Raw genomic sequence first — 105,740 nt, forward strand, 5'->3', positions numbered from 1 at the left:
TCTGCTATCCCAAAGCTAATTATAAGTGTCCTAAATATTTGTTGAACTATGAATTCCAGGAAAAGAGTGAACAGCCTGCATAATGGATTGGTAAACGATAAAGAGGGGAGATGGAAGGGGATAAGAGCATAGGAAGAAGAGTGAAGGGGTAACAGTGGGGACTGGGATAGAGAGAAGGAATAGAATAAAAGGATAACCTTCAGGACTGGGATAGAGGGAACATAAGTAGGAACAGGAGTAGACCATTCGGCCCCTTGAGCCTGCTCTGCCATTCAATAAGATCATGGCTGATCTTGTGTTTTGATTTCCATGTTCCCATCTAACCCCGATAATCTTTGATTCCCTTGCCTAACAAGAATCTATCTACCTCTGCCTTAAAAATGTTCAATCACCACGCCTCCACCATTACCTGAGGCAGAGAAGTCCAAAGTTGCACAACACAAAAAAATTTTCACCTCTGTCCTAAAAGGGTGACCCCCTAGTTCTGGACTCACCCACAAGCGCAAACATCCTTTTGATGTCTGCCGCGTCAAGGCTGTTCAGAATCTTGTATACTTCAATCACATCACCCCTCACTCTTCTAAACTCCAGTGGAGTTACACAAGGTGTAACAATGGGGACTGGGATATAGTTAAGGGGTAGCAGTGGTGACTGAGGGGGAAGGGGTCACTTGAGGGATGTTGGATACGATTTAGTAGGTCTTAATGAAGTCACGGAAATTCAAACATGGTAGTACAGGAGGCAGCCAGGGGAGTGTGTAGTCTTTAGTTGATTAACTGTATGTAGGTTAACTGAACTGGACTGGCCATATAAATACTGTGGCTACAAGAGCAGGTCAGAGGCTAGGAATCCTGTGAAGAGTAACACCTGACTCCCCAAAGCCTAACCATCATCTACAAGGCATAAGTCAGGAGCTAATGAAATACTCTCCCCTTGCCTGGATGAGTGAGCTCCCTCAACACTCAAGAAGCTTAATATACCACCCAGGAAAAAGCAGCCTGTTTAATTGGCACCCTATCCACAAATATTCACTCCTTCCACCACTCAGGCACAGTGGCAGCAGCTTGTACTATCTACCAGATGCACTGCAGGAACTTACCAAGGCTTCTTAGGCAGGACCCTCTAAACCCATGGCCACTACCATCTAGAAGGACAAGGGTTGCAGATACATGGGAACACCACCACGTGGAAATTCCTCTCCAAACTACTCGCCATCCAGATTTGGAAATATATCGCCGTTCCTTCACTGTCACTGGGTCAAAATCCTGGAACTCCCTCCCTAACAGCGCCGTGGGTGTACCTACACCACAGGGACTGCAGCGGCTCAAGGAGGCAGCTCACCACCACCTTCTCAAGGGCAGTTAGGGATGGGCAATAAACGGCTGGCCCAGCCAGCGAAGCCCACATCCTGTGAATGAATTTTTAAAAGTTAACTGTACATAAATACAGTAAAGGATTCAACTAAGGAGCTGTCTCCATGCTGGCTGGTACACACCGCTCTGTCCAATGGTAAACTCACCCCTGAGGTGTGGGTCATGTGCTCTCATACCTCACAGTGGGCGGGGCACAGTACCCAGCCCCACATTAACCCCGTATGTGCCAGGCCCTTACACCGTACTAATAGTGGGGACCGGGGCAGCGAGTGAATGCGGGAGGCCATTCGGCCCCTTTCAGCCCTGCTGTGCCAGTCAATGTCCTCCTGGCTGCTGAAGTGGGAGGATGAAGGAAGCTGGAGCTTGTGATTTCCCCGCTCCCGGGCAGGCAGTGCGTGCGCAGGCGCGGGTGCCGGGTCCGGCCGGTCCGGGTCAGGGGTCACGGGACTGAGGCGATGGCGATGGCGGCGGTACCTGGTCCCCCTCGGGCCGGCTCCCTGTCCGTGTCCTTGCTGCTGCTGGCGGCCTGTCTGCGGGCGGAGGCCAGGCCCGGTCCCCGGGCGGAAATTCACAGTTTGCGGGGAAACCACTGGAAAATTCGCAACGGGAACGGCAGCGTCCGGGCGGCGGCTGTGGTCCCGGGGACCGTGCACAGCGCCCTGTTCACCGGGGGAATCATTGAGGTGAGGCCGGGGCCTTGGGCCCGCACCGGCGCCGTGACCTGTACTGGGGGGTAGTCAGCACCGGCGCCGTGACTTGTACTGGGAGGGAGGGGCGGTCAGCACCGGCGCCGTGACTTGTACTGGGGGGTGGTCAGCACCGACACCGTGACCTGTACTGGGGGGGAGGGGCGGTCAGCACCGGCGCCGTGACCTGTACTGGGGGGGGTGGGGGTCAGCACCGGCGCCGTGACCTGTACTGGGGGGTAGTCAGCACCGGCGCCGTGACCTGTACTGGGGGGGGTGGGGGTCAGCACCGGCACCGTGACCTGTACTGGGGGGGGTGGGGGTCAGCACCGGCACCGTGACCTGTACTGGGGGGTGGTCAGCACCGACACCGTGACCTGTACTGGGGGGGATGGGGGTCAGCACCGGCGCCGTGACTTGTACTGGGGGGCGGTCAGCACCGACACCGTGACCTGTACTGGGGGGGGTGGGGGTCAGCACCGGCACCGTGACCTGTACTGGGGGGGGTGGGGGTCAGCACCGGCACCGTGACCTGTATTGGGGGGTGGTCAGCACCGCCACCGTGACCTGTATTGGGGGGTGGTCAGCACCGCCACCGTGACCTGTATTGGGGGGTGGTCAGCACCGCCACCGTGACCTGTATTGGGGGGTGGTCAGCACCGCCACCGTGACCTGTATTGGGGGATGGTCAGCACCGACACCGTGACCTGTACTGGGGGGTGGTCAGCAATGGCACCGTGACCTGTACTGGGGGGTGGTCAGCACCGGCGCTGTGACCTGTACTGGGGGGGGTGGGGGTCAGCACCGTGACCTGTACTGGGGGGGGTGGGGGTCAGCACCGTGACCTGTACTGGGGGGTGGTCAGCACCGGCGCCCTAACCTGTACTGGGGGGGTGGGGGTCAGCACCGTGACCTGTACTGGGGGGTGGTCAGCACCGGCGCCGTGACCTGTACTATGGGGTGGTCAGCACCGACACCGTGACCTGTACTGGGGGGGGTGGGGGTCAGCACCGTGACCTGTACTGGGGGGTGGTCAGCACCGGCGCCCTAACCTGTACTGGGGGGGGTGGGGGTCAGCACCGTGACCTGTACTGGGGGGTGGTCAGCACCGGCGCCGTGACCTGTACTGGGGGGTAGTCAGCACCGGCACCATGACCTGTACTAGGGGGTGGTCAGCACCGGCACCTGACCTGTACTAGGGGTTGGTCAGCACCGGCACCGTGACCTCTCCTGGGGGATGGTCAGCACCGTGACCTGTACTGGGGGGATGGTCAGCACCGTGACCTGTACTGGGGGGTGGTCAGCACTGGCATCCTGACCTGTACTGGGGGGGTGGTCAGTACCGGCACCGTAACCTGCGCTGGGGTGTGGTCAGCACCGGCACTGTTACCTGCGCTGGGGGGTGGTCAGTACCGGCACCGTGACCTGCGCTCGGGGGTGGTGAGCACCGTCACCGTGACCTGTACTGGGGTGATGGTCAGCACCGGCACCGTGACCTGTACTGGGGGGATGGTCAGCACCGGCATCGTGACCTGTATTGGGGGGATGGATGGTTGGTCAGCACTGGCACGGTGACCTTTACTGGGGGTGTGGTCAGCACCGGCACAGTGATCTGTACTGGGGTAATGGGGGGATGGTCAGCACCGGCACCGTGACCTGTACTGGGGGTGTGGTCAGCACCAGCACCGTGACCTGTATTGGGGGGTGGTCAGCACCGGCACAGTGACCTGTACTGGGGGTATGGGGGGATGGTCAGCACCGGCACAGTGACCTGTCCTGGAGGGATGGTCAGCACCGGCACCGTGACCTGTACTGGGGGGATTGTCAGTACCGGCACCGTGACCTGTACTGGGGGGATGGTCAGCACCGGCACCGTGACCTGTACTGGCCGGATGGGGGGATGGTCAGCACCAGCACCGTGACCTGTACTGGGGGGGATTGTCAGTACCGGCACCGTGACCTGTACTGGGGGATGGTCAGCACCGGCACAGTGACCTGTACTGAGGGATGGTCAGCACCGGCGCCGTGAACTGTCCTGGGTGGGTGGTCAGCCCCGGCACCGTGACCTGTACTGGGGGGTGGTCAGCCCTGGTATCATGAACTGTACAGGGGGGATTGGGGGTTGGTCAGCATTGGCACCGTGACCCGTACTGGGAGTGGTCAGCATCGGCACCGTGACCTGTACTGCGAGTGGTCAGCACTGGCACAGTGACCTGTACTGGGGGGGTGGTCAGCACCGGCGCCGTGAACTGTACTGGGTGGGTGGTCAGCACCGGCACCGTGACCTGTACTGGGGGGTGGTCAGCAATGGCACCGTGACCTGTACTGGGGGGTGGTCAGCACTGGCACCGTGACCTGTACTGGGGGGGGTGGTCAGCAATGGCACCGTGACTTGTACTGGGGGGTGGTCAGCATCGGCACCGTGACCTGTACTGGGGGGGGGTGGTCAGCAATGGCACCGTGACTTGTACTGGGGGGGGGTGGGTCAGTACCGGCACTGTGACCTGTCCTCGGAGAATGGTCAGCACCGGTTCCGTGACCTGTACTGGCGGGTGGTCAGCACCGGCACCGTGACCTGCGCTGCAGGGTGGTCAGCACCGTGACCTGTACTGGGGGGTGGTCAGCCCTGGCACCATGAACTGTACTGGGGGGATTGGGGGTTGGTCAGCACTGGCACTGTGACCTGTACTGGGAGTGGTCAGCACCGGCACCGTGACCTGTACTTTGGGGGTTGGTCAATACTGGCACTGTGACCCATACTGGGGGGATGGTCAGCTCCGGCACCGTGACCTGTACTGGGAGTGGTCAGCATCGGCACAGTGACCTGGGATGGGGGAATGGTCAGCACCGGCACCGTGACCTGTATTGGGGGGATAGATGGGTGGTCAGCACTGTCACCGTGACCTGTACTGGGGGGATGGTCAGCACCGGCACCGTGACCTGTATTGGGGGGATAGATGGGTGGTCAGCACCGGCACAGTGACCTGTACTTGTGGAATGGGGGGATGGTCAGCACTGGCACCGTGACCTGTAGGGGGAGATGGTTACCACCGGCACAGTGACCTGTACTGGGGGGTGGTCAGCAATGGCACCATGACATGTACTGGGGGGATTGGGGGATGGTCAGCACCGGCACCGTGACCTGTACTGGGGTGTGGTCAGCACCGGCACAGTGACCTGTACTGGGGGGTGGTCAGCAATGGCACCATGACATGTACTGGCGGGATTGGTGGATGGTCAGCACCGGCACCATGACCTGCACTGGGAGAATGGTCAGCACTGGCACCGTGACCTGTACTGGGGGGTGGTCAGCACCGGCACCGTGACCTGTACTGGGGGGATGGTCAGAACCGGCACCGTAACCTGTACTGTGGGGTGGTCAGCATCGGCACCTTGACCTATACTGGGGGGGTGGTTGGTCAGTACCGGCACAGTGACCTGTACTGGGGGGTGGTCAGCACCGGCACTATGACCTGTATTGGGGGGATGGATGGGTGGTCAGCACCGGCACCGTGACCTGTACTGGCGGGTGGTCAGCACCGGCACCATGACCTGTACTGGGGGGATTGGGGGATGGTCAGCACCGGCACAGTGACCTGTACTGGGGGATGGTCAGCAATGGCACCCTGACCTGTACTGGGGGGTGGTCAGCACCGGCGCCGTGACTTGTACTGGGGAGGTGGTCAGCACCGGCGCCGTGACCTGTATTGGGGTGGTGGTCAGCACCGGCACCGTGACCTGTACTGAGGGGATGGTCAGCACTGGCACCGTGACCTGTATTGGGGGGATAGATGGGTGGTCAGCACTGGCACAGTGACCTGTACTGGGGGGGTGGTCAGCACCGGCACAGTGACCTGTACTTGGGGAATGGGGGGATGGTCAGCACCGGCACCGTGACCTGTACTGGGGGGCGGTCAGCAATGGCACCCTGACCTGTACTGGGGGGCGGTCAGCGCTGGCACCCTGACCTGTACTGGGGGGTGGTCAGCACCGGCGCCGTGACTTGTACTGGGGAGGTGGTCAGCACTGGCACCGTGACCTGTACTAGGGAGTGGTCAGCACCGGCACCGTGACCTCTCCTGGGGGGATGGTCAGCACCGTGACCTGTACTGGGGGTGGTCAGCACTGGCACCCTGACCTGTACTGGGGGGGGGTGGTCAGCACCGGCACCGTAAACTGCGCTGAGTTGTGGTCAGCACCGGCACCGTGACCTGCGCTGGGGTGTGGTCAGTACCGGCACCGTGACCTGTACTGGGGGGTGGTCAGCACTGGCACCATGACCTGCGCAGGGCGGTGGTCAGAACCGGTGCCGTGACCTGTACTGGGGGGGTGGTCAGCACCAGCACCGTGACCTGTACTAGGGGGTGGTCAGCATCGGCACCGTGACCTCTCCTGGGGGGGATGGTCAGCACCGTGACCTGTACTGGGGGGTGGTCAGCACTGGCACCCTGACCTGTACTGGGGGGGGGTGGTCAGCACCGGCACCGTAACCTGCGCTGGGGTGTGCTCAGCACCGGCACCGTGACCTGCACTGGGGGGTGGTCAGTACCGGCACTGTGACCTGCACTGGGGGGTGGTCAGTACCGGCACCGTGATCTGCGCTGGGGGGTGGTCAGCACCATCACCGTGACCTGTACTGGGATGATGGTCAGCACCGGCACCGTGACCTGTATTGGGGGGATGGATGGTTGGTCAGCACTGGCACAGTGACCTGTACTGGGTGGGTGGTCAGCACCGGCACAGTGACCTGTACTGGGGGAATGGGGGGATGGTCAGCACCGGCATCGTGACCTGTATTGGGGGGTGGTCAGCACCGGCACCGTGACCTGTATTGGGGGGTGGTCAGCACCGGCACAGTGACCTGTACTGGGAGGCTGGTCAGCACCGGCACCATGACCTGTACTGGGTGGATGGTCAGCACTGGCACTGTAACCTGCGCTGGGGTGTGGTCAGCACCGGCACAGTGACCTGTACTGGGGGGATGGTCAATACCGGCACCGTGACCTGTATTGGGGGGGATGGTCAGCACCGGCACCGTGACCTGTACTGGGGGGGATGGTCAGCACCGGCACCGTGACCTGTACTGGGGGGGATGGTCAGCACCGGCACCGTGACCTGTATTGGGGGGATGGTCAGCACTGGCACCGTGACCTGTACTGGGGGGATGGTCAGCACTGGCACCGTGACCTGTACTGGGGGGATGGTCAGTACCGGCACTGTGACCTGTACTGGGGGGATGGTCAGCACTGGCACCGTGACCTGTACTGGGGGGATGGTCAGCACTGGCACCGTGACCTGTACTGGGGGGATGGTCGGCACTGGCACCGTGACCTGTACTGGGGGGATGGTCGGCACCGGCACCGTGACCTGTACTGAGGGATGGTCAGCACCGGCGCCGTGAACTGTCCTGGGTGGGTGGTCAGCCCCGGCACCGTGACCTGTACTGGGGGGGTGGTCAGCCCTGGTATCATGAACTGTACAGGGGGGATTGGGGGTTGGTCAGCATTGGCACCGTGACCCGTACTGGGAGTGGTCAGCATCGGCACCGTGACCTGTACTGCGAGTGGTCAGCACTGGCACAGTGACCTGTACTGGGGGGGTGGTCAGCACCGGCGCCGTGAACTGTACTGGGTGGGTGGTCAGCACCGGCACCGTGACCTGTACTGGGGGGTGGTCAGCAATGGCACCGTGACCTGTACTGGGGGGGTGGTCAGCACTGGCACCGTGACCTGTACTGGGGGGGGTGGTCAGCAATGGCACCGTGACTTGTACTGGGGGGTGGTCAGCATCGGCACCGTGACCTGTACTGGGGGGGGTGGTCAGCAATGGCACCGTGACTTGTACTGGGGGGGGTGGGTCAGTACCGGCACTGTGACCTGTCCTCGGAGAATGGTCAGCACCGGTTCCGTGACCTGTACTGGCGGGTGGTCAGCACCGGCACCGTGACCTGCGCTGCAGGGTGGTCAGCACCGTGACCTGTACTGGGGGGTGGTCAGCCCTGGCACCATGAACTGTACTGGGGGGATTGGGGGTTGGTCAGCACTGGCACTGTGACCTGTACTGGGAGTGGTCAGCACCGGCACCGTGACCTGTACTTTGGGGGTTGGTCAATACTGGCACTGTGACCCATACTGGGGGGATGGTCAGCTCCGGCACCGTGACCTGTACTGGGAGTGGTCAGCATCGGCACAGTGACCTGGGATGGGGGAATGGTCAGCACCGGCACCGTGACCTGTATTGGGGGGATAGATGGGTGGTCAGCACTGTCACCGTGACCTGTACTGGGGGGATGGTCAGCACCGGCACCGTGACCTGTATTGGGGGGATAGATGGGTGGTCAGCACCGGCACAGTGACCTGTACTTGTGGAATGGGGGGATGGTCAGCACTGGCACCGTGACCTGTAGGGGGAGATGGTTACCACCGGCACAGTGACCTGTACTGGGGGGTGGTCAGCAATGGCACCATGACATGTACTGGGGGGATTGGGGGATGGTCAGCACCGGCACCGTGACCTGTACTGGGGTGTGGTCAGCACCGGCACAGTGACCTGTACTGGGGGGTGGTCAGCAATGGCACCATGACATGTACTGGCGGGATTGGTGGATGGTCAGCACCGGCACCATGACCTGCACTGGGAGAATGGTCAGCACTGGCACCGTGACCTGTACTGGGGGGTGGTCAGCACCGGCACCGTGACCTGTACTGGGGGGATGGTCAGAACCGGCACCGTAACCTGTACTGTGGGGTGGTCAGCATCGGCACCTTGACCTATACTGGGGGGGTGGTTGGTCAGTACCGGCACAGTGACCTGTACTGGGGGGTGGTCAGCACCGGCACTATGACCTGTATTGGGGGGATGGATGGGTGGTCAGCACCGGCACCGTGACCTGTACTGGCGGGTGGTCAGCACCGGCACCATGACCTGTACTGGGGGGATTGGGGGATGGTCAGCACCGGCACAGTGACCTGTACTGGGGGATGGTCAGCAATGGCACCCTGACCTGTACTGGGGGGTGGTCAGCACCGGCGCCGTGACTTGTACTGGGGAGGTGGTCAGCACCGGCGCCGTGACCTGTATTGGGGTGGTGGTCAGCACCGGCACCGTGACCTGTACTGAGGGGATGGTCAGCACTGGCACCGTGACCTGTATTGGGGGGATAGATGGGTGGTCAGCACTGGCACAGTGACCTGTACTGGGGGGGTGGTCAGCACCGGCACAGTGACCTGTACTTGGGGAATGGGGGGATGGTCAGCACCGGCACCGTGACCTGTACTGGGGGGCGGTCAGCAATGGCACCCTGACCTGTACTGGGGGGCGGTCAGCGCTGGCACCCTGACCTGTCCTGGGGGGTGGTCAGCACCGGCGCCGTGACTTGTACTGGGGAGGTGGTCAGCACTGGCACCGTGACCTGTACTAGGGAGTGGTCAGCACCGGCACCGTGACCTCTCCTGGGGGGATGGTCAGCACCGTGACCTGTACTGGGGGTGGTCAGCACTGGCACCCTGACCTGTACTGGGGGGGTGGTCAGCACCGGCACCGTAAACTGCGCTGAGTTGTGGTCAGCACCGGCACCGTGACCTGCGCTGGGGTGTGGTCAGTACCGGCACCGTGACCTGTACTGGGGGGTGGTCAGCACTGGCACCATGACCTGCGCAGGGCGGTGGTCAGAACCGGTGCCGTGACCTGTACTGGGGGGGTGGTCAGCACCAGCACCGTGACCTGTACTAGGGGGTGGTCAGCACCGGCACCGTGACCTCTCCTGGGGGGGATGGTCAGCACCGTGACCTGTACTGGGGGGTGGTCAGCACTGGCACCCTGACCTGTACTGGGGGGGGGTGGTCAGCACCGGCACCGTAACCTGCGCTGGGGTGTGCTCAGCACCGGCACCGTGACCTGCACTGGGGGGTGGTCAGTACCGGCACTGTGACCTGCACTGGGGGGTGGTCAGTACCGGCACCGTGATCTGCGCTGGGGGGTGGTCAGCACCATCACCGTGACCTGTACTGGGATGATGGTCAGCACCGGCACCGTGACCTGTATTGGGGGGATGGATGGTTGGTCAGCACTGGCACAGTGACCTGTACTGGGTGGGTGGTCAGCACCGGCACAGTGACCTGTACTGGGGGAATGGGGGGATGGTCAGCACCGGCATCGTGACCTGTATTGGGGGGTGGTCAGCACCGGCACCGTGACCTGTATTGGGGGGTGGTCAGCACCGGCACAGTGACCTGTACTGGGAGGCTGGTCAGCACCGGCACCATGACCTGTACTGGGTGGATGGTCAGCACTGGCACTGTAACCTGCGCTGGGGTGTGGTCAGCACCGGCACAGTGACCTGTACTGGGGGGATGGTCAATACCGGCACCGTGACCTGTATTGGGGGGGATGGTCAGCACCGGCACCGTGACCTGTACTGGGGGGGATGGTCAGCACCGGCACCGTGACCTGTACTGGGGGGGATGGTCAGCACCGGCACCGTGACCTGTATTGGGGGGATGGTCAGCACTGGCACCGTGACCTGTACTGGGGGGATGGTCAGCACTGGCACCGTGACCTGTACTGGGGGGATGGTCAGTACCGGCACTGTGACCTGTACTGGGGGGATGGTCAGCACTGGCACCGTGACCTGTACTGGGGGGATGGTCAGCACTGGCACCGTGACCTGTACTGGGGGGATGGTCGGCACTGGCACCGTGACCTGTACTGGGGGGATGGTCGGCACCGGCACCGTGACCTGTACTGGGGGGATGGTCAGTACCGGCACTGTGACCTGTACTGGGGGGGTGGGCAGCACCTGCACCGTGACCTGTACTGGAGGTTGGTCAGCATTAGCAACGTAACCTGTCCTGGGGGGATGGTGAGCACCGGCACTGTGACCTGTACTGGGGGGATGGGGGGGTGGTCAGCATTAGCAACGTGACCTGTTCTGGGGGGATGGTCAGCACCAGCACAGTGACCTGTACTGGGGGGAATGGTCAGCACCGGCACCGTGATCTGTACTTGGGGGATGGATGGGTGGTCAGCACTGGCACAGTGACCTGTACTTTGGGTATGGTCAGCACCGGCACCGTGACATGTACTGGGGGGATGGTCAGAACCGGCACCGTAACCTGCGCTGGGGGGTGGTCAGTACCGGCACCGTGACCTGCGCTGGGGGGTGGTCAGCACCGGCGCCGTGACCTGTACTGGGGGGGTGGTCCGCACCGGCACCGTAACCTGTACTGGGGGGTGGTCAGCACCGGCACCGTGACCTCTCCTGGGGGGATGGTCAGCACTGTGACCTGTACTGGGGGGTGGTCAGCACTGGCATCCTGACCTGTACTGGGGGGGTGGTCAGCACCGGCACCATAAACCTGCGATAGGGTGTGGTCAGCACCGGCACCGTGACCTGCGCTGGGGGGTGGTCAGCACCGGCACCGTGACCTGCGCTGGGGGGTGGTCAGTACGGGCACCGTGACCTGTACTGGGGGGATGGGGAGTGGTCAGCACCAGCACAGTGACCTGTATTGGAGGGGTGGTCAGCACCGGCACTGTGACTTGTATTGGGGGGATGGTCAGAACCGGCACAGTGACCTGTACTGGGATGATGGTCAACACCGGCACCGTGACCTGTATTGGAGGAGTGGTCAGCACTGGCACAGTGACCTGTACTGGGGGGATGGTCAGCACCGGCACCGTGACCTGTATTGGGGGGATGGATGGTGGTCAGCACTGGCACAGTGACCTGTACTGGGGGTGTGGTCAGCACCGGCACAGTGACCTGTACTGGGGGAATGGGGGATGGTCAGCACCGGCACCGTGACCTGTACTGGGGGGATGGTCAGCACCGGCACCGTAACCTGTACTGGGGGGATGGTCAGCACCGGCACAGTGACCTGTACTGGGGGGGTGGTCAGCACCGGCACCGTAACCTGTACTGGGGGGATGGTCAGCACCGGCACTGTGACCTGTACTGGGGGGTGGTCAGCACAGGCACCGTGACCTGTACTTTGAGGGGGAGGGAGACGATGGTCAGCACCGGCACCGTGACCTGTATTGGGGGTGGTCAGCACAGGCACCGTGACCTGTACTTTGAGGGGGAGGGAGACGATGGTCAGCACCGGCACCGTGACCTGTACTGGGGAGATGTGTGGGTGGTCAGCACCGGCACAGTGACCTGTACTGGGGGGGTGGTCAGCACTGGCACCGTGACCTGTATTGGGGGTGGTCAGCACCGGCACAGTGACCTGTACTGGGGGGATAGGGGGTGGTCAGCACCGGCACCGTGACCTGTACTGGGGGGGGTGTCAGCACCGGCACCGTGACCAGTACTGGGGGGTGGTCAGCACCGGCAGAGTGACCTGTACTGAGGGGTGGTCAGCACCGGCACCATGAACTGTACTTGGTGGGTGGTCAGCACCGGCACAGTGACCTGTACTCAGGGTTGGTCAGCACCGGTACCGTGACCTGTACTGGGGGTGGTCAGCTCCGGCATCATGAACTCTCCTGGGGGGGATGGTCAGCACCGTGACCTGTACTGGGGGGTGGTCAGCACTGGCACCCTGACCTGTACTGGGGGGGGTGGTCAGCACCGGCACCGTAACCTGCGCTGGGGTGTGCTCAGCACCGGCACCGTGACCTGCACTGGGGGGTGGTCAGTACCGGCACCGTGACCTGCGCTGGGGGGTGGTCAGCACCATCACCGTGACCTGTACTGGGATGATGGTCAGCACCGGCACCGTGACCTGTACTGGGGGGATGGATGGTTGGTCAGCACTGGCACAGTGACCTGTATTGGGGGGATGGATGGTTGGTCAGCATTGGCACAGTGACCTGTACTGGGTGGGTGGTCAGCACCGGCACAGTGACCTGTACTGGGGGAATGGGGGGATGGTCAGCACCGGCACCGTGACCTGTATTGGGGGGTGGTCAGCACCGGCACCGTGACCTGTATTGGGGGGTGGTCAGCACCGGCACAGTGACCTGTACTGGGGGTATGGGGGGATGGTCAGCACCGGCACAGTGACCTGTACTGGGAGGATGGTCAGCACCGGCACCATGACCTGTACTGGGTGGATGGTCAGCACCGGCACTGTAACCTGCGCTGGGGTGTGGTCAGCACCGGCACAGTGACCTGTACTGGGGGGATGGTCAGCACCGGCACCGTGACCTGTACTGGGGGAGTGGTCAGCAACGGCACCGTGACCTGTATTGGGGGGATGGGGGGATGGTCAATACCGGCACCGTGACCTGTACTAGGGGGGATGGTCAGCACCGGCACCGTGACCTGTACTGGGGGGATGGTCAGCACCGGCACCGTGACCTGTATTGGGGGGATGGTCGGCACTGGCACCGTGACCTGTACTGGGGGGGGGTCAGCACCGGCACCGTGACCTGTACTGGGGGGATGGTCAGTACCGGCACTGTGACCTGTACTGGGGGGGTGGGCAGCACCTGCACCGTGACCTGTACTGGAGGTTGGTCAGCATTAGCAACGTGACCTGTCCTGGGGGGATGGTGAGCACCGGCACTGTGACCTGTACTGGGGGGATGGGGGGATGGTCAGCACCAGCACAGTGACCTGTACTGGGGGGATGGGGGGATGGTCAGCACCAGCACAGTGACCTGTACTGGGGGGAATGGTCAGCACCGGCACCGTGATCTGTACTTGGGGGATGGATGGGTGGTCAGCACTGGCACAGTGACCTGTACTTTGGGTATGGTCAGCACCGGCACCGTGACCTGTACTGGGGGGATGGTCAGAACCGGCACCGTAACCTGCGCTGGGGGGTGGTCAGTACCGGCACCGTGACCTGCGCTGGGGGGTGGTCAGCACCGGCGCCGTGACCTGTACTGGGGGGGTGGTCCGCACCGGCACCGTAACCTGTACTGGGGGGTGGTCAGCACCGGCACCGTGACCTCTCCTGGGGGGATGGTCAGCACTGTGACCTGTACTGGGGGGTGGTCAGCACTGGCATCCTGACCTGTACTGGGGGGGTGGTCAGCACCGGCACCATAAACCTGCGATAGGGTGTGGTCAGCACCGGCACCGTGACCTGCACTGGGGGGTTGTCAGTACGGGCACCGTGACCTGTACTGGGGGGATGGGGAGTGGTCAGCACCAGCACAGTGACCTGTATTGCAGGGGTGGTCAGCACCGGCACCGTGACTTGTATTGGGGGGATGGTCAGAACCGGCACAGTGACCTGTACTGGGATGATGGTCAACACCGGCACCGTGACCTGTACTGGGGGGATGGTCAACACCGGCACCGTGACCTGTATTGGGGGGATGGATGGGTGGTCAGCACTGGCACAGTGACCTGTACTGGGGGTGTGGTCAGCACCGGCACCGTGACCTGTACTGGGGGGATGGTCAGCACCCGCACAGTGACCTGTATTGGGGGGGTGGTCAGCACCGGCACAGTGACCTGTACTGGGGGTGTGGTCAGCACCGGCACAGTGACCTGTACTGGGGGTGTGGTCAGCACCGGCACAGTGACCTGTATTGGGGGGTGGTCAGCACCGGCACCGTGACCTGTACTGGAGGTTGGTCAGCATCGGCAACGTAACCTGTCCTGGGGGGATGGTGAGCACCGGCACCGTGACCTGTACTGGGGGGATGGTCAGCACCGGCACCGTGATCTGTACTGGGGAGATGTGTGGGTGGTCAGCACTGGCACAGTGACCTGTACTGGGGGGGTGGTCAGCACCGGCACCGTGACATGTATTGGGGGGTGGTCAGCTCCGGCACAGTGACCTGTACTGGGGGATGGTCAGCACCGGCACCGTGACTTGTACTGGGGAGATCGTCAATACCGGCACTGTGACCTGTACTGGGGGATGGTCAGCACCGGCACCGTGACCTGTACTGGGAGAATGGTCAGCACCGGCACCGCGACCTGTACTGGTGGGTGGTCAGCACCGGCACCGCGACCTGTACTGGTGGGTGGTCAGCACCGGCACCATGACCTGTACTGGGGGGATTGGGTATGGTCAGCACCGGCACTGTGACATGTACTGGGGGGATGGTCAGAACCGGCACCGTAACCTGCGCCGGGGGGTGGTCAGTACCGTCACCGTGACCTGCGCTGGGGGGTGGTCAGCACCGGCGCCGTGACCTGTACTGGGGGGGTGGTCCGCACCGGCACCGTGACCTGCGCTGGGGGGTGGTCAGCACCGGCGCCGTGACCTGTACTGGAGGGGTGGTCCGCACCGGCACCGTGACCTTTACTGGGAGGGGGGGGGGGGCGGGTGGTCAGTACCGGCACAGTGACCTGTACTGGGGGGTGGTCAGCAATGGCACCGTGACTTGTACTGGGGGGTGGTCAGCACCGGCGCCGTGACCTGTACTGGGGGGGTGGTCAGCACCGGCGCCATGACCTGTACTGAGGGGGGTGGTCAGCACCGGCACCGTGACCTGTACTAGGGGGTGGTCAGCACCGGCACCGTGACCTCTCCTGCGGGGATGGTCAGCACCGTGACCTGTACTGGGGGGTGGTCAGCACTGGCACCCTGACCTGTACTGGGTGGGTGGTCAGCACCGGCACCGTAACCTGCGCTGGGGGGGTGGTCAGCACTGGCGCCGTGACCTGCGCTGGGGGGTGGTCAGCACTGGCGCCGTGACCTGTACTGGGGGGTGGTCAGCACTGGCGCCGTGACCTGTATTGGGGGTGGTCAGCACAGGCACCGTGACCTGTACTTTGAGGGGGAGGGGGACGATGGTCAGCACCGGCACCGTGACCTGTACTGGGGAGATGTGTGGGTGGTCAGCACCGGCACAGTGACCTGTACTGGGGGGGTGGTCAGCACCGGCACCGTGACCTGTATTGGGGGTGGTCAGCACCGGCGCCGTGACCTGTATTGGGGGTGGTCAGCACAGGCACCGTGACCTGTACTTTGAGGGGGAGGGGGACGATGGTCAGCACCGGCACCGTGACCTGTACTGGGGAGATGTGTGGGTGGTCAGCACCGGCACAGTGACCTGTACTGGGGGGGTGGTCAGCACCGGCACCGTGACCTGTATTGGGGGTGGTCAGCACCGGCACAGTGACCTGTACTGGGGGGATAGGGGGTGGTCAGCACCGGCACCGTGACCTGTACTGGGGGGGGTGTCAGCACCGGCACCGTGACCAGTACTGGGGGGTGGTCAGCACCGGCAGAGTGTCCTGTACTGAGGGGTGGTCAGCACCGGCACCGTGAACTGTACTTGGTGGGTGGTCAGCACCGGCACCGTGACCTGTACTCAGGGTTGGTCAGCACCGGTACCGTGACCTGTACTGGGGGGTGGTCAGCCCCGGCATCATGAACTGTACTGGGGGGATTGGGGGATGGTCAGCACTGGCACTGTGACCTGTACTTGGGGGGGTTGGTCAGCACTGGCACCGTGACCCTTACTGGGGGGATGGTCAGAACCGGCACCGTGACCTGGGATGGGTGGATGGTCAGCACTGGCACAGTGACCTGTACTGTGGGGGTTGGTCAGCACTGGCACAGTGACCTGTACTGTGGGGGTTGGTCAGCACTGGCACTGGGACCTGTACTGTGGGGGTTGGTCAGCACTGGCACAGTGACCTGTACTGTGGGGGTTGGTCAGCACTGGCACTGGGACCTGTACTGTGGGGGATGGTCAGCACCGTCACAGTGACCTGTACTGGGGGGATGGTCAGCACTGGCACCGTGACCTGTACTGGGGGGACGGTCAGCACCGGCACCGTGACCTGTACTGGGGGGATGGTCAGCACTGGCACCGTGACCTGTACTGGGGGGATGGTCAGTACCGGCACCGTGACCTGTACTGGGGGGTTGTCTGCACCGGCGCCGTGACCTGCGCTGGGGTGTGGTCAGCACCGTGACCTGAACTCGGGGGTGGTCAGCACTGGCACCGTGACCTGTACTGGGGGGTTGTCTGCACCGGCGCCGTGACCTGCGCTGGGGGGTGGTCAGCACCGTGACCTGAACTCGGGGGTGGTCAGCACTGGCACCCTGACCTGTACTGGGGGGATGGATGGGTGGTCAGCACTGGCACAGTGACCTGTACTGGCGGGTGGTCAGCACCCACACCGTGACCTGTAATGGGGGGATGGTCAGCACAGGCACCCTGACCTGTACTGGGGGGGTGGTCAGTACCGGCACTGTGACCTGTACTGGGGGGGCGGTCAGCACTGGCACCATGACCTGTCCTGGAGGGATGGTCAGCATCAGCACCGTGACCTGTACTGGGGGGATGGTCAGCACCGGCACCGTGACCTGTACTGGGGGGATGGGGGGATGGTCAGCACTGGCACCCTGACCTGTACTGGGGGTGTGGTCAGCACTGGCACCGTGACCTGTACTGGGGGGTGGTCAGCACTGGCACCGTGACCTGTACTGGGGGATGATCAGCACCCACACCGTGACCTGTAATGGGGGATGATCAGCACCGGCATAGTGACCTGCACTGGGTGATGGTCAGCACCGGCACAGTGTCCTGCGTTGGGGGATGGTCAGCACCGGCACAGTGACCTGCGCTGGGGGATGGCCAGCGCTGGGGGATGGTCAGCACCGGCACAGTGACCTGCGCTGGGTGTGGTCAGCACCGGCACGGTGACCTGCGCTGGGTGTGGTCAGCACCGGCACATTGATCTGCACTGGGAGTGGTCAGCACCGGCACATTGACCTGCGCTGTGAATGGTCAGCACCGGCACAGTGACCTGCATTGTGGGGTGGTCAGCACCGGCACAGTGACCTGCGCTGGGGGATAGTCAGCACCGGCACAGTGACCTGCGCTGGGGGATAGTCAGCACCGGCACAGTGACCTGCGCTGGGGGATAGTCAGCACCGGCACAGTGACCTGCGCTGGGGGATAGTCAGCACCGGCACAGTGACCTGCGCTGGGGGATAGTCAGCACCGGCACAGTGACCTGCGCTGGGGGATTGTCAGCACCGGCACAGTGACCTGCACTGGGAATGGTCAGCACCAGCACATTGACCTGCGCTGGGAATGGTCAGCACCAGCAGAGTGACCTGCGCTGGGGGATGGTCAGCACCGGCACAGTGACCTGCGCTGGGGGATTGTCAGCACCGGCACAGTGACCTGCGCTGGGAATGGTCAGCACCAGCACATTGACCTGCGCTGGGAATGGTCAGCACCAGCAGAGTGACCTGCGCTGGGGGATGGTCAGCACCGGCACAGTGACCTGTGCTGGGGGATGGTCAGCACCGGCACAGTGACCTGCGCTGGGGGATGGTCAGCTCCGGCACAGTGACCTGCGCTGGGAGATGGTCAGCACCGGCACAGTGACCTGCTCTGGGAGTGGTCAGCACCGGCACGGTGACCTGCGCTGGGAGTGGTCTGCACCAGCACATTGACCTGCGCTGGGAATGGTCAGTACCAGCACAGTGACCTGCACTGGGGGTTGGTCAGCACCGGCACAGTGACCTGCGGTGGGGTGTGGTCAGCACCAGCACAGTGACCTGCGCTGGGAGTGGTCAGCACTGGCACAGTGACCTGCGCTGGGTGTGGTCAGCACCGGCACAGTGACCTGCACTGTGGTGGTCTGAGGTCTGCCCTGGCCCAGCGACCTGTACCTTATGCAGTGACCAGCACTGGGGGTGGACAGTACTGGCACAATGTTTGGCATGGGTGGAAGGGAGGGTCTGCTGTTCGTAAAGGGTTAACATCTGAAGTACCTGATGCTGATGGAATGATGATCTAACATCACAGAAAACCATAGAAAAGATATGGTACAGAAAGAGGCTATTCAGCTCATCGTGTCTTCACCAGCCAAAAGATTTTTTAAAAACTAGCCGCCCATTCTAAACCCACCTTCCAGCACCTGGTCCGCAGCTTTGCAAATTATGGCACTTCAGGTGCTGATCCATGTAACTTTTAAAAGAGTTGAGGGTTTCTTCCTCCATCACCAACTTAGGCAGCAAATTTCAAACACCCACCACCCTCTGGGTGAAGAAGTTTTTCCTCATTTCCCCTCTAATCCTTCTAATCACCTGATATCTGTGCCCCTTGGTAATTGACCTCTCCACTAGGGGAAACAGGGCGTCCCTGTCTACTCTATCTCAGCTCCTCATAATCTTGTACACCTCAATCAGGTCACCCCTCAGCCTCCTCAGTTCCAAGGAAAACAACCCCAGCCTATCCAATCTTTCCTCATAGCTGCAATTTTCAAGCCTCGGCAACATTCTTGTAAATCTCCTCTGTACTCTCTCTCCAGAGCAATTATGTCCTTCCTGTAATGCGGTGTCCAGAACTGCACACAAAGTTCCAGCTGTGACCTAACCAGCGTTTTATACAGTTCCATCATTACATCCTTGCTTTTGTATTCAATACTTCGTCCAATAAAGGAAAGCATTCCATATGCTTTCTTTACCACCTTGCCCACCTGTCCTGCTACCTTCAGTGACCTGTGGACATGCACTCCAAGGTCTCTCACTTCCTCTACTCCTCCCAATAACCTCCCGTTTATTGAGTATTCCCTAGCTTTATTTGCCCTTCCCGAATGCATTACCTCACACTTCTCAGGATTGAATTTCATTTGCACTTTTCCGCCCACTCATCCATTGATATCATTCTGGAAACAACAGCTTTTCACTATCAACAACACAGACAATTTTTGTGTAAGCTGCAAATTTCCCAATCATACCTCCCACATTTAAGTCTAAATCATTAATATATACAGCAGCAAGGACTCCAACACCAAGCCCTGTGGATCACCACTGGAAACTGTTTTCCATTCACAAAAATATCAATCAACCATTACCCTTTGTTTCCTGTCACTGAGCCAATTTTGAAATGAACTCGCCACATTCCCCGGTATCCCATGGGCTTTTACTTTTCTGACCAGTCTGCCTTGTGGGACCTTGTCAAATACCTTCCTAAAATCCATGCAGACAACATGCACTGCACTACCCTCATCAATCCTCAGAAAATTTGAGTAACTAAATAAGACACAGCCTTCCCCTAACAAAACCATGCTGACTATCTTTGATTAATCCATTCCTTTCTAAGTTGATCCTGTCTCTCAGAATTGATTCTAATAATTTGCCCACTATCAAAGCCAGACTAACCAGCCTATAATTATTTGGCCTATCCCTCACACCCTTTTTAACTAACGGTACAATGTTCGCAGACCTCCAGACCCCTGGTACCTTGCCTGTATCTGGTGAGAATTGAAAAATGATCCTCAGAGCATCCGCTATTTCCTCCTTGGCTTCCTTTAGTAACCTGGGATATAATCAATCCAGCCTTGGTGATTTATCCACCTTCGAGGATGTCAGTCCCTCCAGTACTTCACCTCTCACTATGCTTATCATATCTAATATTTCACATTCCTCCTCTTTAACTAGAATATCTGCATCATCCCTCTCCTTAGTGAAGACAGAGACAAAGTACTCATTGAGAACGCTGCCCACATCTTCTGCATCAGTACAGAAGTTACCATGTAGATCTCTGATAGGCTGTACTCTTTCCTTAGTTATTCTCTTGATATAATGGTAAAACATCTTTGGGTTTTCTTTGATTTTACCTGCCAATATTTTTTCACATCCAGTCTTTGCTTTCCTAATTGCCTTTTTCACATCATCCGTGTACCTTGTATATTCCTCTAGACTCCCTGCAGTATTAAGGTTTTTTTGTGACTGTCATAAGCTTTCTTTTTCTGCTTTACCTTACCTTGTATGCTTCTAGATAACCAAGGCACTCTAGATTTGGCAGTACTGCCCTTTTTCATTGTGGAGACATGTCTTCACTGTGCCCATAGAATCTCCTTTTTGAAAGACTCCCACTGATCTGTCACTGTTTTCCCTTCAAGTAGCTGTAACCAGTCCACTTTCACCAGATCACCTCTCAGCTTCGTAAAATTTGTCTTTCCCCAATTTAGAACTTTTACTCCTCTTCTATCATTATCCATTCCCATAATTATGCTAAATATATTGTGGTCACTTTCTCCAAAATAGTCATCTACTGCTACTTCGTCCACATGATTGAGTAACAGCGATTGGAGGGAGCAGAGGTTCCGATATGTATGTGGTAGTTGTAAATAAAGTAATGGTGTTAACAAACTACAGCCTTGAGCAGCTTATTTTGGGAGAATAGCCCAAAGCCCCAAAGAACCCCTGTCTAGACCCTGAACACATGACGAAACATGATGGCATTCATCTATGAGAAGTGGAAGAATCACTAACAAAGGAAGTAACCCTCCTAGGAGAGGTAACTGATACTGTAAATAAATACTGGAGTGTTAAACTCGAAGTGGATGGACACTCCACAGAGTTTAAGCTAGACACAGGAGCAGGAGATTCTGTCTTGTCAGATGAGGTAAAATGGCTCAAGCAGATTACAATGCAACCCTCATCTATTAAATTACAGGGTCCTGGTCGGATAATATTGAAAGTCAAAGGCTGACTCATGTCAAAGTTGAAGTACAAAGATAAAGAAATCTTCGAACCTCTCTGTGTCATATAAAATCAAGAATGCTCTCTACTAAGCAGAAAGGCATGCTTAAATTTGAAGCTAATATATAAAGTGGATGAGCATTATAGCAATACATTAAAGAATGAATTCCAAAATTATTTACAGGCCTAGGGAAACTAAAGATTGAGTACCATATCACCCTATGCACTGATGCTAAACCAATCTGCCTCTTTACACCGAGGAAATTCCCTCACCCACTCTTGGATAAAGTCAGGGGTGAAATTGAAAACATGCGACAGCAAGGAGTTATTTCACCAGTCACCATGCCAACAAAATGGTGTTCAGGAATGGTGGCAGTCCCAAAGCCAAATGTCTCTATAAAAATCGGCATGGATTTAACTCGACTAAACAAATCAGTGGAACGTGAGATTGACCCAATGGCCTCGGATGAGAGTCTTGCGAAACTAACCAAAGATTACTCATCACCAAATTGGATGCAAACAGCAGTTGTCTATGAACATAGAATCTAGATTGCTGACCACATTTATAACGCCATTTGGCCGTTATTGTTTCAATAGATTTCCCTTTGGAATTGCGTTCACTCTAAAAATTTTCCAGAGAATAATGTCTCAAACCTTAGAAGGTATGGAAGGAGTAATATTCCATATGGGCAGCATGCTTGTACATGGCTCCACGAGAGGAGAGCATGACCACAGAGTTAGAGATCCTGAGAGTCTTACAGGATGCAGATCTAACTGAGTCACATGGTACCAGCCACTGGAATCACAGCTGATCCACAGAAAACAAAAGTGATCAGAGAATTCCCGCAACCCAGGAACATTGCTGAGCTTTGAAGATTCCTTGGTAGGTTAACCAAGTAGTCAAGTTCCTACCAAATTTGGCAAGAGGTCAATGAGCCTTTGAGACCACTGTTGAGGCCAGGTCAATAGTAGAGCTGGAATGTGGACCAGCAAAATGCTTTCGAAAAGATTAAACAACTTTTAATCTCTGAAATTTTAGCACATTATGACCCAGAGTTACTGACCATAATAGCAACAGATTCATTGTCAGCAGGTCTGGGGGCAGTATTATTCCAAGTGCACAGAGATGGTAAGCATACATCAGTTTACTATGCCTCAAGGTCATTGTTAGAAACAGACCAAAGATACACCGCAATCGAAAGAAGCGTTAGCAGCAACCTGGGCGTGCAAAAAATTCTCTGACTAAGTGATAGGATTTTCATTTAAAATTGAAACAGACAATAAGCCAATAGTCACTCTTCTGAACGTGGAAGAAATTGCGGTTCAGATTAAGGTTAATGAGATATGCCTCCATAACAGAGTACGTTCAAGAAAAATATCAAACACCAGCAGACATACTGTTGCAGATACCATCAGAAGGAATCCAGTAAGAGGATTTACATTTCCATCGAGCAAGTGGAAGCATATACCTCCCTAATTACTCAACCATTACCAGCTACTGCAAAAATGTTGCAGGAAATGAAAGAAACACAGCAGCAAGATGAGTTTCTCCAGATAAGGGAACATTGTCTGTAAGGATAGCGAGACTATATCCAGTACAATACCGATACTTCAAACAGCACAAGCACCTCATAGTCACTGACAATTTTGTAGTCTTCAACGAGAGAATAGTCATACCCTAAGCACTTCGACTTGATATTCTTCAAAGACTTCACCAAGGTCACTTCAGGATAGCAAAAATATCGTGCAAGAGCCCAGCAGTGAGCCTGGTAACCAGGCATTACTCGTTCTATAGAAGAAATGATTTCTAATTGTCTTACATGTGGAGTAAACAGCCAAGAACAATAGAAACACTGTCAACTTCTACTTTTCCATCGTGGCTTTGGGAGCATCTGGAAACAGAGTTATTCTATTTTAAGGGAAAAATATTCCTTATTGATTACTACTCAAGGTGGATTGAAGTAAACAGATTGCACAGTGTCATGGTGGAAGCAGTCTTCCAAACAATGAAAAGAATTTATGCAACTCATGGCATTCCACACAATATCGTGTCAGATGATGGTCCACAATTTGCTAATGAATTATTCCAAAATTACTGAAATTACAAAGTTACTGAATCTCGTCACTATAAAATGATTTCTCACCATCTGAGTTATTGACGGGAAGGAGATTGAGAACACAACTCCGTCTGTGACACAGAAACTTAAAAACCCAATATCACTTTGAATGACCTAAGAGGGTAAAACAGCGTGAGAAAGAACAGAGAAACAAACAGACTTGTAACTTTAACCACAGGCACAGGGCATGTGAGTAACCAGTGCTAAAGTATGGAGAGAGTATGGGTACAGGACATACAGAAAGAAGGCACAATAATGGAAAGAACTCCACAATCTAGATCATACAGGATAGAGACAGACCAGGGAAGCATAAGAAGAAACCACAGCACCTTAATATCCTTGGAAAGAAAGCCAATAGAAACTTGGGCTTATCAATCAGATCCTGAAGAGAAAGAAAAGGAAGTAAGACAAAGCTCTACAGCTACCCAGGAGAGGGCACTCATATCAACAGAAGGGAGAATACTGAATATCCTCGATCTCAGAACAAAATCAGGGCGATTAGTCAAGGCACCTCAGAGACTAACCCTATGAAGTCTGAGACTTTGGGGGAGATGCATGAGGATGCAAATATGATAAGGGTAAAGACTTGTGGGGAGATGTAGAGTAAAGGGTTAACATCAGAAGCACATGGTGCTGATGTAATAATGATGTAATAGCACAAGACCGAGTAACCGAGATCTGGAGGGAGTAGAAGTTCCAACCCCATGCAGCGGTCCCAATATGTATATGGTAGCTGCAAATAAAGATTAATGGTTTTAACAAGCTACACTGTCAGTCGAGCAGCTTACTTTGGGAGAATAGACAAACCGCAAAGAACCCTATTTGGACCCTGAATACATGACAAAACAGCACTGGCCCAGTGACCGGCGCTGATGGTGGTGGGATCAGCATTGGCACACAGGCACTGGAGGGCATCAACACTGGCAAATGGCATTGGAGGGTGGTCAGCACTGGCACAGTGACTGGCATGGGGATGGGTCAGCACTGGCACAATGTCTGGCATAGGGAGGAGTCAGCATTGGTGCAGTGACTGGCATGGGGAGGGGTCAGCTTTGGCACAATGACTGGCATAGGGAGGGGTCAGCATTGGCGCAGTGACTGGCATGGGGAGGGGTCAGCATTGGCACAGTGACTGGTAAGAGCTGGGGGTGGGCTGCTGGGGCAGTGTTTGTTTTGTAAGTTGTATATAAGTATTTTTAATTGTCATTGTTTTATATAAAAAAAGGTTTCAAAGAAAACAAAGTTGCATTTTAGAAAAATCATCATCATGAGACCCAAAAGATCTAAGTAAAGTCTTGTGTAAATTTAACTCTCGTTTTCTACTTATAGGATCCTTACTATAGGTTTAATGATGATGCCTATAGATGGATTGCATTGGATAATTGGACGTATAGTCGGACATTCACGCTACCTTCTGATGTCAGGTTAGTACAAGTGTTGTGATTCCTAGAGGATTGTTGGCAGGGTGGATTATGGGATTGACAACTAAGTGTTTTCTGCTCCCTATCCATTAGCAGTGGGAAATGCCCTTTGAGTGGGAGAAGGGGTAAACTACCTTGCTGAGACTCACAACTCTAGTGGCTTGCAATCTTTTAGAACTTTCTGATCTGTTTATTTCCAATTAGACTCTTGTACATAGCCAATATCTGCAGTGTGTCACATCTTGAAATTTTACATTGCGTGTTACATTCAGGATATCAAGCCTATCACAAAAGATTCATCCTATCTCAAAGCTGTCTTTGTCCCCAGTTTCATTTTATTCTTTGTCTCATCCGACGCCTTAACAAGAAACTTTTTCTCCTCCTCTCAGGTGCTAAGGAACGCAAGCTCCAACAACTTAGTGATACCAACGCCCATCCAGGACCCTCCACCCCATCCCGTCCCTCTGACCCCATCCCTTCTTCTAATCCCAGCCCTTGCCGTGTATATACTGTACCCTCTGACCTTCCCCTCTCTGCTGAATGTTCTGTGCTCAGCAAAGGACTCACTTTCATCCCCTTACACCTTTCAGGCTCGGTACGATGCTGAACTCTTCTTCTGTCACCTTTGTCTCTGCTCACTTCTTTGGGCAGGCGTCTTCCCCCTGTTCAATGGATCCTTTCAGCCACCTCCAGTATTCTCCCTCTACCTGGATCCCTCCCTCTAGCTTCTTACTGCTCTTGAGCTTTTCATTGAGAGCTGTCGCTGTTACATCGGCCATCTCAATTTCTCTGCTCCTCTTACCTGCTCTAACCTGTCTCCTGAACTCGCCACACTCCATTCTCTCAGGACCAACCCTGACTTTGTCATCAAACCTGCTGACAAGGGTGGTGCTGTTGTTGTCTGGCTTACTGACCTCTACCTCGCAGAGGCTGAGCGCCAACTCTCAGACACTTTCTCCTACATCTCCCTGGACAATGATCCCACCACCAAACACCAAGCCATTGTTTCCTGGACTGTTACTGACCTAATCTCTGGAGATCTTCCTTCTACTGCTTTAACCCTCAAGTTCCCCAATCCTGACAGCCCGCTTCCATCTCCTTCTAAGATCCACAAACATGACTGTCCTGGTAGACCCATCGTGTGAGCCTGTTCCTGCCTCACAGAACTTATTTCTTCCTATCTTGACTCCATTCTCTTTCCCCTTGTCCAGCCTCTTCCCACCTACATTCGCAATTCCTCTGACGCTCTATGTCATATCAACAATTTCCAGTTCCCTGGCCTTAACTGCCTCCTCTTCACTGTGGGCATCTAAACCCACTACATATCCATCCCCCACCAGGATGGTCTGAGGGCTTTTCACTTCTCCCTTGAACAGAGGCCCGAACAGTCCCCATCCATCACCACCCTCCTCCGCCTGGCTGAACTTGTTCTCTCACTCAACAATTGCTCCTTTAACTTATCTCGCTTGCTCCAAATAAAAGGTGTGGCTGTAGGTACCCATATGGGCCCCAATTATGCCTCTCTTTATGTGGGGTATGTGGAACATTCCTTGTTCCAGTCCTACTCAAGCCCCCTCTCACAACTCTTTCTCCAGTACATCGATGACTGTATCGGTGCCACTTCATGCTCTCGTCTGGACCGGAAAAATGTATCAATTTTGCTTCCAATTTCCACCTCTCTCTCAACTTCACATGGTCCGTCTCCAATACTTCCCTTTCCTTCCTTGACCTCTTCTTTATTTCTGGTGATAGGCTGACTATTGATATTCATTACAAGCTCACTGACTTCCACAGCTACCTTGACTACAGCTCCTCACACCCTGCTGCCTGTGATGACTCCATCCCATTCTCCCAGTTCCTCCGCATCTGTTCTGATGTTTGCTACATTTCTAAATGGTGCTTCTGACATGTCATCCTTTTTCCTTAACTGAGGTTATCCCCCCCAATGTGGTTGACAGGGCTCTCAAATGTGTCTGACCCATCTACTGCACCTCTGCCCTCACCCCATCCCCTCCCTCTCAGAACCATGATAGGGGCTCATTGTCCTCACTTTTCACCCCACTAGCCACCGCATTCAAAGGATCATCCTCCGCCATTTCTGCCAACTCCAGCATGATACCACCACCAAACACATCTCCCCCCCCAACCCCCAGGCCCCAAGCATTCCTTTCAGATGAAGCAGCACGTCACTTGCACCTCCTTCAATTTGGTCTACTGCATTCGCTGCTTCCAACGCTGCTTCCAATAGGCAGACTCCCTACATTGGGGAGACTAAATGCAGACTGGGTGACCGCTTTGCGGAACATCTTCGCTCACTCTGCAGACATGACCCAGACCTCCCTGTCGCTTGCCATTTCAACACTCCCTCATGCCCACATGTCCATCCTTGGCCTGCTCCATTGTTCCAGTGAAGCTCAACACAAACTGGAGGAACAATGCCTCATCTTCCGACTAGGCACTTTACAGCCTCCCGGACTTAACATTGATCATGAACTCTTTCCTCCATCTTTACTTCATTTATTAATCCTATTTTTAAAAAATTCATTCATTATTTATTTATTAATCTTTTTCTCCCAACACCCTCCCCCACCCCATCCCACCAAACAGGGCCATCTGTCACTTCTTTTTATGATTTGCTTTCACGGAGTGCTGACCCTTGTTCTGCTATTTTACCTTTACGCCACTATCAACACCTTCTTTAGTCTTTAACACCACCATTAACTTTCTCTTTGTCCATGACATTTTTGTCAAATTTCTCCTTAGTTCCCACCTATCCCTGACCTTCCAACTTGCTCCACCCCCTCTTAAACAGTGTAAATTCCATCACACTTCTCTTTTCTTTAGCTCTGGAGAAGAGTCATATGGACTTGAAACGTTAACTGTTTCTCTCTCCACAGATGCTGCCATTTTCTCTTTTTATTTCAGATTTCTAGCATGCGCAGTATTTTGCTTTTATTTCACAGAAGTGTCTGTAGGTTTATGCAGAGTGGTTTCTGTGATGTCCTGACCACTCCCTGAGCTCCCCACTCCCCTACCTCCCCGTGCTCTCATTCCAACACTGCCTTTGCTTTGCCAGACTGTTTGCTTGACATTCAATTTGGATGAGCTCCAATTTGTTCCAGTTAGACATTGGGAAGACTGAAGCCTTTGTCTGACCCCAGCACATATTCTGTTCCTCAGCTACCGAGTCTATTAACCGGACCGCAAAGCGTCTCAGGCTAACATCGGAGTCTCATTCCACCCAGAGCTAAGCTTTTATTTTTATTATTTCACAGGATGTGGGTGTCACTTGTTAGGCCAGCATTTTTATTGCCCATCCTTAATTGCCCATGAGAAGGTGGTGATGAGCCACTGCCTTGAACCAGTACAGTCCATGTGGTGTAGGTACACCCACAGTGCTGTTAGAGAGGGAGTCCCAGGAATTTGACCCAGCGACAGTGAAGGGATGGCGATACAGTTCCAAGTCAGGATGGCGTGTGGCTCAGAGGGGAATTTGCAGATGGTGGTGCTCCCATGCATCTGCTGCCCTTGTCCTTCTAGACGGTAGAGGTGGTGGATTTGGAAGGTGCTGTCGAAGGAGCCTTGGTGAGTTGCTTACGCTGATTGGAATCTATTTTAGAATCATTGAAATTAAAGAACGTAAGAAGGCCACTTGATATTTGTACTTTTGCAGGTACGGTTCTGGTTCTCTATCTGTTGTGATTGCTTCTAATCTCATTTCCCTGCCCTTTCTCCATGCTATTGTTTAGATTCAGCATGAAATATGGGTGTGTGATTGGACTTTGATTTGTCAAACCAACTTCAAAAAATTGTGGAATTGCTTAATAAGTTGAAATCTGGTTCAAGAAGGACAACAGAGGCCTTACTTTAATTCTGAAACAAGTAGGATTTTGTTTTTAAATAATATCTGGATTCTTTTCTTTTTCATAAGTAAGTGGAAGAGAGTAAATCTGGTTTGTGATGGACTTGACAGTGTTGCAACAATCCTCATCAACAATATCACAGTCGGGACATCAAACAACATGTTTAGTCGATATGTGAGTTAAAACTTACAAAATTCATTTAACACTAGGAAAGCAGAGATTGCTTATTTCTTAGCAGTAAAGTAAAAATAATGTTTTTTTCTTACATATTTTTAGGAAACTGATATATAATGTGTGGTCACTTACCCTATTTCACACCTCAATTGAAGAAAAGTTTGAAAATCATGCCAATCTGACTCTCTATATCTTCTGGTTCTGTCTCATGTTGGAAGCATGTTATCCCAGTATGTATATATGTCTGGCAATTTGAAGATAGCCTTAATTCAAGAAGAATTCCCTAGCACCAAAAAAAACTCTTGCCATTTTGTAAACAATGTTGACAGATTGACATTGATAACTCCATATCTTCATTATAATCTCCTCGTGCCATGTAAGGTTCCCCAGTTGCTTTAGGGAATACCTATAATCAGCTAACTCTCAGTGTAAGAAAGCAGCTGCAATTCACTGATCCTGAATTTTTATTCCCTCTTCTTCCAACTAGTGGAAAAGAATTACATTTTGCTCAACATTTCTTTTGACAGGTTCTAGATATTAAACAGGAAAAGAAAGGGGTTTGGATGGATATAGATTCTTCTATCTCTTTCTCTAGAACATATAAAAAGACATCTGTGTTTAAATAGCACCATTCACATTTGGGTAGAAAGAACAAGGAGAGGCAATTTAAATGAAGGATATAATTCTAAAAGAGGTGCAGGAGCAGAGAGACCTGGGGGTATGTGTACACAAATTGTTGAAGGCAGATTGAGAAATTGTGAACATACGAGTTAGGAGCAGAAGTAGGCCATTTGGCCCATCAAGTCTGCTCTGCCATTCAATGAGATCATGACTGATCTGATTGTGGCCTCAACTCCACTTCCTGCCAGCCCCTGATTACCTTTAATTCCCTTGTTAGTTAAGAATCTATCTACCTCTGTTTTAAACATATTCATTGATGCTGCCTCCATCGTTCTCTTGGAAAGAGAGTTCCAAAGATTTTGAGAGAAAAAAAATTCTTTTCACCTCCATCTTAAATGGGAGACCCCTTTTTTAAACTGTGTCCCCCACAAGGGGAAGCATCGTCTCAGCATCCACCCTGTCGAGTTCCCTCAGGATCTTATATGTTTCAGTAAGATCACCCCTCAATCTCTTAAACGCCAATGGATACAGACTCAGCCTGTTCAACATTTCCTAATAAGATAAACCCCCATCCCAGGTATAAGTTGAATGAACCTTCTCTGAACTGCTTCTAATGGATTTATATCTTTTTTTAAATAAAGAGGCCAAAACTGTATGCAGTACTCCAGATGCGGTCTCTCCATGCCCTGTACAATGGCAGCAAAACAGCCCTACTTTTATATTCCATTCCCCTAGAAATAAATAACAACATTCCATTTGCCTTCCTGTACCTGCATACTAACTTTTCCAGATTCATGTACCAAGACACTCAGACCCCCCTGTACCTCAGAGTTCTGCAATCTCTTCCTGTTTAGATAATTTGCTGCTTTTCTATTCTTCCTGCCACAGTGGACAAGTTCACATTTTCCCACATGATTCTCTGTCTGCCACATTTTGCCCACTACGTAACCTGTCTATGTCCCTTGGCAGACTACACCTTCATTATGTCATCTTCAAAATTTAGTTTCCTATCAATCTTTGTATCATCAGCAAATTTAGTAACCTTAAATTCGGTCCCTTCATCCAAGTCATTGAAATAAACAGTTGAGGCCCCAGTAGTGATCACTGTGTCACACCATTCATTACATCTTGTCAAACCAAAAAAAACCCATTTATCCCTACTACCTAATCCTCTATCCATGCTAATATGTTAGCCCCTACACTGAGCTTTTATTTTATGTAGTAACCTTTGATGTGGAACCTTGTCAAATGCCTTCTGGAAATCTCTTGTTACTTCTTCAAAGAATTGCAATAAATTTATCAAACTAGATTTCTCATTCACAAAACCATGCTGACTCTGCTTGGTTGCATTGAGATTTTCTAAGTGCCCTGCTATAACTTCTTTAATAATAGATTCCAGTAATTTCCTAATGACGAATGTTAAACTAACAGGCTGTGGTTTTCAGCTTTCTGCCTCTTTTATTTCTTGAATGGAGGAGTCACATTCGCTATTTTCCAATCTGCTAGGACCATTCCAGAATCTAGGGAATTTTGGAAAACCAATGCATCTTCTATTTCAGCAGCCACTTCTTTTAAGACCTTAGGATGAAGTCCATCAGGAACTGGGGACTTCTCAGTTTTTAGTCTTAATAATTTTTCTAATCACTTGCTGTACCTGCACATTAGCCTTTTGTGATTCATGGACTAGGACACCCAGATCCCTCTGAATCTCAGAGTTTTGCAATCTGTCACGATTTAGATAATATGCTTTTTTTTTCTTCCTGGCAAAATGGACAATTTTACATTTTCCTATGTTATACTCCATTTGCCAGATCTTTGTCCACTCACTTAACCTATCTGTATCCCTTTGTAACCTCCTTATGTCCTCTTCACAGCTCACTTTCCTACCTCTCTTTGTGTCATCAGCAAATTTAGCAATCATACCTTCTGCCCCTTCTTCCAAGTTATTGATATAAATGGTATAAAGTTGAGGCCCCAGCACTGATCCCTGTGGCACACCACTCCTTACATCCTGCCAGCCTGAAGATGACCCATTTATGCCTACTCTCTGTTTGCTGTTAGCTAGCCAATCTTCTATCCATGCCAATATGTTACCCCACTACACCATGAGTTTTTATTTTCCACAATAACCCATTGTTTACTGTGAGGGTAATTGAATAGAAGAGTAGGGATGTTATGCTTCAGTTGTACAGGACACTGGTGAGACTACATCTGGAGTATTGTGTACATTATTGGTCTCCTTATTTAAGGAAAGATGTAAATGCATTAGAAGCAGTTCAGAGGAGGTTTACTAAACTAATACCAGGAATGGGTGGGGTTGCCGTATGAGGGAAGTTCAGACAGGCTAGGCTTGAATTTGCTGGAGTTTAGAAGAGTAAAAGATGACTTGATCAAAAGATCCTGAGGAATCTTGACAGGGTGGATGTGGAGAGGATGTTTCCTCTTGTGGGAGAATCTAAAACCAGGGGTCACTGTTTAAAAATAAGGGGTCGCCTATTTAAGTCAAAGACAGGAGGGTGTAAATCCGAGTGAGGCAAGTATGGGGACCAAGAAGATAGAAGTGGAGGAGCCTCAGCCCTTACAATTATCCAACAGGTTTGCTGTTTTTCTCTGAAGGTAGTGAGTCTTTGGAACTCTCTTCCTTAAAAGACAATGGATGCAGAGTCTTTGAATTTTTTCAAGGTAGAGGTAGTTAGATTCTTAATAAACAAGGGGGTGAGGGGTTATCGGGGGTAGTTGGGAGATTACTGTCAGATTAGTCATGATCTTATTGAATTATGGAGCAGGCTCGAAGGGCTGAGTGGCCTACTCCTGCTTCTAACTCGTATGTTCATATTTTCTCAATACCATTTCCCTGGTGATTGTAATTGTTTGAAGTTCCTCCCTCCATTTCACCTCATGATTCACAATTATTTTTGAGATGTTATTTGTATCCTCTACAGTGAAGACATGCAAAACATCTGTTCAGTTCATCCACAATTTCCTTATTTCCCATTATTAATTGTCTAAACTCTCTCTCTAGAGGACCAGTGCTCTCACTTTACTTACTCTTCCTTTTAAATACCTGTAGAAACTTTTACTATCTGTTTTTATACTTCTAGCTAGCTTCCTCTCGTCCTCTAATTTCTCCCTCATTATTAATCTTTTAGTTATTCCTTGCTGTTCTTTATATTCTGTCCAATCTTCTGACCTGCCAGTCACCTTTACAGAATTATATGCTTTTTCTTTCAATTTGATGCTATCTTTAACTCCCATAGTTAGCCATAGATGGCCTGTCCTTCCCTTAAGGTCTTTCTTTCTCACTGGAACGTAACTTTTCTAAGTATTCTGAAATATCTCCTTATGTATCTGCCACTGCACGTCTACTGACTTATCCCTTAACCTAATTTCCCAGTGCACTTTAGCCAGCTCTGTCTTCATGTCCTCATAACTGCCCTTATTTAAATTCAAAACACTAATCTTATATCCACTCCTCCCTCCCTCAAAGCGAATGTGAAATTCAATCATATTATGATCACTGCTACCCAGCGGCGCCTTCACTATGAGGTCATTAATTAATTCTGACTCATTGCACATTACCAGATCTAGTATAGCTTGTTCTCTGGTTGGTGATAAAATGTGCTGCTCTAAGAAGCTGTCCCAAAAACATTATGAACTCAGCATCCATGCTACATTTGCCAATCTGATTTGTCCAATCTATATGTAGATTAAAATCACCCATGATTATCGCCATACCTTTCTCACAAGCCCCTATTATTTCTACATATACCTCATCCTATAGTGTGGTTACTGTTAGGGGACATATAAACCACCCCCACAAGTGATTTATCTTTACTATTTCTCATCTCTATCCAAACTGATCCTTCATCTCGATCTCTGGAACTAAGGTAATCTCTTTCTATTGTACCAATGTCAATCTTAATTAACAGAACTACCCCCTCTCCACCTTTTCCTAGCTTCCTGAACTTCCTAAATGTCATGTATCCGTGTCTATCTCCCTGACTGTACTGTCCCCAACTACTGCTACATTCCTATTAACTCCCCCTGCTTGAAAGGCTTCTTGTACCATGGTCAGCTTGCTCATCCACCCTGCAGCCACCACTTTTATCCATACAGGCTGCAAGAACTGCATACCTGTTGGACAATTGTAAGGGCTGAGGCTCTTCCACTTCTACCTTCTGGGTCCCCATACCTACCTCACTCGGATTTACAACCCTCTGTCCCTGACTGTCGAGAAGATGTAATAAATCTCAAAATGTTATTGGAATTTATTGTAAAATAGAGTAATTGTGTGTGTGTGTGTGTGTGTGTGTGTGTGTGTGTGTGTGTGTGTGTGTGTGTGTGTGTGTGTGTGTGTGTGTGTGTGTGTGTAAGAAAGACTTAATTGGATTTTAAAAAAGGCAGCTGGTCTGAAGGCATTGAGGTAAATGAGGTAAACATGGGGAAGTTTAGAAACATAGGTGTCAAGGGGACATTTCCATTTTGAAATATACCAGACTAGATTGTTTTCAAGGTGAGGGGGAGTGAAATTTGTCACCTAGCCAAGTGAAGTTTAGAAACAGTGTGTTTATTTTTCCCAAAGATTACTAGTAAAATTAAGTGCCATGAGAGGGTTTTATTATCAGGGAGATAAAGTCCAAAAACAGATTGAAACAATATATATTTGCATTTAAAGAGGAACATATGTATAAAAAAAAAGACTGTTTGTAAGGGAAGGCATTTTTAAGATCTTACAAGTGTGTGAAAAGCCTTCAGTATCTATGCCTCAAGCTGCTGTCTTCAAAGGACTGAAGTTAAGAAAACTCACTTGGAAATCGACTTGTTCAGGGTATCATGTTTCTTTGCCTGGGTCTGTTAAAATCTATGTCTCTTACTGTTGCCTAATGAAAGTGTAATTGGGAGTTAGATTGATTAGGGGATTTACAAGTTATCATAGTAGTAATTTGCAGACCTATGTATGTATTTAAAATCATTTCTCTTATTAAAAATGTTTAATCTAGTTTTATAACAACCTATAAGACTTGGCAGTCTTGTTACTACTGAATTCAAGGCAGGCATCTCGAAATTTATACAAATTGAAAATTAGTTGTGACAGTTGTTTCAAGTTTCTCTCTGGGATTTGAGAAATTCAGCATTGACCATTGGTCGTGTCATAACACTGAGCAAGTTATAAGACCCTATCCTAAGGAGTGTGACTGGCTCTGATACAAAGTATCCAGGTAACTTTCCCCCTCCCTGATGCATCACATGCCTGCAGCTCGGCCTCCAGCGCATTGATTCTGAGCTGAAGCTTCTCCAGCCGCAGACACTTATTACTGACGTGTTTGTCCTGGATCACCCTCGTGTCTGGGAATTCCCATGTTTTGCAGTTGCAACACATCACCTGCGGTACCATCTTTATTATGTGTTAATTAATTTATTCTTAATTTACAATTAATAAACACTGTTACCCCCAATACCCTTTACTACTGCTACTAATCCTTACTATATCTAGTAAAAGCTTACAATTACTAATAAATTACGTGGGTTCTGAAGATAAATGAACAAAATATTCATCAACCAGTCACTTATCTGTTTTCCTATGATATCACAGTTTGATTTCTCTCAGAACGTGGCAGCTCTGCGCTATGCAGCCACAGACTGGACTAGATTAGGAAGCTCTTCTAGGTGGTGTTTGCCATCTCTGGGTCCTCTTTTCTCCTGCTCTTCTGGTGGTGGTTACTGCAGTGGTTAATAAGATATAATAGATCATGGGCTTTATAAATAGAGGCATAGAATTCAAAAGCAAAGCCATGAACTGATTAAATGGTGAAGCGGACTCGAGGGGCTGAATAACCTAGCCTGCTCCTTGTTCGTACATAAGTTATGGTGAAAATGGTTATAGCTCAGACTCAACCGGAATATTGTGTCCAATTTCGGACACCATACTTTAGGAAGAATTTGAAGGCATTGAAGATGCTGCAGAAAGGATTTCTCTCTTGTCTCCCAACCCAACCTCTTTCCCCCTTCATGTCTCCCACCCCACCCTCTCGCCGCCGTGATTCCCACCCCATTGTCTCCCACCCCATGCTCCCCACTATGTCTCCCACCCCATGCTCCGCCCTGTCTCCCACCCCCTCTTTGCCCCCCCGTCTCCCACCCTCTTTGCCCCCGTCTCGCACTCTCTTTGCCCCCCTATCTCCCACCCTCTTTGGCCCCGTCTCCCACACCTCCCCCCCATCTCCTACCCTTTGCCCTTTATTCCCTTCCCTAGCTCTTTTCCTTCATACTTGAAATTTTTTTTGCCACAGTACTATTCCAGAAAGGTACAAAGCTCTGTGATTTCAACATATATATGACTCAAGGATATAAAAAAGATTAGAGACTTAGGCTGGGATTTTCTGACCTCACCCACTGCCAGGATCTCTGGTCCTGCCGAAGGTCAATGGACTTTTGGCTGGCCGGCCATTTCCCCTATAGCAGGTCCTGCCACAGCCTTAATTTCAATGTTGTTCCCATGTTCTGGCATGGATTAGAAGGCTCTGTTTGTGACAGTGTTTGTGTGAGCGTGGTCATTGTTTTAAGTTGTGAGTAGGTCAGACAACAATTACTACAGCAGTTGGAAGTTTAGTGAATTACGTTTTCATGATGTGGAAGGCATGCTTGTAGCAAAGGTGGATTTGCAGGGTTTTCTATATAAACATGTGAGAGAGACAGGAATAGGAGGAGGTACAGATAGGATGAGATGAAGAAGAGTGAGGCGGGGGGTGGGGCGGGGGGCTCATATGAAGTATAAACAGCAGCATGGACCAGTTAAGCCAAATGGGCTGTTTCTGTATTTTAAACCTATTTTTCTGGCTTACTCCAGAGTTCATGTTCGTGTATGAAAAGCAGAACTGCAGCATTTCACAATGAAAACCACAGCCATATTCTTGCTACAGCTATGAGTGAACACCACCACCCTTACTGAATAATTTTTTATTCATTCACTGGATGTGGCCATCACTAGCAAGGCCAGAATTTATTGCCCATTCCTACTTGACCTTGAGAAGGTGAACTGCTGCACCATGTGGATTATAGTTTCTGGTAGCAGTTTTTGATACAACTGAGTGGTTTGTTGGGCTGTTTCAGAGAACAGTTAAGAGTGAGTCACATTGCTACGGGTCTGGAGTCATATGTAGGGCAGACTGGGTGAGGACAGCAGATCTTTCTTCCTAAAGGATATTAGTAACCAGATGGGGTTTTCCAACAATCTGAGTTTCATGCTCACCATTACTGAGACGAACTTTATATTCCAGATTTATTTATTTAATTGAATTTAAATTCCCCAGTTGCTGTGGTGGGATTTGAACTCATGTGTCTGGCTTATTAGCCCAGACTTCTGTGATACTATGTTGAAGCTGGTATTAAAAATCAGCACAGTTACTGTGCCTGACCTGACTGCTATTTAGTGACCTCCTTCTGGGGGATTGCATATGTGTGTCAGGTGAAGACCTCAGGCTTGATTGTAATACCATCCCAGATCAACAATGGCTGTCCAGGCCAACACAAGGAGAGCCACTTGGATAAGATGCCATAAAGCTTCTGCCACAAATGGACTTGATGTAACATGATCTCTGCTCCCTGTTTTCCTCTTCACTGAACCTGGTAACAAGTAAAACCTCTGTTATCATTTCTTGCTTTGTTAAAATGGTACTGTTTCAGGTCTTTAAAGAAAATAATTTTGCATATATTGCTGACAAAAATATCTGCCTGTTTAAAATAAAACCTGTAAAGATCAGCCTGTTAATGATATTCCCGCCTAACATTTTCACAAGCTTTTGATTTTCCTTTTAATCATTTTAGACTTTTGATTCTACTGCTGTGGTCAGAGAAAGGAACTTCATCGAGGTCCGCTTTTTATCTGCAGTCCTGTATGTGGCACAGCAAAGTGCTCAACACAGCAAATACCCAGTGCCCCCTGAATGCCCTCCAATTCAGCAAAGAGGAGAATGTCATGTCAACTTCATCAGAAAGGTATGTGAAAATAAAACTGTCAGGCGCAAGCATTTTGTCCTTGGCCCAAATTTTGTGGTAGTAATGATGGTGAAACTGTTAGCATTTGCCATCGTTACTCCTCTGAATTTGACAGGCACTTCTGGGAGTCTGCACATGCGCTGTTAAATGCAGAAATCAGAAGTTACTGTCAGGGATTTTATACTTCCCCATACGGTGTGCTATTGAATTGCAACCCAGATTACAATCAATTAGAAATCGCTGAACTGATGGAATTTTGCCCTTTTACACTATTCGTCTCATTGTAAAATCCTTGAAAAAGTTTTATATTGTTGAACGTAACTGGGTTTTCAACAGCATACTAACTTCATAATTATCGCTGAAATATCTCTCATCTCTGAAAAACTCATTTTATATTTGCGGAATGTCAAGTTTCTCCATTATAATAATTTTTAAAATTTCTTCACGGGATGTGGGCTTTGCAGGTTGGGCCAGCCTTTAATGCCCATCCCTAATTTCCCTTGAGAAGATGGTGATGAGCAGCTTCTTGAACCGCTGCAGTCCTTGTGCAGATACACCCCACAGTGCTGTTAGGGAGGGAGTTCCAGGATTTTGTCCCAGCGACAGTGAAGGAATGGCTGATATATTTCCAAGTCAGGATAGTGAGTGACTTGGAGGGGAACTTCTAAGTGGTGGTGTTCCCACCTATCTGCTGCGCTTGTCCTTCTAGATGGTAGTGGTTGTGGGCTTGGCAGGTGCTGTCTAAAGAGCTTTGGTGAATTGCTGCAGTGCATCTTGTAGATGGTACACACTGCTGCTGCAGTGCTTTGGTGGTGGAGGGAGTGAATGATTGTGGACGTGGGCTGCTTTGTTCTGGACGATGTCAAGCTTCTTGAGTGTTGTGGGAGCTGCACTGCTCCAGGCAAGAGGGGAGTATTCCATCACAGTCCTGACTTGGGCTTTGTAGATGGTGGACAAGCTTTGGGGAGACAGGAGGTGAGTTACTTGCCTTTGGATTCCTAGCCTCTGACCTGTTCTTGTAGCCACAGTATTTATATGGCTAGTCCAGTTCAGTTTCGCGTCAGTGGTAACCCCCTAGGATGTTGATAGTGGGGGATTCAGTGATGGTGATGCCGTTGAACATCAAGGAGCAATATATAGATCCTCTCTTGTTGGAGCTGATCATTGCCTGGCACTTTCATGGCAGAAATGTTACTTGCCACTTGTCAACCCATGCCTGGATATTGTCCAGGTCGTGCTGCACTTGGACATGGATTGCTTCAGTATTTGAGGAGTTGCAAATGGTGCTGAACATTGTGCAATCATCAGCGAACATCCCCACTTCTGACCTTATAATAGAAGGAAGGTCATTGATGAAGCAGCTGAAGATGGTTGGGCCGAGGGCACTACCCTGAGGAACTCCTGCAGTGATTTCCTGGAGCTGAGATGACTGACCTCCAACAGCCACAACCAAGTTCATTTGTGCTAGATATGACTCCAACCAGTGGTGAGTTTTCACCCTGATTCCCATTGATTCCAGTTTTGCTAGGACTTCTTGATGCCACACTCGGTCAAATGCTGCCTTGATGTCAAGGGCAGTCAGTCTCACCTCACCTTGGGAGTTCAGCTCTTTTGTCCATGTTTGAACCAAGGCTGTACTGAGTGAAGGAATAAATTCTACATTTTAAAATGTTTTTTGAAGTTCGTGATATTGGGGCATTGGGACTGTATCTGGGGGAGGTGGGACCTGTACTAGTTGGACGGGACCAACATCCTCGCAGGGAAGTTTGCCAATTCTGTTGGGGTGGATTTAAGCTAAATTAGCAGGGAGATGGGATCCTGAAAAATAGTTCAGAGGGGAGAGAAGCTGAGATGGAATTAGAAGTTAAAATACTAGTGAGTGAGTGGAAGGCAGAGGAAACACAGGTTAGGTAAGAAAGAAGTGAGTTTAGCAAGGTAAATGGAATATATTTTAATGCAAAGAGCCTGAGGAATACGACAGACAAGCTGAGGGCACAGACAAACGTGGGCGTATGATATCATGGCTGTGACCGAGACTTGGCTAAAAGAAGGGCAGGATTGGCAGCTCAACATTCCTGGTTATAAGGTATTCAGAAGAGATAGAGAGGGGGATAGAAGAGGAGGGGGGGTCGCAATATTGATCAAGGAATCGAGTATAGCAGTGAGGAGCGATGTTATTTTGGAAGGATCATCAAATGAAGCCATATGGATAGAAGTAAAAAATACTAAAGGAGCAAACACGCTGTTGGGTGTGTACAATAGGCCCCCAAACAGTCAGGGAGAGATAGAGGATCAAATATGTAATCAAATTTCAGAGGAGTGTAAGAATAATAGGTCAGTAACAGGGAATTTTAACAACCTGGATATTAACTGGGATAGTTTTAGTGTGCAAGGTAGGGAGGGAGCAAAATTCTTAAGTTGCATCCAGGAGAACTTTTTTAGCCAGTACATAGAAAGCCCAACAAGGGAGGGGGTAGTTCTGGACTTAATATTCGGAAATGAGCCCAGGCAGGTGGAAGGCGTATCAGCAGGGGTGCATTTTGGAGGTAATGATCATAACTCAGTTAGATTTAGGATAGTTATGGAAAAGGATAAGGTTGGCTGGGAATAAAAGTCCTAAACTGGGGAAAGGCTAATTTTACTAAGATTAGATGTGATTTGGCCCAAGTGGACTGGGAGCAACCAGGAGTGTTGATGAGGGTGATGCATTTGATGTGATCTACATGGACTTTAGCAAGGCTTTTGATAAGGTCCCTCATGGAGATTGGTCAAAAAAGTAAGAGCCCATGGGATCCAAGGCAAAGTGACATGTTGAATCCAGAATTAGCTGAGAGACAGGAAGCAGAGGGATGTTTCTGTGACTGGAGATCTGTTTCCAGTGGGGTTCCGCAGGGCTCGGTGCTGGGGCACTTGCTGTTTGTGGTGTACGTAAATGATTTGGGCTTAAATGTTAGGGGTATGATTAAGAAGTTCACAGATGACATGAAAATTGGTAGAATGGTAAATAATGAGGAGGATAGCCGTAAACTGCAGGAGGATATCAATGGACTGGTCAGGTGGGCAGAGTAGTGGCAAATGGAGTTCAACCTGGAAAAGTGTGAGGTAATGCACTTAGGGAGGGCTAACAAGGCAAGGGATTACATTATGAATGGTAAGACCCTGGAAAGTACTGAAGATCAGAGGGACCTTGGTGTGCATATCCATCGATCCTTGAAGGTAACAGGGTAGGTAGATAAGGTGGTTAAGAAGGCATATGGGATACTTGCCTTTATTAGCTGAGGCATAGAATACAAGAGCAGGGAGGTTATGCTGGAGCTGTATAAAATGCTGGTTAGGCCACAACTGGAGTACTGTGTGCAGTTCTGGTCATCACATTAACGGAAGGATGTGGTTACACTGGAGAGGGTGCAGAGGAGATTTACCAGGATGCTGCCTGGGCTGGAGGGTCTGAGCTATGAGGAAAGATTGGATAGGCTGGCGTTGTTTTCCTTGAAGCAACGAAGGTTGAGAGGGGACCTCATAGAGATGTATAAGATTATGAGGGGCATAGATAGGGTGGATAGGAAGGCACTTTTTCTATTAGTAGAGGGGTCAATAACCAGGGGGCATATGATTTAAAGTAAGAGGTAGAAGGCTAAGAGGGGAGTTGAGGAGAAATTTTTTCACCCAGAGGGTGGTGGGAGTCTGGAACTCACTGCCTGAAAGGGTGGCTGAGTCAGAAACTCTCGTAACATTTAATAAGTATTTAGATATTCACTTGCATTGTTATAGCCTCCAGGGCAATGGGCCAAGTGCTGGAAAATGGGATTAGTGTAGTCAGATCTTTGTTGACTGGTGCGGACATGATGGGCCAAATGGCCTCCATCTGTGCTCTGAGCGTCCATGAGATATTTCAGCTTCTACCTTAATCCCATGTGGATGTGCTAAACATTTATTTCACTGTCTGTAAAATTGAATGAAGAATAATCAGTGTATTTTACTTCCTGGTTTGCTGCCTGTGAGAATATGTCAATGTGATTGGCTGCTTACCCTGTTTGATAGCAGCACTGTTACTGGACACCTGGAGATCCCCTTGATCCGGCCCTATATTCAAACGACATCTTTGTGGCAGCTTTCTGCTAGGTCAGCAGTGAGCACTGTCACTTCATCAGTGACTGTGAAATTGGGCCCATTGTGTTTCAAGTTCTTAGCATTTATATTTCAAAAAGAAAAAGAAAACTTTACATCAAAAATGTGTTTCTGTTCCACTTTTGTGTGGCATTATCTGTTCCTTTCCTTCAACTCCTATTACAGTTGCTTTTCCAATTCATAAGTACGTATGAAAGTTTACAAATTAAGAGTGATATATAATCCCTTACTAATGTAGATTAAAACTTGATAGATAGTTAGTTATAAAAATGTGCTTTGTGCAGTTTTTATGCTGTGAGGAATATGGGAGAAGGTGAGAGGAGAACAAAGAGGTGTTTTACTGAGTTGTCAACTGTGGAATGGAGCATGGTTTAGTTGTACTTCTTTTTGTACCTCTTGATTCACCTGGTCCAGCAACGCCTCGATTTAAAAATTCCCATCCCTGTTTTCAAATTCCCTTATGGCCTCACCCTCCTTATCTTTTTAATGTCCTGCAAAACTACAACCCTCAGAAATCTATACTGCTCTAATTCTGATCTCTTGCGTATCCCTGATTTTAATCATTGTACCGTTGGTGACTGTGTCTTCGGCTGCCTGGACCCCAAGTTTTGGAATTTCCTCTCCAAATTTCTATTTCTCCCCTCTCCTCAAAGTGGCTCTTTATAACTTAGAATCATAGAATGGTTACAACACAAGGAGGCCATTTGGCTGGTTGTGTCCATACCAGCTCCCTGCAAGAGTAATTTAACTAGTCCCAATCTCCTCCCTCTTGGCTTTGCATAATTTTCCTCTGTCGGCATTACTTTTGGTTACCTGTCCCAATATCTCCTTTTGTGGCTCAGAATGAAGTTTTGTTTGATAATGATCATGCGAAGCACCATCGGACATTTTATTCAGCTCCAGCCAGTGGACAAGGAAACCAGGTGCACTTAATCATTGTTGCTTTAGAAAAGAAGTGCTTACCAAATTTTGAAGAATTGCAGAGAAATTCTGCCTCTGGCATGAAATGGAAGGATATCTAAATTTAATTGAAGGTGGCAGGACAGATTGCGAGAGCAGTTAATAAAGGATATGACATCCTGGGCTTTATCAATAGAGGCATGGAGTACAAAAGCAAGGAAGTTAAGTTAAACCTGTATAAAATACTGATCGGCCTCAACCGGAATGTTGTGTCCAGTTCTGGGCGCTACGCTTTAGGAAGGATGTGAAGGTATTAGAGAGATTGCAGATAAGATTCATGGGAATGGTTCCAGGGATGAGGAACTTCAGTTATAAAGATAGATTGGGGAAGTTGGAACTGTTTTCTTTGGAGATGAGAAGGTTGAGTAGAGATTTGATAGATGTATTCGGAATCATGAGGGATAAGGACAGAGTAGATAGAGAGAAACTGTTCCCACTCGTGAAAGGATCGAGAGGGCACAGATTTAAGGAAATTGGCAAAAAAAGAGGAATGGCACCATAAGGAAAAGCTTTCACACAGTGAGCGGTTAGGATCTGGAACACACTGCCTGAGAGCCGTGGAGGCAGTTCAATCAAGACATTCAAGAGGGAATTGGATTATTATGTGAAAAGGAAGAATTTGTAGGGATATGGAAGAGAAGGTGGTGAAGTAGGTGAAACACTTCTCCGGAGAGCCAGCACAGACATGATGGGCTGAATGGCCTTCTGTGCTGGTAACCATTCTGTGATTCTGTTCTATGATTCTGTTTATTACATGTGTCTGTATTCTCTAGAGTTTAGAAGAATGAGAGGTGATCTCATTGAAAATTACAAAATTCTTAAAGGGCTCAACAAGGTAGATGTAGGAAGGATGTTTCGCTGGCTGGAGGGGTCTAGAACCAGGGGACACAAGTCTCAGAATAAGGGGCAAGCCATTTAGGGACTGAGATGAAGGAGGAATTTCTTCACTAAGAGGGTAGTGAATATTTGGAATTTTCTACCCCAGAGCATTGTGGAGGATCAGTCATTTGAGTAGATTCAAGACAGATTGATAAGCTTTCTAGATATTAAAGAAATCAAGGGATATGGGGGTAGTTTGTAAAAATGGCGTTGGGTAGACATTGATCCATGATTTAGTTGAACATAGCAGCAGAACAGGCTCAAGGGGCCGGATGGCTGCCTTCTGCTGCTATGTTCCTATGTGCGTAAATCGCTGTATAAATACAAGTTGTTGTCCTGACTGATTGTATCAATTTTCACAATAAGAATTTTGAGAAAAGATTGAATGCTAAGGATAGAATTTCTTTTGCAGTTAAGTGGCTGTTAAAGTTCTGGCTGTTAAAGTTCTGTTTGCGTGTCTGCTTGATCAGATATAATTGGTTAAGCAAAGGTGCTCACCAGATCTATTAATTCTTGGTACAGCTTTGTGGTATCAGACGCATGTAATATATAATATGCACTTCCTGGAAATGCAGCACTTTATTTTTTAGTTTCACTTTTTCTGCTATGTTTGTTGTTGGTGTTATGATCTCCGTAGAGACCATTAACATTTAAAGAGAAATTCGAAAAAGTTAATTTTTCATTTAAGAACAAAAAAATGTTGGAAAAATTCAGTACATACATACAAACTTACGAAATAGGGGCAGAAGTAGGCCATTCGACCCCTCGAGCTTGCTCCACCATTAAATAAGATCATGGCTGATCTGTTTGTGTTTTGAATTCCATATTCCCATCTACCCCCGATAATCTTTGATTTCCTTGCCTAACAAGAATATATCTACAACAAAAACAAAAATACCTGGAAAAACTCAGCAGGTCTGGCAGCATCTGCAGAGAGGAACACAGTTAACGTTTCGAGTCCGTATGAATCTTCATCAGAACTAAGTAAAAATAGAAAAGAGGTGAAATATAAGCTGGTTTAAGGCTGGGGGGGGTGGACAAGTAGAGCTGGATAGAGGGTCAGTGATAGGTGGAGATTGCCAAAAGATGTCATAGACAAAAGGACAAAGAGGTGTTGAAGGTGGTGATATTATCTAAGGAATGTGCTAATTAAGGGTAGAAAGCAGGACAAGCAAGGTTTTTTTTCCAATATTTTGTATGGATTTTTCTTTTCCCACCTATTTCCATTATTTTTAAATATATTTCCATCCATTGTTTTATCTCTACCTTTTAGCCTTTTTTGATTCCTTCACCCCACCCCACCCCCACTAGGGCTATCTGTACCTTGATTGTCCTGCTTTCTACCCTTAATTAGCACAATGCAGGGTACAATTCTGAGGCAGAGTTTCAGAGTCGCACAACCCTATGAAAGAAAAGATTTCTCATCTCTGTCCTAAAAGGATGACCCCTTTTTTTAAAACAATGCCCCCTAGTTCTGGACTCACCTGCCATAGGAAACATCCTTTCCATGTTCACCTTTTCAAGACCATTCAGGATCTTATATACTTCAATCAAGTCACCCCTCACTCTTCTAAAATCCTCTGGAAACAAGCCTAGTTTGTCTTTCCTCATAAGACAACCCACTCATTCCAGGTATCAATCTAGTAAACCTCCACTGAACTGCCTCCAACGTATTTACATTCTTCCTTTTATAAGGAGACCAAAACTGCACACAGTATTTGAGATGTGGTCACACCAGTACCCTGTATAACTGAAGCATAATATCCTTACTTTTATGTAGGTCAGTTAGCATTTGTGGAGAGAAACAAGTTAATGTTTCAGTTCGATGGACCTTTCATCAGAACTCAGAACTTAATTTTTGATTAACGGTTAAAACAGTGTTAGCTTCAGGGAGATGCTACAGCATGAATATGCAGAATTGCCCATTGTGCATTTGTAGGATTTTATTACTATGGATGACATGGTGACTCAGAATTGTAGGGAACCAATTTCCTTACTAGCTATTTTATGAATTGTTAAATTTTAGTTCAGAGAAGCAGTGTAGTGAGAGGGACTGAGCAATGATGCATTTCCTCGTCTTAATTTGAGTTTTTTCTTCAGACTAAATGAATTGAGTTTTGAAAACCTCGCCAGTAAATACAAAAGCATTGACCACACCCCCTTAATCCATGCCATCGCCTAGACCCCTTAACCCTCTCCAGCTGCTACAGATTGTGCATTTGCCTTGGTATCGACAGACTGCAGCACTGCCAAATGCTCCCACATTCTGGAATTCCCTTCTTTCCCCTCCTCTACCATTCTTCCAGATGACAGGAACCTCTCTTCTAGTGTCTTTTGGACTCTTCATTCCCAGTACTTAGATTCCAGGATTCAGTCCCTACAGTTCCCAAACCCAGGACCCCCACTACCAGGTGCTCCCAAATCCTGACACCTCCTTCATGTTGCAACCTTTAAATCCATCCATTACCACCACACTCCATTTCCTTTTCCCACTACTACCCAGTTCCCTGCTGCACCCCCACCTCCCCACAGCTATACAAAGGCCTGGGAATTCCCCCCCCCACCTACTATTGCCAGATTCCAGAATTGCCCAGTAAACTAAACCTCAGATTCCACTTCCAATATTCCTCCCAAGTCCTAGATTCTCGTTACATAGTACTACTGTAATCCACAAGCATAACCCAGACCTCCCTGTCGCTTGCCATTTCAACACACCAACCTGCTCTCATGCCCACATGTCTGTCCTTGGCCTGCTGCATTGTTCCAGTGAAGCTCAACGCAAACTGGAGGAACAGCACCTGATCTTCTGACTAGGCACTTTACAGCCTTCTGGACTGAATATTGAGTTCAACAACTCAACTCATGAACCCTCTCCCCCATCCCCACCCCCTTTCCGATCACCCCCTTTTCCAATAATTGATATATATTTTTCTTTTCCCACTTATTTCCATTATTTTTAAACGTATTTCCATTCATTGTTTTATCTCTACCTTTTAGCCTATTTCGATCCCTTCCCCCCCACCCCACCCCCACTAGGGCTATCTGTACCTTGCTCGTCCTGCTTTCTACCTTTATTGTTACCATTAGCACATTCCTTAGATAATATCACCACCTTCAACACCTCTTTGTCCTTTTGTCCATGACATCTTTTGGCAATCTCCACCTATCACTGGCCCTCTATCCAGCTCTACCTGTCCCATCCCCACTTAAACCAGTTTATATTCCACCTCTTTTCTATTTTTCTTTAGTCCTGATAGAGTCATATGGACTCGAAACCTTAACTGTGTTCGTCTCCGCAGATGCTGTCAGACCTGCTGAGTTTTTCCCAGCTATTTTTGTTTTTATTTTAGAAATACATTACTCAATGAGTGTTCCACAGTTGTAAATGAGATCCTTCCACTTGGTAGTTTTCTTTAAGAACAAAGACAATTAATGGATAAGGACCTTAATGAAAAGCTAAAAACAACCCCAGATGGGAGAAAGGCTGTTGAATAGCCAATACCTAATATGGAAGTACGATTCATTAGTTTGGGAGCAGCCATCTTTGGGTTTCATACTATAAGAAGAGGTTGGAAGCCCTCTGAAGAGAAAAACGGCTTGAACATCATGAGAGACATCTTGAAACTGAAACTGCTTCTCAGCAGCAGTCCGAGAGCTGGAGAAAAGTTTCCAGAAACATCTCTTGGACCTGCTGTACCAAATTAGGCTAACAAGAGCCACCACCTGCAGTACAATAAAAATTAAAACAGGAGCCTTCATTCATTCCCAGGACCTGCTCTGCTTGTTGAGTTGGCCTAAAAAGGCAAACTCTGATTCTTCCATCACAGAAGCGATCGAAGCTGCCAAGGAACTTTAAAGTTTCAACCCCAGTCAGAAAGGAAGAATACAAGCAACGGGACTGCAACAATATCTCAGAGACTGATTTGAAATCTCACCTTTTTAAAGTTTTTTATTTCTTTATCTGTTTTTAATCTTAGTATCTGTATTTTAGTTAATAACTTTATCACTTCTATCTAAGTAACTTTCAGCAATAAAGGCAAAATACTGCAGATGCTGGAAATCTGAAACAAAAGCAAGAAGTGCTGGAAATACTCAGCAAGTCTGACAGCATCTGTGGAGAGAAAGGCAGAGTTAACATTTCGAGTCCGTATGACTCTTCTTCAGATCTAAAGAGAAGTAGAAATGTGGTGAAATATATACTGTTTAACGGGGTGGGACAGGTGAAGTTGGATAGAGGGCCAGTGATAGGTGGAGAGAAAGAAGAGATTGCAAAAGATGTCATAGACAAAAGGTCAAAGGAGTGTTGATGGTGATGATACTGGCTAAAGGAGGTGCTAATGGAGACATTAAGAGTAGAAAGCAGGATGAGCAAGTGGCAGATGGTCCTAGTGGGGGTGGGGTGGGGGAGGGGATGGTGTGGGAGAAAAAATCAAAATAGGCTAAAAGGCGGGGATAAAACAATGAATAAAAATTATCTGTCAGTTGCTCATCCTGCTTTCTACTCTTAATGTCACCATTAGCACCTCCTTTAGCCAGTAACACCACCATCAACACCCCTTCAACCTTTTGTCTATGGCATTTTTTGCAATCTCTCCTTTGCCTCCACCTATCACTGCCCTCTATCCAGCTTCACCTGTCCCACCCCCCTTAAACAGTATATATTTCACCACATTTCTACTTCTCTTTAGATCTGAAGAAGTCATATAGACTCGAAACGTTAACTGTCTTTCTTTCCACAGATGCTGTCAGACCTGCTGAACTTTCAGCAATCATTTTTGTAATAAATTAACCTTTATCTTGTTTATGACTAAAGTTCAATTTTTAATTTGAACCACTCATTAAAAAAAGGGCCTACATACACACATGCAAATTCTTAGCTCACGGACCACTTTAAGGCAACACCTTTTTCTTAGTCAGGACATTCTATTTTGAACTAGTTTAAAAATAATGTGTGTAAGTTATTTCAGTTGGAGGCCTCCTACCAAAGTATTGAACACGACCAAATGTAATGAACTTTTCAAGCATATTGGACAACATTAACTAGCTTAAAGAAGAACTTGGGATTGAGTAGATTAGGCTCAGTGTCATAGTCTGTATTTTGTTTTATAATGCTCCAATGAAATGCTTTGGGATGTTTTATTATTAAGTGTGCTATATAAATACAATTTGTATATTCCGTGGACTTAGAAGAATGAGAGATGACCTCATTGAGACATACAAAATCTTAAGTGACCTGACAGAGTGGGTGCTTAGAGACTGCTTCCTCTGACTGGGAATCGAGAACTAGGTGTCACAGTCTCAAGATTAGGTGTTGGCCATTTAGGACTGGGATGAGGAGAAATTTCATTACTGTACAGGAGTTATGAGCCTTTCACATTCTCCACCTCGGAGAGCTATGGGTGCTCAAACATCGAGTATATTCAAGACTGAGATCGACAGATTTTGGAGACTAAGGGAATCGAGGGGATAATGTGGGAAGTTGTAGCTGAAGTGGAAGATCGGCCATGCTATTGAATGGTGGAGGAGATATGAGGGCTGTATGGCCTAATCAAGCTCCTATTTCTTCTGTTCTTATGTAATAGTTTGCTTCATTTTTGTACATAATGGTGAGCTAGAACTGGAAACCTTTAAGTGCTGCGAATGAGACTTTCACCTTATCCCAGACACTTCATAATTCCAAATCATTTTTTTCCATTGAAGGTCTTTGACGGATGAAGAGAGTAAGGCTGATGATTCTAGACTTATTTTTAAAGGCATAACTGGAAGTGCTTGTAGGGTTGTTGAGAGTTCTCTTGCAGCTACGTATAGAAGCTCTAAGCTTCTTGGAAGATTCCAGTAGTATTTCTGTGTGGTAAGCAATATGATCCCTTATATGTGGCCATAGGGCAACTGTGGATTGATTGTCATTCCCTGTCACTAGTTTAATGTTGCTCAGTGTTGCTGTTGGTGCTAATATAGGACCGCAGCTCCCACATGCATGTAAAAGAACATGCATTTGTACAATGTCTTATCAAGTCCCTCAGAAACATCCTATTATGCAACTCGGTTTGAAATACAGTCACACCTGTTATATAGGTGAAACCCAGCAGCCATTTTGCATATTTGCAAAGTTTACACACTGCGCAGAGGTATATGACCAGTTAATCAATTTTGGTAATGGAGGAAAGAATGTTGACCAAGGCATTCAGAACTCCCTGCACTTCTTCAGATAGCACCATAAGATCTTTGCTTTTCACCAGAACACATAGATGTGGCTTAAAAGTTTATCCAAAAGACAGCACCTCTGACAAAGCAACACTCCCTCAATGCAGCACTGGAATGTCGACCTAGATTATGTACTGACGACCTAGATTCAGTTTTGATCCCACAACAGCTGAGGCAAGTTGGCACCATTGGGTAAACCTTGTGTTGCTTGCCAGTTTTCTGGCCCTGCTTCCCCAGGTGGATTCCCCCATAGTTCTGTCAGAAATCAGGGTCCTGGCTTGCAATTGTCATATTGTCCCAGCCTGTCTGTGACTGGGCAGCTGCTATCAGTTTGCACTCTCCTCCTGAAGGGCGATTGGGGCATGTGGCGTGGTGTTCCTTATGCACGAAATGAGCCTTTTCAGACTGACACCCAGAATGCCTTGTTCCTCCAGTTCCTAGCAGAGACTAAACATTACATTCTACAAAATCCATATTGTCCTATAGACCAGTCCCAGATATGGCTACAGTGACACTATTACAGCAACAGACACTAATTTTAGCAGAAGAAATCTCTCACATGATATATGTAAATATATTTTTCCTTAAACAGTTCCCACCATTCAGTAACGGCGAAGCACTACAATAAAGAAAACAGTCGCACACCCAGCTTTTCATCTTGCCATTCTGCCAATTAAAACACAAAGTTTAAAGTTCAAATCGCCTGTTTCTTTGCTGTAGATTTGTGTAATTCATGTGCACTGAACAAATATGATTACAGAGACCACAGTCAATAGATGCAATAAGTTGAATGCCCTTGATTTATAGAACATTTTTGTGCATTAAATTTTAGGAGCAGTGCTCATTCAGCTGGGACTGGGGTCCATCATTTCCTACACAGGGCATCTGGAGAGATATAAGGATTGAGATGTACAACATCTGCCACCTGACGTATCTCACAGCAACTACTGTTTATGGTATGAGCTTTGCTCATTTTTGTCATGAGGTCTGAAGACATTAATTTTACTTATATTTAGTATCATTTAAAGAGCCATTATATATCTCTGATTGTTTTATGGCAATCATTTTTATTGTTCCATGGATAAAACTTGCCTTTTCATGATGTCTTTTTTACTTGTCTTTTAGAAATATTTTGGATACAGAGGACTATAGTTTAGTTAATAGAATCTGCTTGTCGAGTGCTTTATGAACCATAAAATTAAATGAGTCTTTAACTCATTGCCAACTGTTGGTTATTGTTTAGTGTAATGTGCATAGCTAATAATTTACAATAATTATCATCTTTTTCTACTTATGTTGTATGTGATAGAAATAGCACATTGGAGGTAAAAGAGCAATAAAGCTGAAAGTTCATGATAATTCGGCAGGAAAAAGAAATGGAGCCAAGATTGGTAGATGGAGTTAAATACAGTTCAGCCACAATATAATTGAATGGCAAACAGGTTTGAGGGGCTGGATGGCCTCTTCATGTTCCTTGTATATAATTAATTTATTCATTGTATATAATTAATTTCTTGACAATTAATGAAATATTCAATTATGTACCAGTGTTTACAGAAACAACTTGCATTTAAATGGCATCTTTAATGTAACAAAACATCCCAAGCTGCTTTGCAGGAGCATTAGACAAAATTTGACACTGAGCTACATAAGGAGATATTACAGAGATGCCTAAAAACTTGGTCAAAGGGGAAGTTTTAAAGAGGGCCTTAAAGGAGAGAGGTTTAGGGAGGGAACTCCAGAGCTGAGGGTCTAGACTGCAGCAGGCACAGATCATTATCAGAACTTGTATAACAATTTAACTCCTTTGTATCATTTTTGTTACTTTCTAAATTTAAAGAATTAAATTATAAAAAAGAGATAGTTGCTGAAAGTGAAATGTGTATGTAAACACCAATTTCAGTAAGTTTGCTTTTAAAAATGACAAATTAAATGCATCTGTCTGAGTGCCACCCTGATTGGATATTGAGAGATTAGAGACACAATCCCCACAATTTCCTGATGTGTGCTTCAGGTGGGAAAAGCATTACTGAGCGGTGTGCATCCATAAGTTAGCTCTTGTGCTCACAACACACTGTATGCTAACAATGTAATTGTGCAAGTAACAAGCATAGTGACTGTGCCTGAAAGGGTTACTACTGAGTGTGGGCTAACTGCACCCCTGCAGGGAGGCAAGCAGGAAGTTAGTAAGATTCTGTCCTCGCATTGTGGTTTGTGATGTATTGGTACTGGTTTATTGCTGCTCTTTTATGAGTTGATGTTGAGTATATCTGAGGGTTATTGTACAAAGTAGATCTCTGGGCAGAAAGCCCAGGTTGCCTGGCCATTTCCCAGTTTCTGGTGGAGATTATACATGGGTTTTTCTATAATTTTGCAATGACTCCAGACCAGCTTCCAAGCAGTTTACAGTACAGTACTTTTTACTGAGCTGTGTACAATAATAACTGCCATTTAACACTGAATTTGACTTCTTAGCAAACCAAGAAAGAAAGTGAAGTAGTTGCAAAGCTAAACTGGCGGCTTTCTGATTGTAGTATGTTTCACTCAAAGCATTGTGTCCAGAGTAGTGAACAAAACTTAAGCATTGAAGGTCCTGTCATGCTGAGTTTTCTCATTTCAAATGAAAGTTGACATAGACAGTGCTGTGCCTCCTTGGTGGGTGTAAAGTGTGAATCCAACACTGGTAGTTGATGAGAAAGCTACAGTAACCAGCTAGTCAGTGCCAACAATGCGTGCTCTGCCTCCTGACACTTTAACCAGCCAGGACATATGTTGTAATTTAAGTACAAAGGCTGCATTTGCAACACCCTTTAAAAGATTCAGACACTGAGGCTATGTGGACTGTGGACTGTGAACTGTTCTAATGCTGGACTCAACCAGCTGACTTTGCAGAATGTCCAAGAAGCTGAGATCAATGGGCTTAAACCCTATATACATTTCAAAACATGACCACCCAATACCCAGGTGTAAAATCTATGTGATTTAATGAGCTATAAATCAGTCAGTTAATATAGGCCAAGAACATAGAGGGAGATAGAGTAAAATTAATTTCACTAACCTTTCCCTTTGTTCATTTGCTGATCTTGCAGTAATGCCTTTCAAGACTGAGGAAAGATATTTTTCACAGTTATAAAAACTGTTGCATTTTGTACACCTCCATCAGATTGTCTATAATTTAAAATGCTGGATCTGCAGTTTAGTAACCTTCATAGTCTTCCTTCTCCATTGATTCATTTGTAATTAAAGATTGTTAGTTGGACAAATTTGATCTGTTATGCAGTGTTTCTGCATCAGAAAACTTAGAAGGAATTCTATTATTCCTGGCAGTGCAAGCTGAGATTGACACTCTCTAATCTAAAGGGATGTACCTCATTTATGGGAAGCCTAACACATCAGTGAAATGGAAAAGATGCTTAAAAGTTGAATTAGAACAAGGGCCTCATCATGAATATTTAAATATGATTGAATTATTGGAAAGTTGGTAGAACTTTGTCTAATCTAAAGAGCATTTCTTTTTATCTGTAGATGAGAAAACACAGAAGTGGTCCGTGGAAGTAGAGAGTTTTTATGATGTTGTTTTCTGTAAGCCAATTGAAGGTGAGCTGACGGTTAACATTCCATCTTTACGCACACAACAAACTTACAAAATAGTTCTTGAGAACAGAGAAGATAGCAGAAGTAAAGTCAGACTGGAAATTAATCAGGTAAGAGGTCTATATTATCAGATGTGTGACTTAGCAAAGTAAATCTTTCTATTAAATATATATACCTCTGAATAGTTATCGGATGATAGAAGCTTGGAATTTGCTGAGTTTGTTTGATCCTATTTGTCACGAATTATTTTCCATCCAATGGGACTTCGAAAGAGGAAAGAAAATAATTCAAATAAAGGAAATGTTTTCCTTATTAATTCACTCTGCATTTACAAATCAGATATTCTTACAGCAAACAACTGGCAGATTATGAAGGGATACTGTCTTCTATACTGCTTTTTTTCTTCAACAGTTGTACAAATTTGATCTGTTATGCAGTGTTTCTACATCAGAAAACTTAGAAGGAATTCTATTATTCCTGGCAGTGCAAGCTGAGATTGACACTCTCTAATCTAAAGGGATGTACCTCACTTATGGGAAGTCTAACACATCAGTGAAATGGAAAAGATGCTTAAAAGGTGAATTAGAACAAGGGCCTCATCATGAATATTTAAATATGATTGAATTATTGGAAAGTTGGTAGAACTTTGTCTAATCTAAGACACCAGTATAACAACCATTACTGCGCAGAGATAGAATCAGCCTGTACCTCTTTTAGCAGCCACTCACCCAGGCTCATTGACCAAACTGTTGGACTGGTAGACAGATACGAAGTTCACTGAGCCCACTTGGGATCACTTGGTGACCTTGCAGTACAGCCATAGTGAGCAATGTCACAGACTGTCATGTGCTGCACAATGTGTACCCTTATGTCTCTCTGCAGATTAACTGAAACAGATTCCAGATCACAGTTCTATCTCACTTTTGTTCTTGAAGGTGTTGTCAGAGCAATCTCTACTTATACAATCACTAAAACATTTTTTGGTTGACTATATTCTTGCTCCAAGATATCTAGTCTTGATGTTGGCAAAAATTTGAAGATTTTGCAGCATTCCAACCATATTCCTTAGTCACTGGCTCAATGATGTTTCCACTGCCCCTTTCAAAGTGAACTTCAGTAGACCAGTCATTGTCGAGCCCGTTACCGATGTCACAGTTGGAGGTGCTCACACACCTTCCATTGGGGCCATAACATTTTACTTCTTTTCATCTATCCTTTTTGCAGAATGTGGGCATTGCTGGCAAGGCTAGCATTTGTTGCCCATCCCTAGTTGTCCTTGAGAAGGTGATGGTAAGCCTATGACATTGATGCCTCTTAATCATCCATAATTTGTGGGTGGGCCCAGTGAACTTCATATCTGTCTACCAGTCCAACAGTTTGGTCAATGAGCCTGGGTGAGTGGCTGCTAAAAGAGATACAGGCTGATTCTATCTCTGCGCAGTAATGGTTGTTATACTGGTGTCTTCTGGTGGGATTTGAGATAGAACTGTGATCTGGAATCTGTTTAAGTTAATCTGCAGAGAGACACAAGGGTACACATTGTGCAGCACATGTCTGTGACATTGCTCACTATGGCTGTACTGCAAGGTCACCAAGTGATCCCAAACTGCTCTTTTTACAGACTGCATTTTTTACTGCCTAGAAAAAATGTAACAGCATCACTAACAGATTTTAGTACTGTTCTACCTCAAAACCTTGCAGGCCAATAATTTCACGCATTTTTTTTTGCATGTTGAAACTTCAGTCTCCAGTGACCTGTGGCGACAGACAACTGGATGTTAAGATAGCCTTTTCCATGGTTTCCCCTCTCCCCGACCTGCTATGTTCCACAGCTTTTGAGAGGTGTAGCCTGGCCAAACAGTACCTTCTGCAACTGGAACATTCCAGAGAATCATTTCAAGCTCTGAAGCATTCCAAAATCAAGAGCCATTCAGCTGGGAAGGTGTGGGGAAGAAGGGGGGTGTGCATGGGATGCATTCTGCTTGACCATCCAGACGTGATCTAGTTTCTGTGAGAGATTGTACTGATGGGTGAGGCTGTCTTGGATAACTTGCAGCTCCTCAGGGGGCATCACTAAATTAGAACGACAGATAATGCAAAAAACCTCCTAGCTTTACATTTATTATTTATTACCTCAGTTACTGATTTTTCACATGGTAATAGAGCGCTATATAAAGGTGAATTTATACAAAGATGAATTTACATCTTCAGCACTGTGACAGGAGCACGTATCGTATAATTGTTCGTTATTTAAAAATTATAGATGAACACAGAGGAAACATTTCCATTTGTTGGAGGGAGTTGAATATTAGGGGGCATAAATATAAGATAGTCACTTATGAATCTGATAAGGAACTCAGGAGAACATTATTTACCCAGAGAGTGGTGAGAATGTGGAACTTGCTACCCTGTGGAATGGTTTGGATGAATAGTGTAGATGCATTTAAGAGGAAACTAGGTAAGTGCATGGAGAAGAAAGGAATAAAAAGCTGTGCTGATGGGATTAGACGAAGAGGGGTGGTAGGAAGTTTATGTGGAGAATAACCACCAGCACAGACCAGTTGGGCTGAATGGTCTGTTTCTGTGCTACTCTCTGATGCAGGTCATGCTGAAGATTCCAGCTATGTACTCTTGCCTCATGAAGCTTTGTACCCAATTGTGCTCAAGACAAACGTTTAGCCCATCATTTATTATAGTTGAATTGTTTGCTTAATCCCAATTTTAGCAAGTGTTAGATTTATGTTGTGCATTAATCTTCACACACAACTTGTGTATCAAATTGGGAAACCACACACCATTTATTGGGACTTTATTTTTCAGGATGCTTCTGTTGATCTTTGGTGGCCCAGTGGTCATGGTAATCAGACTGGTTACAATATGACTGTTACTCTCACAATCAGCAGAGAATACCACATTGAAAAGTCCATTATGGTCAGTCAATATTAACTGTCTATTTTAAGTTTATTTAAAAATGCACATTATCAACTGGTTGATAAACTATGGGAAGATGAAAGCTTTGTAATCAGGGTAGCTTTCTTTCCAAAGATGAAAACCGTTTAAAATGTCATATTTTTAGTCACTAATTATACTTCAAAAGAAAATCTGTTCTAGTTTTTTAAATTTCCTTGACTTCCTGAATAAAAAGAAAGAATTCACATTTCTTGTGCCTTGACCTTAATGTTGTCAGCTGAGAAAATTAAAGGCTAAGAGTTAAACTAGGCATTCATAACTTGCTTTATACAGGGTATGGTAGCATTAGTGGCTATGTTACTAAACTAATAACCAGAAGCTTTGATTAATGACCCAGAGACATGAATTCAAATCCCACCAGTTGGTTCACCCAGCTGGGTAATTTAAATTAAATTAATTAAATAAAATCTGGAATAAAAAACTAGTATCGATGCTGTGACTATGAAGCTACAGGATTGTCGTAAACACCTAATTGGTTTAGTAATATCCTTTAGGGAATGAAATTGCTGTCCTTTCCCAATCTTATCCGGTCTGGCCTATATCTGACACCGGACCCACATCAATATGGGGCAGATTTTAGCCCTTGATGGGCGAGCGGGCCCCACTGGCTCGGCGGCGGGCGGACAGCCAACCCCCGCCGCTGAAACGGGACCCGCTGCCATTTTGAGTGGGTGGGCCAATTAAGGCCCACACAGCAGCATCCCCGATGGGAAGCGCTATGCACTCCCTGTGGGGGGGAGTGTAGGGATTCCCCAACTGTCAGAGTGCGCTCTTTCACACATGCACACGAAACTGTGCACTGCTCCCTGAGGCAAAGTCCTGTCTCGGAGTTTACTGACAGGTAAGAAAAGTCAAAAAATAGAGAAATATTAAAGTTATTAACATGTCCTCCTCATGTGACAATGTCACATGAGATGGGACATGTTAATAAGAAACACATAGAGTTTATTAAATTTTTAAAAAACGGACATGAAACTTCATCCCGCCAGTGGATGAAGTTTCATGAATAATCTGGAGCCCGCTGAGGCTCCTGGCCTGCTCGCCAGCCTTAAGCTTGGACGGGCAGGGTCTTTACGATTTAAGATTAATTAGCCTGTTAATGGCCTTATTTGGCCATTGACAGGTCGGCAGGCGGACAGCTGATTTCGCTGCCCCCCCCCCCCCCCCCCCCCTCCCCCACCGCCTTCCTGAAGATTTAAAGGGACCGGATGATGTTGGGTGTTCCTCCCAACGCCATCCCACATCATTTTCCCCTTGGCGAGCAGGCCCAGCCCCCAAATCGCCGAGGGGAAAATCCTTTAGATGGTTGCTTCTTAAATCGCCTCTGAAATGACCTAGCAAACCACTTGGTTGTGGTTAAGAAGGCAGTTCACCATCACCTTCTCAAGGGCAATTAGGGTTGGGCAATAAATGCTGGCCCAGCCAGCGAAGCCCACATCCCATGAATGAATAAAAAATATATATAAATACTGTGATTGTAGGTTTTTTATTCCTCTTTTCCTACCAGTTCCAAATGTTTACCATCCTATGTTTACAATAGATTTATTTTCGAACAGTGGAGCTGATACAAGAGCCAGTACCAGGGTCGCCAGGATTAAGTTTTTATTTTATGATAAATGGACTCCCAATATTCCTCAAGGGTTCAAACTGGATTCCTGCAGATGCCTTTCTGGACAGAGTGACATTTGATGTGTAAGTTTTGAAAGTTTCATGATGTATGTTAACTGTAGTGACTGTGTCTGATTTGTATATTGCATCATAAGAACATAAGAAATAGAACTTGGCCTCTCAAGTCTGCTCCGCCATTCAATACGATCATGTCTGATCTGCTTGTGTTTTGAATTCCTTGCCTAATAAGAATCTATCTACTTCTGCCTTAAAAATATTCAATGACCCCACCTCCACCGCCTTCTGAGGCAGAGAGTTCCAAAGTTGCACAACCCTCTGAAAGAAAAAATTTCTCCTCATCTCTGTCCTAAATGGCCAACCCCTAATTTTAAAACCATGCCCCCTAGTTCTAGATTCACTCATAAGAGGAAACATCCTTTCCATGTCCACCTTGTCAAGAGTGTTCAGGATCTTATGTACTAATATACTTATCACCAGTACAGAAATTAATTAAATCATGCAAAAAGAAGCCATAATAAAAACTTTATTTACCACACGTTATAGTTGTGAAAGTGCCTTCCATATGGACCAGATCATTGTGTTGTGGTTTGATTTTTTTAGTCTCAATCTTGCTAACTATAGATCTATTCATTGAAGTAATAGGACTTTGCATATTTTGGGTGCCCCATTGTAGAAAGGAGGATAAAGCCCTGGAGAGTTTACAGTGCCAGTTTGCTAGGATGATGCAAAGGATGGAATCTAGAGTTATAGGGAAAGACTTGAGATAGAAAATCAAGACTTTAATGTTCCAGGAAAGAGAGGTGTTTCTGGAGGCACTGAAAGTTTCAGGTTTTCTGTTTAATCCAATATATTTTCTAAATAATTTATTGTGTATGTGTCCTTTTCATAAATCTATTTATTGTCACCAAAGGCATATTATTGTATCAGTATTCTTTTCATTGTAGACTATGGAGCTCAGTGTGTGTTGAGGGCAGTGGTTATACTGATATGTGCAGCATTGATCCAGCAGTTTTAAAGTTTTCTTTAATGGACAGTGTTTTATGGTACCTTGCATTCCGCGAACCTGTTTGCCAACATGCAGTGTGATTAATGGCCTGTACTCTGATGCTTCTGCCTTTGTCATCCCTTTACTCATAATCTCAATCTATATACTGTTTTTTTCCCTTTAAAGTTCTGACCAGTGAGCTTTTCATATTGCACATTGATAGATTAATTGCTTGGGAAGAATAAAACTGTGTCTAAATTCAAACCAGCAGCAGTTCAAGAACGCAGCTCACCATCACCTTCTCAAGGGCAATCAGGGATGGGCAATAAACACTGGCTTAGCCAGCGATACCCACATCCCATGAATGAATAAAAGAAATCTAAGTCTGAAGTTGTCCTGGTTTAAACCAGTGTTCACAGAATTGTTATAGTGCAGAAGGAGGCTGTTCGGCTCATCATGTCTGCACTGGCTCTCTGAGCATATTAACCTAGTGCCAATCTCCTGCCTTTTCCCATAACCCTGCCCATTGTTACTATTTAGATAATCATTCAATACCCTCCTGAATGCCTCAGTTGAACCTGCCTCCACCACACTTCCAGGCAGTGTATTCCAAACCCTAACTACTCGCTGTGTGAAAAAGTTTTTTCTTACCTCGCATTTGCTTTTGCAAAACATTTTAAAACTGTGCCCTCTAGTTCTCAATCCATTTACAAGTATGAACAGTTTCTCCCTATCTACTCTGTCCAGACCCCTCATGATTTTGAAAACTTCCATCAAGTCTCCTCTTGGCCTTCTCCTCTCCAAGGAAAACAGTCCCAACTTCTCCAATCTTTCCTCATAACTAAACTGTCTCATCCCTGGAACCGTTCTCGTAAACCTCTTCTGCGCTCTCTCCAGTGCGTTCACATTCTTCCTATGGTGTGGCACCCAGAACTGTACACAGTACTCCAGCTGAGGTCTAACCAGTGCCTTATTTATCATAACCTCCCTGCTCTTGTACTTTATGCCCCTATTAATAAAGCCTAGAATACTGTATGCTTTAGGAATTCTCTCTCTACCTGTTCTGCTACCTTTAATGACTTAAGTACATATACACCCAGTTCTCTGCTCCAGCACACCCTTTGGAATAGTATGCTTTATTTTATACTGTCTCTCCATGTGCTTTGTACCAAACTGTATCGCTTCATACTTCTCTGCATTGAACTTCATCTGCCACCTATCTGCCCACTCCACCAATGTACCAATGCTCTTTTGAAGCTCTACACTGTCCTCCTCACAGTTTACAATTCTCCCAAGTTTTGTGTCATCTGCAAACTTTGAAATTGTCCCCTGCACACCAAGATCTATATCAGGATTTATTATATATCAGGAAAAGCAAGGGTCCCAATACCGACCCCTGGGGAACTTCACTACAAACCTTCTCCTAGCCTGAAAAATACCCATTATTCTCTGTTTCCTACCTCTCAGTCAATTTTGTATCCACGTTGCTACTGTCCCTTTTATTCCATGACTTATAACTTTCCTCACAAGCCTGTTGTGTGGCACTATATCGAACGCCTTTTGGAAGTCCATAGACACCACATCAATGACCTTTCCCTCATCAACCATCTCTGTTAACTCTTCAAAAAATTCCAGCAATTTAGTTAGGCATGATTTTCTTTTAACAAATCCATGCTGACTCTTCCGAATCAATCCACATTTTTCCATGTGACTACTGATTCTATCCCGAATAATTGTTTCTAGAAGTTTCCCCCCCACCGAAGTTAAACTGACTGGTCTGTAATTGCAGGGCAGATCTTTACAACTTTTTTTGAATAAGGGCGTAATGTTTGCAATTCTCCGGTTCTCTGGTACCTCCCCCGAATCCAGGGAACATTGAAAGATTATGGCCAGTGCCTCTGCAATTTCCACTGTCATTTCTTTCAATATTCTTGGATGCATCTCATCTGGTCCGGGTGCCTTATCAACTTTAAGTACTGACAGCTTATCCAATACCACCTCCTTATCAATTTTAAACCCTTCTAGTGACTGAGTTTCCTCCTCTGTCACCATGGTCTGTGCAGCATCTACCTCGTAGGTAAAGACAGATGCAAAGTATTCATTTAACACCTCAACCATGCCTCTTGCCTCTATGTGTAAATCCCCTTTTTGGTCCCTAATCAGCCCTACTCCTCCTTTTACCACCTTTTACTATTGATGTGCTTAAAGAATACTTCAGGATTTCCTTTTATGTTAGCTGCCAGACTTTTTTCATAATCTCTCTTTGCTTCTTGTATTTGCTTTTTCACATCACTGTTGAACCTTCTGTATTCAGCTTGGTTCTCAATTGTATTTGCTACCTGGCACCGGCAGTAAGCACACTTTAACTTAATTTCTATCTCCTTTGTCATCCAGGGAGCTCTGGATTTGTTTGTCCTACCCTTCCCTTTTGAGGGAACATACCTTTACTGTGCCCAAACCATCTCCTCTTTGAAGGTAGCCCATTGTTCAGCTACTGTTTTTCCTGCCAACCTTTGGTTCCAGTCTATCCAGCCCAGCTCGGTTCTTGCCCCATTGAAGTCCACTCTGTGCCGGTTGATTATTCTTACTGTGGATTTATCAATGTCAATGTCATTTTCCACCGTCATCCTAAACCCTATGATACAATGATCACTGTCCCCTGGAAGCTCCCCCACTGTCACTTGATCTACTTGGCCCACCTCATTCCCAAGAACCAGGTCTAGCAGTGCCTCCTTTCTTCTTGGACTGGACATATACTGCTGTAGGAAATTTTCCTGAACATAATCTAGGAGTGCTTGTCCCTCACTGCCCCTTACACTACCACTATCCCAGTCTATATAAAGTCCCCCATTATAACTACTCTACAGTGTTTACACCTCTCTCTTAATTTCCTTTCAGATTTGTTCCTCTATATCCTTCCCACTAGCTGATGGTCTATATGTTACACCGAGCAATGTAAGTGGGTGGATGATGTACTTGCATCTGAAAATATTAGTGGGCTGCTTGGATGTTTGCTGATGGCTTAAAAAAAGAGAGGGAGAAAAACGGTGGTCAAAACCTGCTATGTATCGATTTCCTAACCTTCAGTTTCAGTTGTATGAAAGTTTTTAAACTTCAGATATAACAATGTTGTCATTACCATCGTGAATTACTAAGTTATAAGTTTGAAATTCTTGTACACATATGGAAGCCAGTTCAAATTGCAATTTCTGGAGACTTTCAAAGAACGATCTTTGTAGAAAAGCCTTACTGCAAAAACTTTCAAATTTATCGCTGTTGTATGAGTTGTTATGTAAGTCTTTCGAGCACAAACACGTTTCCATCTGTTTCAGATGAAGTCACATTGTTTCATAGTTTGCCATTGTGAGATTTGAACTCTTGATACTCTTTCGAGTACAAACCTGTTTCCATCTGTTTCAGATGAAGTTACATGTTTCATAGTTTGCCATTGTGAGATTTGAACTCTTGATCTTGGGGTTACAAACCCAGTACCATAACCACTTGGCTATTTAGGCCAGCATTGCTCACTATCAGCTTTAAATCGCCATCTAGTCACTGTTTGTCTATTGATTCTACCACAGCACATTAGGTTGGATACCATCTTTAAATAAGATTGCTATTTTAATGTGCAGTCTGACAAGCCATTTGGATCTGTGCAAAACAATGTGTTAAGTTCCATATTTCTGGATGCTAAAAATGAGGAAGTTTCTGATATAATTAGCAAGAAAAATGATTAAAGTTAGGAATAATCAGGTGATACTAATAAATGTATGATTGAGATGTTAACTGAGTGTTCTTGAGTTCCTCCCTCTTGTCTTGTGTGCATATTGGCAAATCTCAGGAATGCTGTCAATGACTTTCCAGTATGTATTTGCCACAGGTGAGGTACTTCATCACCACCAGTTTGTGAAAGCTCTATTGTTTGAGCATCATTGTGACCAATATTGAAGCTCTAATGACCAAGCAGTAGCATTTGAACATGCGGAAGAAACCTGAACTTGCAGAATTATTCATGATAGATTTGCACCAGCATTTATGGTGCATTGCTGACCACTTGCTAATTCTTCTTTTCTTGTATAATTTGCAGATTGCAAAACCTGTTGCAGTCAGCAGTTGATGCCAATATGAATGTATTAAGGGTCTGGGGAGGAGGAGTGTATGAACAAGATGAATTTTATAACCTGTGCGATGAATTGGGGATTATGGTAAGAATTTAAAAAGCGGGAAGCTGTTGGGTTTTGTTTTAATGTGAGAAAGACTCAGATCCTTAAAACCCTTCTCTCAATATCCAGGTAGCAACTCACTAAAATCATGCATCACAGAAGGAAGACCATTTAGCCCATTTTGTCTGTGCTGGCTCTTTGAGAGCTATCCAGTTAGCCCCAGTCAACTGCACTTTTCCCATAACCATGCAAATATTTCATTTTCAAAAAATTATCCAATTTCTTTTTTGAAAGTTACTACTGAATCTGCGTCCGCTTCCCTTTCAAGCAGTGCATTCCAAATTATTGTATCTTGCTGCTTAAAAATAAATTCTCCTCATCTCCCCACTGGAGTTTTTCCCAATTACCTAAACATCAGCAGTTCTTAACCTAACATGGTTTGAGAGCTTCTTGGTGAAAAGTCTCATTCTGCCACAACATTTGAGTGTCAGAACTTGAGTTAAACTTGATGTGTAAGACAACTGTGAATCAATCCTGTCATTTTTGGTGAATATTACATAAAAATTACAGCTTGGAAATGGGCTATTTGACCAAATCAGCCTGGTGTGGGATTTGTTCTCCACAGGAGCAAAAGTAGTAACTCTGACAAGTGGCTGCCTATTTTCATATCCCATGACTTCTCACCCAACCCCAAACTCTTTTCAACCGCCAACCTAATCTTAATTGCTGATCTAGTCTCTACCTCACAATTTACGTATCACAAACTCCAATAGTGTATTTTGACTCTTTTTTAAAAAACAAGTCTCTACTTATCTCAGTCCCTGAATGTCTTACAATTTATCAGTAACGTCCCCTTGTTCTAGATCCATCAACCACTGGAGGCAGTCTCTTTCTATCCATTCTTATACCATCCTTAATAATTTTAAACATCTGTCTAATCATCTTGTAAACTACAAAATTTTAACAAAAATAGCACCAATTTTACCAGTCTTCCTTCGCAGTTGTATTTCCTCAATCAGTTTACCACCTGAACTGTACCCAGGTTTTATAGAGGTTCATCATTACATCGTGACTTTTATATTCTGTAGCTCATTCATAAAGCTTAGCATTCCACTGGCTTTACTTATCCACTTTCATGTCTTGTGGACCAGAATTTCACTCAGCCATCCCCCACGCAAGGTGTCATTCTTACGTCTATTTTACCAAAATGTACTAGCTTATATTTACTGACATTGAATTCCATCTGCCGCTTTTTGCCCTTTCTGCCAACGTGGCAGTATCCTCATGTAGTTTCCTTTGGTTCTCATAATGACTTACTCTACCTCCCATTTAATTACCATTTGCAAACTTAGGCAGCACTCCTTCTATCCATGTTTTCAAGCCACAGCTGTACATAATGAACTGTGGCAGCCCCAGAGCAGACTATTATGGGACACCAGTCCCCATTTCCAAACATTCTGAGAAACTTCCCTTAACTCCTACACTCTCCTTACTCCCTTCCAACTCATTTTTAACCCACTTAATTACACTTCTATCTTCTGCTGCTACCTTAAATCCTCTCCTATAGTATGCAGTCTCATAGATTGTCAGAGGCCTTCTGAATGTGCATCATACCCAGTACATTTCTCATATTCATTATAACGCTCAATTCCTCAAAGAACTCATCCAGGTTTCCCAAGCATTGCCTTTATGACTCATATAAAATTCTTAGACGGCTTGTCAGGGTCAATCTTAGAGGCTGTTTTCCTGCCTAGGGAATCCAGAACTAGGGCACATAGTCTAAGAATGAGGGTTGGTCATTTAGCATTGAGCTAAAGAGCAATTTCTTCACTAAGACGGTTGTGAATCTTTGGAATTCTTTACCCTAGAGAGTTGTGGATGCTCAGTCAATGAGTATATACAAGACAGAGATCAATAGAATTTTGGACACGAAGAGAATCAAGGGAACTGGGACAGTGCGAGAAGATCAACCACGAGCTTACAAAATGGGGGAGCGTATGTGAGGAGGCAAACAGCCTTCTCCCCTCTTATTTCTTATGTATTTCGTAGGGTTGCTGGTGCCAACCTTGCTAAGCTGTTAGCATTCTCCCTCTGAGTCTGTAGGTTGAAGGTTTAAGCCCCATTTCAAGACTTGAGTACAGTATCTAGGCTGAGAGCCAGTGCAATAGCTCAGCAGTGCTGAACCTCAGAAATGCTCCTGTTCAAATGAGGTTCAGTCTGTGTGTCTTCAGTCCACACTACTAAAAGATCCCTGACCATTTCAAAGAGCCATCACAGGCACGATGGGCTGAATGGTCTCCTGCGCTGTAAGTTTCTATGACTTGATGATTGTGCATTTAAGGAAGAGCAGTGGAAGTTTCCCCAATGTTCTGGCAATGTTTCTCGTTGAACCACCATCACCAAAAAGAAATTAACTGACCATTCATCTTATTGGTATCTGTGGGACCTTGCTGCACACACGGTGGTTATTGTTATAACTTTGAAGTAATTCATGGGCAGAATTTTATGCCCCGCGGGCAGGCGTGTGCTTGACCGGATCGGGCGTAAAGTAGCGTGTGATGACACTGGGTGAGCATCCTGACGTCATTACACACTCGCACGATATTTTGGATGGTAGGCGCATGCGAGAGTCAGCAGTGTGTCCGCCGACAATTAAGAGGCCTATTAAGGCCCTTAACCAATTAAGTTCTACTTATTTTTCGCTGCCTGCCCAACCTTACGGTTGGCGGGTGGTTGAATCGTCCAGACGGCCTTTGCATTTTTTAGGAAACCTCATCCATGGGTGGGACACGGTTTCCAACAGTAATTTAAAAGCAGACAATTTTTAAACATTTTAAAAATGTGACTGAGTCACATGTGGGGGCATGTTTCTATCATTTTTAAAACCTTTATTTTGGAATCCACAATTCTTCTGCTCCCTGAGGCAGCTCTGTGCCCTCAGGGAGCTTTAAGTACGCATTCCCCCCGCACATGCACAGACTTTACCGCTTGTGCTCCTCCTCCCCCTCCCCCCCCACCACCTCGGCAGCACTGAGCTCCTCAAGGCACCTTTCACACTGGCTGGTTGTTAATTGGCCAGTCAGTGTGAAATCATGGTTGGGGGGCTGACCCTGGACCATTCGCCAGCCGCTCCCAGGCTCACCCGTCCGATGGCTGGAAAATCCTGCCCATGCTTGAGAAATTTCTGAGATATCAGATGTAAATTAATGTCCTTCTATTCTCAAGGGGGTGCGTTCATGAAGCAGACTATAAAATCGGATTAGAAATCACCCATTTCTATTTTTCAACATTTTGTGACATTTTTCTGTTGTGTATGAAGGATAAACAGATGAGGAACGTTGAAATGGTCTTTCTCCATTCTCTTAATTGAAACTTTTGATCCACAAATTGAACTTGTGTCCTTCTTCCCACAAATTCTCCTTTATCTGGAATGTTTTAAACAAAAAATAAATATTAATACTCCTCACCAATGAACAATTCATAGATGTTTTATACCTACCCATTACCTAACCACTTTATATTACTCCCTGTGCTATCATCAGCAAAGTGATAGAGAAATTGCTGATTCACAGAGAGAATTTATTGGAGCTGTGTTTGACCAGAAGAGGTAATGATGATGATCCCTTGCCGGTAGTTGGCTACTTACTAATTAAATACCTTCTTGTGTGCCCTCATTTTTCAGATTTGGCAGGATTTCATGTTTGCCTGTGCACTTTACCCGACTGACCAGAGCTACTTGAATTCAGTGAAGGAAGAAATTACTCATCAGGTAAATTGATTCAAATTCAGATAAGAAATCCATTACTGTTCTGGTTTAATACATTTTTAAAAGCAAGTGATAATTTTAATGTACTTCTAGATTTTACAACAATGTCTAATGTTCACAAAGATAGCGAAGTGAAAGCAGCTTCACAAAATATAGTGATGGACAAGTTGAATGAAGTAATCCGGAATCATGGGGAAAAAGAGCAATTCAAGACAACAGTGAAGTTTAAGTAATATGCAAATGTTGCCTGAGCCCTTAAATTATTTCAACACCTTCAGCTTCTTTTTGATAATTTTGATTTTAATTTTGATAAAACAATAAATTCCATAGTCTTTAAGAACTTGATACAGCCTTCCAATGTATTAATCATTGTTAAAGAGCTTTGATTGATAAACCAGTACATAATGGACTAATGTTTTCAATAGGGGCTGTTCTTCAGAATATGCACTCTAACTGGGGAGTGTGATTTCCCAAACTGTGCATGTGGCTTGCAGGTTAAGACAGGTTCTCTTTAGTTTAATTTATTATTATATGGCAACCTATTCCATTGCTGTTTCATGTATCATCACTTTTTCTACAAATTTCTTGTGCAAGTCTGCACTTTTGATCATTTTGTCCTTGCAAGTTTCTCAAGCCCTTCTGAATTTTTTTGAGAAGCACAGCATTATAGTGCAGTGAATGCACTGTTACTGTCACCTGGGTTTATGTTCATTTCTTTGTCTGGCAGACTAAGACAAATACTTCCAAATTACCATCAGAGAATGGGCAAGAATTACATTGCACTAACTGATTTTTCCATGGCATCATTTGAGGCAGAGTAGCAAGTTATCCCTGTAACCTGGTCATCAAAATAGATTATGTGGCTATTTCTTCATTTACTCCAGGTGAGGTTTTGCTGTTTGCAAATTTACTACCGTATATTCCTACATAACGCCAGTGACTACACTTTAATAATAATCCATTGGCTATAAAGTATTTTAGGAATGTCCTGAAGATGGCAAACGACACTATGTCACAATCTTTACATTGCAGAAGGAGGCCATTCGGCCCATCGAGTCTGCACTGTCTCTCTGAAAGAACATTCCACCTAGTCCCTCTCCCCTGCCTTATCCCTGTAACCTTGCACATTATTTCTTTTCAGGTAGCAATCCAATTCCCTTTTGAATACCTCAATTGAACCTGCCTCTACCACCCTCTCAGGAAGTTTGTTCCACACTCCAACCACCCTCTGGGTTAAACATTTTTTCCTCACATCACATTTACTCCTTTTGCCAATTATTTTGAATCTGTGCCCTCTAGTTCTTGATGTTCTCTTGAGTGAGAACAGTTTCTCACTATTTACCCTGTCCATACTTCTCAGGACCTTGAATACCTCTGTCAAGTCTTCTCTCAGCCTTCTTTTCTCCAAGGAAAACTGTCCCAGCCTCTCCAACCTATCCTCATAGCTACAGTTCTTTATCCCTGGAATCATTCTTGTGAACCTCCTCGTGCTCTCTCCAATGTATTCACATCCTTCCTCAAGTATGGCACCCAGAACTGGTCACAGTACTCCAGATGAGGTCTAACTAGTGTCTTATACGAGTTCAACATGATCTCCTTACTCTTGTGCTCAGTGCCCCTATTAATAAAGCCTAAGAGACTATGTGCTTTATTAACTGCTATCCCAACATGCCCTGCCGTCTTCAGAGACCTATGTGCATATACACTGAGGTCCCTCTGTTCCTACACCTCCTTTAGAGTCTCGCCCTTTATCTTAGGAATGTCCTGAAGATGGAAATGACACTATGTAGGTTCAAGTTTGTTCGCTGTCTGCATTTATCACTGTCTGTCATTGTTGATTGAAATGGTAAATGTCAATGAGAGTAATTTTTATTAAATAAAAAGCTTTTAAAATCATTATCTGGGACCAAGTAATGTGCAGATTCAGTCTACCCTAGAGCGCTGTGGATGGTGATTCGTTGAGTATATTCAAAATTGAGATCAATAGATGTTTGGGCACTAACGGTATTGAGGGAAATAAGGGTGGGGTGAATAAGTGGAGTTGATGTTGAAGTTCAGCCATGTTGTTGTTGAATGGTAAATTAGGTGCAGGAGGCTGTATGACCAATCCTGCTTCTGCTTCTTATTTTGTTATATTCTTTGATACTCAGACTAGAGGGAGTCTTCAATAAAGTGTATGTTTATTACAGTTATGAAAGAAGGAAGTAAAGGAATTTAAATACAAATTATACTTAACAATGTATTGTAAGAGAGATACAGCCTGCTAATATGTACAAAGCTTCAAGGTTAATGATCTTGAATGGCCTTGTAGCAACACTTGAGGGTGTCCAATTCCACTGAAAATGCTGGAAATACACAGCAGGTCTGACAGCATCTGTGGAGTGAGAAACAGAGGTAATGTTTCAGGCTTGTGAACTTTCATCAGAACTGGGAGAAGTAATAAAGTATAGTATAACCTGTTAAATATAATAGGTTTTGAATAAGTGAAGCAGGGGAAGAGCAGCTAAATGGAAGGACTGATAGACAGGTAGGCAGGAGAAATTAAATGACTGAAGTCTTCATGGTGCATGGCCAAAGGGATGGTAATGAGACAAATAAAGAAACAAATGATGTGTTTAGAGGAGGTGAGAATGGCAGGATTCTGAATAGCTGATGTTCAAAAGCAAAACAATTGAAAAGTGAGAGAAAGAAGATAGAGAAAAAGAAACAACCAGCAAGAAAAAGAAAACAAAATGGGGCAGAAGTTATGACCTAAAATTGTGGAACCCAAAGTTGAGTCCAGAGGGCTGTAAAGTGCCAGTCAAAAGATGAGGTAGTGTTCCTTGAGCTTGCGTTGAACTTCTTTGGAACATTGTAGGAGGCCAAGGACAGAGAGGCCAGAGTAGGAGCAAGGTGAAGAATTAAACTGACAGGTGTTTGGAAGCTCGGTTCGTGCTTGTTGACTGAAAGCAAAGTCATCAGCCAGTCTGCGTTTGGTCTCTGTAGTGTAGAGGAGACCACGCTGTAAGCAGTCAATGCAGTATTCTAAGTTGAAAGAAGTACTAGTAAATTACTGATTCATCTGGAAGGAATGTTTGGGGCCTGAGATGATGAGGAGAGAGGTGAAAGGCCAGGTGTTGCATCTTCTGCACTGGCATGGCAAAGTGCCATGGGAAGGGGGTGACCGAGCAGTGTACCAGAGTGTTGCGGTGGGAATGATGAAAGAGGAGGGGAGGGGACGATGTGTTTGAAGGTGGCAAAAATACTGGAGGATGATCCCTGGATTACCGAGGCTGGTGATGTCGAAATGAGGTATGGAAGGTGAGGACAAGGAGAACCCTATCATTGTTCCAGGAGAGAGGGGAGCGGGAGAGAGTGGAACTGTTTGAAATGGAAAGGACACAGTAGAGGGTCCTGTCAACCGCTGTAGGGTGGGGGCAATCATACAAAGATATTAATAAGGAGCAGGAGTAGGCCATTTGGTCCCATTGAGCCTCCTCTGCCATTAAATAAGATCTTGGCTGATCTGTTTGTGGCCTTAATGCTACTTTCCCACCTAGCCCCCAATATCCTTTGACTCTCTTGTTAGATAAGAATCTATCTACCTCTGCCTTAAAAATATTCAATGACCCTGCCTCTACCACTCTGGGAAAAGAGTTCCAGAGACTCAAGACCCTCTGAGAGAAAAATTTCTCTGTCTTAAATGGGAGACTATTTACTTTTAAGCTGTGTCCCCTAGCCTCTCCCACAAGGGGAAACATCCTTTCAGCATCCACTCTGTCAAGCCCCTTCAAGATCTTGTGTATTCCAAAAGATCGCCTCTCTTCCTTCTAAACTGCAACAGATACAGGACCAACCTGTCCAACTTCTCATAAGATAACCCCCTCAACACAGAAATCAGTTGATTGAAACTTCTCTGAACTGCTTCCATTGCAATTATGTCCTTTCTTAATTAAGGAGACCAAAACTGTACATAGTACTGTAGGTGTGGTCCCACAAATGCCCTGTACAACTGTAGCAAAACATCCCTACTTTTATGTTCCATTCCTCTTGCAATAAACAACGTTCCATTTGCCTTTCTAATCACTTGCTGCGTCTGCATATGAACTTTCTGTGATTCAATGCCAGGACACCCGGATCCCTCTTTACCTCAGGGTTCTTCAATCTCTCTTCATTTAGATAATATGCTGCTTTTCTATTCTTCCTGCCAAAGTGGACAAATTCATATTTTCCCACATTATACACCATCTGCCAAATTTTTGCCCACTCCCTTAACTTGTCTATATCCCTATGCAGACTCCTTATGTCCTCTTCACAACTTAACTCTCCTACCTATCTTTGTGTCATCAGCATACATACGTTCGATCCCACCATCCAAATCAGTATATATATTGCAAATAGCTGAGGCCTCAGCACTGATTGTGGTGGCACTCCACTCATTAAATCTTGCCAACCTGAAAATGACCCTTTTATGCCAACTCTGTTTCCTGTTAGCTAACTAATCTTCTATCCATGCTAATATGTTACCCCTTACACCATGAGCTCTTATTTTGTGTAGTAACCTTTGATGTGGTGACCTTGTCAAATACCTTCTGGAAATGTAAGTACAGCACATCCTGTTGTTCTTACTTCCTCAGAGAACTCTAATAAATTAGTGAAACACAATTTCCCTTCCTTAAAACCATGTTGACTCTGCCTGATTGCATTGAGATTTCCTACCTGCCCTGCTATCACCTCCTTAATAGATTCCAGCAATTTCCCTATGACAGATGTTAAGCTAATTGGCTTGTGCTTTCCTGTTTTCTATCTCCCTCCTTTCTTGAATAGAAGAGTCATATCCATTATTTTCCAATCTGATGGGACCTTTCCAGAATCTAAGGAATTTTGGAAAATCAAAACCAATCCTCGGTTGAGGCTTTAGTGCCTAATTTACTGTATTAAATCATTCATTATATTGTAAGAAGGAGATCGCAATGTTTCCCCCAAACCCAAGCAGCCTCCTAACATCTTCTGCATGGTTCCCATGCAATGATCCCATAAACATAAAGTAACCATAGTAGACCAAACCAAGGTGTACAAGGACTGTTACACAACTTTGAATCTAAAGATCTATTCTACTGAAAAGCTTGTGAAACATACTTTACTCAGAGTAATGTGTCTTTATTCCCAGCAGGCAGACACGGTTTTCACTTCACAACCAATCAGGATAGAACTTACCATGTTATAGTATCCCTATTCTTTAGAATTAGGCAGAGGTCTTGAATGTGTTCTTGCATCCCAGATCTGTGCCCACCTATGATGCAGCTTCCTCTTGAATTGGATTCCTCTAATCAGGTTTCTGTCCTTCCCTTAACGTCTGAAACATGCCTAACAAAGTCACCGGCAACATTCTCAGTGACTGGAATTATCACGCATTATCTCTCCTTGTCTTCCACGACCACTCTGCAAACTTTGATATCGTTGACAACATCAGCCTTCTCCAACACCTCTCCTCAGTTGTGATGCTCAATAAGACTACCTTCACTGTGGTCACTTTTGCCCATCTGATTGCAGTGGGAGCATCAGAAACAATGCCTCCCTTTTTTACTCTTGCACTCTCACCCTCAGAATCCCTAAAGATCCTGGCAGAAGTACTGAAGACTTGGTGCTTCAGATCTAACAACACTCCTAGCCAAGCTGTTCTAGTATAGCTACACCAATGGCATCTACCCAACAATGTAGAAATTGACCTGGTATATCCTGTCCATAAAAAGCAGGACAACTCCAGTCTGGCCAATTACTGTCCCATCAGTCTACTCTGAATCATCAGCAGAGCTTTGAAAAGTGTTGTCAACATTGTTATCAAGCTGCACTTGCAGTTTTACAACCAGGTGACGAGGGGTCAAATGGCTCCTCTCTTAGCTATTTCCTCGTTTGACCATAATAGGTTTTTTTGTTTGAAAAGGATATACTTGCCAATTCGTGAGTACTTAACTATTTATGTGCTGTGATTATAAAATAACCAATAGGACAGATTTTCAGAGTTAACAAAGAAAGAGCTTAGCTTTATTATACTTAAACTGATCTAAGTAAAATAATAAAATACCACTGACTTTCACATATGAGCACACACATGCACACTCTCACAGTCCACACCAATACAGATTACAGATTACAGAGTGGGGAAGGATAGGCTGGTCAAATTAGAGTCCATAAAGGTAAAAGGAACTCACAGTGTAAAGTTTGGTGATTCAGCTGGTTTTAGGCTGAAGCCGGTGGTCTCCTGCTTTCAGCATCAAGGTGGTTTAAAACTGCAGGTGGTTGATCTATCTGTTCTTCTGGAGACGCAGGCGTGGAGTTGAGTCCTTCCTTTCAAATCTCTGTCTCCTGTACTTGGAGAGAGTGTCAAACAATAGCATCTAGAGAATCTAGAACTAGGGGTCACTGTTTAAAAATAAGGAGTCATTCATTTAAGACAGAAATGAGGAGAATTTTTTCTCTCAGAAGGTTGTGAATCTTTGGAATGCTCTTCCTCAAAAGGCAATGGAAGTGGAATCTTTGAATGATTTTAAGGCAGAGGTAGATAGATTCTTGATAAACAAGGGGTTAAAAGGTTATCAGGAGTAGGCGGGAGGTTACGCTCAGATCAGCCATGATCTTTTTGCATGGCGGAGCAGGATCGAGGGTCGAGTAGCCTACTACTGCTCCTAATTTGTATGCTCACATGTTCATATGTAATCTTCTCTAGTTCTCGCTTCCTCTGACTCTGTAATATGGGCCATTGCCCTCTCCCTTTACCCCACCAATATCGGTTATGGGTGGGATTTTCTGGCCCCACCCGCTGCCTGGATTGTCCGGTCCTGCCGAAAATCAATGGACTTTTCCCTGGGCCGCCGCATCCCTTGTGGTGGGTCCTGCCATAGCAGGGCTGTAAAACCCTGGCCTATGTCTTTTTACTTTGTCCATGCCATCTGGAATTCCCTCCCTAAACTGCGCTTTAAGACCTCTTTGTAGCTTTTGGTCACCCTACACCTTTTTCTGCTCCCTGACCACCCCCATCTCCTTATTTGGTTTGGCATCCAGTTATTATTCCTTTATGCTTCAGTGAAATTCTGTGTGAGATTCTTCTATGATAAAGGCACTCTATAAATGCAAGTTGTTATGTTTTTGTCATGTGTGTAAGGAAATGTTTCAAAGCTTTCATGAAGGTCGGCTCTATTAACACATGGGAAGCAGATGTCCGATCTAAATGGTGATCCATCGTCAAAAATACCTTCTAATCAACAAGAGCAGCCACTGAGAAAGAATATCAACAGGGATGGAAAAAGAGGGCAGCTGCTCACCTGTCCTCACCATCTCTATTGGCTGACAACCGACATCCTCACTCTGGGAGAGCCTGCGAGGCTAGGATAGGGATCATAAACCATCTGTGAACCCACACCTCAATGCTGACATCTCACTTCCAGCCAGGCCTCCACGAATCACCCTCGACACAATGGATTACTGATAGATATGTATGTTGCCAAGGAAATTCTATGTCTAAATGACTGAAGGATAAAAAAATAGATCAAACGGTACATTTTATCAATGTGCATCTCCAGTACAGAGCCTTTCTGCAGGGACTGCATATCTGGAAATCATGGAGTGACAATCTTTGGGGGACATACCCATGATTAATCCATAACTTTGAAGGAACAAACCTCCTTCAACCGCTGTATATTTCTGTGTATAACGTGACTCTTGAGCTTTAAATATGAGACAAGTTACAGAACTTGTCTTAATTTATTATAGCATGTGGCAGTACAGTCAGACTGTTTTGTACTGTATGGGTTTCTAGCTTTGCTGATACCATCTCTTAGTCCATCCGAGAATTGTGACCTATTATGTTGCAACATTTTATATTGGCTTCCTCTGGCAAGTGTTGATAATATTTCAGTTTTTTATCTCTATCAACTTCTTTACTATTGCCTCTTGTAGTTGGTCTAGGTTTGTTTCCAGGGATGTCAGCACCCCTTGGGTACCATTTTCAACTATAATTCAGTAAATGCCAGAATACTTGGACTGTAGGATGTCAGATGTTGACCCCACCCAGTACTCTCACTCAATGCTTCCAAGAGGGTGATTGGCAGGAACATAATCGATAGACAATTTCTTCTCCACCTTTTAATTAAAAGAATTTGAGATTCTTTTTTATTGTGCTTTTTAGTTCGCTCTGTGTCCTTTATATTCCATGTACTAGACCAGTTTGCTTGTTTTATCAATTCTATATATAGGCCCTTTCCAACTTGGTAAAAATTTGTTCCTCCAGTACCTTTGTTCTTGGGTCAGGCTGAACACATATGGCCATCTTAAATTCTTCTTGAACATACTCAGGCTAAAGTTTGTGTTACTTTGGAAATCACTAACTATCTCCAGTAATGGTTTTGTTCATTATCGCAACTCTGACTATTCCATTCAGCCATTTTAACACACTTCTCTTAACATGAGATCCAATAACCTCTTCTGCCCTCTGCAGGAACCCTGGCCTGCTTTCCAACTGAAGATCCTTGCAGTTACTTGTTTGTATCAGTTACGTTAAGAGCCCTGTAATTTTTTTCAGGCATCAGTTTGCACAAATGTCTTTAGCTAAATGGGTTTAAGTAAGTTTTTTTTAATTTATTTTTCTCTTCAGATCCGCCGACTAAAATCTCATCCGTCCATCATTATCTGGAGTGGAAACAATGAAAATGAGGCTGCACTTGCATTAAATTGGTTCCATATTCCATCATCAAACATCACATTGTACTTGAGTGACTATATACAACTCTATGTTAATACTATTAGAGAAATAGTGCTTGAGGTAAGCAACTAGTTTAGATATGTAATAAGTTTTTACAACTACTAATTTCCAGTACATTTAGCATTGTCTGGAAACTTGTGACGATTTTTTAAAAAGGAACCTGTGGATCCATTATTACATAAGGATTTACAGCACAGAAACAGGCCACTCAGCCCAAGTTCATGCTAATGTTTATACTTCATGTGAGCCCCCTCCCTACTTCATCTTACCCTATCAACACATCCTTCTACTTCTTTATTCCTCATATGTTTATGGAGCTTCCCTTAAAAGCGTCTGTGTTCAGATTATATAATCTACAAAACACATTTCTGGTTCTCTGAAAATATAAGAGGGAGAAGTGGTTTGTTGGTGAATACTTTTATACAATTTAAGGAAGCATGTTCTCTTCTGGATAAGCTGTTCAGAATGTTTTTAGGCAAAGACATGAGGGTGAATGTTATGAATTTGCACTGTCACCAGAACACATCAGGAATTTGGGTGAGTAGAGTTACCCTTTCCAGGATCGTCTGTCTAAGAAGTGAAAACTAGCACAATCTTACCTAAAGCAAATTGCTGCAGATGCTAGAAATTCAAAATAAAAACAGAAAATACTGGAAATGCTCACTAGGTCTGTCAGCATCTGTGGAGACAGAAACAGAGTTAATGTTTCAGGTTGTGACTCTTCATCAGACCTGATGAAAGGTCATGACAAGAAGTGTTGACTCTTTTTCTCTCCGTAGATGCTGCCTAACCTTCTGAGTATTTCCAACAGGCCTTGTTTGCTTAAACTTGGTCAGAGGTAGGTTTTATGAAGCATTTTAAAGGAAGATGAAGAAGGTTTAGAGAGGGAATTCTAGAGCTTAGGGCTTTGACATCTGTAACCATGGTCACCAATAGTGGAGCAATAAAAGTCAGTGGGGGTCGGGGGTGGGGGGGGGTTGCTGGAGGCCTGAATTGGGGGAACTTTGAGATCTCAGAGGGTTATAGGACTGGAGAAGGTTACAGAAATAACAGCCTGAGGTAAGGCTCTACTGTCTACACATGCAGAATTTTTCAAACTCCTTTGCCTCTTTTTCCTGTTTTTTTTACTGCTTCCACTTGGTTCCCTGCTAGACTCTGTTATTTTTCCTTGATGTTCTCTGTTCCCCGATCCAGCTCCCTCTCTTCCCTCCTCGCTCAGCTTGCCATCAGTTTCATGCTGTTGCTGACATGGTTACACTTTCATTCCTTACTTTTCTCTACATCTGACCATTAATTTTGCCTGCAGGGAACTTCAGTGTTTTTCAAATGTTGTCTACCTTCAGACACCTGCAAGTCAGCATTTTTGTCCAAGGAACAGTAGCTCAGGTTGTGGACTTTGAAGGAAGTTTACTTCCATAATTAGTGCTGCCAATTTCAGTGTAGCCAACAGGGTTTTTGATGAGTCAGTAATAATACAGAAGTTGCAAAGATTCAGAAGTTAAAAGCAGAAGCTCCCAACTGGGAACCAAAAATGAAACTCAATAGAATTAGACAGGCAACTTGAGAATGACCGGAGAGAGACCCACTTTGTTGTAGAGATTTTATTGTAATATCATGTTTCACAGCTGTTGGGGTCTGTTTATAAAGGGGTGTCTGAAATTCCAGCTAATTTTATTTGTATTAATGGTGAGTTTCACAGGAATGGATTGCGTGTATCTGCACTTCCTTAGCCATTCATTGTTTTCACCAATGTGTGTGTGGTATAACCCACCCACCATTATTATTAACTTCACCACATCAGTTCCTCTCTATGCATTTAAGGGAACTCTAGATAAGTACATGAGGAGAAGGTCAAGCTGATGGAGTTAGCTGTATTGTAGAGTAAGTGGAGCCTTGTGTGAAGCATAAACACCAATTGGGATGAATTGCCTGTTTCTGTTCTCCATATTTGATGTAATTCTTTCTAATAAAGGTACATGCAGCACTATTATTTTAATAAACTTTGGTTACTTTAGTTGCAACACTTGCCAAAGCAGTGAGCCACTCTAAAGAGAAAAGCACTTTAGCCAGTGAATATCATATTGTTATGCTACAACTTCTTCTGTGCCTAACAGCATATTAACATGAAGCATCTGTTGGGGATTGGGCATCTAAACAAGTCTTCTTCAGAAAGACTGGTTGTTACTTACAGTTGCTTACAGTTACCCAAATAAATACACGATAAAGACAAGCTTCACTAAACGGCCTTCACTTTATTGCAATATCACAAGCACATTGCAAAATAAAGGGTTTAGTGTCAGTTTGAAAACCTATTTGTTGTGTTAGTATGAAAACCTTGTGTTGCTTTACATTCTTGAGAATTAAGAAATGTTCCAAAAATAGACAGTGATTCTGTTACAGTCATGAGCTTTGTAAAAAAAAAGGCATGATGTAATGCTGCCTGGTGCTTTGGATAGTCAGATCAGATGAATGTATTGATTTGTAAATAGAGTTACTGGGAACTGCTTTATTAGAAGAAATCAACCCACAAATCCAATGTATCTGTTTTTTATCTTGGAATCAAATAGTGTGGAGTATTTGGAAACTGTTTCCTTATTGAACAGGAGACTGTTTGATGTTCCATTTTGTCTGTAAAAGTTCCACCCCCATGCCTCATTGAACTCACTGGGATCCAGTCCGTGTAAACAGGCTCTAATTATTCCATACTGTCCTTCAGTGTTACTGGTTGATCATTGCCCATTGAATAAACTTTTAAAGTTACAATTGTGGCTCTGAATACATATTATAGCACAAAAATTAATTATTTTATGGTCAGTTCATCTCCATGACACTAGTTTAGAAGATTATTCCCATGCAGGTTAATTAAAAAAGCACAAGTGAGGAATGAGCTCTTGGTTGTCCTTTGATCACTGTTTAAATGTAGTTTGAGTCAGCGTTAAACTTGTACAACAATGCTGGCTTTTATAAACATCTGATTTGAATGAACACTAACATTTGAGTAATTACTGGGAATTATGAACATGTTTTATGAAAATGATGTAATCAATGTTGTTCTATCCCTCCCAAGCCTCATTAAAGATTTTTGTGTTCTTCCCTCCCAGTCCCTGTGCTCCCAAGCTCCCCACCCACTCCCCAAGAACATCCAAGACTACATGTATATTTTTGGGAAAGCTTACTGTTTAAAATGACCTTAAGGCTTGGGGCTGCTGTTCCCTGTGGTCCATGAGAAATAGGATGTAATTGCTTTGCAACCAAGGCATCTGTGACTTGTTTAATGCATTGATGGACTGCTAACTGACTTCCTGTATGACCCCAGTGGCCCTTTGGAAAGACCCTGACATGAAAAAATTTAAGGTAATAGTTACGTTGATTAAGGATTGCCAGTTCTCCCAGAATGGCTGGGAGACTACCAGGCTCACCCAGTGGCTATTAAAAACAGTCCAGGAGATTTTAAAATGATAGGATTTCATTAATCAACTCTTGATGACCACAGAGCCCATTTAACTGAAGAGTGATGGATGGTTACATTCACAGGCAGCATGCCCACACAGGCACAGCACGATGACATAGAATATTTATTTGGTAGCTGTGCGTACGTTCTGCGCTCAAAAACATACTATGACAATAGGTATAGCTGAAGTGTATGATAATGTAATATCTGCTGCCATGGATATCTGATTCCACCAATTAACTTGATTCGCAGATCTTAACTATTGAGTTAGAACAGTTTCAAAAGGACCAGCAACTCTCCAGGAGCAGGCCATTCAGCCCTCTGAACCTGTTCTATCGTTCAGTTCGCTCATGGCTCGTCTTGTGTCTTAACTCAATTTTCCCTCCTTGGTTCCATAGCCCTTAATACCCTTACCCAACAAATCAACCACAGTTTTAAAATGATCAATTGATCTCCAGCCTCAACAGCTTTTTGGGGAGAGAGAGCTCCAGATTTCCACTGTCCTTTGTGTGAAGAAGTGCATCCTGACATCACCCCAAGCAGCCTAACTCTAATTTTAAGGTTGCACCCCCTTGTTCTGGACTCCCCAACACCACCCCCCTCCCAGAAAAGAGAGAAAATAGTTTCTCTCCACCCACTCGATCAAATCTTTTAGTCATCTTAAACACCTCAATCAAATTACATCTTAATTTTTTTTCTTTATTCTTCCATGGGTTGTGGGCATCGCTGGCAGCACCAGCATTTGTTGCCCATTCCTAATTGCCCTTGAACTGAGTAGCTTGCTAGGCCATTTCGGAGGGTATTTAAGAGTTAACCACATTGCTGTGTGTCTGGAGTCACATTAGGCCAGATCAGGTAAGGACAGCAGATTTCCTTTCCTCAAGGACATTAGTGAACCAGATACGTTTTTACAACAATCAGTGATAGTTTCATGATCACCATTACTGAGACTAGCTTTATATTCCAGATTTATTAATTGAATTTAAATTCCACTAGCTGCCATGGTGGGATTTGAACCTATATGACCAGAGCATTAGACTGGTTGCTGGATTACTAGACCAGCGATATTTCCACTATGCCACTACCTTCCCCCAAAACTGTAAAACTCGTTCTCCTGATTTAACTGGTGTCATTCTAGCGAATCTACACTGCACCAATTCCAAGGCCAATATGTCTTTCTCAGAAGTGAATACAGCTACTGCAGATGGGGCCTAGTCAGAACTTTATATAACTGTAACATATCATACACAACACTTCAGGAGATGTATATACCTTTTTAAAGACTCTCTAGTTGCTTCTCCAGAATCCAAGCTGATTTTGCATAGATGTTTTCACCACCCAAATAATGCCTTTTCTGAAGGACCCAGAGTGCTATGAGTGAACGACATGGGTTAGTTCAAAACTAACTCACTGTGACCTGGCACTGAATCCAGCCCAGGCTGATTCGGTGAAAATCTCTCTCATGTACTTGTGGGGGTGAGCATCCTATATGAACTAATTTTTGGTTGGTCTCAGTGCTGTTCGAAGATGCTTTAGGTGCCTTTCACAAAGATGTCCATGATTCAGCACAGATGGGCAGTGTCATTCTGGTAAGCAATAAGGGATTCTTGTAAGAAGATCAAGCAAAACACCTCACTCCATTTGTCAATACTGCAGCAGCAAGTGGTCATTGTCAGTATATTGTTAGCACAGCTTGTATTTTGGAATGTTCGATGTTATTGGAATTGCAGCATAATTTGTTTCATACGAGCATACGAATTAGGAGCAGGAGTAGGCCACTCTGAGTGGCTGAGCCTGCTCTGCCATTTCAATAAGATCATGGCTGACCTGATTGTAACCTCAACTCCAAATCCCCACCTACCCCCATCAACCTTTCACTTCTTTGCTTATCAAAGTGTTCATCTTAGTAGTTTTATGCAACAGTCTATTGCAGAATAGGACCCAAGTTTGCCCAAAAAAGACAATAGAAACCATTTAACTATATTCAGTATTTTTATAAAAGCAAAATACTTTGAATGCTGAAAATCTGAAATAAAAACAAAATGCTGCCAACACTCAGCAGGCCAGGCAGCATCTGTAGAGAGACAAGTTCTGATGGAAGGTAATGGACTGAAATGTTAACCCTGTCAGTGTCTCTCTCTCTCTCTCTCTCTTCACAGATGCTGCAAGATCTGTGTGTTCCCAGCACTTCCTCTATTTCAGTACTTTTTATTAGTGCAGACTCCACCGTGCTTGATTAACATTTAAATCTGTTCCAGGAGGACAGAAGTCGTCCTTATATAGCTTCAAGTCCCACTAATGGAGAAGAATCCGTTCAGGAGAAGTGGGTTGCCAACAATCCTTACGATGTCCATTATGGTGACGTTCATTATTATAATTACACGGCAGACTGCTGGGACTGGACACGATTTCCAAAGACAAGATTTGCATCTGAATACGGCTTCCAGTCTTGGCCATCCTTCTCTACTTTAGAAACAGTCAGTAAAACTTTGCTTATTTCTTCAATTTCAACAACTAGAAATTATTGTTTGGAATTCCCAGATAAGTAAGCAAATCATGTGAGTAAATAGTGTCAGTTCCTTTTGGTCTAATTAAAATAATTCCAATAAATCATGCTCATCATGCATTGTATTCCAGTTATACACATGATCATCTGATTTGAGTCTGCATCTTTTCCTTTGCAGAAACTGTTGAGATTTCATTAGTCTTCATTGTTTTGAACATTGAAATTGTTCTGGGTGGCTGCTGATTTGGAAATTTACCAGGAGAAGTACTTTTCTGGTTTCAGTAGCTTAAGCTGTTCTTTTGAAGTCTAAAATTAGCTTTAGTGGTGAAGGGCAATAATTCAATGCTGCATGTGTAGTTACCTTGCTCCTGTTACATACAGAAATAGTCATTCTTGTTTGTTTTGTAACTTGTACTAACGTCACATGTGAAGCAATGTAGTAAGAGTCTTGTGAAATTAGTGAGCAACATCTCTCTGTTATTGCCTCCTGGCTTCACATATTGAGCAATGCTTTATGCCAGTGAACAGTGTTACACTGCGTCTGTAAGGGTTAACTTTCATCTTCAATGCTCCTGGCTCAGAGATTTTCCAAAGGCACTCTACGTATTGAGAATTAGAGCACACAATTCCTGCCTTGGGAACCTTGAAGACTAGAAGTTAGCATACGGCACAAAAGGAAGCCATTTTGTTCATCGTGCCTGTGCCAGCTCTTTGAAAGAGCTATCCAGTTAGTCACATTCCCCTTTCCCCATAACCCTGCAAATGTTTTTATTTTCAAGTATATATTGAATCCCCTTTTGAAAGTTACTAAACTGCTTCCACCACCGGTTAAGGCAGCGCATTCCATTTAAGCATGTAGTTCAACCAGATATGATTGAGATCTTAACTGAGTAATGGATGAAATAAATATAAATGTCTGTTCATTAACTGCAGTTGACTTTTTAAAATGCACTGGGTAAATATATAGTCACATTGACTAGACTTTGCCTTTTATATTGAACAGTGTACCTTTTTCTGAGTTTGGGATAGTTACCTGAATTGGATCATGGGAGAGAACCCTAAGCTATGTTTTTTTAAATTCTCTCCTGTAAACATTTACTCCCACTCTGGTTTGGTGTTCAGTATGTTACCAAAGTAGATTGGGAGTCTTAACATTGAAGGCTGAAAGCTGCTGACTGTGAGGGACATCACAACTGATCCTGATCTCAATTGTTGTATGCATCTACACATGCTTACACACAACTTGCATTTATATAGTGCCTTTAAGTTGTAAAACATGGATTTTTTGTTAGTGATTTTTTAAAAAACTTGCCAATAGGAATGCTACAGTCAGTTCTACCCTGTCCTGATTAAAATCAGCTAAATCAGACTGAGGATACAACCTGAGAATTTTCCAAGAGAAGGCAATTTAACAACAGAACCATAGATGACACCCCATTGATAGTTTAAACCTATGAGCGGCAGTGGACCAAAAGCCAGCCCATTTCTGATCCATGAGTTGAGTTTGAGGCTATACAGCTGGAATACATTTGAACCTCTTGCACTTTTCCTTTTTATTTGAAAGACATCTTTCAGGTATAAAGGAAAAATGGCTTTTTCACAAATTATATTTGAAGAATGTCATCTATATTGTTGCTTTTGTGAAGACAGAATGGTCATCAGGCTAATGTAAATTTCTCAGAGAATGTTATGTCTGAGAGGAAAATGAAATGCCTCTAAAGTTTCTGCTTATTTTTTATTTAATAAGGTTTCTTTGCCTGAAGACTGGTATTACAATAGCTCTTTCATCAATCATCGACAACATCAGAAAACTGGCAACAAGATATTGCTGTACCAAACTCAGATTCACTTTAACCTTTCTCATGCAGAAAATCCCCTGCAGAACTTTAAAGATACACTTTATCTTACTCAGGTAGTGACTTAATCAATTTTACCATATCAGAATAATTTAATATTTGGAAGTTGTGATAATGATGTGGGACTTCCTTAGTGCCAGCTCTCTTCTTATTTCTCTTCTTGATTGTAGGTGCGTTATTGGTTGTTGTGTAATGGATTATGTACATACAAATACCTGTTTATTTGATAACTAAAAATAGCTGGATTGTTGGTGCTCAACAATGCCAATCGGTATCCCAGTTAAGTCTCAGCTTCCAGGCTTGTCTGCACTGCCTGATCTCATAAGATCATAAAAAAAATAGGAGTAGGCCATTTGGCCCATCGAACCTGCATGGCTGATCTGATTGTGGCCTTAACTCCACTCTCTTGCCCGTCACCTATAACCTTTGATTCCCTTATCAATCAAAAATGTATGCAGCTCAGCCTTGAATATATTCAATGACTCAGCCACCACTGCTTTCTGTGAAGAGTATTCCAAAGACAAAAGACTGTCTGAGAGAAGAAATTCTTCGTCATCTCCATCGTAAATGGGAAACCCCTTATTTTTAAACTGCGTCCCCTTGTTCTAGTTTCCTCCATGAGAGGAAACAACCTCTCAGCATCTACCCTGTCAAGCCCCCTCAGAATCGTACCTGTTTAAATAAGATCATCTCTCATTCTTCTAAACTCCAATGAGTAGAGGCTCAACCTTTCCTCATGGGGCAATCTCTACATCCTAGGAATCAGCCTAGTGACCCTCCTCTGAACTACTTTCAATGCAAGTATATCCCCTCTTAAATAAGGAGACCAAAACTGTACGCCGTCCTCCAAGTTCAGCTAGGCTAATGAGTCAATGTTAGACTATAACAGAAATGCTTCATGGCAGACTTGGAAATCTGACACAGCTGTTTTACACAACTCTCTGTGAATGATTTATAAAGTATAATTGTACAAGGTTTTATTGAGCTCTGGCAGCCAGGTCATCAAGTTCCCACAGTAAAGGGTAGTTGGAGGGGGGGGACTTGGAGGAAAAGGAATTGGGAATAGGAACTGTTTTCCTGTGGTTGAAAAATAGAATGAAAATCTAATACAATTCTCAATGGGAGATGACAATACTTTTCTGGATTTGCATAAAATAGAATTATTTAAAAGAGATGCATCACTTTAAAGGTTTTCCACTTTTTATTTTAAGCCTTTGAAGATTTTAGATAGTGTTAACTTTGAGAGGGATAGAGCAGTTTTAAACAGGGTACAGATTAGGCCATTTTGATCCATTGACTAAATCTTATTTTTGTGTTTATCATAAACGTGTCCTCCTTGTATATACACACAAACAGGTAATGCAAGCACAATGTGTAAAAGCACAAACTGAATTCTACCGTCGAAGTCGAAATGAGATCATCAATGGCCAAGGTTTGACAATGGGCGCATTATACTGGCAGCTTAATGACATCTGGCAGGCGCCCTCATGGGCTTCCATTGGTATGCATTTTCTTAAAAAGACAGTCACCTCTACATTTTTTGATCTCTATTTCAGATAAGCTTTCTCCAAACCAATTTGAAAAAATCTGTTGAATGTTTTAATGTCTGCAGATCAGGTCAACAGGTTATGGATGGTCTTAAAACTTTCTCATTGCAGACTAATCACTGGGATAAATTCTTTGAGATTGGTGAGGGAGACATTTATATAGCACCTTTCATAACCTCAAGACATCCCAAAACTATTTACAGTCAATGAAATTGTAGTCACTGTTGCAAAGTGGGAAATGTAATAGCCAATTTAGGCACAACAAACTCCTGTAAGCAACAATGATGACCAGATCATCTGTTTCAGTGGCGCTGGTTGAAGAATAAATGCTGAGCAGGATACCGGGGGTAACTACCCTGCCCCATGTACAAAACCTTTCAGTCCACCTGGAGGACAAAAAGTCATCTCATCAAAAAGACAACGCTCTAACAATGCAGCACTTCCACAGCACTGAACAGAAGTGTCAGTCTAAATGTTGTGCTTAAAGCTGTGGAGTCTTGGAGACTTGAACCCACAACCTTCTGACTTCAGAGTCAAGAACGTTCCCACTGAGCCAAGGCTGAGGCTTTTCTGTTGGGCGTACTATCTGAAAATCGCAAGCGCTTTGACTTACAATTGTACATTATATGTGCTGATGGTGATTGCCGTACCTTCCTGTCAGCACACGCTCAGAACATTGAGGCTACTGTCTGAACATTGTTTAATAAAAACAGAAGCACTGTTGTATTACACATTTACATTCACGCAAAGTGGCTTTGGATTGACGCAAACTGGGTGTATAACATCATTTTTTAATTAATTCATGGGATGTGGGCTTCACTGGCTGGGCCAGCATTTATTGTCCATTCCTAGTTGTCCTTGAGAAGGTGGTGGTGAGCTGTCTTCTTGAACCCCTGCAGTCCATGTGGTGTAGTACACCCATAGTATTAATTCTTAATTGAATTTAAGCAAGTAACGCAAGACCCTCTCCAAGAGATAACTTTGCACCACTTCTGTTTGAAAATGGTGGAGATATCAATGTATCTGGAGTGTGAAAGCAAGTTTTGAAAACTGATTTTTCTCAATTTCAGATTATAGACTGAAACCCTTGTGGTTGTAAAAATAAGCCAGTGCACAGTTGTCTGTAGGAGGAAATGATCCTACTGAAGGGAAAAAATCAAATGTTACTGACTGACTATTTTGCAATAAATTCCTTGGAACGTTGCAGCCGTTATAATTTTAAGCCCTAGAAGTCTACAATTACAATTTTCTTCATTTGTGTCATCTAACCATTGCACAATAATACTTCAGGTTGCAGTAAAGCATATAACTTGAAGTCTGGGTGCACCAAGGGCAGGATTTTATGTCCCATGGGCAGACATGAGCCCGACCCGATCAGGCATAAAATATCGTGCCCTGACATTGGGTGAGTGACCCGAAGTCATCACACACTCACGCAATATTTTAGTCGGCGGGCACAAGCGCAAGTCGGCAGAGCGCCCGCCGATGATTAAGAGGCCTATTAAGGCCCTTAATCAGTTAAGTTCTACCTATTTTTTGCTGCCATCCAACCTTACAGTCGATTTGGCCAGGCGGCCTTTGCATTTTTTAGGAAACCTCATCCATAGGCAGGATGAGGCTTCCAACAGTAATTTAAAAAAAAATTTAAACATTTTTAATATGCCCCTCTTCATGTGACTGAGTCACATGTGGGGGCATGTTTCTATCATTTTTTAAAATTTTAATTTTGGAATCCACAATTCTTCAGCTCCCTGAGGCAGCTCTGTGCCTTCAGGAAGCATTCAGTGTGCGCTCCCTCACATATGCCCACACTTTTGTGCTCGCACTCCTCCTGCCCCCCCCCATCCCGGCAGTGCTGAACTCCTCTGTGCGCCTTTCACGCTGGCTGGCCATTAATTGGCCAGCCAGCGTGAAATCGCGGTTAGGGGCCGATCATGGGCGGTGGACCGTTTCCCAGCCACTCCTGGACCCGCCCGCCATGCCTGCCCAGTGACTGGAAAATCCTGCCCCAAGGTATTGGAAGATTGCCTCTCCTTGCGAGTTTGGGAGATTTCTGGCCGCGACTAGGACATGCTTCAGAGTCAATTTCCGATCAGTTGGAGAGAGAGGACTTTGTGCCAGAACAGGAGGGCACCAGTTTTTGGTTTGGGGAGCAGTAATACAAGGAACTACTTTGTGTTTTTCTCTGGCTTGGGGAGTGTTTGGTGAGCTGGGGTGCTTTAATATACTCACTGTGGTTAAGACATTGACCTTAGTTTGAGGGGCATATTTGTTATCATTTTGCTGTTTGTTGGAGCTTTCTGTGTGCAAACTGACTGCCGTGTTTCCTACATTACAACAGTGGCTCCATTTCAAAAAGTATTTCACAGTATCACAGAATCTTTACAGTGCAGAAGGGACTATTCAGCCCATCGAGTCTGTACTAGCTCTCTGAAAGAGCATTCCACCTGTCCGACTTCCCTGCCTTATTCCTGTAATCTTGCACATTATTTCTTTTCAGGTAGCAATCCAATTCCCTTTAGAATACCTCATCAAACTTGCCTCCACCACCCTTTCAGGAAGTTTGTTCCACACTCCAACCACCCTCTGGGTGAAAAATGTTTTCCTCACATCACTTTTACTCCTTTTGCCAATTATTTTGAATCTGTGCCCTCTAGTTCTTGATGCTCCCTTGAATGAGAACAGTTTCTCTCTATTTACCCCGTCCATACCCCTCAGGATTTTAAAACCTCTATCAAGTTTCCTCTCAGCCTTCTTTTCTCCAAGGAAAGCAGTCCCAACCTCTCCAATCTATCCTCATAGCTATGGTTCTTTATCCTGGAATAATTCTTGTGAATCTCCTCTCCAATGCATTCACATCCTTCCTCAAGTATGGCACCCTGACTGGACTCAGTACTCCACACGAAGCCTAACTAGTGTCTTATACAAGTTCAACGTGACCTCCTTACTCTTGTACTCATGTCACGACTCACTGCGGATAGTGTGCTACAAGATCAAGCCCCAGTGCTCCCCGAGCCACGACAAATGTGATAAGTTTGATCAACCCACCTAACTGATTAATTTAGGTTAACAGAATACGAGCACCAGGTTTGTAAACTTAATAACTAAATGACTGTTTATTCAACAAATTGTCTTTAACCAGTGGCAAAAGAAAGAAATATGAACCGTTAGTTTCTTACTCTATAACCTAAACTCTATCCCTTCTTAAATCCCTATACAAGACAAATAAGACACAAAAAAACTTGGATTTTAAGGGTGGGATAAAACAGTTCAATAGCACCAATTCTGGAGTACAGGATTCGATTGGTTGATTTTGATCAATGTCTTCCAAATTCCTTTGTTGATGACACGAGGTGGCCTTCAAGCACTTCCAGTCTGTAGTTCACTGGTTGACCACTTGCCTTTCCATGTCTCTAACGACGACTTTCCTCTTTTCCTCTTGACAGGGGCTTTCAGAGAGAGAGAGAGAGAGAGCAGGTTATAGAGATATGAAGGAAAAAATCCAGCTAGCTATTATTGCAGAATTATTGGAATCTTACACACACAGGAGAGAGAAAGTTTAGGTTTTTTTTCCTTTTGGGCTAGGAGCTATTCTGCTGCACTGCTCTCACACAAACCCTGGTTACCTGGTCAGGAGACAATTAAAACGTTATTGCCAGGCAGTTCCCCATTAGACCGGACTCTTCCTTGGCACCATCCTGTCTTTCATGGCACACTCTGTTCCAGGACAGCAACATTGTATATATCCCTCACACTGTTCCAGTAGACATGTCCTTCAAACTGAAGCCATTGTAATTTTAATCCACAGTACAACAGAAATAAAAAGATATGTTCTTTACACTCAATGCCCCTATTAATAAAGCCTAAGATACTATATTAACTGCTCTCTCAACTTGCCCTGCCATCTTCAATGACCCATGCACATATAAACCGAGGTCCCTCTGTTCCTGCACCTCCTTTAGAGTTTCTACCTTTTTCTTATACTGTCTCTGCATATTCTTCCTGCCAAAATGAATCACTTTGGGATGTCCTGAGGCTGTGAAATATAAATGGAAGCCTTATTTTATTTTATTTGCCACATTAGGCCCTTATGCTCAGATTTTGATGGGTTGATGATCTGCATCGTTTATAATTCTACATACTTAGCAGAATTGGCACTGGGGTTGGTAGCACACAGTCATTTAAATACTTGGGAGATTTATTTTTGCAATTTGATGTTCTGGTTGGAAAAGAGAAAGCATCGTTGTATTTGCTTGAGTATCAAGCATTCTCGCTAATGTCTGGATTCCAGTTACTGGAAGTTTAAAGGATACTGTGAGTCATCATTGATATTGTGTGATATTGACACGAAAATGTGACAACAGAAAATACAGTCTTGTAACTACAATGTACCTACAGGCTTTTGAATTTTGGCCTCTGAGTATAAAGGAATAAGGGGGTGAGTAGAAAAATGGTGCTTAGACTGAAGGTCAGCCGTGACAGTGTTGAATGGTGGAGTAGGCTTAATACGCTATCTAGACTACTGCTCCTACCCATGTTCTTAGGATTTTTAATATAATTTGATATTTTAGGTTCTTTATGAACGATATGTATGTACTGGGAAATGCAATAATCTGATAGAAAATGTGTAATCAAAAATGAACTCTTTTGCCAGTGTGATCATCTTCTCAGCTTTAATTTTCAGGTTCATATCATATTTGGTTAATTATCTTCCTAAATGTCCATTAAAATCTGAAGTTTCCAGAAGTTTCGACAGAATTTGACCTCCAGTAAAAATGAAAACAGTTCCAAAGATTTTCTGAAGCCAGAGTTAACCTGAGACATTATGGGAGTGCTGCACTGTCTTGAGGTGCTGTCTTTCAGACAAGACATTAACATTAACCTGCCTTTCCAGGTGGATGTAAAAGCTCCCATGGTACTATTTCAAAGAAGCACAAGAGGTGTTCTCTGCAATGCCATGGAAAATATTGATCCTTCATTCACCAGGTGAAAAAAAAAATGACCTGGTCGTTATCACATTGCTGTTTGTGGGATCTTACTGTTTACAAATTGGCTACTGTGTTTCCTAATTTTCAACAGTGACTATACTACAAAAGTACTTCATTGGCTGTCAAGTGCTTTTGGGACATTCTGTGGTTGGAAAAGGTGCTATAGAAATGCAAATCTTTCTTATTTTCTATGTTTCACTTTCAATCCCTTGTGAGGGAGACTTCCAATGAACTCCTCTCTTCCCCTGCAAGATTTTATCTCTGTATTTCATTTTTAATTGTTAATCTATTTAGGTTTGCGGATTCTAGGTTTATTTTGTACTCTCCACATTATTCATTTGAAAGTGTTGCGCCTATCTTTACTACCTTCAGTTTCCTGTCTCAATCTATCTGCTTTCCATGTCCCCTCATTCAACTGAATTTGTCCATTTTAAAGTTATCTTACCTGGATCCTGGTTTCTGATTTATCAGACTTCCAAATCACGTCAAACCTAATCATTCTGTGGTCACTGTCCCTCATAGAATGAAAGATGTAAGAGTTGCTTCTGAAGAATCTGGCAACAAGAAAATATTTGTGTTTGTTGCTGTTTCTGATAGATCTTGGATTTTAATCTTGGATGCATTTTCAAGATTCTTTTTCAGAGGAATAATTAGCTGGTCTCTGAAATATTAGGGCAGGTGATACAAGGATTTGTTGTAACACAGCTCATGGCATCTTGCTGCGCAAATCAGCTTCTACCTTTACAGGTAGTTAATTGGATTTGGATTGCTATTTTGATGTCATTAGAGATGCACCAAGTTGCTATATAAATACAACATTTCCTAAAGTGAGCTTATTCCTTCCTGTGTTCTAACTTTAAATAGCCTGCATGATCCGATGGAGAATCCTCGGCTCAACTTTGTTACCCTAGTACTTTCAATAGCGCTTCATGAATTACTAGTAACTATCAGCATCAAGCACACAAATTGTTTGTCCTTGATCCAGTTATCTCTCTCCGTTGTGCTACTAGGTATTGTTTGTTTAAAATATTTGGCACTATTCTGTCTGTTAACTTTTTTCTTGAAGGTTGGAATTCAAGGCAAATCAAAAGAAATGTGGATATGTTTTTAGTTGAAGTTGCTGTAACAACTGAAAATGTGCCATTCTTTTTCTTCTCCCCAGAATATGGTGGTAAATGGAAGATGCTTCATTACTTTGCACGGAATTTCTTTGCTCCTGTTTTGCCAGTAGCCTTTGAAGACAATGGAACACTGTTGATCTATGGCATTTCTGATTTATCTATGGATCTTAAACTCATTCTTCAGGTATGCATTACTTGTTTGTCCCTACAACCACACCCCCCCCTCCACCTCTCTGTCTCTCTATCTCTCTGCCCCCCACACACACACCTTAAACCAGCTTATATTTCAGCTCTTTCCTGGACTCGAACTCAAGTTCTGTCGAAGGGTCGTGAGGACTCGAAACGTCAACTCTTTTCTTCTCCGCCGATGCTGCCAGACCTGCTGAGTTTTTCCAGGTAATTCTCTTTTTGTTATGCATTACAAATAGTCCATTGGAGGCACCAGAGAAGGTGCCAAAAAAGATTTAAAAGATAATACCAGAACCAAGAGGTTGTAACTATCAGGGAAGAATCAAAAGGCTGAAGCCTTTTTCTGTGGAAAAGAGAAGACTGAAGGGGGATAACCTGACTGAGCTCTCCAAGGTTATGAAAGGTTTCAATAGGGTAAATGTAGAGAAGATGTTCCCATTTGTGCACACGACCAAAACTATTGACCATAAATATAAGATAGTTACTGATAAATCCAATGGGAATTCAAGAGAAACTTCTTTACCCAAAGAGTGCTGAGTAGTGTGCTAGTCCATTGCTGCCACAGGGAGTGTTGACAAATAGCATGAATATGTTAAGAGGAAGTTAAATAAGCACATGAAAGAGAGTAGAATAGAAGAATACATTGGGGATAAATGAAGAGCAGTTAGAGACAGTTTGTTTCAAGCATAAACCTGCATAGGCTCTTTGAGCTGAATAGTCTCTTCTGTGCTATAAGTAATTTGTAAAGATATGGATAAGTTGGCCTGGCTGATCCATCAATTGCCATCACTGTACTTGCCTACTCATCAGTACCAGTAGTATTCGTCCAGCAGTTTAATGTCTGGCCTCCAAATGCAAGAATTCACCCTTTCACTCTATGTAGCGGGGGTGGGGTTTGAGAAATTATTTCAGATGATACATCACATCAAATTGAACTAGCTATCAAGATAAATTGAAACAACATGGTTGACTCTTAAATGCCCTCTGAAATGGCCTAACAAGCCACTCAGATGAATCAAACTGCTACAAAGTTTCCCAAAAAAAAAGGAATGAAACCAGACTGACCACCTGGCATCCACCTAGACACCGGAAATGACAACGGCAAACTTAGCCCTGTAAACCCTGCAAAGTCCTCCTTACTAACATCTGGGGGCTAGTGCCAAAACTGGGAGAGATGTCTCACAGACTAGTCAAGCAACAGCCTGAGTCATCCTTTCAGTATCATACCTTACAGGTAGTGTCCCAAACCCCACCGTCACCATCCCTGGGTATGTCCTATCCCACGGGCAGGACAGACCCAGCCGGGGTGGCAGCGCAGTGGTATACAGTCGGGAGGGAGTTGCCCTGGGAGTCCTTAACATCGACTCCTGGACACCATGAAGTCTCATGGCATCAGGTCAAACATGGGCAAGGAAACCTCCTGCTGATTAGCACATACTGCCCTCCCTCAGCTGATGAGTCAGTGCTCCTCCATGTTGAACATCACTTGGAGGAAGCACTGAGGGTGGCAAGGGTGCAAAATGTACTCAGTGTGGGGGACTTCAATGTCCATCACCAAGAGCAGCAAGGTAGCATCACTACTGACAGAGCTGGCCGAGTCCTAAAGGATAAAGCTGCTAGACTTGGCCTGCGGTAGGTGGTGAGGGAACCAACAAGAGGGAAAAACATACTTGACCTCATCCCCACCAACTTGCCTGCCGCAAATGCATCTGTCCATGACAGTATTGGTAGGAGTGACCACCGCACAGTCCTTGTGGCGAAGGACCCCCACCTTCACATTGAGGATACCCTCCATCGTGTTGTGTGGCACTACCACTGTGCTAATTGGGATAGATTTTGAACAGATCTAGCAACTCAAGGCTGGGCATCCATGAGGCGCTGTGGGCCATCGGCAGCAGGAGAATTGTACTTAACACGATCTGTAACCTCATGGCCCGGCATATCCCCCACTCTACCATTACCATCAAGCCAGGGCATCAACCCTGGGTCAATGAAGAGTGTAGGAGGGCATGTCAGGAGCAGCACCAGGTATATCTAAAATTGAGGTGTCAACCTGGTGAAGCTGTAACACTGGACTACTTGCATGCCAAACAGTATAAGCAGCATGTATTAGACTTAAGCGATCTCACAACCAACAGATCAGATCTGAGCTCTGCAGTCCTGCCACATCCAGTCATGAATGGTGGTGGACAATTAAACAACTCACTGGAGGAGGAGGCCCCACAAATATCCCCATCCTCAAAGATGGGGGAGCCCAGCACATCATTGCAAAAGATAAAGCTGAAGCATTTGCTACAATCTTCAACCAGGTGGATAACCTATCTCGGCCTCCTCCGAAGGTCCCCAGCATCATGGATGCCAGTCTTCAGCCAATTCCATTCACTCCACGTGATAGCAAGAAATGGCTGAAGGCACTGGATACTGCAAAGGCTTTGGGCCCTGACAATATTCCGGCAATCGTACTGAAGACTTATGCTCCAGAACTTGCTGCACCCCTAACCAAGCTGTTCCAGTACAGCTACAACACTGGCATCTACCCGGCTATGTGGAAAATTGCCCAGGTATGTCCTGTACACAAAAAGCAGGACAAATCCAACCCGACCAATTACAGCCCCATCAGTCTACTCTTGATCATCAGAAAAGTAATGGAAGGGGTCATCAACAGTGCTATCAAGCGGCATTTGCTTAGCAATATCCTGGTCACTGACACCCAGTTTGGGTTCCGCCAGGGCCACTCAGCTCCTGACTTCATTACAGCCTTGGTTCAAACATGGACAAAAGAGCTGAACTCCTGAGGTGAGGTGAGAGTGACTGCCCTTGACATCAAGGCAGCATTTGACCGAGTGTGGCATCAAGGAGCCCTAGCAAAACTGGAGTCAATGGGAATCAGGGGGAAAATTCTCCACTGGTTGGAGTCATACCTAGCACAAAGGAAGATGTTGTGGTTGTTGGAGGTCAGTCATCTCAGCTCCAGGATATCACTGCAGAAGTTCCTCAGGGTAGTGTCCTCTGCCCAACCATCTTCAGTTGCTTCATCAATGACCTTCCTTCCATCATAAGGTCAGAAGTGGGGATGTTCGCTGATGATTGCACAATGTTCAGCATCATTCACAACTCCTCAAATACTGAAGCAGTCCATGTCCAAGTGCAGCAAGAGCTGGACAATGTCCAAGCCTGAGCTGACAAGTGGCAAGTAACATTCATGCCACACAAGTGTCAGGTAATGACCATCTCCAACAAGAGAGAATCTAACCATCGCCCCTCGACATTCAATGGCATTACCATCACTGAATCCCCCACTATCAATATCCTGGCATACAAGGCTATGGGCCTAATGTTGGAAAATGGGATTAGAATAGTTAGGTACTTGTTTGACCGGCGCAGACGCGATGAGCCAAAGGGCCTTTTTCTGTGCTGTAAACCTCTATGACTATGACCTTATGGAGGCTACCATTGACCATAAACTGAACTGGACTAGCCATATAAATTCTGTGGCTACAAGAACACGTCAGAGGCTAGGAATCATGTGACGAGTAACTCACCTCCTGACTCCCCAAAGCCTGTCCACCATCTACAAGGCACAAGTCAGGAGTGTGATGGAATACTCCCCACTTGCCCGGATGAATGCAGCTCCAACAACACTCAAGAAGCTTGACACCATCCAGGACAAAGCAACTCGCTTGATTGGCACCACATCCACAAACATTCACTCCCTCCACCACCGACGCACAGTAGTAGCAGTGCGTACCATCTATAAGATGCACTGCAGGAACTCACCAAGGCTCCTTAGACAGCACCTTCCAAACCCACGACCACTACCATCTAGAAGGACAAGAGCAGCAGATAAATGGGAACATCACCACCTGGAAGTTCCCCTCCAAGCCACACACCATCCTGAGTTGGAAATGTATCACCGTTCCTTCACTGTCGCTGGGTCAAAATTCTGCAACTCCCTCCCTAACAGCACTCTGGATGTACCTACACTGCATGGACTGCAGCGGTTCAAGAAGGCAGCTCACCACCACCTTCTCAAGGGCAATTAGGGATGAGCAATAAATGCTGACCCAGCCAGCGAAGCCCTCACCCCATGAATGAATAAAAAAACCCCACTAATTTTAAAAATTGGGTGAGTTATATGAATCGGTTGCAGGAAATATCTTTGTTATATATCAGTTCTCAACAACTTTACATTCAACGAATTAGTATGATTCCTGCAGTAGCCTTTCGTGTGGGAAGGTTGGCCTAAGCTGTATTTCAAATCTACTTGTTAACGGTGAATTAGGTTGTCACCTGGGTGATTGGAACTTGCTTTTCTTCTGCTTTAGTCAATTGTTTAAACTCCAGGGAAAGGTTGCTGGCTCAGCAACTTGTTTTGGTCCATGTTTGTGACTTGTATGAATCCAATTCAGCTGAAACAGAGTTTTTGAAAGGTGACAGTGTCCTGTTTTGAACTACATGATTGCTTTTTAGTCAAGTGATCAAACATGTGTAACTAAAATAAAGCTCATAATGGGAGGGGTCTCTTACAGGACAAAAACACAAGCACAGACTAGTTGGGCCAAATGGTCTGTTTCTGTACTTTATATTCTGTATAGGACAGAAAATAACCAGCAGTTCAAATGTAAAAAAAATTGCAAGTTTGGAACTTTACTGGATTCACAATCTGGGAAATACGCAAAGCTGTCTGCAGTGATATAAAGATTATTATTGCTTGTCCAATCTCTGTAACAAATCCTATTGACCTTTTTAATCACCTCAGTTTGAATGTTATTTTGGCCTGAAATATCAGAAGATGCTTTTTTTTGGAAGGTAACTTGAGGTTTTACACTGTTTAACCTTAAACTTAGGATATTGTTTCATATACAAGATGGAATCCATTGCATGTGCTATAGATATGATTTTTTATATTTTGTTCTGTAGGTTAAGGTTTACCAGTGGAGCCTGATGGAGCCAGTGTGTGTTTATACCACTGAGCACTTTATCCTCAAGGCAAGGAGTTCAGCCCCAGTGTACAAGGAAGTCACTGATAATCTGCTGAGGCAATGTGGTTGCAGCAGATATAATTGCGTGGTAATATTTTACCTTGAAGATAATGGCCAACAGCTCGGACCTACAAACTATTACTTATTATCTTCTTTAAAAGATGCTCAGATGCTTAGAAAGCCACAGATTAATGTAAGTAAACATATTATGCCTCATCTAACACTGTATCCATAAAGTTTTCCTAAAACAGTTAAATTATGATTTAAATTGTTTAAATTATGAGCTGCCTTGCTTAATGTCTTAGCTATCTCAAAATCAAGGCAGTACTGCCTGTCTTTAACTGTCCATAAATTGGGCTTGTGATTTATCGACATGCACCGAGATGTATCCCCAACATACCTTTAAATAATCCTGTACTCTGTGGAAGTGTTATGAAATATGCGAACATACTTAGACTGAATTCCTGCTCTGTTTGAACAGTTCTACACTTTTAAAATCACAGGTCTTGGAAATACAAGAATGCAATTGTTCCAGATGGTGATCAGAACAGTTGGGTTTGGTGCTGTTGTCCAGTGTAGGGAATCTAACTAATAGTGCTGTAGTGAGGCATCAGTCACTTGTTACCATGTTTTTATTGGAATGAATGATTTTGTAGGAAGGATTCTCAATGGATTCCTGCAGTGTAATTCTACTCCAGTTCTGGATACTGTGTTTCAAAATGTGCAAACTGCTGTTACTCTTACCCATCCAGCCTCAGCTCTGAAGAAGGATCATTTGGACTCGAAACATTAACTCTGTTTCTCTCTCTACAGATGCTGCCAGACCTGCTGAGTTTTTCCAGCATTTTCTGTTTTTATTTCAATCTCGGCACGTAATTGGGATGTCCTGCGCTGCACTGGAGGATGGGAGGAAATTAACTGAGGACACAGAAATGTTACAGTGCAGAAGGAGGCCTTTCAGCCCATCAAGTCTGCAGCAGCTCTCCGAATGAGCAGTTACACATTGGATGTTGCTTTGAGTTTTGAAGCCTGCCCATGCTGCTTTCAGTTATTGAAGTAGAATCTGCTCATGCTGCATTCAAAAATTGTACAACTAGTAAGAGTTTTGAAATGCTGCATACACCAGGGTGTGGACTCTGCCCATCCAACACAATCAGTGTGGTCCCTGCACCACTTTTGGCCTTCCTTTAACATAATTGGCAAACAGCCAACAGCACTTATTGGCAGCAACTCTCCATCATTCTCCAGCTGTGTAGGACTGCCCTCGTCTGGTTCCATTCTTATCTGTCTAATCATGGTCAGACAATCTCTTGCAATGGCTTTTCTTCCATCTCACACAGTTACCTCTGGTGTCCCCCTAAAGATCTATCCTTGGCCCCTTCCTATTTCTCATCTACATGCTGCCCCTGGGAGACATCATCTAAGAACAGTGTTGAGTTCCACAGGTATGCTGGCAGCACCCAGCTCTACCTCACCGCCCCTTCTCTTGACTCCTCCACTGTTGCTAAATTATCTGCTTATCCGACAGTACTGGATGAGCAGAAATTTCCCCCAGCTAAGTATTGGGGGAAGACCCAAGTGATTGAGTTTGGACCCTGTCGCAAACTCTGTTCCCTGGCTACCTACTCCATCCCTCTCCTGGCAACTGTCTGAAACTCAACTAGACTGTATGCAACCTTGATGTCACATTTGACCCCAAGTGAGCTTCCGACAACATATCTGCGCTGTAACTAAGACTGCGCCATAACTAAGACTGCCAATTCCCAGCTGCGTAACATTGTCTAATTTTGCACTTGCCTTAGCTCATTTCCTGAAACCCTCCTCCATGCCTTTGTTATCTTGAGACTGGGCTTCCACATTGTACCCTTCATAAACTGAAATCATCCAAAACTCTGCTGCCTGTGACCAAACTTGCACCAAGTCCTCTTGACCCATCACCTGTCCTAATATCTCCTATGTGGCTTCTTGTCATATTTTGTTTGATAATTCTTCTGTGTAGCACCTTAGGATGTTTTACTTTGTTAATGGTACTATATAAATGCAAGTTGTTGTTACTTGTGCATGGGAAGGTTCTGGAAAACTAGCCGAGGCCCTAACTCTGTGAAAGAAGACAAAGGTGCAGGTTTTGGAGCCTACTCTTCAAAATTGGATTTCACGCAAATGCAGGATTCTCGACTTTATAAATAGAAGCAAAGAGGACAAAGGCAAGGAGGTTATGTTAAACCTTTATAAGTCACTGGTTAGGCCCCAGCTGGGGTATTGTGTCCATTTCTGGGCACCACACTTCAGGAAGGATGTCAAGACCTTGAGAGGGTGTAGATTTACTAGAATAGTGTCAGGGATGAGGAACTTCATTTACGTGGAGGGATTGCAGAAGTTGGGATTGTTCTCCATAGAGTCAAGAAGATTAAAAACAATTTGATAGAGGTATTCAAAAATCATGAATGGTGTTGATAGAGTAAATAAAAGGAAACGGTTTCCAATGGTAGAAAGGTCAGTAACCAGAGTACACACTCAAGGTAATTGATGAAAGAACCAGAGGTGGCCTAAATATGTTTGTACACAGTGAATTATGATCTAGAATGCACTGTGAAAGAGCGATGGAAATAGATTTGATAATAACTTTCAAAAAAAGAAATGGATAAATAGTTGAAGCATAGAAAATTGCAGGACTATGCGTGAAAGAGCGGGGAGAGTGGGACTAAATGGATAGCTCTTTTAAAGAGCTGGTAGTTAAAGAGCTGGTAGAGGCATGATGGGCTGAATGGCCTGTGCTGTATGATTCGTTGTGTTTGTAGATGATTCTTTTCAGGCAGCAATTTCTGTTCTCAGGCTGTGCAAGGTCTGAATCCCTAAAGAGTTAGTTTTAGATGACCCTTACAGATTTGTTGACGTATGACAGTTTCTGTAGTTCCTGAACACACATTTGCCCTTTGGGAAACCTGTTTTCATGGCTGCTGCACGTAGAGAATAGGAGCAGGGTGTCACCATCTGCCTTGTACAATATGTCCTTGATTCCTCAGTTATGCATAGTGGCCGTGTGGCTGTAATAGTAATCCAGGGGCCTACCTAATGAGTCCAGAGATGTGAGTCCAAATCCCAACATGGCAGCTGGAGGAAGTTAAATAATCTGGAATGAAAAGCTAGCCTCAGTAATGGTGGTCATGAAACTACCAGATTATTATAAAAGTCCATCTGGTTCTCTAATGCTCTTTAGGGAAGGAAATCTGCCATCCTTACCTGGTCTGGTCTACATGTGTCTCCAGACCCACAGCAACGTGGTTGACTCTAACTGCCTCTGAAATGATCCAGCAGGCCACTTAGTTGTATTCAAAAAGATGGCTCACCACCATCTTCTGAAAGGCAATTAGAAATGGGCAATAAATGATGGCCTTGCCAGCGACACCCACGTACTGTTCATGAATTAAAATAAAACTTTTCTCCATTCCTCAGCAGTTAACACTTTCCCAAACCTCCTAGTGATAGTCCAGCTATTTAGTTGGTTCTGAGCTGCAGTTTGCATTATTTGCTCTGCTGCTTTGTTACTTTGCTTTGTTATGCAGCTTTGAGCACAGCAATGGAAATCAGAAAAATCAGCATTCTTTATAACCCTTAAATCAGGTTTTTAACATTCAGTTAACCCCTCAATAGCACCAAGAGAAAGGTCTGGAATTGTGGTAGACCAGGCAACCCTTAATCCTGAAGTTTTATGATGTCAGGAAGCACTTATTGACACAAAGGGTAGTGGAATCTGGAACTCTTTCCCCAAAATAAAATGTTAAGTCTGGGGGACTGGGGTTTGATTGAAAAGTTCAAAATTGTGACTGAAAGATTTTTATTCTTGCCTTGTACTCTTGGTTTTGGATCAAATTGCCCAAATAAGGCAGCTGATGATATGAATATTTTCATTATTTCCTTTTGCGTTAACTGGGTAAATTTTATGAATGCCTTGCCCTCTAAGATTGTAGATTAGGAAATGACAAACTCCATTAGTACTTCTCCATTTAGGTGTGTTTCAACACTGGGTGAGCCAGTTTATCCTGTACTGTCACATTGAACACCCTCCTAGCAGAATTTAATGGCAGCTAAGGGAATATTGTGTCAGGGAATCTTCCTACTTGTTAAACAAAAATAACCTGTTTCACATCTGTATCCTTTTTTTTTAGGCTACCATCAGTCAGCAAGGTGAGACGTACAGGATCACTCTGCGAACATCTAGTATTGCCCCTTATGTCTGGCTGGATGTAGGGAATGTCACAGGCAGATTTAGTGACAATGGTTTCATCATGGTGGAGAAGACTATACTGACGACCTTTCACCCTTGGCGCCGGACCAGCATCTCAGAATTGAAGCAGTCTTTACGTGTTCAGTCACTTCCAGATGTTTGTTGACAGCTAATATCCCATAAAGGTAGAGACTGTCTAATTTGTGTAATTGACCTGCAGCCTTTGTGTAATTATTGCATTGAAGAGGACATAATATAAAAAAAAGAACTTGAATTGAAATTGACAAATGATGATGGTCATTAATTTCTTGCAGTTCTCATTCAGAATTGGATGTGTTTGAAACCAAAGAAGAATAAGGAAAGGAAAAGATTTATTTTGTTTCCAATATTTTCAGTGAAACAATATTTTTTATGTGATGCTTTTCTACCACACATTTTGTATTGACTTTTGTATCATTGGTCAAAGTCCATCAGAAAAATATTATTGAATGTTTTGTAAACCTGTAATTTATAGTTCATTAATTGAAAGGCTTTTTTTACATAAAATCAGCTTCTTTGGAATCTCCACCTGCCTAGATGAGTGCATTCTCCAACAAGGCTCAACACTCCATAACGTCCAGGTCAAGACAATCCACAGAACCCGTGAGCTTTTAAATCAAGAACAAATTGTTGGAAAATCAATGTTTACATAAGAAAACTGAGAATCAAACTATTTAACCTTAGCAAATCGTTTTCAAATATTGTTTTATTTCAAGGTTTCATTAATTAAATATTAAAAAGTAAGTTTATGTGTTAAAGGTAGTTTGTTTTTTAAAAAGGCCCCATTGAATTCAGTGTGACAAAATAATTTTCATCAACTTTTATTATGTGTCGTTATACAGATATTTAAGGTGTTCATTGTGTACAGGAGCTGTTTGGTTAGAGTTGGTTCGAAAAGAAAAATGATCAAAGTGCTGTTCAGCTGCAGCAAAATCCTATTCTGACACACTGATGATTCTGTGCTCCTCCACTCACAGGAAACACCTCTCCAAACATCGAGCTCCCCTACAATTGCATGCCCGATAATGCTGGATTGGAGAACCACATTACCCTTGAGAAATTAGGGATCTCAGAGAGGTGGTGGGCACATGGTTGCTCTGCAGAGTGATGCAGCTAAACTCAGAAGTACTTGCATGCTGCAAGACCACTTTCAACAGCCGTTTCTTTGTATTGGGATCTTCTCTGAGCACCACACTGCTTTCCTAAGAACAGAAAATGCTGGAAAAGCGCAGCAGCTCAGGCAGCATCTGTGGAGAGAAACAGAGTTAATGTTTCAGGCTGATCATCTTTCATCAGAGCTTTCGTCAGAACAGAATTGAATTGTGATGAAAAGCCACCAATCTGAAACGTTAGCTCTGTTTCTCTCCACAGATGCTGCCTGCCCTGCTGAGCTTTTCCAGCAATTTTTGTTATTAGTGCAGATGATGGAAACCTGAAATATTTTGCTTTTGTACTACTTTGCTTTATACTGTTTCTGCCAACAGTCCACTTTGCAGTGAAGCAGAGGGAAAATCTCAATGTTCAAGTCAGAACAAGTATTGGAGGTTGTAATGCATCTGCCGATTCCCAGTTCACAGATGGGATTTTGGAGATATGTGATTGAATTCCTCTTGCTGGAGGGGCTTTTGGTGCTAACTTTGCTATCAGTTGCTCCCAGGATCTGGGAAACCTGATCTCCAGCACTCTCTTCCACACTGGAGAAACTGGAGATAGTGGATGCATTGGTGGTAATTTTTCAAAATTCTGGAAAGGTCCCTGCAGACTAGAAAGTAGCAAATATAACCACACTATTTAAGAAGGGAGAAGAGAAAATGGAGAACTATAGACCTGTTAGTTTGACGTCAGTAGTAGAGAAAATGTTAAAGAATCTAATGTGAAGCATGTGATTACTGGACACTTAGAAAATAATGATATGATTGGGCAGAGTCAACATGGATTTATGAAAGGGAAATCATGTTTGACAAAGCTATTGGCGATTTTTGAGGATGTAACTTGTAGCATTGATGAGAGAACCAGTGGATGTAGTGTATTTAGAATTTCAGAAGGCTTTCAATAAGATGCCACACAGGTTGGGGGTAATATGCTGGTATGGATTGAGAATTGGTTAACGGACAGAAAACCGAGAGTAGGAATAAACGCATAATTCTCAGGATGGCAGACTGTTACCAGTGAGGTACCGCAAGGATCAGTTCTGGGGCCACAGCTGTTCACAATCTATATAAATGATTTGGATGTGGGGACCAAATGTAATATTTCCAAATTTGCTGATGACACAAAACTAGGTGGGAATGTGAGTTGTGAGGTGGATGCAAGGAGGCTTCAAGGGGATTGGAACAGGCTGAGTGAGTGGGCAAGTACATGGTCAATGGTCTATAATGTGAATAAGTGTGAAGTTAATCACTTGTAGAAAAATAAACAAAGTATTTCTTAAATGGTGAGAGGTTGGGAAGTGTTGGTTCCCTTGTTCATGAATCACTAAAAGCTAACATACAGGTGCAGCAAGCAATGGGAAGGCAAATGGCACGTTGACCTTCATCACAAGGGGATTTGAGTACAGGAGTAAAGATGTCTTGCTGTGATTGTATAGAGCCTTGGTGAGACCACACCTGGAGTATTGTGTACAGTTTTGGTCTCCTTATCAAAGGAGGGATATACTTGGCATAGGGAGTGCAACAGAGGCTCACCAGACTAATCCCTGGGATGGCAGGAATGAGGAAACTGGGCCTGTATTCTCTTGAATTTCCAAGAATGAGAAGTTATCTCATTGAAACTTACAAAATTCTTAGAGGTGTAATAGGGTAGATATGAATGGTTTGTTTCCCCTGGCTGGTGAGTCTAGAACAAGGGGACAGCATAGTCTGTCTCAGAATAAGAGGCAGGCCATTTAAGACTGAGATGAGAAGGAATTTCTTCACTCAGAGGTTGGTGAATCTTTGGAATTCTCTACTCCAGAGGGCTGTGGATTCTCAATCATTGAGCATGTTCAAGACAGAAATCGATAGATTTCTGGATACCAATGACATCATGGGATATGGGGATAGTGGGAAAATGGAATAGAGATAGATGGTCAGACATGATCTGTTTGAATGGCTGAGCAGGCTTGACAGGTGAATGGGCTAGCCCTGCTCCTATGAAACCAAACACGTTGGGTGATTGCTCAAACATGTCTCTAAGTTCACAAGAGTGTCCCTGCGTTTCCAGTTATCACTTTAATTCTCCATCTCGCTCCCACTTTGTCCTCAGCCTTCTACATTGTTTCAGGGAAGCTCGAGGAACAGTACTTCATCATTCTATCAGGCACTTTGCAGACATCTGGCCTCAACACTGTTCAACATCTTCTGATCATAACCACGTCTCTGACATTTTCAGGTAGTGGGTGCTGGTAATGGTTTTGCTGTCAGTCTCTCCTGCCTTTTACCCTAACCCTAATCCTAACTTGCCATTTTGGTATAAGATTCTTAGGGGGTTTGACAGGGTAGATGCTGAGAGAAAAACAAAAATACCAGGAAAAGCTCAGGTCTGACAGCATCTGCAGAGAGGAACACAGTTAACGTTTTGAGTCCGTATGACTTCACCAGAACTAAGGAAAAATATAAGCTGGTTTAAGGGGGTGGGTGGGACAGGTAGAGCTGGATAGAGGGCCAATGATAGGTGGAGATTGCCAAAAGATGTCACAGACAAAAGGACAAAGAGGCGTTGACAGTGGTGATATTAGCTAAGAAATATGTAGAAAGCAGGATGAGCAAGGTACAGATAGCCCTAGTGGGGGTGGGGTGGGGGGAAGGGATCGAAAGAGGCTAAAAGGTAGAGATAAAACAATGGATGGAAATACATTCAAAAATAATGGAAATAGGTGGGAAAAGAAAAATCTATATAAATTATTGGGAAAAGGGGGATCGGAAAGGGGGTGGGGATGGAGGAGAGAGTTCATGATCTAAAATTGTTGAACTCAATATTCAGTCCTGAAGGCTGTAAATACTTTACATTATTTTAAAATGTATTTCCATCCATTGTTTTATCTCTACGTTTTAGCCTCTTTCGATCCCTTCCCCCCACCCCACCCCCACTAGGGCTATCTGTATCTTGCTCATCCTGCTTTCTACCCTCAGTCTCCATTAGCACATTCCTTATCTAATATCAACACCCCTTTGTCCTTTTGTCTATGACCATCTTTTGGCAATCTCCACCTATCACTGGCCCTCTATCCAGCTCTACCAGTCCCACCCCCCCCTTAAACCAGCTTATATTTCACCTCTTTTCTCTTTTTCCCTAGTTCTGGTGAAGCGTCATACGGACTGGAAATGTTAACTGTGTTCCTCTCCGCAGATGCTGTCAGACCTGCTGAGTTTTTCCAGGTATTTTTATTTTTGTTTCGGATTTCTAGCATCCGCAGTTTTTTGCTTTTATCTTAGATGTTGGGAGGTTATTTCCCCCTGTGGGAGAGTCTAGGACCAGTGGGCATAATCTCAGAGTAAGGGGACACCCATTTAAAACGAAATGAGGTGGAATTTCTTCTGAGTAGTCAATCTGTGGAATTCTTTACCGCAGAGGGCTATGGATGCTGGGTCATTAAGTATATTCAAGGCTGAAATAGATTTTTAATCAGTAAAGGAATCAAGGGTTATGGGGAAAAGGCAGGAAAGTGGAGTTGAGGGTTATGAGATCAGCCATGATCTCATTGAATGGCCTACTTCTGCTCTTACGTCTTATGGTCTTCCCTCCTCCACCTCTGCTATTTGCCTCTGTACTTGCTTAAACCCTGCTACATCTAACATTTTTCAGTTCAGCTGAAAGGTTAAGTCCTGAAATATTAATTCTTTCTCCACAAAGGTTTCCTGGTCTGGTGAAGGTATTCTATACTGGACTACTCGCTTTGCTGGATGGGTTCCACTGGGAAGTTAGGCCTTCTGTGATTCTGTTAAAAGATTGTGATTCTTGAATAAGCATCAGTGATGTCCTTAATAACAGAGGTTGGTGTCTAATTTGTGGGATTGCAGTGATAAACTGGAAGCAGCTTAAAATTGCCCAAATCGGGAGTTGCATCATAGTCTTCACCCATTGTTTCTATAAGTACTCAGGGGAAGATCAGGAGCAGGCCTCCCTCCTATTGAGGAAAAAAGCACAACAGGAGCTAATACATAGTGTGTAGCTTGCTCTTGTTGTTAAATTCTATTGATGTAGAAATTGATTTTGGAGGGAGA

The 105,740-nt window shown here is 45.1% G+C and overlaps 1 protein-coding gene across 2 annotated transcripts; it reads left to right on the forward strand.

The window, feature by feature from the left end:
• Window positions 1–1,810: 1,810 nt before the first annotated feature.
• Window positions 1,811–101,283, forward strand: manba (mannosidase, beta A, lysosomal). Of its 2 annotated transcripts, XM_041193372.1 has the most exons (18): window positions 1,811–2,056; window positions 24,876–24,970; window positions 28,899–29,004; window positions 37,450–37,620; window positions 50,624–50,747; window positions 53,317–53,495; window positions 56,206–56,316; window positions 57,896–58,047; window positions 63,057–63,174; window positions 66,815–66,901; window positions 75,528–75,695; window positions 81,345–81,563; window positions 83,340–83,504; window positions 84,805–84,949; window positions 91,146–91,288; window positions 96,214–96,468; window positions 100,442–100,685; window positions 100,815–101,283. In XM_041193372.1, exons 1-17 carry the CDS (start codon window positions 1,829–1,831, stop codon window positions 100,664–100,666), a joined length of 2,691 nt encoding a protein of 896 aa, XP_041049306.1. In that variant the 5' UTR covers window positions 1,811–1,828; the 3' UTR covers window positions 100,667–100,685; window positions 100,815–101,283. The 2 variants fall into 2 exon arrangements, with proteins under 2 accessions (XP_041049306.1, XP_041049296.1); XM_041193362.1 differs by having other exon boundaries at window positions 100,442–101,283.
• The last annotated feature ends 4,457 nt before the right edge of the window (window positions 101,284–105,740 follow it).

The sequence above is a fragment of the Carcharodon carcharias genome, chromosome 1, assembly GCF_017639515.1.
Source record: "Carcharodon carcharias isolate sCarCar2 chromosome 1, sCarCar2.pri, whole genome shotgun sequence".
Lineage (NCBI taxonomy): Eukaryota > Metazoa > Chordata > Chondrichthyes > Lamniformes > Lamnidae > Carcharodon > Carcharodon carcharias.

What these genes read in the sequence shown, in the direction of transcription:
- manba (XM_041193362.1), top strand. Translation starts at nt 1,829, where the DNA reads ATGGCGATGGCGGCGGTACCTGGTCCCCCTCGGGCCGGCTCCCTGTCC. An exon ending in TCACCGGGGGAATCATTGAG is followed by an intron (nt 2,057 to 24,875) that starts GTGAGGCCGGGG and finishes TTCTACTTATAG; the next exon opens with GATCCTTACTATAGGTTTAA. An exon ending in CCTTCTCTACTTTAGAAACA is followed by an intron (nt 81,564 to 83,339) that starts GTCAGTAAAACT and finishes TTATTTAATAAG; the next exon opens with GTTTCTTTGCCTGAAGACTG.